This window comes from Psittacula echo, assembly GCF_963264785.1.
Source record: "Psittacula echo genome assembly, chromosome: 9".
NCBI classification, from domain to species: domain Eukaryota; kingdom Metazoa; phylum Chordata; class Aves; order Psittaciformes; family Psittacidae; genus Psittacula; species Psittacula echo.
In genome coordinates, this window is record NC_137745.1 from 17375133 (window position 1) to 17488298 (window position 113166).

General features: G+C 45.5%; 1 protein-coding gene across 1 annotated transcript; it reads left to right on the forward strand.

Moving 5' to 3' along the window:
- The first annotated feature begins 8557 nt into the window (after positions 1-8557).
- POC1A (POC1 centriolar protein A) lies at positions 8558-69227 on the forward strand. The gene is made up of 11 exons (XM_080625234.1): positions 8558-8625; positions 9977-10061; positions 12982-13153; positions 14815-14994; positions 15756-15863; positions 17241-17356; positions 25555-25688; positions 35131-35199; positions 39527-39637; positions 56531-56671; positions 69040-69227. Exons 1-11 carry the CDS (start codon positions 8608-8610, stop codon positions 69136-69138), a joined length of 1233 nt encoding a protein of 410 aa, XP_080481360.1. The 5' UTR covers positions 8558-8607; the 3' UTR covers positions 69139-69227.
- Positions 69228-113166: the final 43939 nt, after the last annotated feature.

Sequence of the window (113166 nt, forward strand, 5' to 3'; positions counted from 1 at the left end):
TGAGTAGGAGGGTTTGTGCATGTCTCTCTCAGGCTGGTCAGGATTTGTCATATTCTGCCTCCCCTTCCCAGATGCTTCCTTCTGTGCTTCAATAAAGTGGGATATGGCATCACTTTTGTTTTTGTCTTTGGAAGAGTAAACGAGAAGAGCAAGAGCCAGCTACGTAGAACACATTCCTCTGCTGTGACTGGGAAAAAATCTCTACTTCAGATACAAGCATCCACTGTTTGCATTGCTCATCTTCCCGGCAGGGGTTATGGGCTCTGTCTGCCTCACTTGATTCATGCCTAACCTTTCTGATCTTTCTATTTTTGAGATACTGGATATCCTTTCCCTTCCTCCCACAGATCCTGGGTTCCAGCTGCTTCTCACATCTCCAGGAGTTGACAAAAAAGATCTCCTGTAATGGGTCAAGGTACAGTGATAGACAAGAATGCTTTTGTTCTTGACAGGACTTGGTTTATCTACCAGGTGCACTGCAGACCAGGCACTGTGCTGAAAGGCACAGGCAGAGGAATGTGTCTGTTTTCCAAGAGGGAGTAAACCTGACCAAGAAATGCAGGGCTGGGTGATTTGTGGTGGGAAATAGATTCTTCTGAGAATGCCTGAGGTACTGCAGGGGCTTCCTCTATACCTCAGGATGATGCAAAGCAGCACATCTCAAACTCGCTACAGCACCACTCTTTTTTTTGACTTGTCCATCTTCATGGATCAGCTTCTTTCTCTCACTTTCTGTTTTTGAAAGAGAGAATAGAAGGAGTCACTTCCTGGAGGTAGAGAGGGGAGAGGTGGCTGTGATCACTGGGCCCTGGCTTTCCACCCCAAAGCTTGTTGTTCCTTGGCTTGTACCGATGCCTGGTGAGTTTCACCCTTGGAGCAAGCCTAAATTGCTGAGGATTTTCCAGAGATAAGTGTAAGCCAAAAGCTGAATATGGACATTTTTCAAGGGTCAGAATGTGTTAGGAACTGATGTGTTAGCTGAATCTGTGTTTTGGGTGGGGAATTCACATCCATTTGCAAAAGTCTGAAGCTAAAGTCTGAAGCTCTGCTCCTTCCATTTCCCAGCACTTAATGTAGCATTAAAGCTCACTTACAGCATTTTGAAGGACACATGTTTAGATATAAACCATTCTATAGAGGAAATACTGTACCTTAAGGCTTGTGCTGCTCCCTTGTTGTGCTGCTGGTAAATTTCCCTCTGTTGACAAGCTCTTCATTAATTGGCATCATAGCAGCAAGCCTGCTTTTAGCACTGTTTCCAAACTTAGCCAAGGCTTAGAACAGTTTGTCAGAGAACAGTAACCTGGGACTCTAACAAGGTGAGCTCAGGGGTTGTTCTGGGTTATCAGCTATCTGCTGGGCCTTTGTCACCTTCGAAATAGCTTCAAAGAGCTCACAAACTGCTGCCTCACACTGGGCTGTAAGAGAGAGAAGCAGGAGCTCAGATGCTGGGTACCATAGATGGATTCTTTGCATTGATCCTGCTGGCATGAAGAGGATTTATGCCACACAAAGGCTTGCTGCAATGTGTTTCAACAAGGGAAACCCTTTCCCCTTGCTTGGCAGAAGTATTCATACCCCTTTTGAAAGGTTAGCTTGCTTCCAGGGAAGCTTTTCCAGTTCAAGGACAGATCTTGGGGCATATGAGTCTTTGATCCCAAATCTTTAAATGCTGGCCTGAAGGAGTTTTATCAATATGTGGCAGTGCCTGGAGCATTGGGTCAGTACAGTTTATGTCAAGCACATAAAGCTGGCTCAGGCAAAACTTGCCAGTTCTTTATATCCAGAGAGGGTATTTCAGGGCAAATTTCTTCTTGTACCCCCCTCCCTTTCTCATCAAATATAAGAAACAAAAGTGAAAACTTCCTCCCATGTAACTCCTCCAGGGCTAGATAAGCCAAAGGATGAAAGGCACAATGCAGCCAGTGCCGGGGAGGGAGCACACTAGAAGGTCAAAGCACATCCCAGTACCACATGGCTGCAAGCACAAGGGTGTCTGGTCGCTGTGACAAAGGTTATGACAACACATATCAGGCACAGCTTGACTGTCCTGGTGTGCTGGGCTGAGCTGTATGCTGGGCTTCTCCAGAAGCGGATTTGTGCTGAAAACAGTGTTGATAACACAGGGATGTTTTCACTGTTGCTGAAAAGTACTTACACAGAATCAAGGCCTTTTCTGCTCCTCACCACCAGCGAGTAGGCTGGGGGTGCACAAGAAGTCACGAGGGGACACAGCTGGGACAGCTGACCCCAACTGACCCAAGGGATATCCCATACCATGGGATGTTATGCTCAGAATATAAAGATGGGGGAAGAAGAAGGAAAGGGGGGATGTTTGGTGTGGTGCCGTTTGTCTTCTCAAGTAACCATTACATGTGATGGAGCCCAGCTTTCCTGGAGATGGCTGAACACAGTCTGTGTTCATGGGAACAGACTGTCCATGGGAAGTGGGGAATGAATTCCTTATTTTGCACTGCTTGTGCCAGAGGCTCTTGTTTTACCTGTTGAACTGTCTTTATCTCAACCCACAAGTTTTCTCACTTTTACCCTTCTGATTCTCTCCACCATTCCCCCAATGGGGAGTGAGTGAGCGTGGGGCTGAGCTGCCGCTGAGGTTAAACCATGACACCTTTAAAGAAAAAGCTCTTGACCCTGTAGGGAGGGGGTTGATTCAAAATGTGTCAGAGCAGAACTGATTTTGTTGCTTTCATTACTGCATTTGAAACAGCAAAGAAAAGCAGAGGAACCAAAGCAAGGAAAGGGGGTTGAACACCCCCTGTTTCTTCCATTTCCTCTGCACAATTCTCATAGTGTTTTACTTCTAATTGATCCTACAGAGCAGCTCCTGGGAGACTGGAAATCTGAGAGAGGAGCATCGCCTGGGTGCATGCCTGTTCCCTCACAGAAGCAGTGCTCTTCAACTCACTGAGCCTTTCTCTATCTAGAGAAGAAATGGGCAGCAAATGGGAAGACACTTCGGTTTTCTTGCATTCATTCAGCTTGGGAAACAGACTTCCCCACTCTGCTGGACAGCCCAGAGGGAAATCAAGGGGACCAGAAGGGACTGCGTCAGGATACCGCACAGAGAAGGGTGAAGCAATGTTTGGCTCAGGAAGGACCCCTCCATGTCAGCACTAAGGGCACTGGCTGCACCCCTAGCCTTTCTGGTCCTCATTCTGCTAAAGCCTGTGAAGCCAGAGCTCAAGAGCCACCAGCACAGCAAAGACCACAAGGGCATTTCTGCAGGTGCCAGAGGTGCCCAGCTGGAAAGCTTCCCAAATCGGCACTGGGATGTCCCATGCTGCAGCCGTCCATGCTGCTCCCTTAGGACCCACTGCTGGCTGCAAGTGGACACAGCACAGTCCTCTCACTGCCTACAGCCCTTCAACACAGCTTCATGGACTGCTGGGCTCTGGAGTCCCACCACCGGTGGCTCTGCAGGGGAAAGCAACAAGGGCTCTTCTGCCATGTCTCCCCTTGCTGCTCCCTTCTTCCAGGTCATGGATGCCACACTGCGATGTCACTGCCTTGCAGTGTGGGCACCACAGTGATGTTTGAGAATGTCCCATGGGAACCTGCAGTTCGCACCACTTGGTACCAGTCAACCCTCGGCTGGTGTGTGACAGGACAAGTCCTGGCTTGTCAGAGCAACAGTTGCAGAAGAAAAGTCAAGCCCAAATGAGACCAGATAGTTTCACCAGCATTTCCAGTTGTCCTGTCCTGTTTGGACAGTGAAAAACACTGTTCCATAGTTCTGCGGCTTTAACATTCCCACTTGTCACTTAGTGCTCTTAAGTAAGATAGATGTCCCAGCAGATGTCATGGTAGCACCAAGAGGTAAGCAAAGGCTGAGCTCCTGTTGGCACTACACAGAAGAGCAGCCAGACACCTCTCTCTCTCTCTGAGGATGAGATGTTGGATGAGAAATTGATCCATGCAACCAATTAGTGGTGGGCAGTGGGCTGCACTGGCTCTCCAGTTCTGTCTGCCTCCAACTGGCTTGGAAATACGAAGTACTGCTGTCCCCTCAGGCAGTCAAAATCACAGCAGAAAGGCCTAGCTTTAGTAACTCTACAAGCCGTTCAGAGAGGAGAGGGAAGCTGCCAGGGGAGATGGTTAAGTGGATGCCACAGAGTTAGTGCTGGTTGAAACCAGGGCTGCTCTGACTTTCTGCAAACAGATGTATCTTTCCGTTCAGCATGCAAAGGCAGCAAATGCAACAGATACTAGTTTTGTTCTGTGGTCTGCCCTGGTCACGTTGATCTGCTATTCCTCTCTGCAGGAATTGTGTGGAAAGGAGAGCAGACGGCCACGCTGCATCTTCAGGAGGTGCAAGGCCACTGGGAGTGCAGAGCTTTAGAAGGACCAGATGATTGCGTGCTTGCCTGTGCTGACCAAACTTGGTGCTTTTGTGTGCTTTGGTGCAATGTGAGTTTCTCTAGAAAGGTCAGTGTCCTGCTGCCCTCTCTGCTCTTGGCATGGCTGAGTGTGGATCCTTTTGGCTCCTCCCATGTAACACTGTGTGGAAAATCAATACCCTTTAGCAGGGGCAGACTGATACCCTTCTCTAATCCACAGAGTGAGGACCCAGACTTTGCATATTTTGAGATAAAGATTTTTAATATGATTATAGACTTAAACGTTAAGGCCAAATGTGACCCAGCCAAATGATCAGTACTGTTTGGAAAGCAGCCTAATGGAGAGAGATGAAGAGCCCAAAGCTCACTCCTTTGGCACTGTTGTGGTTCATTAGACGGCTGGTGCTGGACTGTGCAGCATTACCCGCCCTGGCCAGGCCTGCCCCAGTGCCTGTGTGGCAACACCCCTGCCAGGCACATGGCCTGTCAGCGGAGAATTCCATGTCCCAAAGGTCTCAGCTTCACTCCAGTGAGCCCAGTTAGTGCTTTCTAGTACCAACCTTTGTGCACTTTGGGTTCTGGGTTGACGCAATCCTGAGTTCAGTGAAGTCTGAACTCCACTCACCCCTGCAGGCAACAGCAGAGAAAGTTCAGTCCCTGAATGCAGCCACCTGTCCTCACTCAGCAGGATCAGCTGAGCTGGAGCCAAAGGTACTGAGGTATTTTAAAGGTGGGTTTGATCTACATTCATGTAACAGATTTGAAGAACTTACAGTGGCTTAAGACACTAGAACCAACACAAGGGGACAACTTTGTAGATGCCCAGAAAGCTGCTGATGGGATTCTGGCTGGATTTAGCTTGCCAGGATTTCTCACTACTGGATTGTTCTCCTCTTTTAGGTCAGTTCTGGAAACTGTAGGCATGTATGAGCTCCCTTCCCTCCACTTCTCTTGGACAGCTGAAGAACTGTATAGTTTCACACAGGGAGTAGCTGTGTATTCCTCTGGTGTTCCAGGATGTGTACCAGTGCCAGTATGTCTGTCCCCTTGTCACCCTTCCCCTCACCACTTCAGCTATATTGGATGAGCAGTGAAAGCAGTACAAGCACCTGCAAAGACAGGGCAGCAAATAAAACATGGGATTGCAATTACCAGGGCTTTTTCTGGCTCGGTGCCTAGCAGATGCTTCAGATCTGACAGACAGATTTTCTCTTTGTAGCCCAAGCAGCTCCAGCACCGGGCCTCTGCCAACCATTTGCTTTCCCCCAGCCCCATCAGCTTTTTCCAGTCGTTGCTATTATCAGCTGATGTCACCTTCCTCCCTTTTTCAAGGCCCTGATAATGAATATCTAGGACAGCCAGGTGACCTTTGGCTGAGCTTCCTTTTAAACTCATGTGGCTTTTGCTCCATTGCCTAGTTGTTACCCAGCAGTTAAGATCTGTTCTGATAGCAGCAGAGTCTGCTCCCCTTCCCTTTCCCCTCTTACTCATACAGGATCAAAGCTCTCTCTCTGAATTTGCTTGAACAAATTTCCATTTAGGTCAGTGAGAGATATACTTGACAAAAAGATTTTTTTCTCCTATCTTTTTCTTAACTCTGTAAGAAAGGATAACAAGCACAAAGGCAGGTGGGAGAAAAAAACACTTGTGTACTATAAATAAATGAGTTTGGCACAGATGGGAAGACAAAGTCATTAGTAAGAGACAAAATCAGCAAACTCCATTTTCAGCTGGTGTAAAGCAGCATCTCCCCCCATGGAAGTCAGGGGATCGTGTAGCTGGCATCAGCTGAGCTCCTTGGTGGACCTGGTGCCCTCTGCAGGGCCTAAGCTGCAGCTACCTCCTTCCACAGCAGCAACGAGGGAAGTATGGACCATGTAGTCCAGAGACTTGCTCTGGACTATGTTGATCTTCACCTGCAACTTCTGGCTTCTTGCAGCTGTCTGTGTAGGCTTTCTAATCCCTGCTGTGTTCTCTGGATGCAAAGTGGCAATAACAGGGTGGCTGTCCCATTCCAGCTATTTGGGGTGACTTATGCCAAAGTATTGCAGGGCTGGTTGCTCAAGGCCTCCGCCTCCCTCTCTAGGGTGTACTGGGATGGGACACAAAATAGCTGTAGAAGACCCATGCTGGGATCATGGTGGTCATGGAGACGGGATGACCTTCTTCAGAGAGTGCTGCTAGTGATAGGAGACCTCGGTGCAGTTATTGCCTCCATCTTAGTTTGTGCACATTGCCTTGAGCAAGTCCACATCCTCCAGCCTGTCCACATCCTTCTTGTACAGCGGGGACCAAAACCGAACACAATATTCCAGGTGTGACCTGACAAGCACTGAGTGGGATGATGACTTCATCTCTGCTCGTAATGCCCTTGTTTAATGTAACTCAGCATCCTGTTGGTTTTCTTTGCCACAGCAGCACACCGTTCACTCACACTGAGGTGGCTAGTTTGGTATGATTCGTCTCTAATGAAATCATGCTATGTTTTATCCAATTCTCCTGCTTATTTCTGTATCTTCAGAAAACTGGAGGCTGGAAGAGGCCTCAGCCTGCCTCCAGGTGGTCATCTGAAGGAAAGCAGGAGTCACTCTCCTGGCCGGGGATGACACTGCCATGCTGCCTGTGGCACAGTGACAAGACAGGGTCTCGGCTCCTTCTCCCTGGCTGGGGCGTTGGGAGGGGGCTGGCTTACCAGGACCACGCTTTCTGAGGGATGGGAGAATCCCATCCTGCCCAAACCCAGGGCAGGTAATGCCATAAAGCCATTCGGATGCTGGGATAGAGCCTGGCCAGCGCTGCCCTGGCTGAACTGGGCTATCTTAGGACCCTGTCCTCTCCACCAGAGGACCGGATGTGTGCCTGTTGCTCCTGAGGGCCCTTCTTCTTCCAAAGAACTTGGCATGAAAATTCTTTTAATTCTTTTGACATGTGCTCTGGACTGCTGCAGATGTGAACGTCCTGCCCATGGGCTGCCCTTTCCTCTGGCTGCTGGTGTTAGGCAGTGGCACCCCCAAGCTGAGGACTTGGCAAGGGAAGTAGCAATCTGTGGCTGCTGCTAGTGGATCATCTAGAAGGTGAGCTGGGGTTTTTTTTGGTGGTGGAATCATTTGATAAAAACAAATGTTCCCATTTCCTGCTTTAGTTAAGTGCGATTGCCACCACAACAGGTTTCTGTCTTTGTGTTTCTCTAAAATGGGTTGTAACTTGGCTTCTGTGGCATCTCAGACATGTTTCTTGTCTTGTGTTCTGGTTTATTTCTGTGCAGAGGAAGAAAAAATACCAAAACTAATGGTCAAATGCCAAAGAATTTAATCAGGAACAGTTTAGGCAATGCTGAAAACTGCTTCAGATGTAGATCTAAGATCCACAGCTATGTCGGCAGAAAGGCCATGTCTGAGGGAGGAATATGTCTTTTCAGACCCAGGAACTCAAAGGGCAGGAGGTAATTGACAGCTGCTTATGCATGTGTGAGGTGCCACAGCCAAATCATTGCACCCCAAATTTGCCTTTACATTGGGATCTTACACCTTTCAAGTCTTCAGGTACAACATGATTTGACTGATCACTGTACCACAGGAAGACTTGGCAAAGCAACTTGTATTTCTGCAGCATCCCTTCTGTTTGTTTATCGATCCGAATGTCCCTGGAGTTTGTCTTGCTGGAGCTGTTTGCACATGATGCTGGGAGGGTTTCATGGTGTATCAGAGGTGCCTGAACACTGGTGTTCTCTTTGGGGTGCCCTTCATCCCTCACAGGCCACGCTAAGCTTCTGCTGTCCTTTGTTTTACTCAAGTACAAACAAGATGGAAGTTCCCCATAAAATTTCATTTCCTCTTACATTGAAGCGTATAATGTTAACTAATATACATTAACAAAGCCAAAACACTTTACTACTTTAAGGACTGCTGTAATAGTGAGGGAGGGAGACTCCCATAACACCACTAAGCACCCTCAGACAAGGCCAGATGTATTCAGGGGACCTGACTTTCCTGGCCAGGCCTGTAAGACCTATTCCGAACCGGGTCGGTTGTCTGTTGGGAGTTTGGTTTCCCAACGCTTCCAACTGGGGCCGCTGCACAGCCCGACTGGCGTGAAGAGGGAGCCGGACCCTTAATGGCGACACCCCACGGTGGAGGCGCGCCGTGACCGGAAGTGCCGCAGCCCTCCTCTTCCGGCCCCTGTGAGGGCGGAACCGTTGCTGCGGGCCGCGGGAGGCGCGGGAACTGAACTGCGGCGCGCGGGAGGTGCCATGGCTGCCGGCAGCAGGGTGAGGGATTAGTGCCGCTGCGGTTCAAGGGGCAGCCGGGCGGCTGTGGGCGGGTTAGAGCGGGGGCTCCGGCCTCAGGGGACGGGTGGAGTGTTGGGGGGTTCTGGCACTCTGAAAGGGATGGTGCCTGGGGGCCCTGGGCTCGGGGTTTGATGAGCGGTGGTCCGTGGGGCTAGGAGTTGGTGCTTTGGGTGAGAGAGAAGGCAGGCATGGTGCTGGGCTGGTGCTGCTAGGGCTGGCCCGTGCAGGGGGAGGCCTGTGGGGGCTCAGGGACTTGGGGTAGTGGGAAGCAGTTGTGGGTTTAGGGGAGGCTTAGTGCTGCAGGCTCCGTAGGGGCAGGTTATCTGGGCTTGGGCTGTGAGGTGGTATCGTGCTGTTGGAGCTGGGGACAGAGCTGGGCTTAGGGGGGAGCTTAATGCTGCTGGGTCTTGGGGTGCTGTTGCAGCAGGATTGGTCTGTGTGTGGGGGCACCTCTAGGCTGGGGGGCTAGTGCAGGTGGGGGGGGCTCGGAATCTGGGGAGGGCTGGTGATGGGTGTTGTGGAAGGGTGTTAGCCCCATTCTTCTGGAGCTGGGTGCTTGTTTGAGGAGGCTGGAGTTGCAGTTAGCTCCTGGGGAGAGCAGGCTGTGATGAGGATGCCAGGGAAGCAGAGGCTGTGTGTATGAGAGCAGGGATTGAAGGCTGATCAGCCTATTCTGCAGTCTGGACAACATTCAGGCATACAACCTGTTGTAGTGGTTCTCTGTGTGGTGTGTTGGTTTGGTGTTTTCCCTTCTCATTTTTTTTCTCTTCTCCCCTGACTTCAGGCTTTGTTTGGCCTTTGCAGCAAGGTGCTGGGTAGGGAAATGCTGTGTTTCTCAGACCTAGGGAAAGGGTAGGGGGTCAGTCTGTGTTGCTGCAGTTCTGATTCTACATGTCTGTTTCAACAGGTGTGTTAAGTCTTGCAAATGTGTCCCTTCTGGGCTAACAGTGGCCTCCTGGCTACACCTGAGCTGAGATGAGCAGCTCTCAATGAAGCTGAGCTTGACTGCCTATTCAGGTGGTCATTGGCACATGGCTGATCTGTTCCAAAGTCAGCTTTGGGGTCTCTGTTCCAGTGGCATGTTGTAAAAATGCATGGATCACTCATGCAAGCCACCGAAGGTCCAGGGGGGTTATCAGCTCAGATCATTTGCCTCTTCAAGTTTGTTGATACATGAGATGTGCATTTTGTATTGCACGGTGTTTTTGTCTTTACCTGGTTTGTGGGATCAATGAGTATGTGGCCTGGCTCACTTGTCATAGAAGTAAAATAGTTTTGTTGTGCAAAGGTGATTATTAATCTATAGTGCTTGAACATTGTTGTCTTCTAGGAAGATCCATCCCTGGAGAGACACTTCAAAGGCCACAGAGATGCTGTCACTAGCGTGGACTTCAGTCTCAATAAGAAACAATTGGGTAAATTGTCTCCATGTTTTGATGGCCAGATGGCTTTAATTAAACAGAGGGAGCAGTGGAGGTACTGAGCTTTACAAGAGAAAAGAACTTGTTTTGATGATGAAGAGATTTTGGAGATTTTCAGAATGAACCTCTCTATGTGCTTTGAAAATGGACCCTGTTGTTAAACTATAGGGTGGCAGATAGTGTGCATCCTGCTAGAGCTTTAGGGACATCTGCCATTGCTTATTGTTTCCCATACCTGGCCTTACCATGCAGTTAGGCAGCTTAAGGCAAAATCATGCTTATTCTTCTCCATCTTTCATTTTTCCCCGTTAGACAGCTGTTTGTGGTCATGCCAAGGCTTGTGTCCTAGTTACTATTCAGTAACCCACTGTGTGTGCATTGAGGTAGGAACCAGGAGGGGTTTTGGCTCTTGGTGAAGTTGCTGTGTGGCATGGTGGGCATTGCTCTGACTCACAGAGAAGATAAGGCAGAAATGATAGTTTTGAGGCATTGGGCACAGTAGGCATGAGTACATGGAAATGTAGCTTTCTGGTGGATAATAATTCTGTTTTGGATCTTGCAACCTACACAATGCTCTGGAAGCTGTAAGGAGGTGAAAAGGAATCAAACTTGTCTTGGATCCTTCCTCCCTGTTGCTGTTTTTAGTATCTGCTCTCTTTTCCTTTCTATTTCCTGTGTTTTTGATTGCAGAGCAAGAGCTGGCTCTGCTCTGTGTCCGTGATTCTGTGTATGTATCCCTAAATCTTTATCCAGTCAGTGCAGATCTTTGTTTAGCAAAGGTGCTTTGAATGTAATTTAGTGTTACTTTTGAATGGCCTTTCAGAAGTAGTACAGGGCCTTTTGTTGCCTCCAGCTGGGTGGTGAAATAGATGCTCTTAATGTTTTTTGATAAATTACATCAGGTAAGAAAGGGAACAAATTCTGAGGATTTTTCTTTTTTTAGGTACTGCTGGGTCAGACTTAGGAGATTTTGAAGTTCTTTTTCTCTGTTCCTGACCTGCAAAAAAAACCAACCAAACCTAGAGGACTTGGTCTTTGTTCCATTAGAGTGCTTGCCCAGTCCAGTAAGGATAATTGTTATTGCCAACAAGTCACATATAAGCAGCATCATACTGAAGTGCTTTATTGAGATGTCAGAGCATTGTTTTCCTTGAATTTTTTAACATCAGTCCGGGGGAAGCTGTCATACTGCAACTTACTGTCCTTGTGAGACAATGACTTAGTGTAGTTGTGATTAACATTCAAACCTCTTGACACTGAACTGCAGCTCAATCTACTTTTACACAGTTGTCCCCCCTAAAATTTTAATATCCGTAAGGAAACGTGTTACCTGTAGGAAATACAAACCCAAACAGAAAGAACTGAACTGACAAATAAGTAAGACTTTTTTCCCTTAGGGAACATGCCCATTCCAAATAGGTTCATTCATTATGCATATATGAATCCCAAATCAATAACAGGAAGAGGGATGACAATTATTTTTTTGTGTTGAAATAACTGTGAAATAGGACATTTCCAGCAAAATCTGTTTGGTATTTTGCCATATCACGAAAGAAGTGAAATATTCTTGTAGTTATGATCCTGCTCTGTCAAAACCTACCATCAAACTGCTCTTTTTTTTCTAGGAACATCATAAGCTTTCCCTGAAGATGTGCCCCACTTGGCACTTGAGTAGAGAGATACAGAAGCAGCTTGGGTTTGTTGACAGGCTAAGATGCATATATTCTGTGTTTGCCTGTGGAAAAATCTACAAAGTTTTCTGTTATTTAGGCATTAAAATTGATTTGAAGGGGTATTTGTTTGAGACTTTAAGTTACCACAGGCATATGTTTACTCTTTTTCATATCACTAGGGTGATTTTCACTGCTCTGAGTTGGTGATGGGACCTGGGCCAGGGGAGTTTTAGACTGAAGTGGAATTTACTCTTGTGTTTAGGAAGCCTGGCATTCTTGGCAGGGACTGATATGGCTCCTGTCAGATAGAAAGGGAGGTGTAGCTTAAGTGACCCTTTGCTCTTGCTGCTGAGGGTGATCTTGAAAAAGCAGCATCTGTGTTGAGGAATGGCCACCTTCCTGTAAGTAACGTGTTTGCCCTCTGGGGTCTCCCTCCAGCCTTTTCTCTTCCTTCCTGTCTTTGGAGCATGCCTTTGCCCTCTTCCACTCCATCCTCAGAAGCCCAAGAGTAAAGGCAAGTTGTGGTGGTTGTTGTTTAGTTGTTCATTTTTTCATTCTCACAAGTGAGTGTAGGAGTAGGCATGAATCAAAGAGTCAGTGTGAATAGATGGAGGGACCGCATCTCCATCTGTAGTTCCTTAAAGCCATCAATTCCTGCACACCTTTCCTAGTAACAGCAAACTGAACACTGCTCTAGTTGTGTTGCAAGCTTGTGCTTTTCATATATATAAGAACTGCTGAGCTGAATTTGATCAACATTTTGCAATAAGGGAAATGGATGGGAGGGTGATGTGACTGAGTTGCCTTTCAGTCACCAACTTGCAGCACTTCTTTGCTTAATCTGTAGTGTGTCACATGATATTGAATCTGTTGCAGCTGATAGCTGTCCTTGCTTTCCAATTAAAAAAGTGATGTGAACACCTTGGTTCATGACTTCCTCTGTGTTTCCTTAGTGTGTGTTTATGTGGAAGAAGTTTTGCAACTTGTGTGGCTTTTGCTTCTGCAGCTGTTGCATGACCTGACATGTAAATTGTCAGTCCAAGCCGATGCATGACTGACTTTGTTTGAATTAACAGTGAAATATACAATATGCAATACATTGGTGAAGCTTTGAGGACAAGGTGCTTGAGATTCTGGAAGCTGTGATGGTGAACTGAGTATGAAATGTAGTTTCAGTGTAAGTGGAGGGGAATTAATGCAAGTTTGGTTTTGTGTGGCTTTGTTTTTACTTTATATTTCAGCAAGTGGCTCGATGGATTCATGCCTGATGATCTGGAGTATGAGACCTCAGATGAGAGCCTATCGCTTTGTGGGCCACAAAGATGCAGTGATGTGTGTTCAGTTTTCACCTTCTGGTCACCTCGTGGCTTCAGGCTCTAGAGATAAAACAGTCCGTTTATGGGTTCCCAGTGTGTAAGTATTTATTCCCTTCAATGTCTCTTGTGGTGTTTTAACTATGGGTTGGGATTTCTCCTTGCTTCTTGATAGCAGTTGTCCAGCTATGGGACTGGAATCTGTTTGAGGGACAGAAAAAACATTTTATGTGACAGCTGTTATAAAGGGGAGGTACTTTGGTTTTCAAATTGCACTGGAAACAAAACTAAAATCCTTTGCAAAGCTTAGTATTAACTTCCTGTGCTGATTAAAAGGTCACTCATGTAACTCATCAGTGGTGAACTGCTGGATTTTTCTCTTCCATTTTCTCCCAGTCTGTCTTTCCACCTAGCAAATCCATCCTTTGGTTCTCTGTCAGTGTTAAGCAAGATGCTGAAACATAAATATAACAACAAAAAGTCCTCATTGATCAACATCAGGTTTGAGACCTTCAGCTTACCAGTGTTGCACTGTCAATAAAAGGGAAGGGAGAAGCAGCCCCATGGTCTATGGGTGAGGACAGTGTTTCCAAAGAATCTGAAAACTTGTGGTGCCTTTCAAGGGTGTTATGTTACTGAAGGAGTTAACACCTTCCTGGCATGTGATTTCTGCCTTTCGGATTTGTTTATTTTAAGCCATGCTGACAGAACTTTGTTGTTTTCTTCATGAGTGTTTATCAGATTTGGGGATGTTCTGTGGTTTTGGACAGAAGGAAAACTTTTCTGAGAGGTAACCTTTACTGTTCCTTGCCTTCTGGCAGATAAAGGATTAAATAAAGCTAGGCAGCTCTGACCTTTTCTGAGGAGGGAGGGAATATTGCTGAAGGTATGTAATATTTTGATTTCCTGGCCTTTACAGTTTTAGCAGTCCTCAGTCTCAATATAAAGCCTGTTAAATCCTAATGGAGAAGAGAGCAAACCACCATGTCTTTCTCTTGTTCTCTTCTGTCTGTGAATATGGAGCTCCTAGTAGTACAGTACATGCTGGAGGTGTATTTTGGACCAAGAATCCCATACCAAGAGACCTGTTGGATCTCTAAACATGCCTTGCATTTATTTGCCAGAGGAATGCCTCATGCATTCATTCGGAAATTATGGGTGAAAAACAATAACTGTACATCGTCTTTTGTCTTGCCTGGCTGGGTGAATGGTGGCTTGCTCAGAGTTGTACAACATCAGGCATGCTGAATTCAGTTGTGTTATTTCTTGTGTGGTTCTGCATCGAAAGTGTTCAGCTGGAGTATAGGCCAGTACAGGGACAGTTTTGAGGCAGTTGCCTGCTTGGCTTCGTCTAGATGAACTCTGAAAACACTTACCTCCCTTCTCACCTGCCTGCAGCAAAGAACCTGGTAACAGTACAGAATCTCAGCATCTTCTGTATTGATATTTCCATAAATACTGTTTTAAATGGTTGAACAAATAAGCAATAGCATTTTTTTCCCTTTATAGGAAACATGGGTTTCCTGCTGGATTGGGCTCTGGTTTCTGATTGAACTGGAACAACTGGTTTTACTTATGTATCCTGTATAGCTCAGAAATCATCAGTTTGTTTGGGGTTGATCATTGTTTTCTTCCTAATGTAAGCACATGCAGTTCTTATAGAAGTGGTGGTTAATACAAACAGAAGCTTTGTGTTTTCAGGTACATAATATCTTTGCTCCCCTTCTGTGTGGTTTTAAAGTGTCCTTTCCATCTCTATAGCAAAGGAGAATCTACTGTGTTCAAGGCTCATACAGCAACTGTAAGAAGTGTTAATTTCTCCAGCGATGGCCAGTCCTTAGTTACAGCTTCTGATGACAAAACAGTCAAAGTGTGGACAGTTCACAGGCAGAAGTTTCTATTCTCACTCAGTCAACACATAAACTGGGTTCGCTGTGCCAGGTGAGTACAGCTTTCTGACAGATGGGGATTTATCCCTCAAAGCAGAGGCTGACTATAAAGGTCTTCTCAACACATTTGTATTCAGGATGTTTCAAGTGTCTTGTGAGTTTTTATGTACGTATGCATCTAGGACAAACCCACAGCTTCTCTGTAGGGGAAAAGTTCATTATACTTCTTGAATGTGGCAGTGGCAGGTAGTATTATAGATGCCCACAGTAGAGCAGAAAGAATGTTTTTCTGGTATGGATGATGATGATGATCTCTAGTTAGGTACTTGAGTCCTGATCCTGTAAAATATATACCTCTGAAGACATACTGATCTGTCTTGTACAGGAAATATTGAGATAGGAGCTTAATACATTCTTCTAAGGCACTTGAATGCTGAAGCTTCTCCTGTGTAGCTGTTGAGAGTAATTGTATTGCTCTGAATGCTTGTGGCAAAGGTAGCAATTGTTTTAAGTTAGGGTAAAGAAGTAATGTGAGGTACACTTAAATTGAAACAAGTAGTACAGGAGAACTTAAATCGGACTCAAGACATTCCTGAGAGTTATTTTATGTACTTGTGGCATTAGGGATAGATGAGGACTTACGGCCTGCTTTTTGCTTTTTTTCTTTCCTCAATTTACAGTGACTGGATTTTTAATCTTATTGATGCCAGTGTGACTTCATGAAGAGTGAGGTGTGTTTACCAGCATACCTTCACAGCTGACCAAATCCAGTTGACCACATGCATTTCTTAATCGCTGTAACTCTTATCTTAGATTCTCTCCTGATGGACGGTTGATAGTGTCAGCCAGCGATGATAAAACTGTCAAACTGTGGGATAAAACCAGCAGAGAATGTATACACTCCTTCTGTGAGCATGGGGGGTAAGTACCTGGCTGTGCACAAGGACCAGTCTTCCATGATCTCTGAAATGGGGCTGCCTGGTGAATGTACAGCTGGTTTGGTGACTGCAGTCAGAGGCCCTTGCCCTGGCAGACATTTCTACCTCTTAAAAAAAATCATTAGCACCTATTACAAAAAACAGCCAGTAGAGGATGAGATTCAAAAAGAGCTTCCAGGATTGCTTTGACCCTTTAATGATTTCTACACATTAGAACCTTGAGGGTTATATTTCAGTAGCTGTCTAACATGTCAAGCCTTAGTTTCTTTATGGTTACTTATTTGTGGAGATGCTCAACTTCTTTATTTCTTCTTCCAGCTATGTTGAGGTCTTTTATTTTGCTCTGAGTTAAAGTAACTTAGAAGAGCAGAAGTGTACTGAGAGATGTTACTTGAATGCTTTGTTTCATCCTCACATTTTTGAATAACAGGGTTATTCCAAACCCCACTTTGTATTCAGAAAAGCAGCTGTTGAATTGGAATTTTTGGGTTTTTTTCCCATGGAGAATATTGATCTTTGGCAGAAGTTAATTTGTCCAGAATCACGAATCATGAAACAAGCCCCTAGAGATCTGACACTGGAATCTTCCTAATTTCTTGCTGCACTGTTTTTTTTTTTGTTTTTTTTTTTTTAAGTACAGAGTTGTGTTCTTTCCAGGTAATATACAATGATGGTAAGACAAATTCAGACATTATTTTTCTAGTGCTCTTAAGAACCTGTTGAAATATCTCAACTTCCTCAGTGTTTGTTCTAAGAACACTCAAAGGATAATTAATTCTATGCCATTCCTTGTGTGGATTGGGTGAGATGCTCTTCACTGAAGATTCTGAATGTTTTAGTGTACTTGTGTGTTCAAAACAAAAATGGATAGCATACAGGTCCAGAAAGGAATTTGATTTCAGCCTCGCTACTTTCCAAGTGATAATCTATGATTTTAGGTGCAAAGTCGGTAAGTTCCAGCTTGAAATCAGTTAAGCAAAGAAAGTATGTGTTCAGTCTTGTACACACCACTCTAGAAATCCTGTTAATTTGATAGAAAACATAAATTCTGCAAACATTAAATGAACACTTGAAAATGTTGTTGTGACAGTTGGATCCATCAGATTTCAGGAGGCTTGTAGCTACAGCTCCTACACCTATCATGCAAAACCTTGAAGGTGATCTGCTTAGATTTAATCCTGCAGTCTACTTTGGGTTATAAAGAAGGTCTTAAGTGAAATTCAGCAATATAAATTTTCAGGTTATCTCCTCATTCCTGTAATGTTCAATGCATCATGATGTAGCTTCACTTCTTCAAAAGACCTATTTGAGCTTTAGCAAGAGTTGGATGTAAACAGCTGGATTTAACTGCAATTTACAGGTTTGTGAATCATGTGGATTTTCATCCCAGTGGTACCTGCATTGCTGCGGCTGGTACAGACAACACAGTGAAGGTGTGGGATGTTAGGATGAACAGACTTCTTCAACATTATCAAGGCAAGTTAAGATCACAGAGAAATTGGACCTTTCCACTTGTTGATATGGATTGTTCTCAAGTCCAAGGACTGTTTCTCTATCACTTGCTGCCTTTCCAGAAAGGGACTGGGTTAGGTCTGCCAGTAGGACCTTTTTTACTCCCAAAATCATGCTTTGCTTTGTGTTAGCTCCAAAACTGATTCTCACACACAGGTGAGAAACACTTCTCTTCTGATTTCTCCTCCTCTGCCCACCATCAGAAAGCAGAAAGGTCAGATGCTGAAACTGTCCCGTGTTGCAGGTCAGCATAGGTGTTATCTGCAATGTCTCTTGGCTTGTATTCACTGCTCTTGAGATGTGCAGTAAAAAGGATGTGGCCTTTGTTTCTGAATAAGCCTACAGGAGGAGTCAGATGCATTCCAGCAAACCAAAAGGATAAGGTCTTAATGAGAAAACTAGGAAAATTTAACAAAAGAGGAAAATCTGAATCAACCAGTTGCAATTCTGTACCATGATCCTCGTTTTTCCTCTAGTATCTGCTCTGTTTTCAGCTTCTAGAATTAGCTTTGGCTTTGGCGTGACTTGCCCAGGTAGGCTTGTTCTTGGAGTAGATTTTATATTTAGGAGTATAAATCTTTTCTTATTCTTTTTTTCCCCTTAGCGTCCAAATGTCATGTCCTCCCATTACCTGTTCTTGTCAAAGTGATTAGTGCTGCTCGTTGGTAGAACTGGATAGGAAAAGATGCTTTCTCATCCATGCAAGCTTCTTTGAGTTTGATTGTCCTGTTTTGTGCATATTAGTTTCTTGAGCCCTAAACATGGCTTTTCTTTCCCTTACTGGTAAGAATTCTTAGGGCTGCTGTAGTATTTTGGAAATCTATACATTCTCAAGCACTGTTTCCTAGTAGATAGATAGCTTATTAAACTGAATTTTGCTAGCTTTTCATGAAAACTACTTCCTGTGGGCTAGTAAAGCAGATCAGAGGTACTCGGTGGGAGCTTGGTATATTGTTCTTTCTGCCCTCTGCAGCAGATGCTGTCTGTTTCAGCTGAATGCCAGGCAGAAAAGGCATAGTAAGAGCCTGCAGTTAATTCCTGCAAACTTTGCAAGTTAAGACACAAATACTGAGTTCTAAATGAAAGCTGTTGGTCCCACTGCCTTTATGTAACTAAAATTATTTTCTAAGGTGCTTTTGACTGTGTACCTCTTTATTCACAAGGCATTAAAAGAATTTGTAGGATCTCAATACAAGTTTCTGGTTTCTCTTGATAAAGAAGGGCAGAGGAAGGGCAGTGATGTTTAAGAAGCAGAGTCCTTAGGTTTGTCTTCCTTCACAGCAACCTCCTGTGAAAGACTAGAACCTCCTCTGGCAGGTAAGGGCAGTGGGGGTTACTCATTTCAAAGCAAATGCAGATTGTCTGCAGAGAAGCTATTAAGATTATGAAAAGCCCTTGGGTTCCATAAAAAAGTAAATGAAAGCTCCCAGAAAAAGGGGCTGCGGTGGAGTAGAAACAGTCTGCAAACTTCAGAATGCTTTCATAGTTCTGCTGTTCTTTTGATCTTTGCATGTAGGTGGCATTACTGTTGTGACCATCTGATCTGACTATTAAGCACTGATGGTGACACTACTATGATTGGAACAGGCTTTTGTCCCGGGTAGAAAAAAAAATCATATTCCTTATTTTTAGCTTCAGCTTCCTGCTCCTGCAGTGCGTTTTATTCCTGGCTTGTGCGGTGATCCTCAAGTGTATTCTCCCTGTGTAGCCAAATTGAGCACTGTTTGAACTTTTATCTAATATGACTTATGTTTCTTTAATTCCTTCAATTATTCTCATGGACTCAAGATCACTCCCAGTTCTCTGAGAGCCAACAAAATCTAATGGAAATCAAATCTTTTGGTGACTGTTGTTCCAGTTCATCAGTATTGAACTGGTACAATTAGTGATGAATACTGAAGTATCATTCTTTATGTAGTAAGTACTGTGAACTTGTGACCCATATCAAAACTTGGGAATGCCTTCCTGAAGTCTTGTTGCTAAAATAGGAGGTATGTTTAAATACTTGAACAGTGTCAGATTGTCTTTATCAGCTTTTCACCAGTGGCACGATCTGCAGTGTGTGTTTCCAGCTGCAGTATAACTTGGCTCAAAAATCATCTCTTCCTGCTTTCCACTTACTGCTATTAAATTGTCAGAATCTAATGGGATTTAGGTTTGACTGCCAGCCTTCTATTTTGCTTTTGGGAATTATATTTCCCCTGTATCCCACCCTCACTGAATGGCATTTTAGTCAAACAGCCTTGCTATTGAAGAGATCTTTTCCTGTTACGAGTGTTATTTTTAACAACTCCTGTGTAAATCCTAGTTGTGCATTAAATTTTGCCTTTTATGACTATTTCTAGTTCAGAGAAACCTAAAATTGCAGTGGTAGCTGTATGCAGTCACTTTATGCACCTGTGGCTGCAAACTGATGTGTTTGTAACATGTTCTGTGGATGGGAGAAAAATCCTGCTCTTCTGAGAGTTTATACGCATGCCTGTTGGCTAAACCAGGTTTAGTTTTGTGGCTCTTGCAAGTGAAACTCCCATCTCATTCCCACTAGAGGGCATCTCGTCCTTCAGTATGTGATTAAGCTGCCTGATTTCAAGGGAATCCATTTTAAGGGTTGAGTGGCATTGAGGAATTAAGAGCTAAGTAGTGCTGCCACAGGCTCTTGCGTGTTTCAAGTTGAGTTGTTTTCCAAAACTGATTAGTCTTTTAGAAGTGTTGCTCTTGTTGCCAGGACTTGTTCCCACTGTGACTTTCATAAATGAAAGTTGGAAATGGCAAACTGCAAAACTTTTTGTATCGTGTGGGGTTTTTTTAGCAGAGTAAAGTATGCTCTGGTCATGGTAACTGTACAGGAGAAGAGACAGATGTTTTATTCAGTCCTCTACTTGGTGCTTTCTTGTACAGCACATAATTCCCCTGCAAAAATGGCCAGTGTTTATTGCCTGACATTTATTCCCTGTGCAAAGCTGGGGAGGGAGCACCTCTTTTGCAGATCTATGGAAATAGCTCTAACCTTTCATTAATTGCTGTTTAAAAAGAAAAATTGTTACTTTCCTACAGTTCAGATGGGGCTTGGATGTGATTATCTGTTCACTAGGAGCTGTGGCTGTGTCAAGTCCATCCCAACTTATCTTCTCACTGGTGGTTACTAAGTTGTTGCATTCAATCAAGGTAGTGTTGTTAGACTTGGGACAGTTATGTTCAGTCCCTTTACAGGCTGGCATAACTCAGTTTTAGTCATTAACCCCCCAGTATAAGTCTCTTAACTGGCTGTTATTTTTCTAGAGCTTGGCTGGCAGAAAGGTAGGCTTGTAGCAGCAAGTCAGTGGGAGATGCCACCTTGTGCTGCACTGGATTTACTGTTTACAGCATGAGCCAAGTGAGTTTGCAGGATGTGTTTGCAAGTTTTTGGGGAGGTGTGTGAATGATCATGTGGAGGTATGAGCTGGTTTGGCAGAAGAGATGAAGAAATGGCTTCCATCAGCCAAGAACTCCTTGGGCACAGAAGCTTCTACTGATGACACAGCCACATGCTATGGCATTTCTTTTCATTATGAAAAGGTTTTTTGGTAAAGCTGAAAATAGTTTATACACTATCTGGAACTTGGAGGATATATCATTAGTTTTGTCTGTTTGTGATGTGATTCCTTTCAGGATTTGTCTAAGTTAACAACTTATGTTTATGTTTATCTGAATTTAGACACTAATGGCGTGAGGAATATTAGAAATGACTCAGAATACAATTTTCAAAGGACAAATGTATTTAGCATTCTTTCGAGAGGAAAAACTCCACATAGGCTTTTTCCCTTTCAATACATAGTGTAACACAGGGCTGGGGGTAGAGGAAGATGCAGCACCAACAAGAATAACTGTTCAGAAGTTACCTTTGTGAGTTAAGGCTTTCTTCCGTGTTTCTTAATAGTCCAAGTCAAGAGGAGTTACATTCTCAGAACCTGAGCTGAGGTATCTGGTGCTCCTGAGAGTTTCAAAGGTTGATGCATTCTGATTTACAGTTGAACTATTGAGGCTATTTCACATTTCTTCTTCAAATCCACACCTGCAAAACAAATGTTTGGTTCTCGTATCTTTTAAAATTGTGTTTTGAGGTCTTTTGTGTGTCACAGAGTGGATTGGGTTGGAAAGGACCTTAAAGATCATCTAGTTCCAACCCATCTGACATGGGCAGAAACACCTTCCACTAGACCAGGTTACTCAAAGCCCCATCCAGCCTGGCATTGAGCTTCCAGGGATGAGCAGCCACAACTTATAAGGGCAACCTGTTCCAGCATCTCACCACCTTCATAGTGAGGAATTTTTTCCTAATATCTAATATAAATCTACCATGTATATAGGATCCATGGCCAAGACAAAATCTCTAGATCTTATGCATCACAAGGCAGGGACAATGCTTTGCACAAGTCCAAGTAGATGACATCAGCTGTTCTACCCCTGTCCATCAGTTCCGTAGCCCCATCATACAAGGCCACCAAATTGGTCAGGCAGGATTTCCCCTTAGTGAAGCCATGCTGGCTGTCACCAAGCACCTCCTTGTTTTTCATGTGCCTTAGCATGCCTTCCAGGAGGATCTGCTCCAAGATTTTGCCAGGCACAGAGGTGAGACTAACTGGTCTGTAATTCCCCGGATCATCCATTTTCCCCTTCTTGAAAATGGGGGTTATATTTCCCTTTTTCCAGTCGTTGGGAACTTCACCTGACTGCCATGATCTTTCAAATATGATGGCCAGTGGCTTAGCAACTTCATTCGCCAGCTCCTTCAGGACCCGTGGATGGGTTTCATCAGGTCCCATAGACGTTCAGGTTCTTAAGATGGTCTTGAACCAGAACCTCTCGAACAGTGGCCCCAAGGTCTTCATTCTCACAGTCCGTGTGTCTGCCTTCCAAGACTTGGGTGGTGTGGTCAGAGCATTTGCTAGTGAAGACTGAGGCAAAGAAGTCATTCAGAACCTCAGCCTTCTCCAAATTCAGGGTAGCCAGTTCTCCTGATAGCTGCTGGAGAGGGCCCACATTGTCCCTGGTCTGTCTTTTATTTGCAGTGTACCTATAGAATCCCTTCATGTTGCTTTTAACATTGCTAGCCAAGTTTAATTCTAACTGGGCCTTAGCTTTCCTAACCTGGTGTCCTGGGTTCAGCAGTAGCAGTCATTTTTTTTCTCCTTAGTAGCTGGTGCAGCGCTGTGGTTTTGACTTCCAGCCTGGGAACAGCGCTGATAACACCAGTGTTTTTAGTTACTGCTCATATGTTTACTCTGACCAAGGACTTTGTGAGTCTCATGCTCTGCCAGGGAGGAGGGGAAGCTGGGAGGAAGCAAAGACAGGGCACCTGACCCAAACTAGCCAAAGAGGTATGCCATACCACAGCCCGTCATGCCCAGGATGTAACTGGGATTAACTTGGAAGGGCTGGTTCACTGCTGGGTGGGGGCGAGGTATTGGTCGATGGGTCGTGAAATGTTATATTCTCTTCCCTTGTTACTTCCTTTATCTTGATGGTAGCAGTAGTGATTTGTGTTATACCTTAGTTATTAAACTGTTCTTATCTCAACCCGTGGGGGTTGCATTCTTTTGATTCTCCTCCCCATCCCTCTGGGAGCAGGGGAAGGAAAGAGTGGGGAGTGAGTGAACGAGCTGCTTGGCTGGGCTTAAACCATGACACCTGGTCTCTAGCTTCCTGGACAACATCTCTGTATTCTTCCCAGGCCACCTGTCCTTGCTTCCACCTTTTATAAGCCTCTTTTTTCCTTTGAATTTTCCTCAGCAGCTCCTTATGCACCCAAGGAGGTCTCCTGGCCCTCCTGCTGCACTTCCTTCTAGTGCGGATGCAACATTCCTGAGCTTGTAACAGGTGATCCTTGAATATCAACCAAAAGTCTTGGCCCCCCCTTCCCTCTAGGGCTATATCCCATGGAACCTGACTAAGCAGGTTCCCGAAGAGGCCGAGATCTGCTCTCTTGAAGTCCAGGGCAGTGAGCTCGCTGCACGCTCTTCTCACTATCCTGAGGATCTCAAATTCCACCATCTCTTGATCGCTGTATCCAAGGCTGCCCTGGAGCATCATTTCCAACGAGCCCTTCCCTGTTGGTGAGCATGAGGCCAAGCATGGCACCTCTCTCCTTGTCGGCTCCTCTATTACTTGCAGAAGGAAGTTGTCTTCCACACAATTGAGGAACCTCCTGGATTGCTTGTGCCGGGCTGTACCGTCACTCCAACAGATACCAGTGTGGTTGAAATACCCCATGAGGACAAGGGCCTGTGAGCGTGAGGCTGTTCCTATCTGTCTATAGAGCACTTCATCCAGAGTCCTCTTGATCAGGCAGTCTGTAACAGATCCCCACAGTAATGTCCCCCATTGCTGTTCTCCCTTTACCCTGACCCACAAACTCTCTATTGACTGCTCACCTGTCCCCAGACAGAGTTCCATACTCTCCAGCCTATCCCTAACATAAATAGCAACTCCCCCTCCCTGCCTGCCAGGCCTGTCTTTTCTAAAGAGCCTGTAACCTTCCATTCTAACCCTCCGGTCATAGGAGCCATCCCATACTATTATATCATACATAGACGTGCACACATTTCTAATTCCTCTTGTTTGTTCCCCATGCTATGGGCATTTGCATAGAGGCATCTGAGCTGAGCTCCAAATGAAGCTGGCTCATTGGCTAGAGCGGCTGGAATATTTCTACATTGCTCCGAGCACTTATTATAGGTGCTGGCAACTGACTGGGAGTGCTGGGATGGAATGATGCCCCCCTCCCCCAACACATCTAATTTAAAGCATCCTTGACCAGTCTGGCAAGCCTCCTACCAAAACCGCTCTTCCCCTTCTTTGTCAGACCAGCTCCACCAGTCCCCAGTAGACCTGGCCTACTAACTTGAGTCCCATGTTCGAGGCACCCAAACCCCTGACTATGGCACCACCTTTCTAACCATTTATTAACCTGGCCAATCCTCCTAGCCTTTTTAGGGTCCTCCCCTTTATCCTGGAGAATTGATGAAAAGACAGTCTGAGCTCCAGAGCCCCTAACCACCTCTCCCAGGGCTCTGTAGTCCTTCTTTATGTTCTCCAGGCTGCTGCTATCTATTAACATCTATTAATCTCTATTAACGTTTTAACATACGGTTTGGTTTTGAAGTGTACATTAGACCCCTAAAGGAATATAAATTCAGTTGGGGGATGTATTAGGCATAGTAGATTCAAGATATCAGAACATTTGGAGGGCATACAGTATAGTTAAGAATAATTGGACTGTTAAAACTCTCTTCAAGCGTGATCTTAATGTCACATAGGCTCAGAAAGCTGTACATATGTAAAGTGCTACATGTTTTCATAAAACAGGCTACTGAACATATTTATTTAAGTTTTGGGAGAGGAAAAAAGAAAAGCCCTACAAGTAAATGTTTAATATTGCAGTGAACTTAGGTGTAGTTTGACTCTCTTCATAGCGTATTTTCTTTAGCTCTTTTCAAAATAACTCTTGGGCTTCATCTTCACACAGAAAGGATTGCTTTAGATAATCAAGAGTGTGAACTTCCAGTTTTCATACTAGTTTTAAGTTTTTGGTGAGACAAATTGGATGTCTGAAGAAATAATGCTTATACTGGCCCGTTCTCAAGTTGCTGGTTCTTCTTTCCAGCTTTTTTCTCTTAAATCCAGTCTTGGTTCAAGTTGAGTAGGAAGCCAAAAGAACCTGTGCAATGCCAACTTTGAGTTTGCCTTTCATTGTAATTTGTCCTCTCTGTAATGTACTACCATATAGATTTTATTCTAGAATGACGTGGGAGTGAAAACAGCAGCTCCACAGTAGTAAAATATGTCAATGTCCAGCTCTCTCACAGAATCATATAGCTCGCTTGGATATAGAGTTACGTTTTGGGGCTATGCTGAAAGCTTTTGTAGCCTTAAATCTCCCAGAATAATTGGCAAAGCTTCCTTTTTCCTTTCAATAAACTAATTCCTATTTTTACAAGAATTGAGTGCTGCCCTTGTTCTCTGGTGCTTTGAAGAGTTTCTGTGGAATGTTTCCCCCATGATAATTTTCCTGTTAAACTTTATAACAGAAAATTGAAATGTGGTTGTACTTCCCCCCCTTCCCCCCCCTTGGGCTTATGTAAACCAGTCTCAGTGACTATTATATATGTTTTTTCCACCCTCAGTGCACAGTGCTGTGGTAAACAGTCTTTCCTTTCACCCCTCTGGAAACTATCTGGTTACTGCTTCCAATGATTCAACTCTTAAAATTCTGGACTTGCTAGAAGGAAGACTTCTGTATACTCTTCATGGTCACCAGGTGAGGCAAAGCTTTTTATACAGTAATGTATAACCCCATCACAAACTGAGCAGAGCTGTGTTTCAGCCTTTCATTCTTCATGGCCTTTCAGAATCTTTTGAAAACCTCCTTGCATAAAATTACGATGACTGTACTACTCTAATCTTTGAGATCATCGCTATTTTGAAAGGAAGGCCTGTGGGAAGGGAAGGAGGGAAAGCAGGAATGGAGGGAATGAGAAACCATAAAGGGAGCTCCAGTATTGAGGATGCAAGTCTAAGACCTAAGGGGCATAGTCAGAGCTGTGCCTTAGACCCCAGACTTTGGGTCTGTCACGTACTCTGTGTACTGCAGCTCTGACTGTCTGCTTCTCTAAAGTGGTGCAAATAACCCTTGGCCTCTGACATGTTGTGAGGATAAATGATATTCAGCTGACAGGGGACTTAAGGACAGTAGTGGTAAAATGGAGGAAACCTTTTTTGGGATGGGATTTGGGAACATGTTTCTATTTTGTTAATGGACTGAATTAAATAATTGAAGGTTATAAATGCTGCTTGTTAGTTAATTTTAACTAATTGGCCTATTAGTATTATGCTGTTGGATGTGTTGCTTGTAAGGTTAATTATATGACTGCTTTGAGCTCTCTTTTTAAATGTTAAATGAAAATAAATAGACTAATTTCATTGTCAATAGTCAGTGGGGCTCAAGGGCGTGGAAAAGCAGATATGGTTTAAAGGTTTCCTTTCCAAAGGGACAAAGAGAACAGAAATTAACCTGCTTCTCTATGTGAAAATGGGGCCTGAATTTTAAGGCATCAAAACTACCTGGGGAAAATTGCAGCCTGAAGGTGTTGTGGGTGGTGGAGATGATTCTGGGCAATAATGGTAGTTGTGTAAGCTGCAAACCTGATAATTCTGCATTCTTGTGGCTTTGTTTAGTGGCTGCTTTGTCTGATGTCTAAAAAGCTGACTTTGTTCTGTGACGTCCCTTTTGCTGTGTATTGTTAAGCATTTCTTCTTTTTTGCAATATTAATGGAAAAATAGGACAACCTCATACCTACAGCTACGTCATTGAAAGATGTGATTAACTCTGAAAAGAATAGGGGCAAGATAACAAATGCTAATTATCCTAACACATAAACCTTGACTGCATAATACTTGCTTACTTTGAAAACTGGACTAAGTGGATACTCAATCAGATAGGGACTGTAAAGCTTTTAACTTCGTCTTAATCTTGTTTTCCTGTTTGTCTTTTGTGTCAATTTGCCAAACGAGTTCTTGGAAGTAAGAAAAGCGTAAGTGTGGAGGAACAGTGATCTGTACACCTTTCACCCTTACATCGAGAAGGGATGTGCCTTGTTATTGTTCAGCAGGAGCCTGAACTTGCTTTCTGTTTTCCTCTCTTCTAAGCTGTAGGCTACACCTCACCAAGTGCGGTGGCACATAAAAAAGAGTTTAGCTTCGAATGAGAGTTCAAAACTGATTATGGTGATGGAGCTCTTCAGAATTAGACAGTGGAAAGTCCCTTTAGGCTGATGCTGTACTTCGTGCTTCTATAAAACAGTGGTTTGTGTTCAGAAGCAGAGTTCAAGCTCCACATTTCCCCACCACCACTGTTTCAGATCAGTAAGATAAGGACTGCCGCTCTCTCCTAGGCATCTAACTGGCACTGGGAATGCTTTGTCAGTGGCACAGCTGTAGGGAAGTTGCCATTGTGTGATTATACCTCCTTCAGTTTGGAAACATGTAGAAGCATAAAAGTGGCTGGTAGTGTTTTCTGCTTGTTTTTAAGTGTATTGCATCAAGATGGCAGTGGAACCAGTCCTAGCACAAACCTGGCTGCCATTCCCTCTGCTGCCATGTGCTGTACTGTTGTGGATTAGTTCTTTTAATGCCTGATTTAACAAATACCTTCCTGTTCCACTAAATGTGTGTGATAACCTGTGCTTTGTTCACAGTAAGCAACTGGTGGTGACAATAGGCCTTGCTTTCACCAGAAGCTACTGGGATGGATTCTGGCACTGGCTGCTTCTTTAGGCTCCTCTGCTCATAGACAAACCTAGGCTACTTAATCCTGAGGGCTTTTTTTCCCCCCTCTGTTCTCACTGTGATGGCTGTCAGTGGCTAAAAATGAAGTGAGTGTGGATTTTTTGGTCATTAAGATCTGCCTTTCTAAGTGAGAGGTATAGGTTAGTCACCAAGTGAACAGCCTGTTCTGAAGACATTCTTAAGTTGTGACTGTGTGGGTGAATATTCTGGTTGAGACTTTGTTCCTCCTCTGACAGCTGACTGCTGTTATGTTGTTCTGGGAAGGCTGCATGTGAGTGGACGCTTGAAGGAAAAAGACTTAAGGTCCTTTAGGCATACATTGACGCAACTGCTGGAGTGCCAGGAATTTGTTAGCAGCTGATTAGTTGTAGTTTATGTAAGGAGGATAGCCAAGTTTACATTGCTGTCTTTAATTGTAATGTAGCTGGCCCCCTTGTAGCAGAAGGACTGTTAGAGACAGGAGTTTGCAGCTTGGAGCTGACATTTTGCAGCTGCAAAGTATCATTCTGTTTGGTGCTACATATTTTAGTTCTGGAGTGCTTCAGCTGCGAAGTACTCTTGCCTAATTCCATACAGATGAGACACAGGGTTGCTGTGTGGGTCCACCTCAGTTACTGAATCATCATCGAGGAACAGAATGTTTTGGGACCTATAAGTCACCTCTGAAGGGTTGCTAGAGGCAAGCAGGTACGTACACAGGGCTCATTTGCCCTTTGGGTGGTTGGATGAGGGTGTTTCCAAAGTGATTCCTTGATGGAATGGAAGTTCTCAGTAAATATTTAGAAAACATCTGCATTGTTATGTTTATAAATAGGAAGACACAAAATGCTAAGTTACGATTCCCCAAGCAACCTTGACTTGAACTGTGAAGTAACTGTACTCTACCTACCTGGGTGGCATAAGCACACTTTGCTTTGCTGGCTGACTAAAGAGCAAGATCTGAGCAGGTGCACAGGAAGCAAATGTGCTCCTTTACACTCTGCTGCCAGCTCTACCTGGGTGGCGTTAAACATCCCTGCAGGCCTAGTCCTCTTTGAAGGGTGTTGAGGACGTCTCAGGGCTGCACAGAACTGGACCAGCGAAGGCAGAGAAAGGTGTATTGCAAACAACAAGCAATTGACTTTAGAATAGCATTTCTGAGTGTTCAAAGAAATGAGTGCTCTCTTCTTTCCTTGTGTTTTTTCTTTAACTGAAGCTGTCAGCAGTTTAAAAGCTACTGAAGATTCATTTATAAGGTGCCAGTGTAAATTTTCCCTGTTAGCTGCAGTCCCTACCCCCTGGTGAATGAAGGTGCATGCGTGACAGTCTTGCTCGGTGTTTGACTGAATTTGTCAAAGTTCAGTGGACTGAGAATCCTTGTGACTTCCTTGTCAGAGGTTTTCTGCATGAAAAAGTCTCTTGTTGCCATCTCTGTCCCCTGTGTTTTTTTTCCCCTTGGTTCCTTTTGTCTCCTTTCTGTTATCACCTTCATTGTGCAGTTTCTAGGAATTTGACTGATTTAGCTAAACATTTTTCTTGTACTTGCTGTTGGAGGTGCAGATTCTTTCCACAGTCCCTATAGCTTTCCACTCCACCCCTACTTCAGGACAATACTCAGTTCTGTCCTGCACCTCTTGATGTGCAGTGCCTGTGCTGACACCTTTATCCTCATCTCCACGTTGTCTTTAGGGTATTTGTGTTTAGTTCAACTATTTGTATCCTCCAGATATGCCTTGTTCCAGCTCTTGGTACCTCCCTTACTCTCTTACCTAATTCTTCTCTTGTATGTATTCATTTCTCCTAGGACTTAAAAAGTAGATAAAAATCTACTTGATCCAACTTGTCTCTCCTGCTCCCTTCCTCTCTGCTTCTCCGCCTCTCCTTTCATTGTGCAGACTGTACGTCATTAAATACTCTTCTCTGGTTTATACCTGGACCCTCTCCAGCCTGGCACTTATTTCTTCTGTTGTGCTGAAGCCAGTATTAGCTCTGTTCTAGCTGAAGCTTGTGAGTCTGGCCTCTCTTGACTTGAATTGACTGTTGGTGTTGGCCCTGCTGTCCTTGAAATTGTGTGTCTTCTGTGCTCCAGCAGTTCTCTGGGGGAGGAAATAGTGTTCAGGAGGGCAGTGATTGTCAGCTTATTATTTATAGCTGGTACCCATTCAGCTGCTACCTGCATGCAGGTATGACTGCCTGCTCCAGGCATAGTTCCGTTTCTCCAAACTAAACTCTTGGCCTTTCTCTTAAGTGTTTATTTCAGAGATATCTATTTTTATCTCCACCTTTGAAAGCTTTGTGTTCAGGGGTGCTGTTCCTGCTGTCTCTTGTCATCCATGTGTCAACTGTTACCGATGCTGTTAGCATCCTGCCAGTCACACATTCAGTGTTGTGATCTGTGTCCTGGCTTGGGATCCCATCTCTCTATAGATGTTGAATGCATTTGAGCCATTCAGAATATTCTGAATATCTTTTTTTAAGGCCGCACATAATATTTGGTGTGAACTGATCAACCTGTGAATTGTTAGGACACTAAAGGCCTTGTGATCACTAGCCTCCTTCTGAAGGAAGTGGGGAAACAAGAAGATGTAAGTGCTATCTTAGAGTCAAAGTGCTATGCTCATCTATCTTAAGGAAGAAGTTCTTTACTGTAAGGGTGGTGAGGCACTGGAATGGGCTGCCCAAGGAAGTTGTGAATGCTCCATCCCTGGTGGTGTTCAAGGCCAGGTTGGACAGAGTCTTCGGTGACATAGTTTAGTGTGAGGTGTCCCTGCCCATGGCAGAGGGGTTAGAACTAGATGATCTTAAGGTTCTTTCCAACCCTGACTAGTCTATGATTCTATGATTCCATCTCTGGGGAGTAGTCTGCACATAAATTAGATCATGTAGCATCCTGTGCCCTCCCCCTTCTTACCTGTATATGCAGCTACAAGTGGGATGTTGCCTGGTGTTTCAATTACCATGGCATGGTGACCTGACCTTGCCCAATCTTGTTCATTGGGAACACTGCTGCAAAGGACTAGGTTTTAGTCTGTTATTGTTCCTTCTGTCTGACTTCCTCTTTGTTTCCAGTTTCTTTGCTATATCCAGTGTGCAGGCAGTTTGTTTTTTCAGGGCTCCCTGGGTAATCTTCAGCTGGCCTGGTTCTCCTCTTTCACTAGAGGAGATAAGTTGAACATTGATCAGTGGCAATATTCTTCGCTCACTTCTTCCAGATGATAACTTTTTGCTCTTTTCTGTACTTTCCTTCAAACCTTCTGCAGCTCTCTCCCATTATCACCAAATGATTATAATTTCAATATCTATTTGAAAGTCACAAAAGCTCAACAGTCCTTATGTTGTTGGCCTGCTGAGGACTAAATAGGAAAGTTCCTCACTGCTGACTTAGTGTATCTCATTGTCCAGTCCCTTCTTTCTGCAGCTTGCTGTTTAATCTAAGGGAACAAGCTGTAGGAATTTAGGGATTGGTGCTATCGGTTTGTGTGCAGCACAGTGAGGATGCAGAACTGGAACTTCTGAACCCCCAGGGAACACTAATAGAAGACCATTTGTATCCTGTCTCAGAAAGAGGAATAAAGTGATGATTTAGAAGGTTGCTGGATCCTATATGTCCTAGTTGCATGGGAAATAAGCGTAAAATTCTCCCTACAGCTTGTATAGAAGAATATGCAACTGCTGCTTTTTGACTTGTATAACGCAAACAGTAAGCTTTAAAGGATGGGAAAAATCTGAAGGAAGACTTGAATTCCTTCGTCTCTGAACACATACTTCTAGTCCAGGACTGCGTCAAGAATCTGTTGGATGTCTGCTGTGCTTACCTGGAACAAATGGGAGATAGGTTGTGTCTAATCACTGACAAGTGTAGCTCTGTTTTTGTTTTGTGTGTTTATATGAAGCTTCGAGAGTATTTGGCAAACTATGGTTTGTATGTTGCTATAGCAAACCTGTCACATCCGGGCAGAGTGCTGTGAGTGGATGTAGCAAAAATACTTTTCACTTAATTTATGTCAACAAATCTGTAGAGGATGTTGTGTCTACAGACTTGTTTGTTCCCCTTCTTTCAATTTATAAAGGCACATTCAGTCTTTGATATAATTTTCTGTTTCGGAAAGAATGTGTTCTGTTGAACTTTTTTCCCCCCCTTCAGAATGCCATGACTTTGGAGTTGGTTCATTGCCTGTTTTGATGTGATTTATACTGTGTTACATTTTGTCTAAATACACTGAAATATTTAGCCTGAAACAAATAATCTGGTGAAACATTGCTCCCTTCCAGTATTCCTCACTTGTGCTTGTTCCTGAACACTTTGTCTTAATGTCTTGAAGGTTTGTTTCAGTTTTTTCTGCTCTCCCAACTCTGGCAGGTTTATTACGTAGTGCAGCTTCTAGATCCTCAGCTCTGACACCTTTAATATTCAGCACCATGCAGTTTCCTGACTGTCTACTTGTTTCTGCCCTTTCTTACTGCCTTTTATTTTTTTTGTATTTGCCGTTTTCTTTTGGCTTTTGCATTATTTGTTTTATTTTTTATAGTCTTCATTCCTGACAGTGTGATCAGAGATTCAAACTGCTGGGAAAGGTGGTAGGATAGAAACATGCTCTGTCTCAGCTGGTTGATGACTGTGTCTTTGGTTTGAAATATCTGCACCATTTAGTGCTGTGTTAGTTGATCAAGCTCAGTCACGCTAATGCCTGCACATGCAGTTTGAAGTTGTTGCTTCTAGATCATTTCTGGCAGGATCTGTCCAGTCAGATGTTGCTATTAGGAGGCCTCAAAACATTCTGAAGTCACTGCAGGTGAAATGCTAATATGGAAATACCTTAATGTGTTTTAAGGAAGCTAAAACTCTTCACGCTGGCAATGACCACATCAGGACTTTTGTTTTGCTGGCATAAGGTTCACACCAGGCTGTGGGACACAGGTTGCAATGAGAGCTGGGTTCTCATCCCAAATGCAGTCTTTGGTTATTTGTCTACATTCAGGATTTATACTCCTGAGTTCACTTTTACAAAGGAGGAAGGGACACCGGAAACAAGCTGGATGTGAGATTTCCATGCTATGCCCATTGGGAAGATGTGAACTCTTAACAGTCTGTCCTTGCAACTTGTTTCAGGGTGACAAGAAGCTTCCTGCCTGCCTTTTGAGATATATAATCTTACTTGAAAGAGTATAACTCTACTTCTGTCAGGAGGGATATATCTACATGGTAGAGTTTCCTGCTGGTGGTGGTTATGGTTTTGGTGTGTGTTGTTTTTTGTTGTGGGGTTTTTTGTTTGTTGTGTGGGGTTTTTTGCCTAACCCCTACCCCACCAGCCTGTGATTACTTCATCTTGCTTTTCACAGTGCACTTGGCCATAGGTAGCCTCTGGAAATGCATGTTCCTGCCTCTGCCCATTTCAGCTTGGGCAAAGCTCAGACTTAGAGTCTGCAAAGTAATGTGTTCAGTATCTGACATAAAGCTCCACTATCTGGGTTCTCAGCTTTTTATTCTAAGCAGAACTGTTTGTCTGTTGTGCCTGTGCTTAAACACACATAACAGTTTCCTAGGTCTGTTCAACTGCATCTCAGTGCCAGCCTCATCCTTCCCATGTGTGTCCTGCTGTCTGCTTTCTGAAAGGTTGGAAGCGTATTAAAATAGCTGCGTGGTGTGAAATGCATTCTTTTACACTGCAGTGCTTTAGCAGTCAGCACCATTTAAAGTCTTCCAAAACTGGCTGTTATTTTAAGACAGAGGCTTCTTCAAAATGTGAACACCTCTGCTGTATGAACATGATCCTGGATGCATTGACTCAGACAGGTCTCCTGTAAAACAAGAGAAAAGCAGTTTAAGCCAGCCTTCTATTCTTCAGTTAAAACCTTGTCCACTAACACTAACCTGCATAGATCATTAGGCTGTAGCTTAAAAATGGCAAATGATAGTATTGTAAGGAGTACCTGCCTGCTGCTTGTGATCTCCTGTGTTGCTGTGGGTACCTGTTTGGTTTGAAGCCTCTGTCATTGCCTGGCCACACGTTCCACGCATGAGGGGATGTGAAGCAATGATTTTGTTTCTGAAGCCTTTGGATGCTCCCCTGCATTGACTTTGTCCTGCTAGTTGGTATCCAAAGAGAATAGCTGCTTCCTGCAAAACTCTAGTAGAGAATACAGTAAATAGAAATTAATGTACAAATGTAGTATATTCTGAAGCTATTCAGTGATCTGTTATTTTTTTTACCAGTGCTTTTCAGGTAGCCTTGGCTTTTTCTTCCTCCTGTGCTGAAAACTCTGTGAGCTTCTTGACTGCCAAGTTTCAAATAAAATAAGTTAATTGGGTTCTGCTTCGAATACTGAATCTTTTGTATTTGGTTATCCTGCTTGTACAGATTTCTCGACTTAAAATGCTTCTAACCTTGATCAGATTGGTTGCTTTGGTTGATAGCTGTCCAAGCGTGTTTTGAAGTTATATCGTGGTAGAGTAAGCAAGAGCTTTAAGCCTTGGGTCTTCTGTAGTGGATACCCCAGAAATATTTATAGGAGAGCATGTGCTGACTGTAAATAAAACCTAAACAAAACCAAACATGTATTTTCAAAGAAAGGCTGTTGGGAAAGCATGTGGAAAGAAGATAGTATTTTCCATGGTGAATCTGGTGCACATGGCGGTCTTGTGGTGTCGCGGTCTTGTGGTGTCAGTTTCTTGGAGATCCTGGGTAATCTTTGTAGTTCTGGTCCCTGAGTTCCATGATTATGTGAAAATTTTGGCTTAGTGCATTTTCCTTTCATGGTTCTAATATTCATGGTGTGAGGAGGTGCTTGGGAAATGTGGATTCTGAAGGCTTGGCGATTGAAGCCGGAAAGGTGGATGCATCACTCCTCAAAACTTGTTTTAAAAGATGCTATGTTTCTATGGGGCATGATTTATGATTGTGAATGCTAAGAATTGTCAGTAGTTGGGGGTGTTTTACCTCTAACAGTCTTTCTCAGTATGCCTTTTGATGCTGCTCTGGGTGTATCTGTGTGTTTAAACCCACTTTTCTGCTTTAAGCGTTTCTGGCAGGGGGGTAACTGAAGATGCATTAAACACAATACATCAGTTTTTTACTAATTTTAATAAATGAACAGAAGTTTTAGGGATTTCTGATTCTAAAGGGAAGAGAGAATGATGGTGAGGGAATAAGGAAAAATACGGAGCTTTAAAACTTGGTTTGTTTCCGTCTCTGTGCCATGGATATTGGAAAGTGGGTGTCTTGAACTGGGGGCAAAAATGTGGGAAATAAGTAAGGGCCAGTGAGCTTAGCAGGTTAATTGTGGGCCTCTTACCTGACAGATAAGAGCTCTTTTAATTTTGCCTTTAGATTGCTGATGTCAAATGAGAAATACCTTGTAAAGCTGTAATCAGTGGAGCTTTGTAACAAGTTTTCTTTCAATTGTTTTTAAACCAGTCTTTTGAATCTGTTTGCAGGGGCCAGCTACCTGTGTTGCATTTTCAAGAACTGGAGACCTTTTTGCCTCTGGAGGTTCTGATGAACAGGTATCTGACTAGTTTAATTTGATAGCTTTGTGCCTTGTTGTTACTATTTTCTTGGCATCTTACTGATTTCAAAGAGAAGACAAATATTTAAAATTTAAACCTAGACTTATTCAGGAAGCACTCCAACTGGGTTATAGAATCATAGAATAGTTAGGGTTGGAAATGACCTTAAGATCATCTAGTTCCAACACCCCTGCCATGGGCAGGGACACCTCACATTAAACCATGCCACCCAAGGCTTCGTCCTACCTAGCCTTGAGCACTGCCAGGAGTGAAGCATTCACAACTTCCCTGGGCAACTCATTCCAGTGCCTCACCACCCTAACAGTAAAGAATTTCTTCCTTATATCCAATCTAAACTTCCCCTGTTTAAGTTTGAACCCATTACCCCTTGTCCTGTCACTACAGTCCCTAATGAAGAGTCCATCCCCAGCATCCTTGTAGGCCCTCTTCAGACACTGGAAGGTTGCTATGAGGTCTCCACACAGCCTCTTCTCCAGGCTGAGCAGCCCCAACTTTCTCAGCCTGTCTTCATACGGGAGGTGCTCCAGTCCCCTGATCATCCTCGTGGCCTCCTCTGGACTTGTTCCAACAGTTCCATGTCCTTATGTTAAGGACACCAGAACTGCACACTGTTTTGTGGATTTGCTGAGATGGGTGGCATAGCTTGCCGTCCTTTCTCTTAAAGACCACTTTTTAATTAAGGGTTTAGATTGAGATTCATCCAGGTTTTTGCCTTATAAAATTATATTAGGGTCACTAGAATAAGGTTTGCTCTTGAAATGCTTATCTAACGCAAGAAATGAATATGCTTTTTTTGCTGTTTGCTTCTTCCTTAAAAGCCCTCATGTTGCTGGAAGTCACAGTTATATAGCAGTTCAATGTTACTTATTTCCAATAGAAAACTTCAGATATTTTATTTGTCTTCAATTTCTAGGCACAGCTAAGGAGCTGACTTTTTAGTAGCTTCACTTTGTAGCTTGACAGGATGTATTTACCTACTTTTCTCCATTATGTAAAGTAGATTCCTTCAAAAGGCTTTTATCAGCTCCCCCTTCTTTCCTGTGATTGGGATTTCTTCAACCAAAGTATTGCTCATTGGAAAGTGTCACATGGCGTTGTTAAACTGAAAGACTGAATGACAGTGCCTTCCCAGAAAGGTGCTTTGTAAAGATACATTTGTGTCATGGAGTCGTAATGGACTTCCTTGGCAGCCCTTTCTGTTGTAGCTCAAGGTTGTGTGTTTCTGAATGCATGCACTGGGAGAGGCAGCTGTTGGCTTTCCTGTTCTTAGCTCCCATGAAGGAACTGCTCTCTCCTCTTAGATTTGTATCCGAAAGTGCAGCCACTCCAACCACAGTGATAGACACTGCAGCTGAATGAACGGATCATTCTGTGCCAGTATCAGTTGCTCCTATAAGCAAGGGGAAAAACAAGCGAGAGCCATGAAGAGCAACTCGTGCAGTGAAGAAAGATAAAGACCCAATGCACATACTACAGGGGGTGGCATCTGAGCAAGAGTTGCTACTACAGGAATCGGAGGAAGAGGTAACTTCTCGATCCTGGACCTCAACCGAGCCGCAGAATATACAAAAAGATTTCAGCCGTCATCCAGGGGAGCACATCATCACCTGGTTGCTCCAGTGCTGGGACTGTGGAACCAATGGTCATGAAGTAGAAGGTAGGGGAGCCAAGCATCTGGGATCCCTTGCTAGGGAAGGGGGAAATGACAAAGAGATTGCAAAAGAGAAATGGTCCCTCAGCCTTTGGAGGTGGCTCTTGGCAGCTGTGAAGGAAAGGTTTCCCTACAAGGACAATGTTATGTGTCACTCAGCCAAGTGGACCATGATAGAGAGAGGCATCCAGTACCTGAGGGAATCAGCCATTGTAGAGATGATCTATCGTAGGCCGGATGCCAGGAATGCACCTGTAGATCCAGGTGAAGTCAAATGTACACAACCTATGTGGTGGAAACTTACACAGAGTGTGCCATCATCATGTGCCCACTCATTGGCATCAATGCCCTGGAGTGAGGCAGCGGCCCTGACTTCCCTCCAGTTGTCATCCTAATAAAGAATGAACTTTGATGAAACCAGATGAGCTCAGCAGTGACCAGATGAGTTCAGCAGTGTCATCAGCAGGCAGCAATCCAGCACTGCACACCATCTCTCCTACTCCGAAAGACTGTTACAAGAGATGGGAGCCTGACATCATGAACTGAATGAATTCGGCAACTTTATAGGGATTGGTCCATGGAATAAGGAATGATATCTTTCTGTGTGTGGGGATGTGTGTGTGTGTGTGTATATATATATGTATATGAGACAAAAAGCAATGATATATTGAAAAAAATGGGATCTGAGCATGACATGAATGGGGTGGAATAAGGAGTGGATACTGTCCTGGGTTCGGCTGTAACAGTTATTTTTTTCTTTCTTAGTAGCTGGTGCAGTGCTGTGTTTTTGACTTTAGTCTGGAAAGAGTACTGATAACACACCGATGGTTTTATTTTTTGCTAAGTGATGGTTACTCTGATCAAGGACTTTTCAGTCTTGTGCTCTGTCAGTGAGGAGGGGCATGGGAAGCTGGAAGGAAGCAGAGACAGGACACCTGACCCAAACTAGCTAAAGGGGAATTCCATACTACAGCATGTCATGTCCAGTACAGAAACTGGGGGGAGTTACCCAGAAGGCCCAGATTGCTGCTCGAGTCAGGCTGGGTATCAGTCTGCGTGTGGTGAGCGGTTGTATTGTGCATCACTTGTGTTTTATTGTTTTCTTTTCCTTTTCCCCTTTCAGTTGTATATTATCTCCTCTTGTTATTTCCCTTATCATTATTGTTATCACTGGTGGTAGCAGTAGTAGTTTTGTGTTCTACCTTCGTTACTGGACTGTTCTTATCTCAACCCGTGGGATTTACTTTCTTTTGATACTCCTCCCCATCCCTCTGGGGGCAGGGCTGGGGAGAAGGAAGAGAGTAAGCGAGCAGCTGTGTGGTTCTGAGTTACCAGCTGGGCTTAAACCAAGATGGTGGAGAAAGAACTTTAACATACAGTATATGTATGTGCTAAAACCAGCATTAGTCTTCACTTGTTAGTTTTTCAGTGGAAGGCACCTCGCTGAATACTAACGTACTGCATCCAAAAGAAATACAAGGCGTAATAGAGAACATCTCTACAGGTCAAAAAGGATCTTTTTTTGTGTGGTAACTTAGATATGTAGCCTGTCTAAAAACCCTTACTGAACTGCAGACAGGCCTGTCATATGAGCCTGCTGGAATTGGGACAAATTTTTTTTTGCCATTTGCACCCTCTGCTGCAAATATCTGCTGGTTTTAACATTGTGTGAGCTGCCCCAGTGAAGATATGGGCAGACTTCAACCCAAAGTAGTGATCTGAATAAGTATCCATTTTTTGTCATCAGTCTTCACTGAGCTGTGTTGTGTTGCTCTTAATCCCCAGGTTAGACTATCCTGGTGTCAGTACCTACCTTTTTTAATAGTACCTTTGCTAGTTGTGAAGAGACAACCTATTTGTAAAAGAGCATCACTTTTTTTCTGTTACACAGTGGTGTAGTCTCATTGGTTAACTATGCAACAAAGCCTTTGTTTCACACAAAGTAGGGGTGAAACCTTGTAAGTGAAGAATAAATGCATATTTCTGATAGCCAAGATGGGCTGCCAGGTTCGTAGGTGACTTTCAGACTTCTGAAATACTTCATTGATTGCTCTTAAACTTTCTAGACTTGGAGTCACTGCTAAGGATTTTATTCCATATGTTTGCTGTTGATATGCTGAAGTGGTTTATGTCAGAGGCCTCTCTTCTCCTCTGAAATAAATACTACATTATGGAGAGAATATGCCTGTAAGTGGAGCTTAAGTTTGGTGTTCAGCTGAAAAACTAGCTTGAGATCTCTAACACTTGTCTCAGAGTCTCAAACGCTGCTTTTCCTGTGAAGGAATCTCATGGTGAACAACTGACTAGTTGTTTGGGGTGTGGCTGATAAGTGTTGTAATGCTAAGCGTAGTATTTTAATGTTTTTGTGGTTTTAATGGTGTTATTCTGCATGTTGCTTTGAAGTTCTTTAGGTTGCTCTAGTTTCATGATGTTCCTGACCCAAAGAATGTTGGAAGAGGTCGCTTATACATTGAGAACACTGTTATGCTATGTCTGTATTCAGTAGCATATTTAAAAATAACATCTTTAATCAGTGGCAATGCTTTCTTAGATAAGCTTTGTGTGCATCTGCTGACTCTGATGTGTTGACAAAATTGACCTTTAAGCAAACATAGATGGAAAATTTTAATAGACATTAGCTTTCTTCTGCAGGTGATGGTCTGGAAGACTAACTTTGATGCGTCAGATTATGGTGATGTACTGAAAACTGAGAAGTCTGGCAAGAGTTCCATCATCCCAGAAGATGGAACCCATCAAACTCTGGTAGGTCAGCATACAGAAATTGTGCAGAGTTTCTTCCTGCAGCTAAGAAGCATGTGACTCAGGTAGAAAGATGAACTATAGAGCCATCTTTCTTTGGTATTTACTTGAGCTGCAAGATGTGTTTTTAACCAACTTCATATTGTTTGCGTGGTTTAACTGTACTTGCTTTAGGAAAAGAAATAAAAGATATTTGAGAGGGAAATAAATTTAGTGTATGTATATATATATTTTTTTTTATTTTGGTTTCTGTTAAAGAATTGTGTGGTAGGCTTGGATGAAAGTCCACTAAAAGAGCAGAGATGTGAGTAACAGCTGAAGTCAGTTTTTCTAGCTGATGTGAATCCTTTAGGCTGGTGTCAGTCTGAAAATAGGTACTGTTCGCTATAGCTTTTCACTGATGGTCAGCAAAGACAAAAGAAATCTCTGTGCATGGACATCACACATGAGAAATAGGTGATGTATTGTATTGGAACTTCTTTCCCAAATGTGTGGAGATATTAATTCACATCTGTTCCCTGAACCATGTATTAAAAGACATCTGAGTTCTCATTGTACCGAATGGCTAAATCCACCAAGTGAGTAATTTCATTTTCAATTTCAATTCAGTATGATGCACTGATCAAAGTGTGGTACTGATGTTGGATGTCATGGCTAGTACAAGAGTAACCCTTTCAAGTTACTGCTCATATGAGTTATAATTTTTGCCCATGGTGATGCTTCACTTAAACAAGACAAAATACAGAAGTCTATCTTTGGATATTCTTGTTACATTTGAATACCTAGAGGATTCTGAAATATGACAGTGGCTGGTTTTTGGTACATCTTGTTCAATATAAGCTGTAGACTGAAAAGCAGTTTGTTAACCGGGGGTTTATGCATATGTGGCATGGCCTCAGTTAAAAGGTAAGCTTCTAGCCAACATCTCTTTCTCTGTGGCAGTGTCTTTAATCTTATCAACTTAGATCTTTATTGGGATAAACTCATGTTCTATCTTAAGCATAGTAGCGTTTTTATTTAACATGATTTCAGTCCATTGCTGGAGGATTGGAATAGTTGTAGTATTTTGTGACAGACAGGATTTGAGTCTGCAGCTCTAAACCTGATGCTTTATTATGTGGAGTGCTCTGTAAAGAAAGCGAACAAAATCAGAGGATGCTAGTGCTAGGTGGGTGGTAGAGGATGGTAAGAAGCAATCACAGAAGGAATGAGGAGGTGAAAGTTTTTATTGATCCTTGGCTAGTTTTGGCTAAACCTGGCTTCTTCCTTTTCTTTCTCTCCTATGTTCTAACTCTAAAGTTATGCAGGCTATGAAACTAGCAGTCCAATGACCTCTTTGTTTATTAACTGGAGTAACTTTTAACTCTTATCTGTTTTAATTTAAGATATGTGTAATAGAATTCTGGGCTGAAATAAGCGGGGACAAAGAAAGCCTTTATGGGAAGAAATACTTTCAGTTTGTAACATTCCAAGGAATGGCTTAAATAGTGTAGACAAGGTGTCCACTAATGGGAGATAATGGTAAGTTAACCCCACCTATGTTGCTGTTATTACCAAAGCATATTATCCAGTGGTAATTTAAGGAAAGGAAGAAAATGTCAGAGCTCTTCTAAAACTTAGTTCTGTGTCACAGAACCTCTTAAGATGTGCATTGAAAGTAGTTGCTGAACAAAACTCTTGAACAGTGACTAACCAACCTGAGTGTTTGTCACTCCGACAAAACTATTCTTCTGCGGAAGAGGGTTTACCTGGCAAAACCTCTAATAGATGCAGCTGGGACCAACTGTTTGTGTGCTGCTGACAGGCAAATCTGTATCATGTGGTATTGATTGACAAGGGATTGCTTCACTCATGCTCTGAGCCTGTGGGAAACAGGGCACTATATTCTTTGAGGTAATATATTGGTTTGGACCAGGTGCTGTGTTTTTGCAGAGGGCAGAGTGAATCCATGCTGAGTCATGTGGAAGAGACATACTTTGGTTTGGGGACCTAAATTACTTCAAAGGAGTGAGTACTTTGAACTGCCAACCTAATGCAACCTTTGGCTTGGGTGCGCAGCACAGGAGCTGCTGATCCTGGCAGTAATACCTGAATATAGAAAGTGTTGGGAAGTTCCTGTATTATGTGCAATGTACAGAAGATCGAACTGAGTGGTAGTGAGTGGGCTTCTTCCTTCCTGTTTACTTCTTGGGCAAACATGGTGTTATCTTTTGGCCTGAATACCACAATTGATGCTTCCACTAGATCTGCCAAATTAGCTATGAGCATAAATAGAAACTTGTAAATTAAACATTTGCCTGCCTTCAAGGGTAAAATTATTCCTAGTTAAGAAGTAGGGCTGAAGGTGCTTGCAGTGGTGAGCTTGGATGCTAACTGGCAAAACTAAGACCAATGTCTTAGTCAACTAAGTCTGATGCAGTTCTACAATGTCATCTTTTATGCAGTTAAGAACATTGTTTTGCCTTGAAAGTGTGATGCAGCTCTGTTCTGCAATAAAGGAGTGGAATTTCATTTATTTTTTTTTTTGTCTCATATCACACAGTCAGATTGGTGCTGCCAAAGCCAATATAGTCTATTTTTTTGGATGGTAGCAGCTGTACTGTGGCTGCCTGTTACAACAACAATCGTGTAGAGCTTATACGTGGGCTCTACGAAGAGCGCAGTGCACTTCATAAGAATGGAAATGTAAAATATGACTAATACTCAATATCCTTGTGTATTAGCTTTAGGAATGCAGTGCTTTAATATTAAGGCAATTATAATTGCTGAAGTTAGAAGGGGAAGAATAAACAATGTAGTCTGAGAGTATTCTTGTTTTGAATACCATAGGTTAAGTTTAGAATTTATACGAAATGTTATTTGCTGTTAACAAGAACAGATATCTCTGAAGAAGGCTTGGTTTGTTATTTTAAGTATATCCTGAGAGAAGTCTTGGCCCTATGATAACTATTCTATGATTTCCATTCATAAAATCACAGAATAGTTCGTGTTGGAAGAGGCCTTCAAAGGTCACCTAGTCCAGTCCTCCTTCAATGAGCAGGGACATCTTCAACTAGAGCAGGTTGCTTAGAACCACATGCAGCCTGGCCTTGAATGTCTCCAGGGATGGTGCATCCACCATCTCTCTGGGCAACAGGAGTACTCTCTTTGTTTCAAATTAATTTCATTACTTTTACCTTTTAGAAATGTGTTAATGCTGGGCTTTTTAAGAGTACTGTCATGACTACAACTTACTGCAAGACTTAAATTTCACTATATATTCAGTTCCTTCTTTTGAGCAAAATGTTTGCTTTTTAATAATGAAATACTTACTTGGTGGATTTTGTGTAGTTGATGTCAGTCTTTTCCCATCAAAATCAGACTCAAAACTGCCACCTGTAGCTCTTGTTCATGCCAAGGTCACTTTTCCCTTCAATGAAAAATGAAGCTGCTTGATCTTTCTCTGCTGCTGTGTTAGCATGCCAGAATTTGGCTTCTGGAATAATAGGTTTTGCAGAAGTTTTGGGATGTAACTGCATTTAAAACTAGCACAGAGGTTATTCGGTTTTGGTACTCCGAAAATATATGAATGCTTTTCTTGACACATCTTTAGTCTGTTTCACCCTTTACGTAAGTCAGGGAGACTGTTTTTCCAAGGAGAGTTTGTGCTCTCTTGTGTAGTTTTTCTCTTAATCCTTGTGAAAGCACAAATACTAACCAAAACAGGGGCTGTCTAAAATCACTTGGTTTAGTATCTGATTTCTCATGGGGAGAGTCAGACTAACATGCAGGAATAACTGAACACAGACATCAAAACCAGTTTGTCATCAAAATGAATGGTAGAAAAAAGAATCCAAAATAACCTGTGGGAAAGAAGAGGCATGAAACATCATCAGGATTGGTGAACTTGTAAACATACTTGCTCTAAACCAATTTTCACTTCTGTAGGCAGAGGGAGACTGGAGCCTTTAGCAGATGCTGGTTTCTCAGGCAGTTGATGAAAGTTCATTATGAATCAGGGTATTGGGCTTGTTTGCAACAATAGACATGAACTTCAAAGTTCTCTGCCCACCTGCTTGTGTTTTCTGTAAATAAAAGGCTTACGAGATGCAGCTTGCTTTGAAATTAAAACTCCTTTGTGCAAGGACTGATGAAAGCAAAAGAGAAGCTCATGATGAGCAGGAACTGAAGTCATGACTATGGTGTAAAAGCACAGACACGAAATTGTGATAAAGAAAAACACTAAAGCTGTCAGAAGTGAATTGCCACTATCTGTTAGTGTAAATGTGAGACTTTAAATGTTAGATCAGAATTATGGTAGCTCTCAAATAATTGCTTACTCTTACATTACAAGCTAACAATTGTTGCTACTAAATGTTGCATAATTGTTTTGAAAACTACAGTTGAGGCAAGAGCTCGTGCTGCTTGCTGTGTGGAACTGATGGAAGGAAATGAAGTCTTATAGTCCTGTGTGTTGATCCTATAGGATTCTAGATTGAAGCAAATACAAATGCTATGGGGTAAGAGTAAATTCATGCTTTAAGCTGCAGTATGGAGTGGTAAGGACCTAAAAGAAAGTCAGAATAGGAGGTATGGATTTTCTGTGGGACTTTGTAAATATGGTCTTTTATGCTTGTCCTGGGATCAGTAAACTGTAAGCATAAAGGTCTATCTATATAAAGAATTGTGTACGATCAGATCAAAAGACATGTTCACAGATCTGACATGTTGTAAAAACATTCATCATACAATTTGTTCTCTCCAGAAAGGGCAGATAATGTGTTTTATTTTGAGGGTTTGGTGATGGTGTTTTTCTCAAATACAAGGAAGGCTTCGTGCATGCGATTACAGCTGATGTGAGGGTACAAGAACATTTGTTATGTGACAGGTTTGCTGCTATTGTTGACTAATTCCAAGAAGTCTATGTATGGTCAAGTGTTAGGAGCAAATGCAGAACAGTTGATGTCACATGGACAGTTAGAAAATGCTTGGGTGTTTATCTAAACTTGTGCACTGAAAATTATGAATAAAAACATTGTAGTATAAGCTAAGCTGGTAAACAGTTTTTCATGCAGTATTATGGAAAGTCATTCATTGATACAGAGATTCTTTACTCGAGTTTAAACCCGAACCTTCTTCAGGCGTGTTGTAACTCTTTGTGAAAAATACCACTTTGCAAAGGAGGCTGCTGACGAGGAGACTTCAGTCTAAGACTGCATATAGCTTTCTGAAGGAAAATACTTTAAAACTTGTTTGTGTTGCAGTACCCCAGAGATAAAGCTGTCTTGAACAGGGGGAGTGGGAGCTTCAGATGTCCAGAAGGCTGTGAAATGCGTGGTCAGCAAGGGATGCATGTAGTTTGCTCATCATAGACTAAAGGTATCCTGGCAAGTGAGGTAATAGATGCAGCATAACTTAAGCTTACAGGTGGTGGGGAAGTGTTTCTCTTGCCATTTCTGTTGTGAATTCTGCAACCATATAACTTAAATATAAGCAACTTAGTTGTCAGCTCGTGGTAGGACTCTGAGAGGCCTGCTTATATGAGTGGATGTGCAAACAGACTCAAAACTGGGTAATCCCTTGTTTGGGCAATTTAGGAGACATAGGCAGAGGTGCAGAGTTGTCCTCTGTTACTCTCTTGCCAAGAATTATTTCTGTTCTTTTGAAATTCAAGAGTACAAATGTTTTAAGTATCTTCAGCTCCTTTGAAGTTAAATAGTACTCAATTGTGGAGCTACCAAATTTGAAAGTTAATGGCATAGCAGACTTCACAGAGTGAAGCTTGGGAAGAGCAGTGCTTCAGTAGACTATTAAACAAGTAAGCGGCCTGTGACTCTTCAGATGTGTCTTTTGGTTGAGACAGGCATTTAGGCCTCTTCCTAAACTGCTGGATTTAACATTTTCTCCAGGCATTGGACTATGCTTATTTCCTCCATGACAATTTTCCCAAGAGTTCTGTTGAATAGGATTAGAGACTAATTCCAAAAACCATGATCTGATCATAAAGTTGTCTGAAGCCTATAACTGCATGTCCAAAGCTGACTCCACATCTCCCTTTGCTGGTTCTGCTTCATCTTTGGTGACCTTGGGTGCCTCCTGCTCTCAGCCTGGGGTCTCTGTGCTGACTGCAGCAGTTCATTCTGTCAGCCACTAGTTCCTTGTGTAAATAAATTCCTCCTGAATTACTCACAGGCCATATGTGCCTCTTCTTTTTCTGACCCTTTGGCTTCCAAATGGTAACTATCTGTAATTTTAGCATCCATTACCATGGACAAATTCTTTTGTACACTTTTACTTTTTATTTTACTTACTGTGAAATCCCCTCCTGGGAAGCACTTTCAAGGCACAAGGCTGTAGTTCTTTGCAATTGGACATGAATGTGTGTTGTTGTTTGCACCTCCTTCATCCCCTTCTATTTATTTAAGTGTTGTAAGGGAGGAGTCCTGTATTCACAGCAGGAGCTCTAACCTTCAGCCTTCAGGATAAAGGTGGTCTGCAAAATGGTTATTTTTCCTGATCTGTTTGTCACCATGTTTCTCTGAGGATGCGTTCCCACTCCAGGAGGCTTTAGTTTGGTAAATGACTGTCTTCCCTTTGGAATGGGGAGGTAGATTATTTACTTAAAAGATCAACATTGTGATGAGTGCTTAAGATGCTCTCTACTCTGCTTGGCTTCTGAGCAGAAGCTTCATAGGGCTACGCAAGACTCTTACTACAACTGACCAAAGGATGCTCAGGAGCTCTTCCACATGTTCTTCACAAGCAGTGGAGTTGCAGATGGTTATCCCAGCTGCCTGGCCTTTATTACTCTTTTGCTGAGGGAAGCTCACTCACGTAAGCTTGTTGCAACATGTGGTTGTAATTTTTTGCAAGGAGACAGAGTTTCAACAGGAGCAGCGTACACCTTCAGACGCAGAACATCTGCCTCCTTTGTGGTGTGGACAAAGATGGGTCTCTGCTTTGGCCTGTGCCTAAAGAGGCTGTGCTTGTAAATCTTGTGAGAGCCAGAAGGATGTCATTTTCTTTCATCACTCACATTCTTTTCTGAGGAAGAGCAGCTAGTAGCTCTTTCTGTGCAAGAAGTGTGCTCCTGTGGTGTCTTTCACTCATCTTCCTGGAAACCAGAGATATAGAGTGGGATGAACTCTAACCTCCAAGAAGTTCCAGACACTTTGTTGACTAAGGGAGCTGTCACGGTGAGTAAGGCTGGCTAGCTGAGAATGTTTGCTTGATCTCTTCCTGCCTATTGCAGCATCCCTAGAATCTGGGGAACGTAATCATTCTTCCCGTTATGGTGGTATGGTTAGTAGGAACTCTGGCTAACATGAGCCAAAAAGAGCACACTGCCCATTCACTTATAAACGCGTGTTCTTGCTAAAAAAAAGAGAGAGAGAAACTTGGTCTCATGCTGTGTGTTTACAGGCCTATTGGAACTCCTTCGCCCTGGTACAGATAACCCTGTTCCAGCCCAGTATGTCAGGCAGGAAGGCATCAGAGTTGCATCTTCCCTTTTGTGGGTAGCCCCCAAGGGGGTAACTGCTCGGTTTCATCATTGGAAAGGCTGTATCCAGCTGAGCTCTAGAGTCCAGCTGTAATTCACTGGAGACTAAAGCCTGGTAACACTGCCAGGTTTCTTCATATCAGGAAGTCCAAGTTCATCTGAGTGGAACTGAACAGCTCTATCAGTTGGCTGTGCTGCTTGTGGAGCCTCACTGTAGATCTTGCCAATTTTTCTGCATCTTAATTTGACTGTGAGGCTGCATCAGAGCAAAATAAATGGTTTTCTCTCACTCAACTAAATGAGTGTCTGCCTCGCAAGCAGTTAACGGCAGAGCTCCTTTCTGGAAGATGTGCCAGGAAGCCTCTGTTAATGGCTAGCACTCTAATACTCTATTTCAGCTTTTTTCTTGTTGTTGCTGTGTGAAAATGAAGTTTTCACAAGCTAATGGGTTTTGCCTGTATGATGTTGCTCTTTATCCTGAAACTTTTGGGTTTGCTTTCCTCTTGATCTGGTCACTGTAAGGAAAAAAAAGGTGAACATGCCAAACAAATGAAAGCTTATGTCTTCTCTGATTTTGTGCATTAACACTTTTACATGTTGCAGTCTGTTTCAGAGTTTTCTGATCTTGATGAAGGACCTGAGAGAGAAAAGGCAGGGTATAGGCACCCTCAGCTTGGCTTTCCAAGACGCTCAGAATGACTGTACTGACCTGCAACAGATTTGCCTTTTAGTGGATGGGAGCAGCTGTGCTGCTTCAAGTGTTTTCCTGTCTGTTCTGGTTTGACAAGACTTTCTGCAGAAATAAGAGGATCAGCTTTTAATTTCTGTCACCTTGCAGCAAATAAATTTGTTCTTTATGGCTCTGGAACAGTAAGGCAAGTCCTGACAAGTCATTATTGGTCAGAATAAAAATTGCCTTTTAAGTTCAGCATCTCAGGCTAATTAATGTAAATTCACCCACTTAGGTTGCTGCTGTATATGGCTTCTTCTAATGCTTGAGTCATAATTCAAAGAGAAGGGACAGAGGCAAGATTTATAGTTTTTTGCTTTTCCAAGCTGCTATTCTGTCAGCTCTGAGATGAAGACAGCTCCAGCTTGAAAAGCTTGTAAGACCTCAGACTTTTCTACTAAAATGCAGACTTGAAGCAAAAGCAGTAACAAATGGGCATGTTATATGCAGACACACACATGCTGTGTTTACATATATAAATGTTATATGTATACATACACATATTTTTTTATTATTTGTATTTTTACTGTGAGGTTGGTGAGGCCCTGGAGCAGGCTGCCCAAAGAAGTGGTGAATGCTCCATCCCTGGCAGTGGTCAAGGCCAGGCTGGACAGACCCTTGGGCAACATGATCTAGTGTGAGGCATCCCTGCCCATGGCATTGAGGTTGGAACTTGATGATCTTAAGGTTCTTCTTTTCAATCCGTAAGTAATACACATAAATATGTATATGATACGTATGTTACACAGCATATACATTCCTATTTCATTAGAAAGAGGCAAATGATTCTGATGAAAAGAATGAGCTGGAAGCTGTTGTTCCCACTTTAGGAAATCTGTGTGTGTTTTGCTTCTTGCCTTGGAGACTGTTGGTGTTGAAGAACCTGTAGCTGGCTAACCCAAGGCTGAGGATAAACACTTTGTTTCGGTGTTCGGCTTCTTTCTCTTGGGAGCCTTTGCCAAAAGCAATCTTAAATAGGGCCAGAGAACAGGAGTTCAATTCTTGGTGAAATTTCTTACCAATAGTTCTCATATTCATCTTTTTGTTCCTATAGTGGCTTGTTTCCACCAAAACTGTTCCTTTGAGATTTTTTGGTGCTGTTCTGCTCCAGGAAGAGTGTTAAAATAGCCAGTTAAGTATCACCTGTACAACAAAGCCTAATTATTCCGTACTAAATTTGAAGAGACCTCCTCATATCTCCCAAGACCACACTAAGGTTGATGGGAAGGGAGAGTTGGTTAAGGGAGGTGAAATGTCTAAGCAAAGTGAGAAAAGACAAATCTAACATGCTGAAGGCTGCACTCGGCTTTAAGAAGGCTTAAGGAATACAGACCTGCTGTATTTTTTTCAACAGCTGGTAGTTATGAATTCTCACCTGTCCGTGCACTCTTTCACTGGGCTTTCAATGTCTGTCAGTCCTAGTTCCTATTTTCACTTGTCATAGGAAAGTCACTTGTGCTTGTGGAAATGTAATATATGTAGAACTTGCCCATTCTTCTTGGAGGTTTGTAGAGGGCTTTTTAGCTATTGAAAGTGTAACTCAAATTGGAAAGGAGCTGACTATTGAAGCTTACTTCCTATATTTTATCATTTTCCCTTAGTAAGACCAAATTAATCTAGTATTGCATTAATAACTAGTAATTTGGAAACCTTAGCTTTTTTAGTGTTATGTTCCTTTCTGAATTGAGGTTGTGGTGATCCACATTGCCAGAGTTTATAAGGAACTGAGTCTTCTATTCCTCCCAGTGCCAGCTGCACTCCTCTTTGGAAACAGTGCAGGAATTTGCTTTCATTTTTCTGTGTAAAACAAAGTTCACATAGCACAAAAACTCATGAGCCTGATCTCGTCTGGCAAACAACCGATTGATGCCATGGTATGTATAGTGGTGCCCAGTATAAGCCAACTGAAAAACATGGGCAGCACGTAGCTTGGGTGCATTTAGCTGTGTGCATAGATGCTTGTTACTTGAAGGTACCTTGAAAACCACGACACTAATGTCTGTCTTGGTTTAAAAGTGATACAGAGGATACAGTTAAGTGGATGAACAGACAGTGAACGGAAGAGCAAGGCCACAAAGGATGGGAACAGCTTTTCCCTTTTGGCAGGCAGGAGCAGGGTCAGGACCTGCTTTGGCAGGAGACTGCCAAAACAGTGACACTTGCAGAGATAGGTTGCTAGTATTTCAGTCTGAGTGCAGCCTTCTGTGTATGGACAGGTTGTTTTCATGCATGTTTGAGTACTGTAGCTGGCCATTAGCTAGTAGCCTTGTCTCTTTTCCTTCTGGCAGCTTGCATTGCTGGATGGTGTGATATGTCTTTGCTTAAAATACACAAACCTAACTCCATTCGCCTGCCTCTGCCAGTGGTTCACTTAGGCTTTGGCACAAGAGTGCCTTGGGATTTAAAGGGTTTTGAGGTGTACCTATTAACTATTCTACTTCTTAGGGTTATCACAGATTTAATATTTATTTGTGTATAGCAAAACATGGCCATTACTGTATAGGAGCCAAGTTTTAATATTTTAACTTGGTATTTTTAGTAACACCAACAGGGAGGAGGGTTCTGTCTAAATAATTTCTGGCCTCTGGCATATCTAACCCAACTTCTGGTGTGAAGCAAAAATAAAAGGGGATTAATATTCTTTTCATATCCCTTCTCTTTTTCTCCTCCCTCCCTCTAAAATCACCTTCCATTATTGCAACTTGAGTCCTGAAATAAGAAGTGAGGAAGGATGAATAGTCCTATAAATTGTTTTACAAGGTTAAATTAACTTGTATCCTATTTCTGGTTGTTACCCTACGCTGCTCTGAACAGTTAATGTGGAGTCATGCAAGGCTTGAAGAATGTGATTGCTCCAGAAATTTCGGTGGTGCCTTAAAGAGGGGATGCTTTTCCAGGCTAGAGAAACATGTTTGTGCTTGAAGAGCTGTGTTTAGTCAATGGTATTTCGTATGTAGCAGAGAGAAATGAGGTTACCTCTCGATTTTTAGCAAGTTCTCCAATCTAGCACGGTGTACTCCAGCTGACCTTCCTGTGGAGTTTACCTTGAAGCTGATACGCTTCCACTGGATGTCACTGTTGCTCTCTGGGAACACATTTAAAATATCGCTTTACCTGTGGTCAAAATGACTTCTCAAAATAGAAGGCTTTTAATGGTATTTCTCTCTCATTTCGATTAAGTAGAATTGAGATCTGAATAAACAGTGTATACCACCTTTGGGAGTTTTCTGCTCCTCTGTTGTTTCATGGGGAATTCTTTTCAGCTAAAATAGTGAATTTAATTGCACTTAGTGAGTGTTAATCCATCGAATGTCCGTATTGAATTGGATACATTGGATGTATGTGTTGCTTAAAGGGAGTGAATCTTTTTAGGTACTTTAAAATTAATTCTTAATAATATCTTATTCTCTTTAAAGAAGAAACAAAACCCTTCAGAATAGTAGATACACTGTGGAAATTGATTTAAAGGGACTTAAAGGTAGAGCTGCACCTATTCGCTTCCCATCGCTCAGTTGCTCCCTTCCAGTGGAGAGAGGTGAAAAGACAGAAAAATAAGTATTTCCTCTGGATTTAATTTTAAGAATATACTTATTTGAGGTACATCTCAAATAATGCTACTTTTTATTAGTAGGTGTAAAATTCAGGTAGGTGCTTGTCCTGTCAATATATCTTCTAAATATCACCATTTAGAAAGCAAAATGGCATTATTTTAGTTGTTCCTTACAGTTTTACTACAGAGGTACACGTGTTGTGTAGTTAATACTTCCCCCCCCCCGCTATCAGTGCTATAATAATAGCTGGCCAGAATGCTGTTTAGCCAGAACAATTTTCATAAGAGGCTCAGTAAGAGACCTCTGGAATGAAGGATGATTAATTTTCCCCTTCCCCCAAGTAGTTGCACTGTGCTGTCTTTAAGTGGTTGCTATAAATAAATCACTTCTGTTTTCCCTTTGTCACTGAGAGCTATATTGTATTCTGAAACGGCTCATCTATTCTTCCTTTAATGTTCAGCTGCTTCGTGCTATACCCCTAGAGCTTAATACGCAGATGTTGTAATAAGATATTTAATGGCAAATACATTGATTTGGTTGTGCCAAGTAAATTGGGCGCTTGAACTCTGACTAAAATAAATGAAACCTCTGCACCAGTATTATTGTTTCTGGTGCCTGTCCTCAGGATTCAGCAGCACTTTACATTGCAGGTGAGTCAGATGGGAGCACAGTTGTCTCTGTAATGGTGATGTTCATCAGTGCTGAGACTGTCACAGTGCCAGGGCATATTTCTATGTTGTTTGCAGTGTTATAAAAAATCTGTTAGAATTTAAATGACTAGTGCTGGCTCACAACGTGATACTGATTGCTATTAGGAGAAGGGTGGCTGCAAGTTTGGTCTGTGAGGGTTTTCTTACTCATTCTTATGGACAGTAGCAGGAGGGCTGATTTAACCCTCTCTTACAAAATCTGAGGTTTTAGTGTTAGGGCAGTTCAGTTTTCCCCACTTGGGTGCACATTTCCTTTCAGATGTACTGCCTGCCTATTAAGGTAGTGGTAAGTACAAGTTGTAGTCTGGCTGTTAAGGGAAAGTTTCCAAACACTTCCCTCATTTGTTAATTGCAAAGGGCAAAGCTTTCCCTGAATAACCCCACAACAATGCTTACCACTGTCACATTTGGAAGTTCTGCTAACCATTCAGTAGAGGCAGCCTTGTTGCCTTTATAATGCAGCTTCAACTGGTGTCACTGCTGTATTTGAACTATAACTGAAGTCTAGGTGGTGCTTGTGGCAGAAAACCTGTCCCTCTGAGTATTGCAGTCTCTTTCCAGTTTTTTAATGAAGAATCTGTTTGAGCTCATCAGAATGTTTGGCACCTTCCTAAAATTAATGTCAAACAAAATCCTGGGTGTCTGTTCCAATCTAGGATACTTTTAAAATCTTCCAGCATCTGCCCTGTGAAGCCCTGGATATGTTTTTCTTAGGAAGCAAAGTTTTCCTTGACTACACCATGGAGATTTTGGCATGAAAAACCTGAAAGAAGTAAAAACCCCTACAACTGTTTTTCTCCTTGATGCCATGAAATCACTGTTCCCCTTTGTTCACGAAGCTTCTGTTAGCTGATAGCAGAGGGAAGTGCTTTGGGTAGTGTCAATACAAGTATACCTACTTGGGCTCCTCAGCCTCTTCAGAAAAAGTGGGTTGAAATTAGTCTAGTGAATTTAATCCAGATGGATGCTTTAACCTCTGAAAAGGAAGGTGCTGGGCCTTTGTGAAGTGCAGCAGTGTGTACGTCCATCTGGGCCAGGTTGACTGTCAGCCGATCCTTTGCTGTTGTCTTTCTGCTCTTCTGTACTTCATGGGCTGCAGTTACAGCTTGCAGTGTTTTCCTGTGGGTTCAGCTGAGAGTTTGCAGCATTCTCAGTAACCTCTGCCTTGTGTTGGACCTGCCTATGCTGGGCAAACCCAGGCTTAACCCTTAATCCAGTATCTTGTTGGGTGCTGTATATAGGGTCACTCTTTGAGAAGCTTACTTGGATGGGTCCCATACTTCAGGTTGCAGCCTGGTGCCGTCAGAGCGGGTGGGATGAGTAAAGCTATAGAGCAAACTGACTTCAGTTTCTCTGCCTGCCTGTTTATGGGCAGCAATTCAAAGTGCTGTCTGTAGGTGTGGGTGTTGGATACTTGTTTTTTGCACCTGCAGTGGCAGGGTAGGTTAGGTAGGATGTGCTTGTTCCGTGAACTGAATATTCAAATACCGTGGTCAATTAAAAGCCTCCCTTTTGGAAGTTACATTCCGTGACACATTGGCATAGTTTTTATTTGATGGCTGGATATGTCCCTAGTTTAGATAGATGAATTCAGTGCTTCACTGCTGAAGGCTCTAGCTGCAGGTTATCTTCTGGATGATGATGGGCTATAAGGAACCTTTCCAGCAGCTGTGGTGTTTGAAATGGGACATTATGCCTTGTTATCATGCTTTTATTTTAAGTGTAGATATACTTCTGTTCTTGAGGGTGTTGCCACCATGCAGAGTGCCTTCTGGAGCCCACTTGAGCTCTGTGGAGGTGGCTTGCTTGGCTTTTCATGGGGGTGGTACATAGGCTGGGAGCTGATCAGCAGAATTTAGCATCTGTGACAAGAGGCTGCTGATGCCCCTGGCTTTAACTTGACATGATGAAGGACCACCTGATTCATAAAGCATCAGCTGTGGGAGCATCTCTGCAGTATTGACCTTCCAAATATGCCAGGCTCTTAAACTTTGTGGACTGTAGCAAGGAGAATATCAACTCTGAGTTCAACCCAGCAGCTTTTTATGAAAAGCTGTCTGACATATGCTATAAAGATAGAGGGAGAAAATATGTTAGTACAGTCATTTTTCTGCTTCTGTGAGTCAGCTTGTTCTAATGGTTTTGAAGTAGATAGCTCATCATCGTTTGGGGTTTTTAAGTGCAGGTTGTATGCAGTGTTAGCTCACTTAAATTTCTGCTGTGCCATGATTGACTGACCTAAAGTAACATCAGAATAGGATAGTTAGCCTTAAAATAACAAGAAAACATGCTTTTTAGTGCTGATTACCCATTGAAAAAGTGTTTTGTGGGGGAGGTTTTTGTTGTTGATTTTTACTTTTAAATTCAAACAGCAAATAGCAGCTTTGTAAGGCTGGCTTTATGTCATCTCTGCAAGAGCATATTTTGATTGATTAAATCAATGCATCAGGCAGCAACATGTGGCTCTTGGGCTACCTGCAGCCCAGGAGTAGTTTGAGTGTGGCTCCCATGCCAAGGCTGTGCAGCGTGACCTGGAGTGTGGGCTGTGTTGGCCTAGGGCCTGTGGATAATCCAAATTATCCAAGCAAGTGGGAGGAAGCAAATTAGCAGAGGCTGGTGTGGCTGGCACCACCTGATACCCAGCTGCATCCCAAGCCTGTGGTGTAGCACAGTGATCCCTGTGGAATAGTTGTTATATGTATCCTTTGAACCTTTCCCTTCCTTTCCTTCTCCTTACACAAAAGTGGTCTTGTGATGGTTGGCTGTATGAGGGTAGTTTGCGTGACAGGGACTGGAAGGATGGTCAACCCTTACTAGCAGTTAGTGGTCAGCAGGAAGGCATTCTCCTGTCAAAGCTTGCTGTTCTGTGCCCTCTTTTCCCCCTTCCCTCCTCAGTCTCCAGTTTCCTTATGTAGTCACATTTCTCTTTGCACTTCTTATTGCTTATTTTGCCCACCTGTTGGGCTAGACCTCAGCCTTGGGAGCCTTTCTGTGGCTGAAATCTGTGACTCACAGCAGCAAAAGTGTTTTAATATATATTTGTTTTTTAAAAAATATATATTTATGTGTGTATGTGTGTGTACACATGTATCCTCATAATGCTCTGAACATGTGGGGGTTTAAAGTTACATGAGCTAGTCTAAGGTCTTATTGCAGCTTAGTTGCACATCTGCACACACCTGGCATCAAATACAGAGATGAGCAGGTAAATTGATACAGCACTGCTGAGAAATGCTTTTGTAGTAGTGTGTAAGAGAAGAGGTGGAAGCAACTCCCGACTTCTTGCTTAGAAAAAGTACGTGTGGGAGAACTTTTAGAGACCATTTTCCAATCTGTCAGAATCCTGGGCTGCTTGTTGATTTGCAGACTTTAGTCATATGTGTGAGTAACAAGTGCATGGGATGGAGTGGCACCAGGTGTCAAACCGTGGAGTTTTGAGCGCTGTGATCTTGGCTTTAGATTCAAATCTTATCTGTTAGTGTAAATTCAGAAACTTAAGTCTGCAATTGCTTAACCAGTTGGCTACCTTGTTAGATAAACTTCTCTGCACTACTTCTACTGATGGTAATGCAGATAAACAATGCAAATAGTGTTTGTTCTAGAAGAAAGATGTCATTTTGAAAGAAAAGGAAAGAATGAGTTCTCTAGTAGAGATCTGTTAGTGCTTTTAAGACTTAATTTATTCTGAATGAAATATTCAGGCTTGCATAACTAAACCAGTTGAAATTGAAACTTCAAAGTAAACTTGTTCTTAAGCTCATTGAGGAGGGAAAACCAGTGCAAGATACAAACAAAATTAAAATTACTAAATCAAAACTGCCTGGTTTAATTCATATTGAAACAGTTTACTCCTGGTGAACTGTGGTACAGCATCCCTGTATTCTTACAACTACCAAACATGGAGAAAGGCTTTTACTTTACTGCTGGAGTGATATAATTGTGCTCCTCTCAGGGTGGCTTACTTAATTCTTATAATTTGGATGTAGTGGTTCCATGTGGCTCCAGTAAGTCTTCATTTTCCTGTGCAGTCTATGCCTGTGTACCGCATGAGCATGCCAAAGCACTTTACACATACATATAAAACTTGAACCTTGCAGTATTGCTTCAGGATTGTTATCTAAAGTTTGCCTTTCCTGATGAAGGTTTAAAAACCAACACACACACACACACACACACACACACACACACAACCCCAGCGAAACAGAAAACGACAAAAAACTCCTTCCACCTGGGGAAGGCAGACAAGTCTGCAGCAGCTTTTCCTTTTCCAGCTGTGGCAAGAACAATTCCTTTCCTCCTTTGCCTGTTTTTAATAGCATAGACTGTACCAGCATAAGCTGTGCTTTACTGTTTCCTTGCCATGAAACAGAAATCCTTCTCCAGTTGTTTGCATCACAATAGCAGATTGTCTGTTTCTTTTTCTAGCAATCAGAAATGGACTGTGGTATTCATCTTAAGAAAACAAAAACTCAGGATTCTGTTAGGAACCATGAGCAACAGGAGGAGGAGACCAGTCTTGCAAATACCTTGGAGCATATTATGGGACAGCTGGATGTTCTGACTCAGGTACGGTTTGCTCTTTTATTTTATAGTAAAAAGAGTACCTCTGGCTGGAAGAACTTGGAATATTTTGCAATAGTTTCATAGAATGAAAGTGTGGCTAGTTTAAAACCTCTGCTGTTTAGTATCTTTCTGATAACTCTGTCTTCCATCTGCTTGTCAGCTTATCTCTTATCAGTTCCTTTGCATCTTCCTGAATTCCAGCTTAGGCCCAGCTCTTCCTCTAACTCCTTTATGCTGCAGTGTTTCAGAGCACTCCTTGAGCCAGCTCTGGTTCCCTGTGCTATTAGCCATGGTTCATCTAAGGTAATGCCTGAAGGAGCTGTTGGCAGTAGGACTCTGTTTTGGTGTATAATCTGTCTCTCTTCCCTCCCCCATTATACTGCAGTCTATAGGCAAACTCTGTTCAGATCCCACTCCTTTTCCACCACCCAACATTCACCTACACAATCCAATTTCTGCAGTATTCTCCTCCCATCAACAAGTCTGGGCCCTTCTGTGTCTCATCTCTGAAACATGCTTTTCACCCACAAACAGCAAACAACTAATCCCTTGCTAAAGCATTAACATACAGCTCTTCCTCCAGTACCAGCCGTTAATGGTGATCATCACAGTATGTATTTACTTAATACAAATGTGGGGATAGAGCTGGTTTGTGTTTAAATAGCTGCTCATTGCTCCTGTGAAGAAACACCATTTCTGACTATTGTCTGGAGCTGAAGTTCGTTGTGTGTTTTTGGGATATGTGAGAGGCAAGGAGAAAGCATGGGATAATAAACATTGGTGATCTCCTGTAGTTGAGACCATTGACATAGAATGGAAAAATCTGTGTGGGAGGGTTTTTCTGTGAGTTTGGGTGTTGTTTCTGTGGAAGAAGCAGGTCTTGAACACTTGGTATTGAACATGCTGATTATTAGTCCATGTTAGCTCTTTGCTCTTAAGAAGTACTTGTCAAAAGGTGTAAAATGATGGGTTGGAGGGCCTATCGGGGGTTGAAGTAGAGCTGCTTTAGGGATTAGAAAACATTCCAGTACTACAGACAGCCTAAAATAGAGTAGGGTGAAAACCAAAAGGTATTTAAGTTCATTTGGCAGAAGTGCAAGAGAGGATTTTTAGCTCTGATCTCTAAAACACTGAACACTGGAGGGTGGGTGGGGGGAATCTTTTGTGTTACATTGGGCCCTTGTGCTTGTGAGTAAAATGCAACCCTGTGTGTACACAAAATATTTTATTGCTGTTTTTACGTCTCCTTAGTAAGTTTGGAATGTGATTGTTATCTTTCATTGCATAAATCGGATCCACGCTTCTGATGATGGATGTGTAATGGCTCCTTTTCAACTTCATAGGTGTTTAGAGGAGGCAAATATTGCAGTAAACAGTATGTGTGGGATTTAAACTAGATATCAGCAATGCAAACATCTCTCTCGAAGATATTGTGTAACCATAGAAAATTCCAAATGTTGTTTTAAACGTAGCAGAAATTGAGATCAGTGGGGGAGGAATAAATTAGTAGGTTATAGGATAAAATTGGAAATAGGCCTGAAATAGTAAAAGTCCAAAAAGCTGCCTTGAGTAACTGCATTCAGCAGCCTTTTACCTTTTTTGTAGCTATTCTGCCTCTTTTTTGCTGTCCTTGAAGTACTTTATTTCCCATTGGTTATAATTTTTGTATGTTGTGTTTTGTATTAACACCATTTAAATGCATCTGTACAAATTGATGTTCCTGACACACTGTTGAAATGGTTTCATAATTCTTCATTTTCATGCCAAGGTTTTGATATTTAGCAGTGAAACAAACCAACACCAAACAAACTTAAGCAAATGAGCCTGGAAGAAGTCCTCATTCCTAGGCTAAGGAGGAGGGATGCAGGCAGGTAGCAATGCAGAGACATGGAAGGTAACTCTGGAGGGTGGTGAGGCCCTGGCATAGGTTGCCCAAAGAAATGGTGAATGCTTCGTCCCTGACAGTGTTCAAAGCCAAGTTGGACAGAGCCTTGGGCAACATGATTTAGTGTGAGGTGTCCCTGCCCATGGCAGGGAGTTGGATCTGGATGATCTTAAGGTCCTTTCCAACCCTAACTATTCTATGATTCTATGACTTGTTTTTTCCAATGCTGGCCTTTGATAACAGGGAAGGGAATGCTGCTCCAGCAGAGCCACTATTACCCTCTTTCATGCAATTAGATGTTGACTGGAAGGAGCCATGACACACAGAGATCCAAGTGAAATGGAAGCAATGGCTGCTGATGTTGGATTGGTTTTCTTTCCTAGCCATTTCTGCCAAAGCACAATAGGACCCTGCTCCCTGTGTGTGGCAGACTCAAACCAACGTTGTGTGTTTTCTGGGCCTGCTGATTCCTATGGAAGGACAACACCACTGCTGCTTCAAAATGGAACAAATATATTTCATAAGTAACACATAACAAGTGTCAATATTTTTTTCTTGGAGAAGTGCTGAGGAGCACTCCTGGTCCTCTTATAAATCATTGCTTTGTAATTCCCAATTATTGGTTGTTTAAAGAGAATGCTAATTTCATAAGCAGGGCCATTCAGTTGAAGGGAAAAGAGAGAGTTCAGAAACCCTTTATTGGTATAGCCATCCATGGTTTTTCAGGAATTTATAATTTGTTAGCTTTGTGGGAGATTGGGAATACTTCTGATGTGGAACCTGTGCTTTTTGGTGGTGCTGTGGTTTCCAACACTTACCATGATGTCATGTACCAGTGGGGGAAACTTACAGTTGTGATAGACTGCTTTTGGAAATTAGAAAAATATAAATTTACTTTATTTTCCTAACTTTTTTCCATAGCAATCATTTCAAGGTTTATCATGCTCAACCTGGTGTCATGTGAAAGTGGGAAGGAGAGCAAATACTTTCAATTTGTGCTGCAAGAGGTACTAGTAAGACATCAGCTGAAGGCTGTCATGTCTTGCCAGCGCAGAGCTTTGTTCTGGGCTGTACGCTTGAACTGCATTGTCTGCTGCTCACCAATTATCAGTACCTTCCCTCAGTACAGTGACAATAGATTGACAATAGATTTCCAGATGAAGTGGGGTGTCATGTACTTAGAGACAGCAGGATTGTTTTTATTCCATTAAGAGGTCTCTTCCTGCTAGACACCAATTGCAAGTAGAAGCGCTGGGGCTGTGGATGCATCATGCCCTGCACAGCAGGATACACTTGAACAGGCTTGCTCCTTCAGTTAGATACTTCAGTTCTTATTAGAGAAAGCTGGATCAGAAGAAACCAGTAGCTCTTGTATACCACATCTAGCAGGAACCGTTACAGTGAACATATGTAACCCCCTCAGATTTAGAGAGCTTCATTTGTATGTTGCTGACTTTGTGCTGTGATTTTATTCCTTAAGATTTTGGTGTCTTTCTTTAAACTGGTTTGTGATTCAATGCAACTTTCCTCTCTTCCTCCTACCAGAACTCTCTCAGGACATCTTTTGTTTTACTTGTAACAAAGTGCTCTAATGTGACCTGACAGGGGCGCTTCGTATATTTTTCTACGTGTTGTTTGTGTTTGGCCATACTTCACATGCAGATAAAGAAGTTAATGTTTGACTGCATTTTTCAGCAGGGTAGCGCATGTTTGACACTTCTGCTGCCTGGAAGAGTGGAGTGAGTGGAGGGAGGCTGAGACCCAGACATAAGCAGGTTGTTTCCAGTAGTCTGAATTACTTAAAGATACCCTGGTCCCCCTTTGTAGGAAAATAGGCAATTCAAATCAAGCAAAGGAATGAGGAAGATGAGTAACAAATGTATGTTATAGATGCTTTGCTTGCTTCTCCCTTTTCCGCAGCTTAGTACCTTGTCAGTGTCCCGTGTTCTTCACTGGTATTTCAGAAATGTGAAAAGGAGGAAAGCACAAAATGTTTATTTTTATTCTTTATCTAAGGCTGGATCTCAGTATCTCTGTGCCTATGTAAAGAGATGGGCTGAGAATTAGAGCTTAAAGGAGGGGAGAGGAAAGGTGATTTTCTCTTTTGGATAACTTTTTGGAACAGAAAGATATGTTTTGGCTGAAGCAGAAATGAAGCAGATACTGGGTTTGCTTGGTTCGGACGCATTTTGTGCACTTGCAGCTGAACTGCACTTCTGAAAGACCATCTGTGAGTAACCATCTTGGCTGCAGAGGAAAACTTGTATTTGCAAGGATCACCTTCAAAGAGTCTGTATGTATACTCTTGCCCTCACTACAGACACCTGCAGCTACAAGGTTCAATTTGTTAATCTGCAGCACTGGTGGGCAGTGGGCACTGAGGCAAAAGCTCCTGGTTTCATGTGGGAAGGAAGATGTCTGCTCCAAACAAAGAGTTCAAAATCAGGTTAACATAAAAATTCATAAATAGCTAAGATAATCCACCCACAGGAAACAGCTTTATATACTTCCCCAAAGTAATCTTCTGTTGAAGCTGGGAGAAAACAATGCAGTGAAATGGAGAAGACTTGATAAATCTGTAAAATAATCCAAGCCTGAACTGAAGGACAATCTAGCTCATGGGAGATTAAAGGATTATTTCAGTCCAGAAAAGATTGCAGAGGGAGGGAAGATAAGAATTTTTTTAAAATTAAATTCTTTAGCATAAAAAAAAGGACTTGGACACAAATGAGTTGTTTTTTAATTAAAACTGAGGATGTTTGTGTATGCAATGCGTATAATGAAAACGAGTAAAGTGAAATCCGTTACTCCTTTGAGACACGGTCTCCAAAGTCTGTGTTGCTGGGGAATGAGTGTGGCCCCTCTGTTCTGAGAAGTATTGAATGTAGATTAAGTAACTGGTTTAGTAAAACAAATGCTTTTATTACTCCAAGTAGTTCCAAGTCAAGAAGTAAATGGGGGGGTGGAGGGGGTGGGTTATAAGTGCTGCTACCTCTGCCTTGTGCAGATGTCTTGGTTTCTGTGTTGCTCTCAAGACTCAAACACCCACTGGCTACAGGTGGACCCAACCCATAGGAGAAAAATTGCATCAGTTTTTGTTCTTAAAGAAATGGTTTGAAAACCAAAACAATAAAAAAGTTCCCATCTGAAAAATATGTGAAATACCACCTGAGTTTGGGGTTTAAATCTTAAGGGACAAAGAGGCTACTTCTCTGGAGTTAAAACCATCTCTTGGAGGTGCAGTAGCTTTGATCTCTCACTCGTAACAAATGAAGTATCCTGGTTGTTGCCAGTCCTCTGTATATCATCAGAGCTACTTTGTTTTTCTGCAGTGATATATAATATACTTGTTACAAAATCTCCAAAGTTTCAATGCAAATACAATTATTCTTCTGTCTAAGATGACCTAAATTAAATGCACTCCTAGGGATATTGCTGTATTAGCAGGATACTTTAAAGTGTAAAGTCTTGGCTTCTTAAAAGTGCTGATGTCTCCCTGGAGGCCCAGAGGACCCTTACCTTCCATTATCCTTCAATAGGGAGAAATACTAAACACTCCCCACAATTTGGTTTCACAAGCAGACCTTGGCAATTAATATCAATTGTTATTCAGCCATCCGTATCAGCAGCTGTGTTAATTTAGCTGAGAATTTGCATCTTTTCAGAGGTAGATTGGGCAGCAGGGAGGGAGATGAGAAGTCTTTGTGGTTGGAGGAGACCTCTAGTCATTTGGGGTTCTAACCACTATATTGTGCAGCTGCTCACATGATATATGCTTAGGTGTTTTGTTGTACTCATCATAACTTGCTGTGTTTTTATGCTGTGTGGTGAAACTTGAAGTCTCTGTTGGTCCAGCCCCGGAGGCTTAGGACCTGTGTACCAGGGAAGCTGTCAGTACCTGTGCCGCAGCTTGCAGCCATTCCTTTCCAGAAACTTGCAGGATCTGATGCGGATGCCATCAGTTTAGCTTAGGCTGATCAGCTGTCAAGACTGAAGCAACAGCAGTGTGTGATGAAACATTTTTAGTAAGAGGGCTGTAAATGGAAAGGCTCAGTTAGAGATGGCTTGCGTGCCTTGTGTCCCCACACTGTGCGGAAGAAACTGGCAGAGCCTGTGGCTTATCTTTGTGTTTAGGATTGATTTAATAGAACATCCTTTTCTGTCCTTCAGAGTCCCTTTGGTCACTGTGATACTGGTACTGACCATGCTGGTTAGTCTGGCAAAGTGGCTGATACTAGTTTTTTCAGGTACTCTTGTATGGTTTTCCTACCTGTAAAAAACACAATAAGCATAGCAAGTGATCACCTGTGTTGTTGCTGTACTGTGTCTGCGGCATGAGTAGGCTCATGCAGTACACCAAAGCCCTGTCCAACCTGGCCTTGAACACCTCCAGGGAGTGGGCACCCACAACTTCTCTGGGCAACCTGTTCTAATGTCTCACCACCCTCACAGTAATAATGGGGAAGAGTTAGCTGAGCAATGCTGGTTTTGAATTTTACAACAACCCACCTCCTTCTTGTAGTGCTTTGGTCTGCTAAATGTAAGAAATACTTTACTTTTCAAGTATTGAGTAGCACAAGTCTGACTGTTGGCCAGAGGGAGCTGGTGGGGTTATGATCTCTTGTGAAAGAACTGACAAAGAGGTTGTTTAGCCTCAAGACTTCTTGAGCAGATCTGGAGCTCTGGGTAGGGATCCTGATAAAGCCGGGTTAGTGCTGGCATTTGCACTTCTGCTGGCTTTGTCATGTATTCCTAACCCACATCGCTCAGCAGTGACATTGGGTGAATCTGCAAAACTGTGTTGAGAAGGCTTATGGGACTTCCTAACCCACAGTGCTGCACCGACCAATACATTCCTGTCTAACCACACTGAAGCTGAGTGTTTTCTAGTAACAAATATAAAAGTCTGTGGAATTTGAAGCATGTTATGAAATAAACCCAGGAAAACTTGTGAAGTCCCATTAAAGAGAGATTGAGGGGAAGACTAAAGCACTACATGAGCTTTCTTCATTCTGAAATAATCAATACACTATTCGTAGCCTGGTGTGAAGTACTCTATGCAGATGGGCTTTGGGAATTTGCCTTAAAGTCTGCATTCAGAGCAGCTGAGCTGGTGAGGAGGTACAGAACTTATTTAAAATGGCTCTGGGGGGCAGATCCTGATTTAGTCTGAGCAGAAAAAGAAAACACAACAACAAAACACAAAAACCCAACCACAAAACAGAAACAAAACCCACCTTAATTGTGCGTTTGATGTCTGAGATTAAGGCTTTGACCACTAGAGTATAGCTAGTCGCAGCATGCAAAGAGCCTTGCATACATTCATTTGCTACATGAAGTGTTGATAACTGCAGAGGTTTCATACCTAGTTGTACTCTTAGATAAGAGGCTGACTTCCTTGATTAGTCTAAACTGCCAGCTTTAGCTGGAAATGTGTCAGAGCATGCAGAATGGTGGTAGCTGGTTTGGGTCCCATCTCGAAACTGTGTTATATAACTTGCACATGCAGAGGGCAGCCTGGCTTTCTTTAAGCTTAGTGATAGCAGGGGTCTGCTTTGAGTGCCACAGGATGTAGCTGCTGAGATTGAAGGGGCAAGTCCCAGCAAAACTTGTATGATAGGAGGCAAGGCTGCTTCAGACAGGTTCATACTTGAACCTCAAAGTGACTTCTGCTGCACAAGTTCTCCCATGAGCCTTTCAATCTTGCAGCTGAAGTCTGGTATTTAAACTATTGTTGGTGGAAGGAGTTAATTCCTTTTTTTTTTCTGTAAAAGGCAGGGGTACCCTGGTGCAGAGCCTTCCTGTGGCAGTTTATTACATTTGTGTTAGTTTAGAGAACAGGCTCCCAAGTTTAATTTACCTGGATATTTGATAATTCCTGTCTCCACATAGGGCTGCATATATGCTTGGGAGACTCTATTTAGTGGGTGTTGGAGGTATCATTTTAGTGATCAGCATACAATAACTGCAGCTGCTTGTTGATAATTACTCGCTTTAATGCATGCATTTGAAGGTTGGCAACTGTACTCCTTTCTTGAAAGACTCTTTTTACTTTCCAGTATGGTGCCAACGGGCTTCCTTAATGCTGTGCAGCAGTTTGTGGTCCAGGTGTCATGGATTTGTGCCTCAGAGGTATATAGGTACCTCTGAACTCACTCATTAGTACTTCCCAAAGAGGGACCACTGGATGCTCAGGCAGCATTTTTATGATGCAGTTTACTTGCTGTACTACTTGGCCATGTTTGGGACTAAAATTGGCTCTGAAATGGCCATTCTGGGGGGAAAAACATAAGAAGTTACAGCAGGGCATCTAGATCCTTGAAAACAAACCAGTGTTGGCCTTGCTCATTACAGAGGGCAGAGCTCTTAAGCCTCAACTCCAGGTCAGACTCCGCAAGTGTCATTCTGCAGGTCCACAGGCTGCTTCATTGCACCTCATAAAAGGCATCCCTCAGTCTCTCCTTGTTACCAGCACAGTGGAGTGAGGAAACTGAGTGCAGAGAAACTTACAAACTTCTGTATTTTCTGATAAATTGAAAAGAAATCGATGCTTTTGTAAATTAACATGTCAAACAGAAAAGAAAAATCTGAAGAGGTAGAAGTAATGTGTTTTTCTTGGGCTATTTGATATGTTAGTGCTCTGCAGAAACCTCTTTTAGCATACACTTAGAAAAACTGGCAAAGCAAACTTTTAAGAATCTTTTTATTGAAGTAAAGCTGGGAACTGCTTCGATCTCCACGATCAATGGAGAGAGGGATTTTCTGTTATGAAATGATGACAGGAATAGAAATGAAAGTGTAATATTTTGGAGCACATTTGCAGTCAATGTGTGGGATCGTATTCCTTGTAGGATCAGCCAAGCTGTTGTTAACCTCATCTGAGTAACTGTTGTATCAATATGTGGGGATTTTTTGGAGTCCCATAATTACTGGTGATCCACTGGAGCAATGTTATGACCCCCATGCTATTTTGTGTGCTAACTCAATCTAACCAGTGTGAGTGGCATACTGAAAAACCCGTGCGCTGCTGGCAGGGCAGGAGCTGCACCTTGCTGCTTGCAGAGCAGCCATCCAAAGCATGCCTGCTTTGCCCCAACCACCAGGTCAAGTACTGCTGAAGTTAAATAATGAGCAGCCATCTGTCCAGGTGGAGATCGCTCTCCTGGCAGAGACTCCTGCCACTGCTCCAGATGGTTGCTGATGGCCTCTGCTTGCTTGTTCTGGTCTCTGCTCTTCAGGTTTCATTTATCAGTGGTAGAACTGGTTCCCCTTATCTGTAGTCCTCAAAAGAGGCAGGACTGATTGTCCCTCCAGGGCTGCTGCTGAAGCCTTGGCCCTGGGGCTAGTGGTGCTTGAACTGTCTCTGCTACAGGGAAATGTTTAATAGGGTTTAAGGAAAAATATAACTGGTGAAAGCATCTTGAAACAGCATCACAAGTCATTATTATTTGGTTTGAGGGAGTTAAAATAACATGGAGGGGTAGGGTAGGGGGCTTGTCATCATGTAAGCAAGTGTGAGTACTGGCTACTTCAGGTGTCCTGGGGGGGGGGGGGGGGAGGGTGGAGCGAAAATTCCCCAGAACTTAAAAAGTAAATAGGAAGCAACTTGTTTTCTACATCGTTTTTTGATAATGTTTCCAAAAAGAAAAGCAGGTTTTTTCTAGGGTAAGTCTGCAAAGATGAATGAAGACAAATGTTGCAGGAAGAGCTGGTAGAAGCAATTTGAGCAAGTTTTCTTAGTGTGAAAAATCGTGTTTTGTGTTCTGGTGTCCATAGTAATGCTCAGTGTGTTAGTGTAGTGTCAGAAATACTCCTTAATATTTAAAAAAAAGGTTGATCTTTCTTCTTGTTTAAGCCTAAGCTGTTATCCTGCTGCCACTTTGAGCCAGGGCTTTAATAAATTATCCAGCGTTTACTCCCTGGTGTGTAATGGAGACACGTACTGTGCTCCTGACACAGGAAGCCCAAGTCCTGCTGCAGAAAAGCGGCTGGACCACGAACCTGGCTCCAGTGAATCCTCGCTGAAACTGGTGAACAGTATTTCCCTCCTTGGTGCCATTGTTGGTTTGTTATCTTCTGAAAAGCAAAAACATGCAGGAGTTGAATGAGTGCAGTTTAATTTGCCTACCCACAAGGATTTGTTTTATAAGTAGCAATATGGAAATACTGTAAAACTGTCAGCTGCTAATAAAGAAGCTTGTCTTTTAAGTTACAGTAAGGCGCTGATAGCAGCTGGGCAGTATTTGTGCTTTCCCTTACCTTCGTAGGATGTCAGATGCCCTGTGTATTTGGGCATCATATATTCAAGCCTGAATGGGCTGTAGTCATTGGTTCCTACTTTGGACTTCCTGGATTTCATTTCTGACTGCTACTTTTCCACTTTTAGTTTCCAAAAACTACTCACGACAAGTTTTTTGCATATACTTACATGCAGTTTCCATTCCAATAAACATTTTCCTTGCAGCTTTTTCATAAATGCAGCACTTTGAGATCTGCTTTACTTGCGTTTAGTCTCATGGTGCTGCATGTAACAGCTCTTAACTGGTATCAACAGGATTGTGATGGCTGTAAGTCATGAGATATAGAACCACAAGTAATCTGGGGCTTTGCTTCTATCAGGGGCAGTGTGACCAGGGCATTAATTCAGTTGATTATCTTTCTAAAGGATATCTGATGCACTTTTTAACTGAGTGTTGAGTTACTAGTTCTTTTTTTAAATGGAGAAGCCAGGATTCCTACTGCTTCTCATCTCCGTCTGGTTGCTTGCAGGATAAGATCTTTGCTGTAAACCCCTGGTAGACATCCAGCCTGCTGTGTTCTGCCCCGAGTAGCTTTGCTCTTGACTTCTGTAAGACAGCCGCCAAGCAATAGTGTTGCTGGGTATGAAAAGGATGGAATCCTCTCTCCTTTGAATAGATGGGAGGAATCCTGCTGGCTTTGGGGCACCCGGGGTGTTACTTCCTTGCTCCACTTTTCTTCTGGTTCTCTGTGTACTGCAGTTCTTGTGCCTCAAAGTGGTGGCAGTAGAGGAAAATACTTTAATTAAGCTAGTGCTGTAGCCCATGGGAATATTTAAGCCATGCAGGGCTTTTCTTTCAGGTGAAGTTTTCTCCAGCGGCAGCAATGCAGCATTAGGCAGCAGGAGTTAGCCATTCTGCCTTGTCACAGGTCAGCAGTATGTATGTGGCAGGAGTAAGCTTTGAACTATGTTTGGGGAGGAAAGCAAAGGGTGCATTATGGTAAATGCTATGATGCACAGCCCCGTCTGGCTTTGTTGATATGCAGTCTTGCGAGATGGCTTTGCCATAGCGCTTCATGTTGTTTTTACTACATCTCTTCTCTCTTCCCCCCCCATTCATCTCATTCCCCAAATCATTTTACAGGAGACTTTTCCTAGTCTCAAGTGGCCTTAGCCAAGCTATTTCCTCTCTTTGTGCTTTCGTTTCCCCAGCTGTAAAAGAGGATAATGAGACCTGCTTTCTTTTTTCAGGCACTTAGAGATGTGCTTACGAAATGAGCTATTAAAAGGCTTTCTATGTATAACTTCTATACAAACAGCAATTGTCCAAGTTTATTTGAATTACTTTATAAAAGTCCAAGGTTCTGAACATCCTTTGTTTTTAACAGAGGATGTTATGCACTAAAAATGCTCAAAATGTGAAGCTATTGATTGTTGCTGATAAGTTTATAAAGCATTAAATCATCACCGCCTATTATCAGGCTTTCTTGTGTCTATGGAAGCTGAAAGCGGTTTTGCCTAAGCAGATCCCTTGTCTGAGAGTGATCAATAAAAGGTTTTCAGCAGAAGCTTTTATTGCCACGTGGTTTAAATGTTCTTCCTGTGCATCCTGTACATGATGACTTCAGCGTGGAGAAAGATATTAACAATCCTTTGTGGGGTAATTGGATTACACAGAAGTATTTTGGCTCTATGTTGGGGTGGATATTGCCACTTTGGGTTTCAGTTCACTTCTACTGCGTGTTGCACTGCCTTATGCTGGGCTGGGAGAGTTTTCTTGCTTTTCATTGTGCTTGTCCAGCAAGTTTTGCATGTTTTAATTGCAGCAAACCAATGGCATACAGGGAAGGGAGGAAAAAGTTGGAAGCAGGGAGGGAAAATCAAAGCTGAAACTGGACATAGCTGTCGAAAAACCTGTGTCTCTCATTAGCAGAATTGTGTCTGGTGGCTGTCTGGTGGCTCATGAGCCTGTTCCTGAGAGCAAACGCAGAGCTTGGTTTGAAAGCACCAAGTGCTGTGATGAGTGCTTGGTGGTGTGTGCTGGAGACTTTCATGCCCACCAGCCTCTGTTGCTCCTCTCAGGTTGTGTGGAGCTCTGCCCTGCTAAAATGCTGATCCTGGAGTTACAGGAGTATTTTAAGGAGGTATTTCAGGAGTGTGAATTTAGTATTTTGCTATGCACTGAGAGTACAGTACGTAGCTTGTCTTTGTGAGCAGGTCAACAGCAGCTTTCATGTTGTTTTGCAGACTGTTTCCATCCTGGAGCAGAGGCTGACACTCACTGAAGACAAGCTGAAGGAATGTCTTGAGAATCAGCAGAAAATCATTCAGAACAAAATGAGCTGATTTCCTGAGAGAAGACAGGAGCTGAAGGCATTGGGAGGTTTGAGGTTGCTTGTTTCCTGACAGACTGTGTGTGACTTGCTTTAACGACTTGGAGCGCAATCTACTTTTCAATTGGAATGTACAGTGATTGTAAATAAGCTTTGTTACTTTACTAAAATAAAAGTAATATTTTATTCATAAGCGTGGATAACAGTTGTCATTTCCTGTGTTTTCCAGAGATGCAGCAGCCAGCGTGTGGTCTGAGTACTAACTAGGAAGGTTGCATGTCTCCTGCCTTTGGTGCTGCTGAGGTAGTTTTGGCATGTTTAAGCATCTTGGAGTTGCTAGATGTCTGGCACAGGCTGTATTAAGCTGGTTGCTGAGGTGTGTGCTGGCCACAGGTGACAGGCAAAGAGCTCCTGAGATATTTTGGGCAGTGTTTTCAGAACATAGAGAGCAGGTGAGGTCGCAGTGCAGCCAGCACTGGGAGAAGGGTCTGTCTCATCTGAGTCCCAGGAGATGCCTGCAAAATCTGGCAAGGAGCAGCCCCTGGGTGGTATTTGTGCAGAGGCAGTTAAATCCAGTGGTGGGATTTAACCTGCTGTCTTGTGCAACGTGTGAAAAACAGTCGCTTGAGACTGGCAAAGAGTCCCTGGTGGGTCAGGTGCAGGGTTTCAAGCAGATTTTGCTTTGTCTTCGTGTCTTCATCTGCTCCTTAATTTAAGGGCAGGAGAGAAGGAGAGAGAAGGCAACCAAATAGCAGAACATTTGCTCCATTGTGGAACTTGCCTTTTCTCGCACTGGACTGCCTTTAATTTTTGGTCATTTTGCAGATGTTTTCACAGTTGGATAGCTCATCACTCACACCTACGCTCTCGCCCTGCACCCCTCATCACTCCCCCTGGCTTTTTCAGGGCTTTAGCAGGTGTTCAATATGTAGCTGCACAAGAATTTGGACTTCTGGGAGATTCTGTTCTCCAGCACCTCTTCTGTCAGCACACACTGGAGGTCTCCTTTCTTGCAATAAACTATTACCCACATTCCTGGAGAAATAAGCAGTGGGAACTTGAGCACCTCGGGGTTAATGAAACCCTCCTCACCACTGTCTTGTCTGACCTCTTCAAACAGGGAAGCTGCGTCAAGCCCTACCCTTGGTGGTCCCTTGTGTCACAACCATCTGCCAGCATTTCATGGCTTCCAAGTCCCCCTTCTCCAGATGTGCTGTGGGCATTCTGGATACTTGTCTGAAGGCTGGCTGCTGCCCTTATTTCACATGGGGCTTAGCAGATCTTTCTGGTTCGGGTTTTTGTGCACCTGTTTCTGTTTCAGGCTGTGTCTGCTAGTACAGTGTCATGATAGTGTTAATACTCCTTATTCCACCTGGATGAAGCAGTTTCATCACCAGGAAGCTTCTGGTTGCCTTCCCTCCTGGTACTTTCTACATCTCTAATAACCCCTTGTTGGCATTATCACAATATTTCACTCTTTCATTTGTGGGAGGCTGAGAGCTTTCTCATTTCCGTGCTTATTGGATTGATTATAAATCTGAGTTTCTCTCTGCTCTGCCACAGACTGTTTGTTTTCTGTTTCCAAGCTCCAAGTCTGCTAAATCATTATTTTCTCTCAGATTACACTAATGGAATCAATTCAGTGATGTTCTTCCGTGCTCTTGCTATAAGCTTTCAGTGGCTTTCAGCTGAGAGACTGACATCATTTTCATTGAAATGAGCATATGTAGTAATGTGGATGGGTGGGGAGGAGGAGACTCAAAGGTACTTGCAGCCAATTTGCTGCTAGGGGAAGGCTGCTCCTGCCCTGATCTGCTGCTGCTGAGGCAGTTGCAAAAGTGAGTTGCAGGAGCCTAATTGACCAGCTTGACCCTCAATGCCGTGTACTGGTCTTTGGGCTGGGGGCATGAGGGGGAGAAGAAAATGTAAGCTATTGCAGCATTCATCAGTTTTGAAGCTTTTAAAATAGTGTTTGTTTCCTTTAAGTGTGTAGTTTCTAATGTCTTGGAGACCACAGAAGGAGGTTATATATAGTGTTTTAGGGAGAATGGCAATACAAATCACTTGGGCACATTCAATATAGGTAATGTTTCTTTTCAGGTGTTCTGACTGAATCCATTTGAAGGGTTCAGTTGTGCTTCTAAACCAGAAGAGACACTCAGGTGCTGAAGCACAAGCCAGTGGGATGTAGGGTGTTGTGGTTTAGCCCCAGCTCAGCCACACACAGCCACTCACTCGACACCCCTGGTGGGATGGGGGAGACAATCAGAAGGGTAAAAGTGAGAAAACTCGGGGGTTGAGATGGAAGACAGTTTAGTAGGTAAAGCAAAAGCTGCAGCACAAACAAAACAATTCACCCCTTTCCATCTAACAGCCTCTATATGATTTAAGTGGCAGGAAAGGTAATCTAAAGGGAATTTCTTGCAACAGTACACTCCAGCTCAATCATTTCCTTGGCTCAAATCTCGGCAACTTGCTCTCTTCATTTCTCCTCTTTACAACCTCCTACTTGGAGTATGATAATCAGGTCCTAAAATGCACCTGCACTTCTAAAAGGGTGTCTAATGGTTGAGAGACAGGCAAGGTGTTGGAAAGAAAGCATTTAACATATAATCCTGCTTAAACATTGAGCAATAACCTCAAAAAAACACCTGAGAAGCCCAAATCCTATTGCCTGTCTTGTCCCTAGGCTCCATGCTTAACTCTGTCCCCTAAGCACCATGGGTTTTGAGCGCTGAGGACAGAGTAGCCTCTGGAGTGAATTAAATCCACTTTTATTTCTACACTCATGATCTTTTTTTCTTGACTTGAACATCTGCAGCAACTGATTTATGAAGCTGTTAACTTGGGGAGCAGTGGCACAACCACGCAATGAGGAGCATGTTGGGTGTACTTGGGCTGATGTGACTTCTATGCCGTGTAAGGATATACCATGCCTTGAAAGCTGCTTGCAGTGAGTGCACAGAGAGGCTGCAAAGAGTTAAGGATTTTGTTTTGGAGCTCAGAGGCAGCTTGAAGCCAAGTTCTTAAAAAAGTAGTTTAATTTGTTGCCATTACATTTGCCAGACCTATGACCTCACTCAACTTTTAGCAACAGTTCTTTGTGCCCAGATTGGCCCCTGGGGAGCCCGGCGCTGCTGCAAACGGCTTTTTGGCTGCTATGAGCATGGAACATGTTAAACATAACCGTGATCTGTGAAAAAGTAAGAATCTTCAAGCACTGCCCACTTTCCTTCCTGTCTGGGAGCTGGAATTGGACAGATACCATAGAGGAGCTCATAACTGAGTAGACAAAAACACTGGAGTGCTGTGGTGTTGCCTCTTCCAGCTGGGAAGTGACATGGCCGGGAGCATCCTCTGCCAGCAGAGTCATCACTGGACATGAGTCTGCCAGCTAGCTAGAAAATAAACCCCAGCTATGATCTAAGTAGCTGAGCTAAAACTAGCCAGCCTCGTGGTACTCACTGCTTCTTATATAACCTCCTTACAGAGCTGCTCTCGAACAAAATGTTTTCTGAAATCCGAGTGAGTAGGAGGGGAGGGAAGCGAATCGCTTTGCAAAGGTTTGTCACTGGTGACGTGAGCAGACCTGTGTTTCTTCCCTTGCTTTTAGAAATGCTTGGTCTCTGAGTGCTTCTCAAATGGTGTGACCTGATCAGCTGTAGTTTTGGGAAGGGAATGTGATGGGGAAGGAAATTCTCTTATTGATGCTCATCTGCATGTTTAACGTGGATTTAATGTGTTGTAGGAAGTTTCACGTGTGTCTCTGGGAAAGCTGAGGATCTACATCTAGCTGTGCAACAGAACTGCCATTGCAGGCAAACATCACTCTTCAATCTCCTGTTCTCCTTGTCAGGGGAGATGTGTGTAAACTACTTTCTCTATCGAGGTACAGGTTCTGTGGGCAAAGATCTCGTTAGAGATTTGAATGTATTGTGTTGGGAAGAGCGAGGTGGGCTCCCTTCCTGAGCACAGGTCTCTAGCATCCTTTACATCCTCCTTATCTCCTTGTAGCACAGCAGCTGGTGCTGCCAGGGGGATGTGAGCTAAGCAGTGCCTTTCTCCTACACAGCATGAGTGGTGGCTGTTATCTAGGGCTTCAGTGGAGTTTGAAGTTCGCTGGTGTCACTTCTGAGCAGAGTGGGGGTACATCCTTACATCAGCATGTTGGGAGAAGGTGCTGTGGGGTGGTTTCTGGTGAGGAATGAACAGTGTGAACAACAGGGGTGTTCTGGCCAAGGGTAACTCATTGTCTGCTTGCCTGCAGCTGAGACAGGCCAGGTGCCCACTGCTTAAGGCCATGAATTTGCCTTCTGCAAGGAAGTCTTTCCCCAGTGGCCACCCTTAGGTTTCTTTATACTCGCTCCAGCCCAGCACTTCCTCCCTGATAACACAATACAGCTGGAAATGCACCATTTTGTTGTCACAAAACAGTTAGACTGCATCAGCACTGTGACCCAGTGCCAAAAACCTGTCATATCTGTTCTCCTTTGCTGTTCCTGCTCCCTGTAGGCATCTTCTGTGCAGCTAATAACTCACTGCTGCCTTCCAGACTCCAGTCAAGCTGAGGATACAGTGGTGCTTGGAGTGGCACAATGATTTTTTTGCAAGTGTCTGGTGAGGAGTGCTACAAAAGCTGATCCTTTGTAGCACAAGCTTACACCAAGAGCTCGTGGCTGTGTGGAGCATGTGCTGATGGTGGTAGCTGTTCTTTCAGCTGGTGATGGTGAAGGGTTAGGTTAAGTAGGGGGCTGGTTGGAGCTCCTGCATGGCCTCTCTTCCCTCTGGGGCAGTTGCTCTTGGCAACGTGTCTATCCTCAAGTTTGCACAGCCCTGCTGAAGGCTAGAGCTGAGCTTTGGTGTGTAGGCATCCCAGTTGGAGAAAGAACAACACTGCTCAGCTTATGGGCTCTCCCAGCTTGGGAGTGTGCTGGGCACCATGACATCCTCCCAGGAGGAGAGCCTCCTCACAGCTTGAGATGGGCTGGAGGGGGTATTACTGCCCTTCTCCTTCTGTGAATGTACTCTGCCCCGTGTAGGTGCTGTAACAGCAAGAAAGGCTCTGCCTGCCTGCTGCTACACTGGGCCCGTATGGAGCAGCACGCGCCTTGTGCTACCCGGGGTTAACCTCGTTCTTATCCTGTGAAAGCCTAGGAATATCCTTTTTCTCTTCTCTTCTACCTCCAGTTGCTCACCTTCTCCAAAAGGCTGTGGTTGCTTCAGAGGTTGTTGCTCCTTTTGACCTGGGGCAGTAGATATTTCTTTCTATGTCAGTGTCTTCTGATGCAGGCTTGTGGCTGGAGAAACTTCTATTGCATGTTGGGTTTGATAGACAAGAGCTTTCTCCAGGAGCTAGGGATGAAGATTTTGGCTTTTGGCAATTGTCCCTTGTGAGCATCAGTCAGTATAATCAAGGCAGAGGTAGCTGTGCTATTGCAGAAGCTGCCCAGTGCTCCATTTCCTGTACTAAACATGTGTGACATGTCTCTGCTGAGACCTGGTGGCCCACCAGCCAGTATGCTTGAAAGTTTCATCTGACTTAATAACAGATCCTTGAGGAGAGTCTGGGAATGGGAGGGTGGGCTTTGGTTTTGCAGCTTTGCCTCTGCAGCGTTTCATCCCATCTTGTGTCCGTCTGTGCTGCTGATAGAGTTTGAGAAACCCTTCCCCAAAGCAGCTTCAAGCTCAGTCAGTGCCGCAAGGTAAAGAGCATGTTTGGGTTCTGCTTTTGAGGTCATAGGGAAAAAGGGCACTTAATGTGGAGAAGCTTTGCAAAGCAATGCTGTAAAAAGCTCCTCTTCCACTTGCTGTTTCTTCATTTCTGCTATGGGGTTGCAGGTGAAGTTCATAGGATGGTCTTTCTTACATGGAAGCGAAGTGAGGCAAAGGGCTGGAGTGGAAGTAAGTGTTCAGCTAAGGAGAGATTTACTGCAGGCTTCAGGTCCCAGAGTGCACGTGAGAACCAGTGGGACCCAGCTGTTGTCAGTGCTGATGCTACCCAGGAAAGGTGCTCTCAGAGCCTCCTGCTCACTTGGGCATCTCTTCTGTTATACCCTGCAGCAGCAATGGCACAGCTGGAAAGCAGCTGGCTAAAACGATACTGTTTTAGCTAGCTGGGCTAAGGACGGGGGTGATGTACTAGAACAAGAGCCCTCGAGATGATGCCTCAGCAGCAGAGAGTAAAATCCCACACACATGATGGAGAGGAGTGATTTGGGAGAGGCGCAGCTGCCTTGCAAGGGAGCTGTTCTTTTGTGCAGGGGCTTGGTTTTTGGTACGACGATGTGACAAAATACTACAGGTGCTTCCAGAGCTTCAGGATTGAGAAAGGCAGGCTTCAAGCCTGCAGGTTTGTGGAGCAGGACCCCTCAAGGTGACCCGTTTGAACATGGCTGTACCTATGTGCTGCTAAGTTGATAACAAATACCTTTAATGCCACTTGATCTTCTGCTTGAAGATCAATGCGTGCCTGCTGGGTTATTTTTTTTGCTGCTGCTCCTGTTTGTTTCCTAAGGGAGAGCTTGTTTGACCTGTGTATTTGTGTGGTGTGCTTCTTTCCTTTGCTCTATTATTTATGAAATCAATAGATCTTAAAAAGGAACATTTGCTGCAAAATGTCTGGAGCAAGGTATGCTGGAGGAGAATGCAAAACCCTGCCTGCTCGTGTGGCCTTCCCCATCAGCCAAGCTGGAAAGGGGGAGAGGAGCTCACCCCAGGACAAAGGGGAGTTTGTCCATGAAAATGCCCTGACAATGCCCAGGTGTTGGGGGCAAAAGCAGAAATTCTTGCCTGTGTATCTGCTGGTCACACAGGGAAGCAGGGGCAAGGATAAGGGTGGGCCATGGGAATGGTCTTCTACAGTTGGCAGCCCAGGTGGGAGAGGGGAGGTGTGACCCAGGCTATGTGAAAATTCTTTAGATACCTTTAGCTGGGGCTGTGCTGGTGCTGAGCAGGCTGGGTTTGCTCTGGAGACTGCAGCAGTTCATGGGGCTGCTTTATCACAGTTTTAGAGATCTGCTGCTCCTGCACAAGGTGGTACAAAGCTCTCCCTTGTCCACATCAAGGCTTTCCACACTTACTAATACACCTACAAAAGCCCAACTTTTTGCCTAGCAAGGTGCCATGTATTCCTCTGTTCCTAGGGTCCCCCACCCCAAACTGACCTGCTGCCATCTGAGCTGTGGCCTTGCCAGCCTCCCTGTGCAGACACGGAAGTCAAATTCTGGGTCAGAAGGCAGCAGCAAGCAGTCTCAGCCACTAAATGGGCAATGCGCGGCCCCGGTTTTGCCTTCTTCCTCCACACCTCTGTGAGCTGGGGAAGGATCTCAACCTTCAGCCTGGCTCAGGTATGATCATGAGCTGGTGTGCACAAAGAGCCAGCTATTGCCCATGGTCTGCTGGCTCCAGGCATTAGTACCCCAGCACTGGCATGGCCTTCTTAGAGGAAACCAAGGCCACCAGAAGAAGCAGCTTCTGAGCCAGCTGATGTAGCACTTGCCCTCAGTATCAGCTTGGGATGTGGGCAGAGGCATCTTCTGCAAACAGTGGAGCTGAGTAAGAGAAAGTTCTTACTCCCCCTTCACTGCTTGTGTGTCCTTCCTGTTGTAAATGAGTGTCTGCTCCCTCCGAGTCAAGGCACAGCTGCTGGTCTGGGTCCGAGGGGTTGGAACACAGATGCCTGCAGATTCAATCTTTGGAGGGTGCCCCAGAGCTGGAGCAGGGACTGGGGGACTGCAGGGGTGGCCTTGGGAGGGCAGAAGAACTGTGGAAAAACCAGGCAGGGTGAGATTGGGTTAAACTGCCCCTTGCTGCTACCAGGCAATAAATGAGGTAACCTGAAATAAGGGGCAATAAGCCACACTCTGTTCGTGTGGGGAGGGAGCGACAGTGGGATGAGCAGCACAGCTTATGGGGCAGGGCGTAGGGGCTGCTTTGCATACATGGTGCCAGCTCCCCAAGGACAGGGTGCTCTCCCTTGCTGCTGTACCTGCTTGTAGGCTCAGAAGCAAGCACCTGGGTGAAGCCATGGCCCCTTGCTGCTCCCTTCTGTGGGATCTCTCTGTGATAGCATCTCTGGACAGAGAGTAGGACCTTTGCCAACAGCCCGTCTAGTACCTGCGCTCCCCAGCAGTGATTCCTGCTTGGAGATACCTCCATCGCCTCTGTCATGCTGTGAAAGGCAGTAGGTTGCAGGGAAGCTCGATGTTGTCTAACTCAGCAATGGGTTTGCTGTTCCCAGGCTGTGAGTGAGGGCATGCCCCCAACCTGCAGCATGCCCATGGTGATTTTGTCACCTCTGGCAATCTGCTTCGCCTGTGCTGAGCAGCCTTGCTGCGTGCTTACAGCGTGACATTATAACATAGTGAAACTTTGAGGGAGCTGGGTCTCTATAGTTTGGAGAAGAGGAGACTGCGGGGGGACCTTATTAGTGTATATAAATATATAAAGGGGGAGTGTCATGAGGATGGAGTCAGGCTCTTCTCAGTGGCAAACAATGATAAGACAAGGGGTAATGGGTATAAACTGGAACACAAGAGGTTCCACTTAAACTTGAGAAGAAACTTCTTCTCAGTGAGGGTGACAGAACACTGGAACAGGCTGCCCAGGGAGGTTGTGGAGTCTCCTTCTCTGGAGACATTCAAAACCCGCCTGGACACATTCCTATGTAACCTTATCTAGGTGTTCCTGCTCTGGCAGGGGGATTGGACTAGATGATCTTTTGAGGTCCCTTCCAATCTCTACCATACTGTGATACTGTGAACTTGCTGCAGTGAGATCTAGAGCTTGGGATTGGTGCCGAGTCTTCCCCTGCACTGGGAATCAGTTGCTTGCTTTGCTTCAAGAAACCAAATTGACCAAGTCTCCATCTCTGCTCTCTTTCCCTTTTCCCACCCCTCCAATAGTGATGGCCCTGTTCATTTCCCTGCACTCCCCATCCTGTGGCTTGGCGGGCGTTTCAGAGGTTGCATTCTTTGCTGCAATTGCCCCCTTCTCCTGACTCTCCTTACTGGGTGCTGCCTTTGCTGCCAGCTCTCAGACAAGAAGCAGAGATGAAAGAGGGCAGAGATGATTATATTTAACAGCAGTGAAAACTGATGTGGTGATTGGGGGCTGGTTTTCTTCCCTCTCTCCCACCTATTGAAGTTGGGAGGCAGCTTTGAAACTGCACATTGTCACCTTGCTAGGACTGCACTGGGCTCCACTGTGGCCCTGGAGGAGAGGGGAAAGCCAAGGGAAAGTTGATGTTCCTACTTCCCTCATCATTGCTTTATGTCCATGTTATCTGGGTTTTCAAGCCTGGCCTTGGTAGTTAGGAAAGTAGCCTTTTTATTCCCCTGCTTTAAATGAAAGCTTCTTTGCCCCCTTCTGTAAGTACATGCTGCCCTGGCCCGAGTGCATTGGCTTGCCTGCCTTTCAGAGGTAAATAGCTTGCTCATTTACAGTGATGGGAAAGGAGCAGCAGAAAGCTGACTGAAGGTCAGCTGAAGTCATCTTTCCTTAATCCACCCCAGCATTTCACAGGCTTGCTCCGAGTGCTGCAGGGTCAGTTGCCCTCATCCTGCAACAAGCTGCTCTGCCCCATCATGCGGTCCCAGGCTTTGGGAGAGGTGTGCACCCCAACGTTTCTGCTGCTGCTGCTGAAGTTATACTGAGAGAAGGTCTCTGGAGGTGAGGAGGTGCCCAAATGCCCATCAGTAGATCCCTGGCAGACACCGCAGAAGCTTCTCCCTGTTTTGAAGGCTGACGTGAAATGGACCCTGTGGCATATGAGGTGTCTGGAGAGCTTGACAGCTGACTGACAAAGGGACTGTGACTGTGGTATCATCAGCAGAGCCAGCGTGCTTGTCTGTTTTTAGTGGAGTGAGAGGCAAGGCAGTGCAACCACAGCGCTCAGGGCTAAGTGCATACTGGGGCCTAGGCAGGAACCTCTTTAAAAGCATGAATGTGGGTTTTATGCCAGTATTTATTTCATGTCCCCTCCTCAAGCGAAAGTGTGATTTACCCATGGGGTCAACTATTAGACTCAGTCCCTTTCTTTTCTTTCACCCATTGCTGGCCTCCCTTTCCTCTTGCCAGGCCAGACCCTCCACCAGCAAGGAGTGGATGGAGCTCAGGTGTGAGCTTGGAAGCTCAATCACTGCTGAAGGATCCCTGACAGGCAGGAAACAGTGAGACAGCCCATGACAAGGCGCTTGTTGACCAATAGACTTCCATCATCAAGGTTTCCTAGGTGGCTGCTAACAAAAAGCTTCAGGCCAGGGAGATGGGGGAGGCTTTTCCTTGCCTAGGGGATTCATGCGTTGGGCAGCACAGAAATGTCTCACATTCCCTGTGTGGTTTGAGGTGGGATGGAAGGAGACAAGAATCCAGGGCACGGGTAGGAGAGCGTCTTTGTCCCTGCTGTGTGCCAGCTGTGGTAATGGGTTATACTTGCTGTGAAGCTCATCTTCACTTTTATGCTAGGGGCTGTACTAATCTGAAGTGGAAGTTGACAGGTACCCAGAGGTAACCATCTGCCCTGGGACAGGAGGTGAATAGATTTGCCCAGCAAGGCAGGGGCAATGGCAGTTGGTGACCCTGCAACAAGGGCTGACCCTTGGGGAGCAGCAGATCCATTGTCCCCAAGGTGAAGAGGGTGGTGGCTTGCTTACAGCGTGCTTTCTACTGCACTGCTCACTGCAAGTGGCTTCCCCCAGCCTCTGCACACAGAGAGCAGGACTGGCAGGGAACCAGCTTTATTCCTGCTGTGTGGCAGATTTACCTCTCTGTTGTGGCTACCCATAACCTGCCTCCATCCTCCTGAAACCCTGCACAGGGCACTGAAACTTTCCTGCTGGGCAGGGAGATGCTGGATGCAGGCTCCCCAGGAATCTCTGCTTACCCCAAGGCATGAACCCCCCCGGGGCTTTTGGTGACCTATAGGTTTTGGATGGTGGAGAACTGTAGCCTGTTTAGGACGCTTCTCTTCTTAGGAACCCTTTGCCTTTTTCCCACCTTTTTCTCACTAAACAATCCTTGTTTTCAGTCCGTAAGAAATTAAGCATGATTTAACTGTTCAGTGAAGGTTTTTTCCCTCTTTTTGTTCTTGCTCACTCTCAGCCTGCATGGAAATGGTTCCTAAAAAGATTTACATCAATTTATCTGAAGTCGATTCCTTGGCAATCTGAGCAAGACTGCTATAACCCATCCACATCTATCTGCACCACTTTAACTAATAACTCCAGTGAAATCCCTGGGATTAGTTAAAACTAGCCCCTGCCTCTAAATGAACGGGAGTTTGCAATGGATTTAACCCTTTGCCTTCCCTTCCCAGTTGCACAGAGCAAGCAGTGAAGTCCCAGCTGGTCACCTGGGGTTTTCCCTCACTGGAGGGGAGATCTGGTACCTACAAGGACATGGTGCAGTGCTGGGGCTGGAGGCAGATGTCCTGGGAGGACCTTTTCAAGGTTATCTGCTCTGATGACATGTCCACTTGTGCAGAAAGACAGCAGTGAAATTGCTTTTGACTGAACACAGGGTATCTGCAACCATTTACAGGACTGTTGTGCTGAGAGACTTTAATGCCTCCTTTCCTCAATCCATAACACCGATTTTCCTTATTCCTGAGCCTTTTCTTTCCTTGAATTTGCATCCTGGCTGGACATAAAGCTGCTTTTTTGTGGCCTTGCAGGATAAGCTGCATGTTGTTCTTGAAGCTGAAGGTGTTCAAATGGGTCTTGTTGCATCTAAGCAACTGATGGGCTGCTGGTGGAACTGTGCAAAGTGTGGGAGATGGTGTTTCCAGGAGGCTCTGTATGGGGTCATGTTTAATTCTGTGCTCCTTGTTCTCGTGCTGTGCAGGGATGAAGTCCATCAGGTGGCTGCTGTGACTGAGTGACGGTGCTCACTTGGAAACCTCTCATCACCCTCTAGTGTGACAACCAGGTAAAGCCACAGAAACGATGTCAGGAACACTAAGGAACGCAATAGATGTGAAACCTCAAGAAACGTGGTCACAGCCCACCAAACAGCTGCCTGCTCAGCAGGATCTGCGGGGCCAGCTCTGGTTTCTGTTTGCTCCTACTTATTGCGGCCTCTGTTAAGAAGCCTGGCCCGGCTGAACCACGTTACCAGAGCTGTGTGTGCTGTTTCTCATCACACCCTGGCATCTGTGGGCTTCTGCAGGCCCCACGGCTGAGGTCCTGCCTGGAAGATGAAGCCTGGTTGACAGGTTCAGGGTGGTCAGTGTGTAGAGGAAGGGGACCAGTTCCAGTGACACGTGGGAGCCCTCTTTCCAGATCCTCTCACTAACATCAGGGCTGTAATTGTTTCACCTGCAGAGACAAAAGATAAATCTCTCTTCCTGCACTTTCCTGTGCTGATAGATCATGACTTCTTATCCTTTCTAGGTGGGTTTTGTCTGCTGGGGTTCCCCCATGAAGGGAGAGGCTGTTCATGGGCTGGGTACAGAGAGGCTTTTGCAAAGACCCCTTGCAAAAGGCTTTCAGGGCCAGCCCTGTGAGCTAGACCTGACAAAGCAGGGCTGGAGGGAACCCACTCACTGCTTTAGTGTGCTGCTATTGTTCAGGGGCACAATGTTCAACATTCAGCTGTGGGTCTCGCCTGTGAGTCAACCGGATAGCGCCTGAAACAGTCCTTTTCTCTAGTACAGAATCCTTCACGGAGCCTCACCATATCCCTGCTGGTAGGTTTCTCAGTGCTCCTGTGTGATGAAAACCATCACGTAGATGGCAAGTCACGTAATCGCAGCATTGTGCAAGCAGCCTTGAGATCCTTGCTGGAGCCCTGCGGAACAGGAGAGGTCCTGCTTGTTTGAGCATCCCTCATGGACAGGGATCCTGACTCACTGGAAGGTGGAGTGACTTGCTTAAGACTGTGTAACTTGTCCACACATGGTCATGCTGCTATCCCCAGCTTGGACATGGAGAAGCAGCGTTGGTTTAAGCTGGCTGGGGTGCTGCTGGCAGTGGAATCCCAGCACGGCTGGACCATCCAGCTGTTTTGCCACTGTCTCAGCTGATGCCTACAAGGATGCTGGGGAGGGACTATTCATCAGGGACCGTAGTGACAGGACAAGGGGTAATGGGTTCAAACTGAAACAGGGGAAGTTTAGATTGGATATAAGGAAGAAATTCTTTACTGTGAGGGTGGTGAGGCACTGGAATGGGTTGCCCAGGGAAGTTGTGAATGCTCCGTCCCTGGCGGTGTTCAAGGCCAGGTTGGATGAGGCCTTGGGTGACATGGTTTAGTGTGAGGTGTCCCTGCCCATGGCAGGGGGGTTGGAACTAGATGATCTTAGGGTCCTTTCCAACCCTAACTATTCTGTGATTCTATTCTATGTTTGCAGCCTGCGTGGAGCTCAGCTCCTGCAGCTGCAGTGTCTGAGCCAGCAAGAGGCTGATCCAAGATCAGCACCTGTGTTCGTGTTTCTTTTGGCCAGGCCATCCCATAGGACACTTCTGGTTTTGCCTACTGGAAGGTGCCCCAGTGTTTGGACACTGGATGGAGACACAGCGCTGTGGGGGAGAGTTTGGTTTGGCTCTGGACTCCCTGTTCTGAGCCTGAGCTGGCAAGCTGTGCCCTGAAAACATAGGCCTTTTTCTCCCATAGATAGGGATAATATTTCTATTAACAAGGTGGTGTGAAAGTCAAAGCCAAGTGAGCAAAGATCCTGCTGAAAGACCTGCAGGTGTTGGAAAGCTACAGGAAGTCCACACTATGGTGATGTTCTCCTTTCTGCTGATACAGTCCAGGAGGCAGAAACGTTGGTAAGAACAGATGCTGCTGAGCGTGAGCCACTCTCTTTGGAGACTGCAGAAAAGCATCTGAAAGACAGAGCCTCACAGTTGCCTCCATCCCTCACCGGTGTCTGTGCTTGGCTGAGGAAACTGCTCGTGCCCATGTTGAAATGCATTTGGTTGGGTCACAGCCTAGGCGTGGAGCTGTGGCTCAGTGACTTGGCTTGACTGGTGGAAGAGAAATAGCATCTCCCATTGCCCAATGGTATATTCCTGATAATGGGCAGTGGGAAATCACCTCTCAAACCTGACCCATGGAGCTTGTGCTGGTGAGATAATTGTGTGCTGATGGGATCTGCCCTGGTTGGCCATGTTACGTCTGTGTTACACAAAGTGGGTTGCTCAGGCGGTGTTACTTCCTTCTTTAATACATTGGGGTGACACCCACACTTTCACCATTCTCAGGGTGGCTCAGGACACCAGGAGAGGCCAGCGCAATAGGCGGGAAAAGGAGCCGGGAGGTGAGACTCCCACTGCTTAGGCTGCTGTGGAGCAGAAGCATTTCAGAGGTGCTGTTAATGGGGAGTCCACAAAACTTGGACATGCTCAACGCCTTCCCTGATGTGAGCTTGACCTGCAACAGGCCAGCCAGCAGCTCAGCTCCCCCGGAGCCCTATCGCTGTGTGGGGCTGTGCAGCTGTGGGGAAACCCTGGAAGCTGGCATTTCTGCTCCCCAGCCATGGGGAAGAATTCATAGAATCCCAGACTGGTTTGGGTTGGAAAGGGCCTTAAGGCTCATCCAGTCCCAACCCCTGCCACGGGCAGGGACACCTTCCACTAGAGCAGCTTGCTCCAAGCCCCTGTGTCCAACCTGGCCTTGAACACTGCCAGGGATGGGGCAGCCACAGCTTCTCTGGGCACCCTGTGCCAGCACCTCAGCACCCTCACAGGAAGGATTTTATTCCTAAAGTCTAATCTCAGTCTCCCCTCTGTCAGGCTAAAACCATTCCTCCTCATCCTGTCATTACATGCCCTTGTAAAAAGTCCCTCTCCAGCTTTCTTGCAGGCCCCTTTAGGTACTGGAAGGCTTCTCTAAGGGTTATAGAGTTCTCAACTACAAACTCCTTTGGTTCCTGCCTCCAGCACAGCGCCTGCGGGTCTGTGGGGCATCCAGTGTGGAGGGTGAAGAGTGCTTTGGTGGTTATCTGTGGTCAGGCCAGCATGCAGATTGTGGGGGCAGATTAGACTGCATGGGAGGCATAACTGGAAGATGATCATATCCTATCTTAAATGATGTCTCTTATCTAAATGCCTTCAATTGTGTCTTCTGCAAGAAAAGCTTCCAGGTTTGAGTAGAAATGAGTTTGCCAGGTGGCTGCTGTGGTGTGGAAGGATGAGCAGCAGATGCCTGGCTGCAAAGAGAAGCCTGCAATAACTTGTCTTTGGTGTGTAATGCTTGTGGAAAGCCTCTGGGCTGGCTGATTTCAACCAGTTGCTTTCCCTGGACCCCATGCCTTAGGCCTCTGTACTGCCCTGGAGCATGCAGTGTCACACTGGGAAGCAGAAAGTGGCAGTGAGAATGTGGTGAATGAAGGGCAAGGAGCGTGGCCTTCCAGCTTCACCTGGTTGTCTGGAAGAGATCCTCTGCAGCGTTTGGAAACACTCAGCTGGTCTAAGCTCTTGGTAAAGGATACCAGCTTCACTGCAGCAAGCACGTCCACTCCAGCTGCCTTGGTCCAGGGCAGATGTCTGCTCTGCTCAAAGCCCACCCAGTGTTTCTATATAAGCTCATTTTGGGTGGATGTTTCAGAGCTCTGGTAGTTTCTGTTGCTGAGTATTATGACCCAGATCAATAAAACTGTTTCTTGGCTCTCACACTGAAGGAGCTGGTGTCACTGGAAGCAGTGCTGAGTGTGCCATGGTCACGTATGCTCCATCAGGAACCGAGCTGGGTCACCAGGAAACATGGACTGATGGGTGCTTGAGAAACAGGTAGAACTGACAGCTCTTGGAAATGTGTCATACCCATTGCAGGTGCTAAGGAAGTGTTCAGATTTCAGGATACACACAGAGCTTTCCTTCTGCCCTGCACCCAGGCGGGTTGTGAGCAGTGCTGGGCACACAGCCTGCTGGGCAAGGAAAAGCAGGCTCCTGGGTGGAAGTAGTTACCCTGCTGCATTCCCTGGTTAGCTGTCTTTCGTAATTCCCCCCAAGCTTTGGCACGTGTGGACAGAAGAGCTCTGTGAATCTGTTGCCATAAGAAGTGCCTCTTTTCCAGCTGACTCTAGATCTGATAGAAATGCTTTGGGGTGGGAAGGAATCGGTCATCCTTAGCACAAACTCATTTTGAAACGCAAGCATAAGGTGTAATATGCACAATGGATGCCAGAAGCTTTGAGCCTTAGTGCTCTTTTAGGGGTAATTCTGATCTCCCTTCTTCATGTTACATAAATGTTATATATGCTTTCATACACCTGGGGAGTCGTATTGCAGAAGGATGCACCCAGCAGCAGTTTTCTGTGTTTCATTCACCATTTAGGATCTCTGGGAGAAAAAGCAGTGAATATTGTTTTATAACAGAGGGAGAAATGTATTGGGTTCTTTTGAAACTGCTTGTTTCTTACTGCTGAGTTGTTCTTAGCTTTCCAAAAGGCAAAATGGAGGTTTTTTTGTTGTTGTTGAAATCTAATAGAAGACTTCCCATTGGATAGCATTGGGGAAAACCTTCTTTTCTGAAGGTGGAAATGTTGGGAGTCTATTAAGTGCTTCAATGGGAGTCATTCTGCAACATCATCAGGGTGGCATCTGCTGCCAGCCAGCACCTATTGACTTGCTCTGGGTGAAGCTGGGTGAAAGACTTCGGTGGGCAGATTTGGAGACAAATGTCCCTTCTGTACCCTGAAGCTGTCACAGATTCAGCCTGGCTTTGGACCAGGCAGTCATTGGCTTGTTGCTGCTCCCCTGTGCTCACAGCGCTCCCTTGGGGTTGCCTCCTGGTGCAACTCCCTCTTGCTTCTGGCAAGATTTGAATCCATTTTACCCAGTTCCTAAATCCTACTCATCCTTTTTCTTTTTCCCAGCATGTTTTCAGTCAGGTGGGAAGCCGCTCACTTTGTCCGATGTTGAAGCGCATGGAGATTGGGGAAGAGAAACTCTTGAGTGATCAAGGTATTAGACATGAGAGCTAATTTCCAAAATGTCAGGAAGGAAAAGGATCTCTAAACCATGCTCCCTGGCTTGGCAAAGCCGTTGCTGTGGCGTTACCTGCTTGGGTAACATCATGTGTGCTTCCCCTCTGGGCTTGGATGGTGAAATGACTTGGTGTTAGCGGTGTCCCCGTCCAAGTGATGTGGCTCTTCACCACAAGTCATGGAAGGCTGCTGTGACCTTGGGTTGGTGAGGAGAAATCAAAGGGAATTCAGACAGGAAAATCCTTGCAAAATCTTGACCTGGACTGAAGAGCAAGGGAAAAGTGACCAAGTAAATCAGAACTATTGCCTTCCCTCACACACAGACCTTCTGTTTGGACTCTCCAGGGAGCAGACCTGGAATCTAATTCCAGAGATCCGGGCTGAAGGACCTGGCACTGGGGACGAGCGCAGCGAGGATGTTGTCTCACTTCCTGGGTGTTGAGATGTGACAATGTGCCCTTGTGTAGCTGTGAAATGTCAGCAGTGAACGTTTACCGACGGTGCCTGCCGTGCCGTGCCTGTCATTTTGGACCATCTGTTTCTCACTGCAGAAATGTCTCTTGCCTTTCCTGCTGTCTTCCTCAGCCTGGTTCTTCTCTTCCCATTCATAGTCCCCGCTGCAGGTGCTGCTCTCTCCCTCTCCCTAGTTTTCCATCCTGACTCTGCTCTGTAAGCTTCTGCCTACCAACATACAGGTATCTTGGGCTTGGGGTCTGATTTTTTCGTGGTGGATTTGTAACCCTCTTGTGAACTCCTTTTTCCTCATTCAAGTGGCTCTTGATGTCTCTCCATCTCTTACATCTTGATGTCTCTCCATCCAGCTTGGCCCCGGCTCCCACTTGCTTCAAGCCCCAGGGACCGGAAAGCTTGTCCTGATGTGATCACGTAACACATGGAGCATACCCCTAATGCAGGCATTTGTTGCCAAAGTAACCAGGGAAGTGGAAGACACCTGCCTGGCTGTGGCTGGGGTGGCTCTCCCAAAGGACTTTTATCAGGGAAAGAATTCCTCTGGTCTGTTTTTCTCCTCTGGTCATAGCTGGCTCTTGCTTTGTGCTTTCTCCTCTCTGGGCAGATGATAATTAGAGGAGAGCATTTCCCAGGAATTCTTTTCTGGATAAGCCTCTACAGTGCTGTATTTATTTCACAGCATTGATGCGTTGCACACATTTCTCTCTGGCTAATTCAAGCAAGCGCACATGAATAACACTGCTTTTATCTGCCCAGGTCCAGACCGTGCCCAAAGCCTCTTGATGTGACTCACTCCCGGGCAAGCCCTGGAGAAAGCAGATGTGGTAATTCAGCTGCAGCTCCCATCCCTTTCTCATGGCCCTGCGGTCAGCCGGCTCTGTCGGACGTGCTGTGGTAGCTGACGGAGGAGCAAGGTCCACAACACAGGAGCCTTGCGTCAGCCAAGCACCCGCTCCTGCACCTCCTGCCCCGCTCCAGCCCTCCCAGAGGGATCCTCCTGGTTTTTGGGGGCACTCATTCCCACAGCCAATGTGGGGCACTGATCTCTACAGCCATGTCGGTTCGGTTCTGGTGAAGGTGTTGGTGTAAACGAGGTTCTTGATCCTTTGAGTAGTTCATAAGAAGTAGTTCACAAACAATAGGCATCATCCCTTTTGTTGATATCCTCTCCCCTGCAGGCTTCCGTGAGGGTAAGTTTTGTTAGCAGAAAAATCTGTTGTTTTTACAAAATGATGGGGTTTTTTTCTCTTGTTTTCCCTTTCTGTGTCTGTTTTAATCCTTCAGTAAAACCTCAACATAAAGAAAAATCCGTATTTTAGGAAAAAACCCACATAAAACTGAAGGGGGAAGGTGGAATCTAATTTGATGAATAATAAATAATCTTGAGCTCAGAAAAGCCTCAGCTATTTTTCCCATAGCAGCCAGTGCACCACCAGCTTGCATTGCAGCTATAAATATTGGCCAGGTTCTTTCAACTCTTGTGCAGGTAAATGAGAAGCAGTTGCCAGGTTTGCTTGGTATTGCATGTCTGGGATGATGAAAGAGCCAAAGAACCTGAAGATGTGTAATTGCGAGTGGGGTGCTCAGCCATGCGGTCTGGGAGCTCAAGTGCAGCAGGGAGGCATGCGCTTGATGTGGGATCTCCCTTCGCCATGGTTCCTACCTGCCAAACACCAGCCTGGAAGATAACTGGCGCTGGCTCCAGGATGGGAGGGTGCTGAAAGCGTTCTCGCCCAGTTGAAGAGCCGAACCTGGGTGACGTGGCGCCGGGTGCATCTCCAGGTATTTGTGCCGCTGGTCAAGGCTAACACTGCCCTTGCATCCCATGGTGATAGAGCAGTTGGACATCGGTGGGCATGTTGGTGCTGTGATGTCTTTCCTTCCTTCCTTGTGTCTTAGAGGAGCAGTTTTGCTTCCTCAAGTCCCACACATGGCAGCAGAAGCTTTGCTCTCTCTCTGTTTTCAGTGAATCAAATTCTTATTCTGCTTCCCTTCACAATCTGCTCCAAATGTAGTAGAGCCCCTTGTGCTTGACACCCTCAGACCTCTTAAACTCACAGGACTTGTCTGCCTCTGCATTTCTCCACGCTTACAAAGCCCTTGCTGCTGTCCTCCTTCCAGGGCTGGTTGGTGTAGGACTGTGTGAGGTCCCTTTTGGCACAGCCAAAGCCTCGGATTTGGGCTTCTCCCCCCCATCCAGCGCAGGGCTTGCGCGCAGGCCTGAAGGAGGAGGGGAGTACAGCCTTTATCAGTCCAACTGGAAGCATCTCCTGTTTCCAACAGCAACTGTGAGGGATGCCATGGGGTTGAAAGAAGAATTAGGGGCATGTGTAGACTGGTCCTTTCCCGCCAGGCAGCCCTTGGCCAGCCATGGTTTAAGCTCCGCTTCCCTAGCATAGATGGTTTCCAATCCATCGTGCTTAAGAGAGGATGGATTCTTCTCCAGGAGTTTATAGCCTCCTTTTTCTATCACAATTTAAGCTTGTCCTCCAAGCTCTCTGGAAATGCCTCAGTCACCAAAGCTGCTGTTACTTTCCTGAGGGATTATTCCACACCCTATGGTTTGGGATCCAGGCATTGCCCACTCTGCCAGGAGGAGGAGGACAGTGAGACCTTTCAATTTCTTTCTGCTCTTTTACCTTGCAGGTTCAAGACTGAGGAGGATGTGTCAGGATGGGAGATGCCTTGCTCTTCACTGCATCTTTCTCTGTTTCCTATGGTAGCTGATAACGCACCCTCACAGGGCTGACTTGACTGGCCAAACTGCTGAAGAGACCAAGTCCCTGAAAACAGTTATCTGAAGAACAAGAACCATTTGGGGCTGTTTGTCCCTTAGCTACCAAAGGGTTATTAATGACATTTCAATGGAGCCAGCTAAGTAGCTGCCTTGATAACGGCATCACTACCAAGATAAGCGTCAAGTGGTCTTCCACTGGGTGCTACCTTAAGGGCTTGAGCAGCGGTGAAACCCTCTTGTCCCCAGTCTGAGTGGTTTTACTGCTGCTGGTTGGTTGTTCTGGTTTGGCTTTCAGCAGCTTGGCCAAGGGGGGTTCTCCAGCAGCCCTGCTGCAGGGATCCTGCCTGCAGTCCTGCCCCTACCCGGCCATCAGCCCTGGTAGCATCACAGCCATTTCCATGGCAACGTCACGTGCGGGGCCATAATAAAGTCGATTGCAGCCGCTTCCCTGTGCATGCAGGCAGGAGAGGAGTTTTCTGAGGTAAGAGCTCGAATGGCTTGCTGAGGAGCGTTTTGGCTGGGGAGAGGCAGTTTCCAGCAGCCAGGGAGGCTGTTTGCGCAGTGTGAGAAACGCAGAGTGAGTGAGTTTTCTGGGATGTTCTGCTGCTCTGCCAAGTAGATTTCAGGCACGCTTGTAGTAGGAGCTAAATTTAAAGGGTGACTGTCCAGAAATGTCTATGGAGCAGGTCTCTGAAGCCTTTACCTGTCCCACAGGGCCATAACATGGGCTGTGTATTTTCTTAGAAGTGGCTTTAAAGGTTGCTGTGGGATCCAGTCTCAGCTTGGTGACTGCTTGTCATGGGTCAAACACTGGCAGCCAGGCTGTGGGGAGAGCTCACACACAGCCGCTGAGTTTGATAGCCTAAGAGCAAGAGCCAGGCAGGACTGTGTTTTGGCTTGGCTAGTGATGAAGATGAGACCATGTTTGCTCTCTTGCCATGGCCAGCCTGGAGGACAGAGCTGCTCTGTTAGCTCTCGGCAGGGTTACCAGCATCCTTCAAGCTGATGGGGGGGGTGTGTGAAATTGAAAGGTTCATTTGTTCTGCAAACCCTGGTCCATGCTGTTCTCCTTCCATCATCCTTCTATCTCCTCTCTGCTGGGGTAATCAGGGCACCACCCTCTCTCATGGTAGGTGTCCTAAGGATCCTTGGGCCAAAGGGCTTGTGTAGTCCCTGTTCCTGAGTATTGTCTGCCCTGGCACATGTGTTGTAATCCAGCAGTGTCCCTTTGGTACCTCTGGATGCGTTTCCCAAATGAGGCCATGGTGGGACTGCTGGTGGTGGTTGTTGAGGGGGCTGTTGGTTGGTTGCTCTCCAGCACTGTCAGCACAGTCCTTTGACCCCAGTGTGGCAGTTCCAGCACCTCTGTTTAAAGCAGAAACCCTTTTAATGTGATCAAACCTGGCTTTCCCTGCCCAGTTCTATTGCAATCGGTAAAGCGAGATTTCTGGAGGGGTTTAGGAGCACAGTTTCTATTTGAATATCTAAACTGTACACAAGACCAATAAGATTTAGGTGCTGTGTGGGTTTTGGAGGAGAGAGCATCTGAGCTGTGCTGCAATGGGAATGGGGAGGACGCTGAGGTAATTTGCTGATGCACCTCAGTGAGGTTTCTTTGGTCTCTACCTGCCCAATTTCGTGGGGTAACATCAAAGGAGGCTGCCAGTGGAAACAAATGGAGACCGAGGTAACACCTCGTCACGGGAGAGCCTGGAGAGCCCTGGCCAAGGGAAACCCGCCTTCCCGGCTCCGATCGGGCTGGCAAAGCCGGCTGTTCCCAGCAGAAAATGTGTGGCTGTGCTAACCTTTTCCTGGGCTGTGTAATTGCTGTGTATGGATGGGTTTGTTGGCTACTGCCCAGGGCAGCTGCTTATGGCAGAAATGAGGGCAAGTGCCAGTGGGATATTGCAGCCTGGAAGGTTTTAGGGAAGGATTTGAGTGTGGGTTTAAATGGTCAGTCCCCAGGAACTGTCAAATGTCTCAGAGGTTCAGGACCACAAACACCCTGTGGTTCACTGCATTTCCCCCTGTCCTGTCCCTGCCACCACCTCTCCTGTGTCCCCTGTGATGTGGCTGTGAGGTGTCACCTGCATAGCACCCATCAACCCACCCAGCGGGTGGGAAAACTGGGGTCTGACTCTAGCACCAGCCCTGCTGGGGGGATCTCAGCAGTTTCAAAGCATCTTCTCTGCTGAGCTTGGCTTGCTTTCAGCAGTCCTTCGCTCCAACACCGAACTCCTCCTGGGGAAGTGTAATATTCATGAAGGAGACGCGTTCATTAGCAAGCCGTCTGCTCCCTCCTTTGGCATGTGAGTAGGTGGTGTTACCTCTGGAATCAGGTTGAAATCCGTTGGCATTTAGGTGCCTTTGATTTGCAAGAGCTTGGAGGTCCCTTGAAAAGCTCTTCTAAAGCCTGTTGAGCTACACACAACCTTCATGTTACGTGTTTTCTCTCTGTAGGTCTAGGGCATGTAAGAAGAGCTCATTCCCAAGCATATATGTCCCCCAGCCATGAGAATAAAGTGCAGAGAGCTGACCACTGTTGATCAGAATGGATCCTGTCATTCATGGACACATCCTTGCATCCGCAAACAGATCCATGATTTTCTCAGACTTTGTCATGGGGAAGCCAATGCTCACATTGCACTTTGTCTTTGGTTAGAAGCTTAACAAGCGAATTCCAGTTATGCAGCTTTGCTGCTGTCCCCAGCCTCCAGGAATATCACTGCCTCTGTTAGAGTTATAAGCCCAAGGGTTATGTTTCAGCCTGTTACTGAGCCATGACAACATGGAAGTGAACACGGAAAGATACAAACACCATCAAGCCCACTTAATTTCAAATCAGTTCTTGGCTATTTCTACCACCAGCATGGTTCCAGTGCAAGTAGATGCTCTTCAAGTATCAGTAGGTTTTGGCAACTTCTCTTCAGCAAAAGGAGACAGGATCTCTGGAATCCAGCTTTTTTTTTCACCCAGATCTTTTCAAGAAGTCTCCCCCTTCGGCTTATTCTAGGATTTAAGAAGCTAGGGAGTGAAGATGCTGAAAAGGGGCTACAAATATCGCTTGTGTTGTAGTTGAGAAATTAAAGTTTCTTCCCTTTTGTAAATGATTTCCAATGGTTTCAGCAACATCTTTTTTTCTTTATGTCACAGAAAAAAAATGAAAGGAAAAGAAGGGGGAGAAGTAATGAAAAGGCCAAGATGTTTCATGTTCTGGTTAATCTCTTAAGAATTTTAGAGAGTAAAGAAGTGGCTCATGTTGATTTCTGGGAAAAGAAAGAGAAATTCCTTTTTCTCCATGTGATCTTTTTCTTTTATTTTTCCCCCTAACCACTTGAAATAATTCATCCTGCCTTAAATGAAAAGGTTTGATGTGGGACCTGGGACAGAATGTGAGTATTTGTGGGTGTGTTGGCAGGGCAGTTCTCAGTGACCCAAAGGTTTTGGAAGGGCAGCATGAAGCCCTGGCACTGCAGGATGGGCTATATTGGGATTCTCATTGGGTGAAACCACAATGGGTGCTGCTGAGGTGAACAAGGAGGTGACGATGCCAGCCCAGAAAACCTTTAAATACCTCCAGCACAGGAGCTCAGTCCCCACTCCTGTTAATGTGGGAGCTGCTCCGAGCTGCTCTCGTTGGGTCTGGGGATGCCCTTTCCAAGGGTCAGCAGCCTGGGCACCCAACATCCTCCAGGACAGCTCCTTGCTCTCCCTGCCCTGGGTATTTTGCTGGGCATCAAAGGGATCAGAGTTAAAACCCAGCTGCAATGTGGGGTGTGCGTCCTCCCTTCCCATTGGAGCCCCTCTGGAAGATGTTCATCACTAACACCATGTTTCTCTTATTTAAAAGAAGGTTTCTGTATCCATGTGCATCCCCACTTAGGCCACATGGGTGTCCACTGCATGACCTTGGTCTTGGGTTTAACAGAGGCTTTACTGATGCTGTGAACTCCTGGTTATCCACAGCATGAGGGTGCTTCCAATCCAGGTTCAACAAGAGGGACTGAGTTGGGTGGGTTGTTTCTTTCCTGCCTTTTCTGAAGCTTTTCCCTCTGGTGTCATGCAGCTCATCGAGCATCAGCCCTGTGGGGCTGCTTCTCCACAACAGCTTACTCGAAGCAGATGTGTTGGGTGCACCCAGCTGCTCCCTGCAGTGCCAGCCAGCTCTCCAGGAGCAGAGAGCCATCATTTGCTGGTGCCTTCAGAAGCACATTCTGCAGCAGGGGACCGCTGTTGTGCCTGCTTTCCCCAGCTGATGGTGTTGGGAAGGAGAAGGCTTGCTGGGAGAGAATGACTTCACAGAGCTGCTCTGGGAATTGGTCACCCTCTCCTCACAGCGAGGGCTGCTGGAAGAGAGCCCAGCGAAGCACTGCCAATGATGTCTTCATCCTCATACCCCGTTACAGGCAGGGTTTGCAAATGCTGGGGCGATGCTGTTCACTGAGGAGCCAGCCAGCTCAGCCAATAATGTGGCTTTTGGTGGCTCTGCTTGAAGCCCTGAGAGCCTCAAGGTGTGTTTTGGCTGATGGGGTTTGATGGCTCCATGGGAATGGATGAATGAATGAAAGGAGGAAGCTGGCTGTTTGGCTGCTTTTCTGAAAGTAAGAGGGCTTTGCCTGACTGATGAATCCACTATGGCTGTTTCTGGACCCCACAGCTCTGCAAGATGAGGATTTCCCCACTTACAGATGTAATGATGTTCTCCAGCTGCACCTGAATCACAAGGCAGGAATCTTCTAATGCAGCTCAGCAACCTTGGGCTCAGTTGATCACTGGTAAAACAAACCCAGGCCTCAGTATGCTGTAAGATATCCCTGCAACCCACAGTCACAACAGAAGAGTGTGCAGAAACACTCCAGTCCTGGTACAAAGGCTGCACATGGCTCATCCGCTGGGTGTTGTACAGGAAGAACTCCTGTCTTGTCCCATATCCCACACTGGGATGCTTTTGCAAGAGTGAGAAGCAGGTTCATCAAAGGCATCTCTACTGGAGAGCCAAAAATGCTTTTAAATTACCTGTTTTCATTGGGAAGGGGAAGAAATGCAGCATAAATGGTTCTTGTGAGCTGTCTCACATGAAGCACAAAAAGATGGAGGCAAGTAATTAACGAATCTCTCTATGACCCTTTTGGAAGGGTGCTGGCCACAGTGCTGGGAAGCAGCTATGGAAGGCAGCTGCCTTCCTTGCTTTGATCCAAACCAATGTGTGCACCCATGCTGACCATCCAGAAACACAGGCTCATGCTGGGATCCTGCAGTGCCAGAACCTGAGGTGAGAGATGCTTCTCTTTGAGTCGGGATCAGTAACCTCTGGATATAACTGAAAACAAAGAGGCAGGACCTCCTCTGCTCCCCCATGTAGAAGATGTGGCAAAACCTTCCCTGAGTTCTGGTTAGTGCTCTAAGAAGAACAGAGGATATTTCTAGCAACCTGTCTTCCAGGCGATGAACCAGTTTCAGTCCTGTGGTTTATTATATTAAATAATTATGGAATTTAGCTCATTTATCCTGTGCTTTTTCACACTCTAGGTGACCACGTGATGGCAAGTACAAGACGAAGCAATGGGAGGTGAACTCCATGCCCAGCTCCACCACTGCCACAAGACATGACCATGCCTCCAGACCTCCACCCGATGATGGTGAGCTCAGAGGTGTTAAGGTTTACATTGGCCGTGCACTGGGCATCCCTAGCAGGGGATAATGCAGCAGCAGTGTCCGGAGCACTCTGGGAGCCCTGGGAAGCTCTGGTGCGCAGGGAGCCGGGAGCTGTTGCATCTTGCTGTGTAATGAAACACTACCACACCTGTGCAAATTTCCCCATAGCCTGTGGCTAGGGTGGAAATGTGTTGGATCATTAAATCAAGCTACTTAAGAGCTACTTGAAGATGGAAGATGTGAAATTAGGCATATGAAATGGAGATCGTGTCTAGACGATCCCCTGAGCATCTGCCTGCCTCGAGCAGAGCTGCTGTTTGCAGTAACTCTGGTTCTTGGCTTGTGCCCCTGGAGGGACAGGCAGAGCTTGCTCGTGCAGAAAGCACAGCTACGCTTCTGCTCCATCTTTGCAGAGCCGTTGAGGCTTGCCTGGAAAGGCCAGGATGTCACCTTGCATTGAGGAGCCAGCCAGCGAGCTCAGGTTTGTCGTGCCTGTTAGGACAGGACCTAAGGGGGATCTAGGCAGAGGCATGTGGAGCTGGATGCAAACTCCAGGTGCTGGTCTTGAGGCAGAGTCAGTCCTGCTTTGTGGAAACATGCATCCCCAGGGTTTGTGTGTTGCTCCTTCACCTTCTCTTCCCAGGGACTGAGATAACTCCTAGAGCCAGGACTGTGCACTGGGGTCTGATGATGCAGTATCTTTTCCTTTCATAGTCGAGACTGCAGGGTAGCAAGCTAATTGCAGGGGAGATTTCACACCACATGTTCATCCTGCAGCTCCTCAACGCAGAATGACAGATCTTACCTCTGGGTGAGGGGGTGGATCACATCACGGGAGCCACAGTTTTCCCTCGGAGACTTGTGCAGAGCTGAAGCAGCTCCAAGCACAGCTCCCAGGCTTGATGCCAGCCCCATGCCAGGCTGTGCTGGTAGAGGGGCTGGTGGAGCATCCAGGTTTTGGCTGGCAGAGGAATCCAGCCAGGCTGCTGGTGCTACAAAGGCTGCAGGATCCTACTGCAAGACCAGCTCAGCTGCTTCTTTCAGAAGAGCTGTCTGCTCTGGTGCAGAGCAGCACCAGACACTATTTACTGGTAAGGAAGAGGAGAATGGGCTCAAAACTAGATTTTTGGGAGCAACTTTTGCTTGGAGTTTCTGTCTGTGGTAGCTGCGGGGGGCCATCCATAGTATCTTGATGGTTCAAGTATCCCCAGCCCATGAGCATGTTTTGTAAGGCTGTTCTCTTTGGTGCTGCCTGCTCTCTCCACGCAGCTTGTTACTAATGAATCTCTGCATCCTCCCTAGGAGACAGCTGATGCTGGTGCGGCATGAGCTGGGCTATGGGTGGTACCCAGGGTGCCCAGTGGAAGGGCTGTCATGTTGCATCTGAAACCCAAACACAATTAACCTGGTGTCTGCTAAGCTGCAAGGACCAGGCACAGACTGCTCCACTGCCTGCAGAAGGCACCTGCAGCAGCCAGTAAGTGGCTGCTTCTTACTGCTGAAGCATCACTGACGTTTTTCACCAGCACCTTCTCCTTTCTGTAACCACGGCTCTGAGGCAGTCACTGAGCTGGGGGCCGAGGGAGGGGGAGCAGAAGGTGAGGCTGGTGGAGGAGCAGCAGGCTTTCAATACAAATACACGAGACACAGGCAACTTGTTTTCCTCCTGCTTTGCCCACATAGTGAGGTGTCAGGCTGGGATCTTCCCCTTGTGTGTCTGCATGGCACTGGGTTGGTCTGTAAATCCCTGTCGCCTGCATAGGGACAAATGCAAACCCACTGCCTCTTCAGGTGATGTTCAGCACACACTCCTTGCACTCCTGCTGCCTCCCTGCAGTTATAGCTCAGAAGCTCAGGCTGTAGCATCTGCTATCTTTAGTTGTACAGCTTCAAAATGTGTATTGGCTTCATCACATGTTTAGCACTGTGGGATGTGCCCAAATATTAAGTAACTTCCCAAGCTGGGTCTAACTCAGTTTAATGGGATCTAGAACTGGTTTCTTTCCACTTGGGTCACAGAGAGCATTTGGATAGATAATTAGAAGAGATGCTGCCCTCCCCAACTTGCTGGTGGAAGAGGCAATAGTCAGGAGAGAATTGGGTTGAAGGTTCAATTGAAGGAAAATAAAGTGCAAGTCTACTGGAGATGTTTCACTGGGCCTAAAGATACCTGAAGTATTTTGGAGAGGATCAAAACTGATGCTAGATGATTGCCCATCACTGTCAGAGGGGATATTTGGAAGCAAAAGCCCAACTCCAGAGCTTGATTTTGGGTTCCTTTTTCTTAGGAAGGAAGCTCAGCGTTTGGGACCTGTCTCTCCCCCACAGGAAAGGGGCCGGGCAGCCCAAGAGGGGGACTAACACAATGGCTGTACCCCTGGCTGTACCCCCTCTCCCCAAAGCAGCCTCAGGCAGCTCCCATTAGATCATTTTAAAACAAGCCCTGCTTGGCCTCTGTGTCCGATTTAATCAGCATGACCGAATACTTGCCGATGGGGAAGCCTTGTTTGATTGTGGAGGTAATAAGATGATTCGAACACAAGAGCTGATAGTTTCAAGTAAGTGAAACTTAACCTCGCCGTATAAAGCATTATTGTCCTGCCACAGAAATCCTCTGTCCGGGAGAGCGCAGCTGTGGGGAAATAAATGCTGCTCTTCTTTTTTCTTCCTTTCTTTCTGTTTTTGCTGTTTGTTTGTTTCAAAAGCAGGGACCTCGGGTTGGTTTGCTCTTGTTGGCTGTGATGGAGCGGTTGGTGGGATGTGGGCACTAAGCTGTGCCTAGAGAGCTGGAGTTCCCCAGGGGACTGGCGGGCAAATTGCCTTTAGTCCAGGGAATTAAATCCCAAGCAAAGCCATTGATGGTTGCGAATTTAGTTGAGATCCAGGCCAAATCCTTTCCCCATTGAAGTTGAGTGTGAGCTTTAGCTGCTGGCTTCAGAGAGGTCAGGGCTGGGACCTGCAGCTGTGCCGCTTTTTAAGCAGTTCAGACAGGGTTTATGAAGGAAAAAAGGCTTTTACTTTTTTGCTTAGTTTTATTTGTTTAAAACCTCCTGTTTTCTGGAATTCCTCACCCACGCAGGGCAGGGTCTTAGTCCAGTTGGTTTTGGCCGCTCTCAGGAATCCCCACGGGGATTTTCTTTCTGGCAGAGCTGGGATACTCTCTTCCCGCTCATAGCTGACATAAAAACATTTCTTCTGACTAAGTTGCACTTATTTATTTGTCCAAACAGAGCAACCCAAGCCTCTGTTTGTGTGTGCTCAAAAAGCCACTCCTACCACCCCTGCAAAATAGTTGAAGGGTGATACAAGGATGATAAATATCTGGCCAACAGGAATGCTTTGGAGTGAATGAACGGGAGTTGTGAATGGGAATGGCTCTGTGTGAATAGCGCTGCAGCAGTGGTGACTTCACTCCATGTAAGACCAAAATAACCAAGGCGATGCCCTTGTGTCCCAGGGCAGAGGCAAAGGCCCTGAGCTCCCGGCTCAGGAAAGTCCCTCGCTCAAGAAAGAGGCTTCATCCAAGGTTTTATGTTGGCATGGATTGAGGTCTGGATTAGTGCTTGATGGTTCACACTGAAGTCCGTGCTTAACTCAATATCGTCTCGCAAAGACGAAGCAGTGATTTGTACCGTGCTGTGGGAATCAGCTGTCCTGCTCATCAAAGCTTGCAGCTTGCTCACAGCATGTTTGTTGAAGATGTTGTTAAGAATTTTACTGCTTAGGACTGACATAATGTCACTTTATCGTTAATAACCAGGGGAAGCCTCAGAGACTCTGTCTGTACTAAACAGTAGTTCATGTGCTGGTGAAAGCATGTTTCGGGACAAATGTGATTTTTTTGTCTTTGCTCTTGGGAGCTGGCAAAGCTTTATTATCTTTTATTCTTTCTCAAGCGGCACCTCTAGGAGTTCCTCACGCTTCTCCAGGGGAATCTCTTCACCATTTCTAAATAGGTGCTTTTTTAAAAGGATTAGAAAAACGAAATGAAATCCAGGAACAATCAAATCACCTGGTTCCGAAATCGATTGTAAACCAACCCTTCCTGGAGAAATCTCTGTTAGAAACATTGACTCTTTTGACTCTGAACCCACAAATCCTTTGTGACGTGGGTGAGAAACACGTGCAGCTTTGGCGGGGGCAGAATTTCCATCAGCAGGGATATCCTGAAAGGTGAAGGGTTTTCCTTTCAGCCCAAAGTTGGGCTCTGGGGCAGGGATCATCCCTGCTCGGTATTCCTGCTGCTTTTGCACTACGTGCTGGTCATGCTCAGGATCCCCTTCTCTCCAAATGATTTTCCATGGGGACTTTGACTTTCCCGGTTAACATCCCCAGCTCTGATGAAGGCCTTTCTGGCAGTGAGACGTATGAGGTGATGGTGTTGCTGAGGTGCTGCACCTCCCAGTGCACACCAGCCAGTGGGGGAAGCAGGAGGAGACATCAGATCCTGAGCCCAAGGCTCATTTTCTTCTCCTCTCCAGGTGATACCAGGGCAGAGGCTGCCTCTTCTCCCATGAGCACATGAGACCCAACCCCACAAGTTGCTTTGCATCCCCTAAGTTGTTTTCTCTGGTTTATGGGCATCTTCTTCAGTCTTTTTTGGAATGCTTTGGGTTTTGCTTAAAAACACTGCAGTAGCAGGAAATGTTTTTGACAGAAGATCCAGTCCTTTTCCTTGTATGTCCTCAGCACAGAGGCAGCAACTGTTAGCAGAAAACCCCAGATATTTTCCGGGTGATGTGTTTCCCATCTGCCGCTGTTGTGGGCACAGGGAGATGCAGGAGCACTTGCCCAACAGCCGCTATAAACTTTGCTGTGCTGGCTGCACCCCGCATCTGCCACGTGCTCCTCTTTCCCAGGGCTGCAGAAACTGAGTCTCCAAGCTCACAAAAGTTTCAAGATCCAGCTTTTCAGGCCCACACTTGCCACAACCCACACCACAAATAGCCCAGCTTGGCTCCGTGCCCTTGGAGGTGCTTGTGTTGGGGGCTCCATGGACCTGTACCCTGCATCTCTCCTAGCCCCATCTGCAGCACATTTGCAGCTCCCTCAGTGATTGCTGGTGTCCCAGGACCCCACCACTCCTCAGCCTGAATCTTCTGTGCTTCCTTTCTTCTCTCTGCTGCCCATAATTAGGGGCAGATCTCAGACAACGGACCCATGTAGGAATGCGAACAGTAGTCGATGTGGTTTGGGCTGGCTAAGAAGGAACTCAGTAATGGGTAAACCCAGAATGGGTGTGATCTCCCTAAAGGCCTCCCTGAGTCCTTGTCTTCTCAACTCAGGGTCCTTCAGCAGGTACAAGACTCAGATCCCAAGAAGCTCCAAGTCATGTTTCACTTCTGCAAAGCCTTGGCCTGCCCATGTCAAGCCAGAGGTGGCTGATGAAGCTCCTGTTGTCTTCCACAGGGATCCAGAGCAGGGACCATGGCTCTGCTTGCATTTCCCCAGGTAGAGGTAGCTTCAACTGCCAGCGTAACATCACTTTTCTCCAGCAGAGATGCAACAAGCAGGAAAACTAGGCTAAAACAGGGAAACAAGGCCAAAACATGGGTGTTTATCTGCCTTGTCTCTCAAGAAATCTATTTTTCTTTCTGTGTTTGGTGACCTGTGCCTTAGCCCAGCTGGAGAAGAGAACTGTTTTACAACGCATGGCTGGAAAAGAGAGACTGAATCAAGAGAGTTTTGGCAGTGTTTGGCTGAAGGTGGGGTTTGAGCACAGTACCAGTGGCAGGAGCTGCAAAGGCTCAAGCAGCCCCCTATCAGCCTCCCCAGCAGCTCCCAACCCATCTGCACCTCTCCTAGAGGCAACCCAGCACTGGAATTGGGATTTCTCTGTGTGTGCTTTGATCTGAGAAGGGCTTCGTTTCTCATGGGGAGGGCTGCATGGAAATAGCCTGATGTGGGAATCTGCTCATTGTACCAAAAGGGTTAAAGTCTGCTCCCTCCTTTTAGACTGACCATGGAAAATACTGGTCATGCCAGGGACTAAATGTAGGACAGAAACTAGGGCTCCTAGGATACTGTAATACAAATAATACAGCTTGTTCCATGAGCTGTGGAAACCAGCAATGTCTGGTTTCCAGAGGGTTTGTGTTGCAGGGCGAAGGGTGCACATGGGCTCTTGCTGGCTGGTAGGAGATAAACACGTGCTCGTCATCTTCCCATCAGCCACCAAGCTTCACAAAAGTGCATTCCTGTAATAACTGGGAGCCCCTGTACAGTGTGGCTGGAAGTATCCACCAAAAAGGAGAGGCAGAGAGGAGGGCTGTGTGGATGGTATGGCTGCATAAACCCTGTTCCCATGAAACATGAGGCTGTAAAATAAAGAATGCAGACAGAGCATCCTCTGGGGAAGTTTAATGATATTTCCACCAATTTCTGCCCCAAACTATACATCCACTTTGTGATGATGCTCATTTTGCTGGAGGCAGAGGCACCTTGAAAGGCAGAGGGTGCCACATGCAGAGCAATGGGCTGAGGTACTTTGGGTTCACAGGTGAATGGAGGTGTTGTGGAGCCTCTGGTGTCCCCTCTGAGCACCCACTGGTGGGGAGAAGCCCTGGCAGAAATCTGTGTCTAAGAGTGAGTGGGAGAGATGGGGGAATTCCTTCTTGTCCTCACTCACCTGGGTAGGAAGCAGCATGGTCCACACCCCTCTCCCCAGTCTCCTAAGCCAACTGAGGGAGTCGTGGCTTTGGTGTGCTCCTTGGCAGGTTGTCCCTTGTTTTGAGGGATGAGCATAAATGCTGTCCCAGCTAGTTGGGTGGGCAGGAGGCTCTTTGCATTGCTGAGCAGGGTAGTTTGCAGGAGGATGGCACAGGTCGAGGTGACTGCTCACTGTGAGTGCCCTAGGTGTTACTGGGGTGCCTGTAAGATTAACGGGAAGGGAGGAGAGGGTCTTCAGGTAAACAGAGCAAAGCTGGCAGATGACTGCACCATGTACGCGCAGCCTCGTCTAAGCCTATTTATATAAACCATGTGAAACCCAAATTAAAATTTCATCCATCTGCTGTGCTGTGAGTCGCTCCTCACTGGCACAGCAAGCAGGGAAATGTTCTGAACTCCGTCAGATCTGCCTCAAGCGTGAGAAAGATTCCTATGCAAACCCCAGAGCTGGTGGGAGGGCTGAGATGATGCATGTTGCAATGTCCTGCAAGGCTGCAGGACAAGTTGTCACCAGATCCTCCATAGACAGCAGTAATGACAGCAGGGGCAAGCCAGGAAGAGATGTAGATGTTCAGTGAGGAGCCTCCAATACTCCCTGCTGTGTGCGGGAGGACAGGGACTCACCTCTGCCTTGTGCATGGCAAAACCACAGGTGAAAGTGTTGGGCAAGACCATCTTTGCCTGACTCCTGGACCCAAAGCCAGTGCCCAAACACTTGCAGTGAACCTGTGGCTTAGCAAAGTGAAGAAGGTAGGGAAATGTCCTCTGACCTTTCCTGTGTTTCCTGTTTGTAACAAAACTGGACTTTTCAGCCTTTCCCTCAAGGAGGCTGTTACCCATGTGCTTCACAGATGCTCAGCGCTCTGCTTGGGGCGGCTCTTTGGGGGAGTTACACCAGGGGCAAATGTGACCACAGGTCTTTGCTTCCTTTCATGTGTGGTCACTAAAACTGCCACTTATCTGGGAGCATGCTCCCTGTAGGAGCATCCATGGGCTGCTGCACAGACACTGCCCTGGCAGTGAGCTCGGGACTGGAGCACAGGGGTTGCTAGGAAGCACATCTGCCTGCACACACAGGAGCTCCCTTCCCTGGTGAAGATGGTGACTCACCCGGGGATCTTTTGACCTCTCTACCCAGCGATGCTGTGATCTGGGGTTTTGGCATTGAGGGCTTTTCCTGTCCTTAAAAATAAAAACCTACTTTTTTTCCCATTCCCTCAGCGAATTGAGGATTTTATGAACAGTTTGGGGGTAAACAAGCGACGATGACACTGTGGAGGAACAGTTGGTCAAGTTTGCGAGAGATGGAGCCAGATCTAAATACAGCACAGCCTCGCTGGTGCAGAGCAGAAGGAAGGCGGCATATGTGTCTGAGCAGTTGGATTGCTGCACGCTCTGTTAGATTTCCTTAACATCACATGCATCTCTTCCCTTTTTCTTTCTTTTTTAGCAATAAAAGAAGGAGCGGAAGCTCACCAAAAATGTATTTGGCGGAAATAGGGGTGGGCTACAAGGAGGTGATGGACCCTCCATGTCCCCACTGATTCAGCTGCAGTCAAATGTGTCTGGATGAGATGCTCTTCTGCAAAGACGAAACCAGGAGGCAATGGCCATCTTCAGCTGATCTCCCACACCAAAATGTGGCCTGGCAAAAGGCTTTTTCCTGTGTGACCTCTATGATGCTGTCAAGTATGTGGAAGTGATGGAGGGGCTGCTCCAGGCCACGTGTCACAGAGTCCAAGACCTGCAAGAGGGAGAAGGTCACTAGTGCTCATCTGGAAATGCTGCACACCATCAGCCTTCCAACTGGACTTCTGCACACCAGGAGCAAGATGTCTTTCGCAGGTGCCCTGGACCTTGTACTCAGAGTGTCTCCTCCGAAGTCCCAGGCCAATTTGTCGACACAGAAAAGCAGCTTGCCAGAATGTTATGCAGAACATGAGCTCCACTAAAAAGCCAATATTTGCCAGCAAATAACATATGTTTTTTTCTCTTGTTTAATTGCCTCAGTCTCCTAATCTGCATTTTAGTTCAGAGACCCCAAAATCCTCAGCACTGGAGAAAGAGCTACAGAGAAAGACCGAAACAAAGACAGATTCCAAAGCACTGGTTATGCTGTCTGGTGTGTTACAGCGATGCCAGCTGCCTTGGAGTAGCACCCGTTTGCTTTCAGCTATTCCTTCTGCCCTTTGAAGACCTGTGTGGAAATGACTAAGAAGCAAAGTGCTCAGCCTGCTACTGGATGAGTAAAAAGCTGTTGGTGGAAGTTGCTTGAATGAAGAGGCTTAGGATGGTCACTGACTTTCGGCATTCACATCCTGGGAAAGCAGGTGGAAAATGGTCCTGGTTTGGTTGTCCACTGCTGAGCTACTTCTTAATGTCAAATATAGGAGTAGAAAGAAGTTTAAGAGCTTTAATCACATAAAATGGAAGTGCTCAAAGTGTTTGTATAAGATGTTTCACATGCCCTTTTGCGAGTGCTGAGAAACATCTTGTTTCAAGGGGTAGAAACAGAGGAATATAAAGCAGAATCTTCTGTGATGCAAAACTGCTGCTTGTTTCCTGGTTTTGCTTAATTCATTTTTACAAATAGGCTTTTAATTCACTTTAACTCAGTCTCTTTTCTCCCCCTGCTTCCCCTATGCAAGGCAAGCCCATTTGTGTCTAGGTTACTGGCAACCAGTATATCAAGCTCCCGCCAAGCATGTATTAAAATAAAGCTGCAATCTGCTGAAAAACAGGTTTTAAGATGGAAACAAATAATTAGAAACATACAAATTAGTGTATGTCTGACAACAGGTTGAGCTCTGCACAGATTTAAACAAAGCTGTAATGGCAGGATGTGAGCGATTCAAACCAGAGGCAATGGATGAGTGTTGACTTCAGTGGGTCAACCGGAGAAGATGTGGAGAGGGAGCAAACCTGGGTGGTTTTGTCTAGGGCTGAGCACCCAGAACTGTGAGATAAAATAGCGGCACTTGGGGGCTTTGTGTAACTCATGGCTGAGGACCATGACCTTGGACAAAGCATGAGCTCTGGCTGATGGTACGAGTGCTGCTGCCGAAGCACCTTGCCTCCCGCCCTGGTCCTTCTTGCCTGCAGTCTGCCTGCACTGGTGCCTGTTTTCTGGGCAATGGTGGCACACTGGAGAGCTGCTTCAGTGGAACGTGTGGAAGCACTTTCTATGGGTTTGCACCTCTGTTGTTGGGTGATTTATGCCTACAGGCTCCAGCAGTCAGGCAGTGACATGGGGCCAGGCAGGCTTCCTGGGGAGCCCTGCCCTCGCGCTTTGGCTGGGCAATGTTCAGCAGGTCCCTGGGGAGCTTTCTAACAGCCATTGGGAGCAAACTGGTGAAATACTCTTTTTCTCTCATTCACAGGGGCACCTCACTGCTGAAACTGCAGCGTGCCTGTTTCTCTGCGTGTGAGCAGGCAAGGCACCCCAGCAGCATGGATTGTTCTGCACACATTGTTATGGAAATTGCCTTAGAGACAGTTGCTCCAATGCACATTTTTAGAAGCGTGAGTGAGCTGCGCGGCAGGAAAACCGCTCTGAGGGGAGGAAAACCACCCGCTGGGCCCCCAGCACTGCGCCTTCCTCCAGCAGCATGGTGGAGCCTTGCCGGGTCTCTTGTAGGGATGGGGTTTAGGGTGTTTCTTTGCCTGGTAAGGCAGGGAGAAGGATCCTCTGGAGGAGAAGCCCCTACAACGTCAGTCTCCAAGGAAACCCTTGGTGCTGCGTGGCTCAGCCTCTGCTGCATGCCCTGAGTTTGGGCAGTGGCTCACGTGTCCCAGACTCGTGCCTGAATCCATCCTCCATCTGTCAGAGGCACTTCAGTAGTGCAAACAGCCCCAGTTTAGGAAAAATGTGGGGATTTCCTACCCCTAGGTGCCACTTTATCTCAGAGATGCTCATGGTTGGGTTGATGTGCAGCACAAGTGATGTCCTCCCATGAGCTCGAGAGAAACCAGCCCTATCTCTCTTTCGAATGCACATTCCTCACTGCTGAGTCTGAAATGAGAAGCCTTTAATGCTCCCACACCTCCAAGCTTCTCAAGAGCACGTCTGGGAGCTGTGATAGTTACCGGGAAGCTTGGGCAGCAGATCTGCTGCCACAATTCTGGTAGCAGTGCCCAAGCCAGAGTGAGTCACCCAGAGCTGTGGGGAAAGAGGGGCTGCCTCTGCCCACTGCAAGGCAGGAGGGGCAGAGGAGAGCAAGCAAGTTGCTACCTTAGAGGTTTCCAAAACACCCTGGCCAGCTGCACAGGTGGTTTCACTGCTCATCCCCATTCGTACTGGAATGCCCAGCCCTCATCTCAGCTTTGACCAAAAGACTGAGCTCTTTTCACCTCAATTAATTACAAACACAGGCAAGGTTTGCTTCTTTCAGGCTTTGTCTGTGCTCATCATCACTGCCTGCTGTGGAGCAGGACCACACCTCCAGCCTGTGCCCAGGAGCTTCCTGCAGCCTCAGTTGATGAAAGGGAAAAGTGTGGATTCGGTGACCTTTGTTTGCATAACTGCTGCCCACAGCCCCTGCTTGACATTCAAAGAGCTGAGTAAGTGCTGAGGAAGGTGCATGGTGATGGGGGTGATGGGGAAAACCAATGAACCTCAGTTGTTGTTGGCTGAGTATCAGGGTGAGCCGTGGCCTGTCCTTTCTCTCTCTGGAAGTCCCAGTTGACTTGCATGGTGGTGTCTCACCAGGAACCAAGGACAAGAAACCTCCTGCCAGCTCCTCCCTGGCTAGGCAGAGAGTTTAGCCATAGTCTGTATATTCCCAAGAACATTTTGTTGCCTGCAGCAGGAATGGAGTTGGAGCAGAGCGAGGTGCTTGGCTGTCTGGGATGGTGTGTTGATCACTGCTGGTGCCATGGAATGGGGTGAGAGCTGGGAAGAGACCTTGTCATCAAAACAGGGATGCTGGGAGTCACAAGGTGGTGGCTTGGTAATTGGTGGAAGGGTAATTCTTTGTGTTTTATATTCTGAGCCATTTAAGCTTATTTTACCTCCCTTGCTAGTTTATCTACTGCACTTGCAATGGTTGGAAGTGTCCTTTTATTTTGTTTTCTTTGCTTTTAATATGAAAACTGAGCTTTTGGGGTTAGGTAGCAGAAGCTTGGCCACAGAAGCTGACAGCCCTGGGCTGTGCCTGACCATGAAAGTGAGATGCCTTCGCTGGATATCTGGCTGCTTTAGCAACAGATAGCAGTGAAGGGCACTTTAATATTTATCCTGAGCTAAAAAACCCAAGTAAAACAGAGAAAAATACACAAAGTAGGCCATGAAAACAGGGTTTGTGAACATCTGAGATCTGCTCCTAATTAATAGCAGTTCCCATCCCAGAAATCATGCCATTCAGCAAAAGTTAATCATCTTTGCTCATACATACAATACACTTCAAGAGAGAATGAGTCACCCTCATTGAAATGTCTGATGTTATGAAATCCAGTGTGACTGATGTAACAGACCCGGCTCAGCTCTCCAAATTGGCCGGGAGCACCAACAGCGAAGCACAGCCCATGTGTAACTTGACTTCAGTGAGTTCTGCTTGTTTGCATCCAGGCTGGATTCCACCCTTAGTTACCAAAACAGCCTCATAGCAGAGGTCCGGACAGGCTGAGGGTGGGCAGGTGAGTGAGGCAGGGGGGGTTGGTGTCACCAGGCTCCAGTGATCCTCACCGGGGAGGAGCCCATGGAGCCCATCCCCACCTCTGGGAGGAAGGAGCCCATGGAGCAGCTCTGCACAGAGGCCCTGATCCTGCCAATGTCTGAGCACATGTGTAATTCCCAGCTCTGTTGGGGTGCCGGGAACCAGTACTTCAATCACAGCACTCTGTGTGTTTAACCATTTGCAGGCCCCGGGATTTACTCTTCGTTCCTTGGTTCAGAGAGGAACGTAGGTTGAATTCAGCATTGAGATTCTGCCTTGATATCGCCTGTTCCCTCTTAAATATTATTACCTGCAACCACTTCCTTTTAGCACTGGAGCCATTCGCTTGGTGTTACTTTGGTTAAATGTCACCATATGAATTACTGAAAGTAATCTAAATATTTAAAGACATCTACTGCATGCCTAATTTTATTTGCAACTGCTAAGCCAGACTCACAGCTGATGCAGCAGATAACAGCTCGGCCCCGCACCCCTGGGCCCTCTCCCAGCTCTTTAAATATATCATTTGCATTTCCAACGCCTTTCACCCAACAAGTCTGCACTCTGAGGTATTCCTTTTTTACTGTCACATTTTCTTTTCTCTTTGAGGCCTTACAGCCCTTCTACGGTGGGTGTGAGTCCCTTGGCGGGTTCCTCTCCCATCCATCCATCCATCCATCCATCCATCCATCCATCCATCCATCCATCCATCCCTCGGCTGCCCTTCTGGGACATCTGCCCCATAGGGGAAAAACCCTGGGAGATCTAACATCAGAAATGCCAGGCCCCCAGCAGAAAAGACAGCAGCACGCTCACATTTCATGTTTTCCAAGTAGAGAAGATCCCCCTCCCTAAACAACCTTTTCATTTCTCGTTATCTTTATGAACAGCTAAAAAATGTATCATTTCTGGCACATTGGCCATGCTGCTGAAAAGCTGTTCCTCTTCCACCTCCTCCTTCACCCACTCAGATGAAAAGCTACAGGTAATGTTGGGGAGTAAATGAAAGGCTTTCCATGGGGAAATCAGCTAAAATAGTAAACAAAAGGCTAATTCTTAAAAGCAAAACAGCTGAAGATGTTACCAGGAAATCACAGTGATGAAACGCTCCTGGTCCTCAGAAATTACCTTATATGCTCTTGGAAATCACCTCCTGACTCAACTGGCTTAATGTGTCTGATGCCACTTTGCTAGTAGCTTTTACTTGTCCTGAAGACCCATGATTTACGAGGAAATAATGTTTCCCGTGAGAAATGCCACCACCCGGACCCAGCCTTCCCTAGTTTTCCTGAGAAAGGCTTAGGTTAGATGTGTGCTGTGATTTCTCCAGCTCCTGGGAGCAGCCTACCCCAATGAGCTGTGCTCCCACCACTGTATCCTCATGAGCAGCTGGTTTGCAGGGCCAGGGCTGACTCACTGCGTGCTGATCTGTGTGGGATCAAAGCCGGTCACCCCTTGGCCTGCCATCTCAAATGGTTCTCCTAATGCAAGGGCTCAGTTGCCTTTTAATCCTGCTGCAGGCATGTCCCCATAGCACTCATCTTGCAGGATGCCCTGCCTGCCCCTCTCCTCTGGAGATGAGCCTGGCTCCTTACGCAAAGCCAGTGACTCACTCCCCAGGATGTGCTTGCTTCAAAGCTGCCTGGTCACCTCTCCATGATCACTGCTTCCAAGCTTTCAAATTGGGAGCGAAGAACTGGTGACACACAGGCACAATGAACGTGTATGCTCAAATAGCACAAGCTGCTTGCAGGATCTCCCTTTCCTTCTGCCCCGTGTGTCCCAGGCCACATCCTCCCCCCTGCATTATGGTCAGTGGTCGCATGTGGAGAAGTGTATATCTCAAAGCACATCCTTTTCTCCTTTTCTCCCTGCTCCATTACTTGAGCTATTAAATGATGTGAGCTCTCCCTGTCCCTACCAGCTTTGTACATGTCCTGGGGCCATCCCAGCTATAGCAGCTGCCTGTAAAAGACAGGCAGTTATTACAGCTGGGAAGGTTTCCCCTAGGTCCCCTTGGGCCACCAAAGCTGCCCCCTCCAAGCCATTTTCAAGCAAACTCTGGACCCTCAAGAACCCATCAGGGATGATGCTGTCAGCAGACATGGCAAGACACATGCTGTCTCAGGCAGGATCCAGCAAGTGCTCGTGATCACTTGTGCATTACTTCTTCATGCCAATACCACCTAGTTTCTTGTTTGCTGGGGTTAGACTGGCCTGAAGGCCTAGCAGAGCTTCCAGGGCAGGCTGACCATAAGCCAGCAACATTTTGGCTGCAGCAGGAAGAGCACTGACAGCAGGCCAAGGGAGAAGGAAGAAGGTTTTGATTCCTCCTTTGTCACCAAGCAGTGCCGCCACTGTTGGAAACTGGATCTGCACCTTGGGGGTGTTTCAGGTGTTTCTTGCCAGCTTTTAGGTCCAGGAAAATGCTGCATGAAGGGACTTTAACCCCATTTCAAGGACTGGGAAACAGGACACAGAGAGAGGGAAGGGACCTGCCCAGCATCACACAATTAAGTCAGTGGTGAGTTGAGAAGGGACCAGTCTCCCCCTTGACACCTAGTTCAGCTCCCTGTGTGCTGGATTATGCTCTTACAGGTCACAGATGTGTACCCAAAAGCCGTGAGTGTACCCAAGAGTGTCAGACGGGCCGGACCAGGGACTGGCAGGAATTGCTGAATGAGTTCACAGAAAATTGGAGCTTTGTTAAATACATTACATTTTTAAAAGAAAGCAAGTGAAAAAGAGACTGTCCCCAGAGCCACATCATGTTCAAAATAAACCTTTGTTTCCCGGAAACTAAACTTTTTCGGGAAAAAGTGGGGTTCAGCTGAACATTACTAACACTGGGAGGAAAACAGAAGTTGTTTTACAATGCTCTGAAAATGGAACCAGCCTCTTGCTCCCAAAACGCTTCACGGAAATGGCTTCTTGGGGTTTCCTTTATGCTTTATTTTAATTTCAATGAGGGGTTGAAAAACCAGGGGACTTGGGCAAGAAAAAAACCCTCAGGAACTGGAGCATCTTCATGGATGACTGACAAAACTTCTCAATGTAAACCAGTGTTGCCACAGCATGAGTGTTGAGACCTTAAAGCGGGGCACGAGCTTGGGTTGCCCATCCATTCATAGCCACCAAATCCATCCAAACCAGAACGCCTATGTGCGTGAGAAGCAGCATGGTGGGGGGACAGGCACTGGCTGGGAGACCTTCCTGCTTGTTGGAATAAAAGCATATGAACTGTAATTGGCTTCAAAGCCACCCATGGTGAGAAGCGGCAGCACAGGGCAACCTGCTTCCCTGGTGTCTCCTCATCGGTTCAGGGCTAAATGAGAGCAGGTTGGCACTCACTGATAGCAGAGATGTGGTGCACTGCCATGTCCTTGTGTCTGCTGCTGATCTTGTCATGGTGTAAACCCCAGCGGTGCTGCTGAAGCCACCAGGACTGCTTCGGGTCCAGCACAGCACAGCTGGGCTGCCTCAGCCTTTCACCTCCATGGAGAATTCCTGGCAGGGTTTGCACTTCAGAGAACCCAGAGACCCAGGCTGAGGAGCAGTGACGGCCCAGCTCAGGTGAGGGGGAGAGGAGCCTGACCTTGTGTTTGGTGGCCAGACCCAGCAATGTGGGGAGGAGGGAGCATGCAAAGGCTGGTGAGACAAAGCCTAGCAAGGTCATCATGTCTTCTCTCAGCTTCCCTCACCGGAGGGACAGGCTGGCTGCTGGAGGGGCCATGTGGCAACTTCCCAGGAGGCTCTGCGCTGCTTGCACCCATCCCAGGCTTTCCACATCTGTCTGCTTCCCCTGTCCCAAGCCAGCATACCAACAGCAGCTTGGGAGAGATGGGGCACAAAACTCACCCCTGGGCATGTATGGATGGGGAGGTGGGTTAGGGATGCAGAGCTGGGTGCAGCCTGTGCCCACTGTGCTCATTCACAGCCCTTCCTGGTGGGTGGTGAAGCTGCTTTCACAATTGTTTCCTGTGCAAAACCCACATGAGGAAGCTGGCCACTATGATGCTTAGGAAAGAACTGGTACTCTGCAGGAAACTGCTGCTTGAAAGCAGCCTGGGAGAAGCTACAGAGGAGCTGACGTGTGCAGGGCAGGCAGCCCAGGGTGCTGGAACTGCAGAGCTGGGGAAGTGATGGAGACATGAGGATCAGAGGGGAGGTGCTCAGATGGCACCAACAGGTCCTGCACTCACTGTCTTGGGGCATTCCTCGCTTGTCTGACTGTTTTCTAAGGAGGAGAGGTTTTTTGGCATACAGAATGAGGAACGATTGTAAATGGGGTATGTAGGTATATATTCAACTATACGCTGTGCAGTCTATATCCAATACATGTATGAGACAGGCCTGAGAGTAGATGTTGGCTTTTTAAGTCCATGTCTGCTCTGTCACTGCAGTGACAGTCTGTGGAGGGTCTAATGCAAAGGGAGCACTGGAACTGCCCCCTCCTCTAATCCTCTGCAGGGAAGACTTTGTAAGCATGGTAGCACACAGTTTCTGTACCTGCTCATTTAAAGCTCATTGCTAAAAGGATAAATAATCTTAAACATTCTCAAGTTCTCCCTCTGGAAGGAGCCTGGAGCACAGGAAGCAGAGGCAGGGAAGAAGGGAAGCAGTCATTGCTCAATGGTGTTTTCCCACATTAGTTAGATTGGAGCTGCTGATGAAGCCCATTGGGGCCCTTGGCTATTGATTATTTATGAGTTCCCTTTTCTCTCCTTGGTTTCCTGGAAGTCATGGGGACCTCCTGAGTTTTTGTGTAACTGGCTATTCCAGCAGGGGGGAGATGCTTGCTGGGCTCAGCATCCTCACAGGATGGAGCCCACCACAGACTTTGCCCTGAAGAGGGGCTGTGTTAGGAAGAGTGAATCTGTTCCCATCCCTGAGTGAGATGTCTGCTGGTGCTCCGCAGGGCCTCTTGCTGCAGAATGGAGAGCGCTGCACTTGGGTCCTCCCTCTGAGTGTTTGTGGGTGAAGGATTCACCAGGCCAAAGTCATCTGACACTTCTCTTGGGGGCGGGTGAAGCTAATGAATCCAGATTAGGCAGTGCGGAGGCTGGAGAGCGAGGTTTCTGCTGAATATATATGAAGACAAATGTAAATTCTAAACTTTCTAGGGAGTATTTTTACCCTGGCTCAGTGCTAACGTTGATAAAAATAGTCACAAATTAGTGCAGGAGTAGAAAGCAAATTTGTGCCTTTCTCTTTTTTTTTCTTTCCGTTAAAACCATGCATCTATTTCTTCTACCAGGAGTTAACCTCTTACTTACATTAAGGAAACATGGGGTAAACCATCAACAAGTGCCCTTCCCTGACAAAACAACTCCTACCTCAATTAAGTCATTAGGAAGGAAAGCTGAAGTCAAAGAAAAAGTGTGTTAGGTTGGTTGTTTTTTTTTTAGATAGAAAAAAGTCATTCAATCCAAGGAATTCAGCACTGCAAGAGGATGTTAACATCACACCAGCCCCCCTGCTTGGTTCTCTAGCAACCAAATGCTTGCAACGATAATGGGGAGGCACCAGCTGCGTTCTACAGATGTGAAGGGAGCAGTACAGGAAACTGATTTCACTCAGCATCACAGAGCAAACCAGAACTACCCTGGTAGCTCAGGTCATCCAAGCAAGTTCCCAGCTGAAATACTGCTCACAGAACATTGCCTCCAGCTGCCAGTCCATCCGTCATCAAGCTGCCAGGAAGGAGCATCCTCTCTTGGTACTGATGGATATTTGACCACAGGCACCTGAGACAGGTTAAGACGGCTGACTGAAGGAGCTTAATAGCTTTATGGATTGTATCTGGGCCATGAATCATACCCGATGCTTGTTATTAGATGTTGCAAACAGCTGACTGAGCAACGTGAAGTTAAGTCCTAGGACGGTTTATCTGCTACAGCTTGGAGTTGTTGGGGAAAGGGCGAC

Bases quoted from the DNA above. Each gene is read 5' to 3' on its own strand.
- POC1A (XM_080625234.1), top strand. The intron at 15,864-17,240 runs GTAAGTACCTGG...TGCAATTTACAG, and splicing joins TCCTTCTGTGAGCATGGGGG to GTTTGTGAATCATGTGGATT. The intron at 39,638-56,530 runs GTAGGTCAGCAT...TTCTTTTTCTAG, and splicing joins ATGGAACCCATCAAACTCTG to CAATCAGAAATGGACTGTGG.